The sequence below is a fragment of the Myodes glareolus genome, chromosome 2 (genome assembly GCF_982192425.1).
Source record: "Myodes glareolus chromosome 2, mMyoGla1.1, whole genome shotgun sequence".
NCBI lineage: Eukaryota > Metazoa > Chordata > Mammalia > Rodentia > Cricetidae > Myodes > Myodes glareolus.
Genome location: NC_142027.1, coordinates 5,428,593 through 5,572,771, shown reverse-complemented (window position 1 = coordinate 5,572,771; position 144,179 = coordinate 5,428,593).

The window sequence follows — 144,179 nt, the reverse complement described above, 5'->3', positions numbered from 1 at the left end:
AATCCACAATCTCAAAGAAGTGAGGTAAAAGGGGAGGGGCCTAAGAAGGACACACATGGAGGACCCAAGGCAGGAAAATAGTTAAGATCTCCTGAGTAAACTGGGAGGGGTGTGGAAGGGTGGGATGGGAGAAGGGAACATAAGGAATCAAGAAGACCCAGTTGGGGGAGGGATGAAGAGGGAGAGCAATGAGAGAGATATCTTGATAGAGCAAGCCATTATGGGACTAGGGAGGAACCTGGTGTTAGAGAAATTCTCAGGAATCCACAAGGATGACCCCGGCTAAGACTCTTATCAATAGTGGAGGGGGCATCTGAAAGGACCTTCCCCTTTATTCAGATTAGTGACTGCCTTAATTGTCATCACAGAACCTACATCCAGTAACTGATGAAAGCAGATGCAGGGACCACAGTCAAGCACTGGGCTGAGCTCCTGGAGTTCAGCGGAAAAGAGGGAGGAGGGATCTTATGAACAAGGGGGGTGGTCAAGATCATGATGGGGAAACCTGAGGGTGTTTCTAAAGGGGACTCTTGCTCCTTTTGCTCCAAGCAGGATCCCTCAAATGGCAGAGATGACTACTTATAGTCTTTGTTACTGTCTGGTTAAGAAATTGTCCTTGTAGGTGTGGTTGGACCTGAGGGACACCTGCTACGGTTTTGAACTGGTGGTTGTAGATGGCTGTGTCCATAAAGGAAAATCACTTGGGGTTTTCCCCTAAGTTTCAGAGAAATATTGTGTTTTCTATGTGACAAAACATGCAAGCAATCTTCTAGAGATTGTATCTCAGAGTGTACAGTGGCAATTAACTGCTTAGAGAAGGAGAGAGAGAGAGAGAGAGAGAGAGAGAGAGAGAGAGAGAGAGAGAAGTCAATATGTGTATGGCACAGATCAGAAATCTGAGAGAAGTCAATATGTGTATGGCACAGATCAGAAATCTTGGGGACCATAGGGAAGTCTGATGGAGGGCCTCCTGGCACATTGTGCCAACATATGAATCAGCCTGGATCCTTGGCAAGTGTGTGGCACTGGGATTCAATATGCACAAGGTTTAGTTCAGGACTTGAGTGTGAGAGTTCAGGGAGAGGGGTCAGGAGAGGCCAGAGTCATGGAGTCTTAGCCTGTGAGAGGAGACGGGGAGGAAGGGAAAGGAGGGCTCTATCAATTCCCTGTCCATTACACCTCCCAGATGTTGGGGGACTTGAGGCACATTCTGGTGGTGGCCACCACACACTTCTTAGAGTTTCTGTCTCTTCAATAAAACAGAAGACATCCCTTCACTCAGTACCTGTCTCATGCCACACATTAGCTGTATCCTGAGCATCAAAAGCTATAGAAGGATGTGCGAAGAGGAGGGAAGGTTCCAAGCGCTGCGGGTGCATGTTCATCCTGCATCCTGCGCAGCTGACCAGTTCACAATGGCGGAGTGAGAGTTAGAGCCCAGAGCTTTCTCTATCTTGTGTGCATTGGTCAAGATCACAGAATATGGCCGGATTGCAGGCCGCGGCTGGCCATATGAAGTTCATGTCACTCCAGAATGCCAATCTCCCAGTTCTCCTTTGACTAGGCATGACACGGGCATTTCTCTGCTGTGCCTGCCAAGTTTGCAACAGGCAGATGTTGACTTTCACGTTCCTGTTTAGTGAAAACAAAGTCTTCCGTCTCCTTTTGACTTTGTGCAGTAGGAATCTGAGTGCTCGTATCTTTGCCTAATGAGGGGTCTACCTGTATTTCAAGAGATAATGCCATGCTCATGGGGACACTGGAACAAAACTGGTGCCCACAGCTGTACAAGGCTAGGTCAGTTCTTCCAGCTTTCCAAACCTGGTTCCTATCTGCAAACACAGCCATCACACCTTCTATTAACCACTGTGAGTGTTGCCGAGTGTTCTGTGATAACACAGCGAAGCTTCCAGCGTAGAATTTTATAGACATCAGCTACATCGACATTCCGCCACATACAAGCGCCATTTTTACTAATTGAAAACAAAACAAACTAGGTTTTGACAGCTTCATATCATATAACCAAAAATTAACACATAAGTGAAGTTTTTCGGTTGGAAAACTCCATTACGCTCTGTGGGGTCAGTAAACTGGGAGTTATGTCTCCCAAAACAGAATGAAGGGCCTGTTGGTCAACAATAGCGATCAGCTGGGATGTCTGTGAGCGCAGCGCGTGGCTTCACAGGCTTCTGCCCGTGGCCTCAGGGTTTTACTGCTTTGTGTCTGTGGTGAGACACAGTATACGACGCTGGTGACCAAACTCAAGTGGAGAGAAAGAGAGACTCCAGTGACAAGTGAACAATCAAGTCCAGTACTGGGGGTAGACGACATGTGTCCCAGGTCCCTTGGCAGGCGTAATATGTTTCAGAAAAGAAGATCCAATGCTAACGGCAAAGAACAGAACAGGAAAAGAGGAGAAACTGATCCATACATATTGATCTGCGGAAATGTTGGAGGTTGACGGCTGAGTGGGGAGAGGGGTGGGCTGCCATGCTGTCAGGGCGCTCATGTTCCTTCTCTTCTGTCAATGATAAGCGTGTAGATTAATGAGGCGGTCTCGGAACCACAGCTGTGCACCTCTCTCCACAGGGGCTCCTAGGGGAACCTCAGGCCCCGTTTTCCCTTTCTACAGCATCAAGCAGGATGCAAGCCATCTTTGTGTGACACTGCCTGGATTCCATTCCCACACCTGCTGTCTGTGCACAGCGGCCAAGTCTCAGCTTCCTAAGCCTCTATTTTTCTGTGCACATGAAAGCTACCCTGTGAGCTGTGAGGATGACATAGCAAACCGCATGTGAAGGGTAGCGTCAGAACCAAAGAGATGTTTCAGTTGGTAAGTGTGTAGGGTAAAGGGACAACTGGAGCAGGAAACCAGCCAATCACTGAGCACTCTGACTCTGAACCCAGAGCTGGTGAAAGAAACACACCCTGGATCTGAGACCTGAGTCAGGTAAAAGAAACGTCTTTATCCCTGAACCTGAGACCAAAGAAACATGCCCTGACTCTGAAACTAGTGTCAAAGAAACACACTTTGTCCCTAGAATCACAACCAGAGAAAGAAATAAGCCCTGGTCCTAAGATTAGAGCCAAAAGCAAAAATAGACGAGGGAAAGAAACACAGTTTGGCCATGAAATCGAAGCCATCTCTGCCCCTGACCAACTAAACTAACCAATCTCTGAGCGGGGAAAACTAACCAATCCCTCTTCTCCCTGGGAAAACTCCGCCCCAGAGAAGCCCTATGTAAGTCTCTTTGTCTGTTCAGTTAGGAGCCTTTGTTAATCCTTCCCTGGCAGTGGCAGCCACTCTCCTGGACTCCTACTCCCCAAATAAATCCCTTTCTCAAAAAGAGTCTTAGGCGATGACCTTCATTCACTGGTGCAGAATAGAAGAACCAGCTGGGATGTCCCTTAGGGGAACTGAGCTTAAAAACTTGCTGAGACACTTCTAGGGGGCCTCAGCAAGGTGGAGCAGAAAAAGTAACCACTTTTCCCTGGAGCTGGAGGAGATTGCTACATTTCTGCTGGGGCTTCGGCTTCAGCAGAGTGTTACAAAAAAAAATCTTAGGCTGGAGAAGAAGGGGATAGCTTTGCTAGGACGTTCCCTAGGGGAACAGAGCAGACTTCAGCTGTAGGCCTCTGCAGGAGATCTTCAGGAGAGCAGGATTGCTATATCCTGCGGGAGACCATCCCCCACCGCACTCCAGCTTCAGGTAGCCTGGCTTCCGGATAGTCAGGACACCTTTCAACCAGGGCTGAGCTGTCCTATTGTGGCTCTACCCATCAAGAGCTGTCCTATGGTGCTCTAAGTATAGCCTGGCTTCCCGATAAGTCAGGATATCTCTGCAACTCTACAGCTATAACACATTGCCCTACAAAGAACATTGCTGTCTCACAGATGCTGGAGTTCAGATCTAGTACCCACAAGGGGAGGCTCACAGCTGCTGGTGATTCCCAGCTCCAGGGGTCTCACGCCATCTTCTGGCCTCAGCAATCCATCTCACCCCTGTGCCCAGGCTCCTGAGCCCACACACAGGAGCACACATATACACATGCATTAGAAAGTCTTTAAGAAAGAGAAAGACAATATTAAGACACAGATGGTGTCCAAAACTAATACCCATAATCACTACTAGTATGTCACTATGTTTTATGTAACAAATTGCTTTATACTCAGAAAAAAAATCATTTCAAAGGAACTTTGGGACATGCCTAGAGAGACAATTTCTCAAATTCTACGTGAAAATAAGTGAAATTAATAAAAGGATGCCTGAAATGATCAATGCAAGGAGAAACCCAAGCGAATTCCTGTGACTATTAACTGACTCACACCTAAAACCCACAAAAAGTTTCCTTCTGCTTCCAGGGAGTCACAAAACCAGCTGTACTCATGGTAACATTTTATCTTGCCTTTTGTTAAGCTCTGTTGACTGACAGGTTGCAGCCCACGCCTTGCGTTATAGAAGACAGGTGGCCTGCACATGTCTGCAGGTTGTATTTGACCACTAATCACTGAGGGGAGTAGCAGGGCTCTTGGCTTTGCGAGAGGACACAGGTGACAACCAGAACTCTGGTAAGTCTTGTCCTTAGAGATGACCAGGCTTCAGGCGGCAAGATGATGACATTTCTGAAGTCAAAGTGGAGATTAGGTGAGAGTCTAAGGCCTTAACTGAGGTGTCCCAACATGTGAACTCAGTGAACCGACAGCATGTTTTCATGTCAGCTCCACCGTATAAGAATGTGTGAATGTGCTAGTGGATTCTTCTCGTCAGGATGAGACCACGGCCCACCCTTCATCCCGTCAAGCAAGTGGAGGAACCTACCTGCACCTCATGGAAAATCACACCCCATAGAAGCTGCAAGCTAAGTTACTAATGTGTGTTATTGGAGCCATGATGGTGACGGTAACTTGCTAGGCACCAGGAGACATCTAACACATCGGTAATAAAACAATGGTTTATAGAGGCTTTGGAGAGCCTCAGTGGCCGAGAGGCAGCCTGGTGGCTAAGAGCAGTTACTGCTGTTGCAGGAGATCTGGCTTTCATCCCCAGCACCCACACAGCATTTCACAACCCTGGTAACTCCTGTTCCAGGGAATCCATAACCCCCTTGTGGTCTCTGCAGGACCTCCATGCACATAGCACATACATATGTACACAGTTAGACATGCAAAAGAAGTAAATCTTACCTTTAATAGTTTGAATCGTTTATCTTCTCACGGTTGTCCGCAGACCATAAGGATAAGAATTGTGGTTGTGTTTGGAGTGTCTGAGTGTATCGAACGAGGACCATTATTTAAAAATGAACCCGGCCATGGCCTTAGCGCCTACAGCAGGCTGTTTTCTGGAGGCTGCAGCTCCTGGCCAGGTTTGCCTGTGATGTCTACATTCTCACTACTCGGCCTATGGGGTAGGCAGTTGGAGAGTCTGACCTCCTCCCTGGGCCCACAGATGTCATGAACATTTCTCTTTACAGTGAGAAGCTCCTGTTAAAGAATTAGTGTGTACTTATTGTGTATGATTCGGGATTTCACGTGGGATATTTGGCACAGGTGTCATGTACTTTGAGTATATACCCCAACCTATGCATCCCTTGCTTATCTCTCTTCACTAGTTGGTCACCTTAAACGATTTTTGTTTCTACTTTCGGGCTATACATACATACATACACACATGATTTTAACATCATAATTTTAATATCTATATAAAATTTAGGAACTAAAAACAAGAGGGAAACACAGTATTTACCTTTCTGAGAAAGGTTTAATTAGTCTGCTATGATAATCTCCAACCTCCTGTGTTTTCTGGTAGTTAATAGTTCTGTTCATCTTTACAGCTGGATAAAATTCCATGATGAATACATACAACATTTTCTTTGTTCCTCAGTTAGTGGGCATCTTATTTGGTTCTGTAGCTCAGTTGTTATGAATCAGACTCTTTCAGATCACACAGTGTCTGCTGGATCTGTTTTAGCCTTGCAACTTGCAATTTCTCTCTATCAGAACCCAGCCTCCAAGATCCATCTCCAGGTGTAATACACACTATAAACTTGGCCAAAATTTGTTTGGCTTTTGACTTCTTTCCCTGTAGCTGGCTATTTGATGGGTGACAATTACACAAGCCATCGCCCTCTGGTTTGTGAGCATAGATAGCTCGTCCTTCACCTCTCCCTGTAAGAGCATTTTGTTTACAACCGTCTCTTCTTTACCTTCTGGCACAACCCTGAGGCAAGAACCCAGGGCTGTCTCAAGTCCTGTGCTCCTTTAGGGGTGAGTTGCTTGCTCCAGCTGCCTTCTGGGCTGCCTTGGGCAGGAGGGTGAATGGGAAGAAGCCACAGTGAGTGCTTCTTTGTTTGGAGACTCCCTCTGTCTGGTCAGATAGCAAGTCCTTCCTTTCCTGAGCTGGTTTCCAGTTTCCAGAGGCAGAGCCTTTACCAGTTTGCCCATTGAGAGTTCACTCTCCCAAGGCCTTCTCATTGTCTCTGTAGATGGTTGCTTTGTTTCTGTGCCCTTGCGTGGTCAGTGCCCTTGCGTGGTCAGTGCTCATGCGTGGTCAGTGCTCATGCGTGGTCAGTGCTCTTGCGTGGTCAGTGCCCTTGTGTGGTCAGTGCTCATGCGTGGTCAGTGCCCTTGCGTGGTCAGTGCTCATGCGTGGTCAGTGCTCTTGCGTGGTCAGTGCCCTTGCGTGGTCAGTGCCCATGCGTGGTCAGTGCTCATGCGTGGTCAGTGCTCTTGCGTGGTCAGTGCCCTTGCGTGGTCAGTGCTCATGCGTGGTCAGTGCTCATGCGTGGTCAGTGCTCTTGCGTGGTCAGTGCCCTTGCGTGGTCAGTACTCTTGCGTGGTCAGTGCTCTTGTGTGGTCAGTGCCCTTGCATGGTCAGTGCTCATGCGTGGTCAGTGCCCTTGCGTGGTCAGTGCTCATGCGTGGTCAGTGCCCTTGTGTGGTCAGTACTCTTGCGTGGTCAGTGCTCTTGTGTGGTCAGTGCCCTTGTGTGGTCAGTGCTCATGCGTGGTCAGTGCCCTTGCGTGGTCAGTGCTCATGCGTGGTCAGTGCTCTTGCGTGGTCAGTACTCTTGCATGGTCAGTCCTCTTTATGTGTCTCTCCTCCTACAAGGACGTAAATCAGAGTGGACAAGGACCCACCCTTACTACTTTCCTTACCCTGTTGCCTCTTTAAAGACTATCAAAACATAATCAAATTCAGATGTTCTAGATAGAGACATAAATCAGCCCATAGTAACATAATCAAGATCAACACAGAAGGCAGAAGAACCCTCGGGAATGTCAGGAGAGACAGCCACACAGCTGTTTCCAGGACCTTTATTGAGTCCCTTGGGTGAGGCATGAACAGTCCATGGTCATTCATAATAGGTTAGAGGAGGAGACACAGAACACTGCTGATTTCCTAAGGACCCAAGGAGACAGAGCAGACCCGGAGTTAGCATCTTTCTCCAGACATTTCTGAGCTAACGCAATGTTCCAGAGAAAGCAAGGAAGACTTTCACACCTTGGTGATGGCTAACTCTCAAAAGGAATGGAAGCAGGGTCAGAGTCAGGACAGGGCCACAATGTGCCCCAGCATTTGCACAGAGTCACACACAAGGCATTCAAGGATCTGTGGAAAAAAGGAACTGTGGACAAAAGGGCCAGAAACTAAACAGTGGGGACACGAAACTTTGTCGTGAGACACGGCATTTTTCTCTCCTCCAAAGTCTGGAGCATCCCTAAGCCCAAGTGTTGATGTGCTCGGAAATGGGATGGCATCATTGGAGTGTGTCCCTGAAAAGTTTGTTATACATTTAATCCCTAGATTCATATGTTAATGGCATTTGGAAGTGGGGCTTTGGGAGATAGAACAAAAAATATCTTAATATTTTAGCTATCTAAATATCTAATATGTATAACATAATATGTGAATTTATAATATATAAATATATAATATCTAAAATATGTTAGATGAAGTGATGAGGGAAGGGCTCTTATGCTGACATTAGTGGCTTAATAAATATAGAAGACAGACTTAGCTACTTTGCTTTCTCTGCCTTATCAGTATGTCTGGGCTTCTTTTCCTGTTGCTGTACAGAATGCACTTACAAAAGCAGCTTAAGACAAAAAGAGTTGACTTTGGTTACAAGGTTGCAACCCGTCGCTGAGGAGGGAATCACAGTTGTAGGAGCGTGAGGCAGCTGGCGGCACAATACACACAGCACACACAGCAAAGAAGCAGAGAGAAACAGAAGAATGCACCTCAGCTCCCCTTCTCTGCGTACACATTCCAGGATCCACTGTGTGGGGGATGGTCCTGCCCACAACTAAGATGGGTGTCATCTCATCAGAGAACATCATCAAGGTAGTTCCCCAGACAGCCGCTGAGACCCGTCTTCTGTATGATTCTGGAGGCCGTGATGCTGGTGATTGACACCAAGTCTCCCAATGTTACTCCTTGTCGGCATGACAACCACAGGAATCGCTTTGAACTCATAGTCTTCCACCCCTTGTCCCCACAGGCTGATGACCATGTTAGAAGGTAAAACGCGGTCAACCCCGATTTTTCTCTTGTCTAGGAATTTATCACTCAGGGATAACTGTGTTCCAAGCTCAGCTTGTGAGGACCAGAAACTTTATTTTATCCACGGCTGTATTCTTAGTACATAGGATGGTACCCGGCTCACAGTAAACGTTACATTAATTCTTACTGAGCGAGTAAGAGGACAGCTATGAAAACTTAGAGACTGTCAGTTCGGACAGGGATACGCCTGTGAGCCCATGTGGGGACAGAGACAGAAGGGGCAGCTTCGCTACAGAGTGGGGTGGAAGGGGGCATGGATTCAACGACTTTCTCACAAAACACAGATCCAACTTCAAAAGACCTCTACCATCTCCAACAATCCCAACACTTTAAAAATTTAAAGTATCTTAACTGAGAACCTATAAATAAAATAAAAATAAAAACAAGATGCAAACTTCCAACACTCAGTGGCCCAGGATAAACACCCTGCTCCAAAAAGAAGAACCAGAGTACATCGAGAAATAATCACACCAAAGCAAACCAAAACCCACCAAGAAAATACCAAAATCTGTAGTTCTATGTCAGTGGCTGGAGTTTATGATGTCATAGTCTCAGGTCCCAAAGCCTCGCCTGCCAGAGACCTGCTTAGGCAGGGGTTCAGGTGCCGAAGAGGATGTGTGGAGTTAGTGGAGAGGGAGCAAACTGGAGAAAAGGGAGTGTGATCTGGGGCGTGGCCTGAGATCAGTCAGTGTTAATGGAGGGGCCACAAGTTCCTCCTGCCGGAGAAAAGAATGACTCCTTTAAACAAACAGAAGCTTTCCTCAAGCCCCTGAACAAACAGGGACTTGTCTAAATGCCTGCCTCAGGAAAAGGACTTTCTTGGGGAATGAGATGGTTCATTAAAGAATATTGTAGTTTTGCTGGGTGATGGAGGCACACACCTTTAATCCCAGCACTTGGGAGGCAGAGGTAGGCGGTGTCCCTGAGTTTGAGGCCAGCCTGGTCATAGATGTCATTGAACAAGATCCCCAGCCTATAGTGTTTTGTTAGGTAGACGGAGAGACTGAGAAAGGAACATGGAGTGAGAGGGTGCCTCCATGGCTGTCTGGAGAGAGCTGCCTGAGTGTCCAAGACTGCAGTCTGGACTGTAGACCCCAACTGGACGTGCTTCTCTTACACAAATTTGATAACAAACTTAGCTTTGTTTGATCAACAGCTGCCGGGATTGTTTTTCTGGCGAGTCAGCTGCTGAGAGTCCTCAGCATTGGCTTCTGATGGGAGGTCAGGTTTGGGGTTATGTCTTAGAGCAGCCCTGTAGGAAGTACCATCCATGCTAAGCAAACCATGTGATCTTTCACTGCAGGTGGGATTCTCTTTCCAGAAAACGAAAGACATTGAACACCATCCTCGGCTCTTTGTGTCCTGCCCTCATCTCCACACAGCGCTTGGCAGGGTGAGAATCCTGATGCCACAGACTGAGGAGGTGTGTGAGGGGGAGCAGACGGGATTGCTGAAGGTCTGTCGCGGTCTGTGAGAGTGGATTTCATGTGGTGCTGGCCACATGGGGATTTTTGATTTTCATTGGTCTTGTGATATCAAAAGATGTACGAATCTTCTAAATATCTCATTTCTGACCCAATCATTTCTAAGTAAATGTGATTTCAGTAAGTCAGGGCATTTACTGTTTTTGCAGGGTTTGGAGAACAGCAGCTCAGTAGTTCACTGATGCTCTGAGAACTGATGCTTTATGTCTTTCTCCATTGTCGTCTTTGGGGTGACAGCAATGCTGTTCCCTGCGGTGCCAGATGGCTGCTCCAACCTAAACGTCATGTGGAAGGCAGATGTGGACAGGTGAGCTCCCCTGGGTTTCTCAGTGCTGTTGTACAAAGCCTGGCTGGTATCGAGATCTTCAGGAGATTCACGCCTGTAGCTTCCAGTCTATGGGACTCAAGAGGAACTGAGTTTCTCTCTTCTCTTCCAAACAGTCAAGTGATTGCAGCAGAATGGGATCCCTGGTTCAGTCCCTGAGAGGTAGGAAGCCTGGGAAAGCTGTCTTAGGTAGTCACATGTTGACTAGCAAGAAGAATGTTCTGTGACACTCATCATCGGGCAATTTGTTATGTAAACATTATGAAATATGCTTAATCAAACAATGTTATTGAATGATATAATCTTATGGGACCACTGTCCTATACATCATGGTTATATCCACATCATATTTGTAAAGCAGCTGTGTGTGCCACGTGACTATTAAAATGAGAACAGAGTGATGACCCCCCCCTCGCAGTTTTAAAAGCTGACTTATATGGATTGCCTGTGTTTCCAGATGCAATTCTATTTCTTCATATATTCTGGAGTAAGGAAAGACCCTTTGAGATGGGGAAATGCCTCACTCCCTTTTATACACAGTGCATGATCATTTATTATTTTGTCTCTTTCCTAGGGAGTATTGGGCCACTTGTGTAGGACAGACTCTCACTATGCTGTCTCTTATATCAACCCTAGGGCAATGAGAACAGGGGCTAGGCCCATGCTTCTCTTTCAGCTACTGTTTAATGAGAAATCTGTGTCTGGCCCATATCCTGTGCTGTGGTTTGAGTGCTCGCTCTGAGGTGCACATGAGACTTGACCTGCAAATCCACACTGATGGGTTTTAGAGGGCTGTGTGTCTTTGAGAGCCTGCAGGATGAGATGAGGTCAGAAGAGTGGGGCCTCACGGTGGGTCCAGCAGCTTGTCTGAAGAGGAAGAGCCATGTGAGCTAGTGCCTTTGGTTAATTTCTGCCTGAGTGATGCTCTCTGCCCTGATGCAGGAAGATGCTGGGGTCCAGGTTATGGACTTGATACCTCCAGAACCGTGAGCGAAGTAGACCTCTCTTCTTTATAAACAGAGTGCCAGATGTTTGCTATGGCTGCAGTGTACAAGTTAAATCACACTATGTTCATAGTTATGGTAAAATGAGTAAATATGGCTATGAAAAAGCCAACAGTAAGACAAAGTCTCTCTCCTCTCAGATCTTTAAATATGGAGGAAAAGCATTTTCTAGAAATTGCTCTAAGTTTATATCATAGCTATCATATCATTGGCCAGAAGCCGTGAGTTATAAACCCACTCCTAACTAAGGAGAAGCCTGTGTTTTAGTCTCCATCTTTATGCAAGGCTGGCCAAAAGAGAACAGGGACGGAAGAGCAGCCAGCACACAGGCAGTGAGCATCTGACTACCGATTGTTCATACTAATAGTGGCAGACGTGGTCTTCAGTGGAGCCTGTAGTTCCAGAAAGGTTTTGAAATTTATGTTTTTCAATAGTATAATAATGTGAAATTTTATTACCCATTCCAATCTAATTTTTATTGTACTAAAATTATATGAGAACAAAAGTTGAGTATTGATGGAAAGTGTGGTGAGTCAGCCTTCTGAGAATATCCAGGCTGGCGGAGAGTTCTTCCGGCCACGGAGCTTGTGAGGCCAGGCCAACAGTATGCATCCTTTCATGACAGCTGAGTTCTGCCATGTCAGTTCACTAACCCAAGATTAAGCAGGCAATTAAAGTGTCATTAATGTACGTATGATATATGTCTCCCTGTCGGCCTGAAATTGCTCACCAATTAGAGTGTTTGATCACAGCTGCTGGGGATCTGGGTGCTTGCATGCTTCAGGAGCCCCTTGTCCTTCAGCAGCCTCCATCCTTCTTCAGTGGTGACAGGAAGTATGCCTTGTATCCTCTACCCATGGAAAGTCAGGTATTTCCTGGGGAGGAACAGGGCTGATTTTATACTCTTTGAAGCAAGACACAGATGCTAACAACTTAGGAAATGCACACACACACACACACACACACACACACACACGTGCTTTCCCACACACTCTTTTGTACACACCATCTCGCATACATTTTCTTTTATTGGTACACTCATATTCATATGTATTCTCATATGCATCCACAGATTCACTTATACATACTTATACTTTCACACATATGCATACACACACTCACATATATACATAAACACAGATACATTTGCATGAACTCAGAAATACACATACACATATACATAAATATATAGAGAGACACATAGACATACACATATGTTCATAGACATATTCATACACATACATATACATACGTACAGACATGTACAATACACATATACAAGCACATACAAACACATAGATACAGATGTACAAACACACATATCCATACACACGCATACACATATATACACACACAAACATACATGTGCGCATGCACAGACAGATGTACACACGTACATACTTATGCATGCACATGTGTGAACATGTATGTTCAGGCACACACACACACACACACTGCATTCTGAGCTTCTGGAATGTAGGTCATGCACTCATTTTATATATATTCTAGAATGCACCAGCTGATTTTCCGGTCGTCATTCAGTTTTGAAAATAACAATCTAACCAGAGCTTGGGAGCTATCTCCTGCTCTTGTTGAGAGCACAGCTCTCCTCTCATAACCTAATATGCAGCTGATCCGTGGTGCCTCATATTTGTTCGTCTGGTTTCCTGAATGTCTTCCTGTACGTAGCTGAGTTTGAGGACTTAGGGGCAGTCGTCTCTCAAGACTTTCTCCCCCACTCTACACTGATCTCTTGCTGACCTCTTCCATTTCTAGACTGAAACTCACTTGCTATGGCCACAGCTATTTCTCATCTCACACCGGTACCCACAGCATTCCATGGTGGACTAATGGCTCACCGCTGGGATGGGCACATGCAGCCGGAGGCCCTGAGCAGTGTGCTGATGGCGGGATCGTGGGTGTGAGCATCAGAGCGAGGCACCTAAGAGCTGGGATCTAGTCCCTGGGTCCCTTTATGGCGACTGTGGCTGCACTGTCTCCCAGTGGGACTCTGTTTGCCTATGTCAGAGGCTCAAAGTGTGAGCTCAGCAATGCTCATCACTTGAACAATGACTTTTCTTCAGCAGAATATGCAGAGTTGCTCTAAATTATGTCTGTCACCACATCTCTCTGTTTCTAATACTTTTAAAATTTGATTTGGTCTTAGCAAAGTATTTTAAATGTTAATATCTAATCAATGGATATTGTTTTTCTTCCTCAAAATTAAGAGTTGGGCAAATATGATTTCCTTGCTATGCGTTTGAGTCCCTTGCATTACTGACACATTCTACTTCACACTTTTGTCTGTTTATAGGAGCCCTCATTAAAGGAACTCAACAGTTAGCTTTTTTGAGTCACCAGTACACACGACTCCAGGCTTCCTGGCTCGGTTGCTGCCACATAGCCAGCTTCCTTACACTGATTCTCCTCCACTGTGTTGTGTGCTGTGGCATCCTGCTTGGGTAGCGAATAGATAATTTCAAATACTTTCTTTCTATGTTGTTTGAGGAAAAGCTACAAAGAACATAAACTCATAGTTGTTTGGATCCAAAGTGGCGTTCAAAATCTGTTTCCAGGTGTGTGTGTGTGCTAGAACTCCGTCTGACGGGCACAGGACTGAAGCCTAAAGCTCTCTGTTGTGTGTGTGCTAGAACTCCGTCTGACAGGCACAGGATTGAAGCCCAAAGCTTTCTGTTGTATGTGTGCTAGAACTCCGTCTGATGGGCACAGGACTGAAGCCTAAAGCTCTCTGTTGTGTACTCACTTCCTCCGCCTGGAGGGAGACTCTTAAGACCTAAGAGGTCAACAAAGCTTCCAAGGTTCAGGGAGTTTCTGAAAATTTACAAAATTAAAGACCCCCACCCCAACATCATGCAAATAGTAAGGATTCCTGGAGAAGAGACCCCAAAGGACCCAGCTTTCAGGCAGGGAGCTTCAGAGATGCGTCTTCCATGAGTGGTCACTCATACTAGGGTTGGCTTTGGGGTGATGCTCTTGTGCATGCTTTGTGAAAAACCCTTGATGCCGGCTCAGTAAGTAATCCCAATCAGCCCGTTGTTTCACCAAGCTTGACTTGGTGGGGCTGTTCCTTCTGGTCCATTGTTGGTGCTGTATCTGGGGTGAGTAGAGTTGTTCACGCCTCCTCAGGTGAAGTCTACAATATTTTCACCGTCACCCAAAGCTGTCTTCACCACACATCCCTGAGAATCATTGTTATGTACAGGCAATAGGAGCAAGGTGTGTTCCTCACTAAGTCTATCAAGGACAAGTTCTTTCTTACTGTGTGAGATTGGATTCATCCACATGTTGGCTCAGGTAAGAAGAACAGATGCTTATCAGGAGTTACCTACTTACTCTCAGGTGGGAACTCTTATTCTCTGTTAAGCTATCTGGCCCTGGTGCTAGTTCAGCCCCACACCTCTGTGTCTTGCTCTCCCTCCTCCCAATGCTAAATCTTTGTTTAGTGGGCCACCTCTGTCTCGCTTCCTGCTGCAGGAAAGAGTTGAGTTATTGTTATAGCAGATTCATGGTCCCAAAGTCCTAAAGCACTTACCGCCTCATCCTCTACATGAAATGCTTGTCAGCTCCAGTTTAGGTAAAATTCACGATGGGGTCTGGGATGGAGATAGGTATTTATTAAATTCATGCCATTCTCCAGTTTCCTTGGGGTGAGCAAAGCTCTCCCTGTGTTGCCTTTCACATCCATAAATCTCCCTCCCAAACAAGGACTGCTCCTGGACGCAGAGCTTGGTGCTTCCTAGTCACTCAACTTGTTTGCAAATTGAGCAAAGAGAGAGATGGCTATCACTGTTGTGATGGACATCGTAGGAACTCTTGAAACACAGCAGAGGTGACATCAGGTGGTGAGGAAGGCTTTAACCCTGCATGCATCAGAACAGGGAGGAGGTGTTGTGAGACCTGGAGGTGGAGGAGCGTCGCTGGGTTGGCGAGGCAGGTTCTCCTGTGCTGCCTTTACTGGAGACCAGAGAGCATAGCTTGTCCAATAGTCTTCTCACCTCATGTGCTGGCTAGTTTTATGTCGACCTGATACAAGCTGAAGTCATCTGGGAGGAGGAAACCTCAATTAAGAAAATGCCTCCATAAGATCAGACTGTAGACAAGCCCTTAAGGTGTTTTCTTAATTAGTGATTGATGAGGGAGGGCCCAGCCCCTCCCTCAGTGGTATCACCCCTGGGTTGGTGGTCCTGGGTTCTATAAGAAGGCAGGCTAACCAAGCCCTGATGAATAAGCCAGTGAACAGCATGGCCTCACAGCCTCTGCATCAGCTCCTGATCCCAGGTTCCTGCCCTGTTTGAGTTCCTGTTCTGCCTTCCTTCAGTGATGGACAACAATATGGAAGTGTAAGTCAAGTAAACCCTTTCCAACCCAAGTTGCTTTTGGATCATGGTGCGTCATCACAGCAATAGAAGCCCTAAGTAAGACATACCACAAATCTGAGTTTGACCCACGTGGCCAGGCTGTACCCTTGCATACTTGTGGCTGTCAGCTTCCTTTTTTATCTTGTGAAATAAGAGCAGTGATTCCTTTGCTACTGCTTTAAAGATGATTCTGATGACAAACTCGAAAATCAAAATGCACTTCCTTTCCTTAAACTCGTTTCTAAATTATCCAGGATGGTGATCACACATTATATATTATGTTAGGATAAGCACTGCATATGCAATTCAAAGGGGGTCTGGCAAGCCAAGACATCCCGGGGACGTCCACCACCTTGACAGAAGGGACAGATGGCTGGGCCAGGAGGCTGGAGCCTGTTCAGGTTGGAGAAGGAGCTCCTGCCATCCAGTGCCTGCAGAAAGCCTGCGAGATGGGCTTGGAGCCATGGACTTAAGGAGGAACCAGCCTGACGGATGGTATCTGTCTGGGAAGGATAGCCAAGAGAGAGAACGGGGTGGAGAGTCAGCTGCAGGGACTATCAGCCAGCCTTTAACCTTGGCGGGTTCCTCGGAAGCAGAGCTCAGCCCTCAGCCATAGAAGGTTCAGGTGTAGGCTTCCTCCTAGAGAGAACACAGGTGGAGTGGAGGGGGGGACTCAGTGTGGATGGAGTGGGGGGGACTCAGTGTGGATGGGGTGGGGGGACTCAGTGTGGATGGAGTGGGGGGGACTCAGTGTGGATGGGGTGGGGGGGACTCAGTGTGGATGGGGTGGGGGGAGACTCAGTGTGGATGGGGTGGGGGGACTCAGTGTGGATGGGGTGGGGGGACTCAGTGTGGATGGGGTGGGGAGGGACTCAGTGTGGATGGAGTGGGGGGGACTCAGTGTGGATGGAGTGGGGGGGACTCAGTGTGGATGGAGTGGGGGGACTCAGTGTAGATGGGATGGGGGGACTCAGTGTAGATGGAGTGGGGAGACTCAGTGTAGATGGGGTGGGGGGGACTCAGTGTGTCTCTCTGCTGTGCCATTGACAATGAACTCAGCCACTGGGGTGAACTGACCTTTCAATGGAAGCACAGATGTTACTGAAGCCATCAACAGTGGTCCCTGGACTGGAAGGTGATGGGTTGGGCTAAGCTTAAGTAGTCATTAGGAAGTCCTATTTTTACAAACAGAATGACATAAAACTCATGGACATTTATTGCTATTGCTCTGGAGACCTAAAGTTTAAAATCAAGGTGTCAGGAGGAGGGCTGGTCAGTTTGGGGACCTTGGTGGGGGAGTTGGACCATATGCCTTCTCACATCTTGTGGTTATTTTCAGTCCTGCCAATCCTTGGCTTGTAGAGTCCTACCAATCGCTGTGGCTTCTGCCTTTGCCTTACACTGTGTCTTCGCCTCATCCATATTACCCTTCGTCTTATGACAGTGCCAGGTGAGTAGGGTCCACCTCATCCAGGATGGCTTCATCTTCGCTGCATTGTGCCACAAAGCAGCATTTCCCAAGAAGGTCACATTTGCAGGTGTCACAGTTAGCTCTTCGGCGTCTCTTCCCAGGATGCATTTCTACTAAGCACCAAGCATGGCTTTCTCAGAGGTCATGAGAGTGTTTCCTCCTGTGTTAACTATATCCATTTTCCAGAACACACCATCAGGAAGAAACATCAGTTTGACAAATCTATTATCATTAGAGGCATGCTTAATAGGTACAAAATCAACTAAACAAACTTTATAACAAACAACCAGAGAGATGGAAGATAAAACTCCAGACATTTCAGCACTCTCCAAGTATCTGCTCTGACATGAGCCAATACCCAGATGCCATGCCGAAGGTTTTTGAGTTTTTCAGTCTTTTCTTTTGCTGTCTGTATATTGCCTGTCTATGCATGGGTTTATTTCTGGATTCTTGAGCTTTTATTGGCAACATATAAGTTTCATTTTGAAACCTTTAGTCACTGGCATATAGAATTATTATTGAATGTGTACATACATGTAAAAAATATTGAATGTACATGTCTAATTGGCTTCTCTATACACAGTATATAAGTGCACATTAAGCAGTCTTTGGAAGAATTGCTTGCTCTCGATCACTACAAACGTGCAATGGAAACTGATATGGATAGAAGTGGTGAGTTCTAGGTTTCAAAGGAAGAGCCTGGCATTAAAAATGAGTGTTTGAGCTCAGTTGGTACAATGCTTGCCTAGCACGTGCAATGCTATGGCCTGAAACCCTAGCACTGCATACAATGAATAGACAAAAATGTGTATGGAGGTGCAAGCCTATAATCCCAGCACTTGGAAGTCAGAGTCAGGAGGACCAGTAATTCAGGGTCCTCTGCAGTTACCTTATGAGTCTGACGCTGGTCTGGAATATGTGAGGCCCTGTCTCATCCACACCTCACCCCAAAAGAGTCTTAATATTGAGTCATAGATACAGTTTATCAGAAAAACATTCCCTTCTACAGCTGATATGTTTGGAGAGGTATAAATTGACATTGAGTTTCTCCCCGTCTTTTCTTCCTGTAGAGATGATTATAGTTCTCTTTTTAGTTTACTGATGTGATCAGTTGCATTAATAAAAGTTAAGCCATAGTGATATTATTTAGATAAGAAAATGTTCATGAGAAGCAGTGTAGACATTCCCCATCTCCCTTGTGTCATGACAGTGTACTGTCTGGATCAGCAGACCTGGGTGTGACCAAGAGTGATCTAATCCACATGCTCCAGGTCTTGGTCTGTGACTGAGATTCTACATGGAGGTCACAGTTTCAATGCTGGTCCATGGGTACCACACTGAGAAGTGAGACTACAAATGCAGCAATAGTTGACTTCTTAGACATCTGTTTGGCAGATCAAAGAGACTTTACATTGGTGGCAGAATGCTCAGAAGGGATGTGCATATGAAGGGCCTCTCCAACAGTATGGGGAACTTGTCTACCCAACAATGTGGAGAACTTGTCTACCCAACAGTGTGGAGAACTTGTCTATCCAACAATACAAAGAATTGTCTGTCCAGCAACTGGAAAGTCTTGGGTGGAGGGTGGGAGAATGGTTTAAATCTGTTTCTAAATCTCCAGTGGCACCATCTATGTTAGCTTTCAGTTTCTGCCTAACAAAGAGACATGTATTTATTGTTTCGAATGGCATCCATTTATCAGCTTCTTGCTCTATAGGTCAGAGTTAGAAGCGTGAACAACTCGGTGTGGCTGATCCTCTGGCTGGAGTTGCCCAATTCCAAAATCAAGGTGTCAGCAGGACAAGGTCCTCGGAAAGTCTGGAGAGGAACGTGTCTTCTGCGCATTCCTTGGTTATCATTAGATCTTGTTCCTTGTGATTCTAGGACAGAGGTCTCCAGTTCCTTGCTAGCAGTGAGGTGGGGGCTCTGTAACTTCCCTAACTTCCCGTTGCTGGAGAATGCTTGTGGAGTTTAGCCCACTCTGTGTCCCTGGGTCTTCTGATTGCAGCTGGAGAAGTTCTCCACTTTTAAGGGTCATGAAGTTACGCTGGACTCTCTTATTAGCTCAAGGTCACCTAATATTAAGCCCCCTCCCAGTGCTATAAAATAACATATACACGTGTGTATCATAACATGGCCACAGGAGTGAACTCTCATAATAGGCCCAGATTCTGAGTTCTGGGGGTTGGACTTCTCTGGGGCAGGGCTCGTCTGGAAACTGTGACTACAGTACCTCCAAGTCACGCTCCCTCTTGCCATCTTGCATCTCCTGTGGAATCAGCCAAGGTTCATTCTTGTGCTCTCACCCCTGTGTTTGTCATTTATGCTGTCTGTTGCGGTTTATGATATTTCTAAATTGATATTCTTATTGATACTAAAAATTGATCTGAATTCGGCAGATTATAATCTAAAAACTGATTGATGACCATGACTATCTCCATTCTGTACGTGTTAGCATCTGTAGGAGGGGTTGTGCTGGTGGGCTTTGACTCTGACATCTATGATTTTTTCTCTTTAAAGATTTCTCAAGATTAATATGCTTGGCACCTGACTGTTCCACACAAATGGCCATTTCCAAGGCCAAAATAGTGGGCGTGGAAGAGAGGGGAGAAGGGGAGAGGGAGGGGGAGGGAGAAGAAGAGAGAGAGGGAGGGAGGGAGAGAGAGAGAGATCCTGTGACATCCTTTACCTCTGTGGTCACTGTGTGATTGCATCTGGATCTACGAGCAAGCACAAACTCTCTGACCTCAAGACAAGGGGGAAAAGGCTCACATTTTGGGGCCTCCACAGGAGCCAAGTTCACACAAAGTCAGGTAGTAAGAGAAAAACACAGAGATATGTTTTTATGTATTTGGGAATCTCCACAAGAGCCGAGGGCTGAAGAAGGGAGCACCACAAATTGCTTACACATTATAGCAAAACCCACAAGAAATGTGTGAATGGCAGGACAATGGGTCTCAAAACAAAAACTGTATATTTTAGGGACATTGTTAAGAGATATTAACATGGGGATATAACAATGAGGTAGAAGATAATGGCTACCCCAGTGAATTTATTTATTCAGGTTAGTACAACTCCTGTGACCAGATCTGGTGGCTAAAGCTATTTTTCAGCTTGGTTACGAAAGGATACCCCTTCTAGAAGAACCCCCAGAGTGTATCACAGGTAGGAAGATGGACCACACACATGGCCCTTACATCAGCCACAGTTGCTCAGGTGGCTTCAACTTGAAATGCTCAACACGCCCATCTTACCTTTAACTCCCCAGAGAGCAAACTCCTCTGGCTAGAGTCATGCTCTCCACTACTTGATTAGAAAACTTGTGTGAGCTCAAAGCATCCACATAAGGAAGAATCTTTTCACATGACTAATGGTTGTGGAAATTATTATTGGAAGAAAATTTAATTTGATGGATGAAAGGTAATATCTTGATTTGAGAAACTAAGTATTTCATGCTAATTGGACATGATTCTTGTTCATTTTTATTGGGTTGTAAATATTTTATATATTCAGACTCTGAACATTTTATCTGTAATATTTCTGATGCATATCTTGTCTCATTTTGTCCTTTAACATCTTTTCTTTCTTTTTTTTTGATGTATGGACATTTCCATTTTTATGACTTTTCTTCCTTCATTGGTGATTCCTTTATTATGTTTTAGGCTCAGGCATTTGCTTTTTCATCTCTAGATCAAAAACATTTTTCTGAAGGCTTTTCATTATTGACTTTTTTTGAATTTGCTAGGAATTTGCTCTGGAGGATGGTATGAAGTTGGAGTTCCAGTCTTTCCCCACTAAATATTTAACCAGTTATTCTACTCTACTTCAAAAATTATTATTTTTCTTTTTGCAATTAATTTTTCAACCTTCTTGTATAATATATGAATTCTCACTCTTATGTTCAGGACTGCTACCCAGGGTCGGCTCTGCTTCACTTCCGTCTCCACCGGTTCTTCAGCCCAAACGATTGCTTGCTAAGTTATTATTAGTCAACTAATAGTCTCAAATATTTAAGAGAATATGTCACTCATTTTTAAACTGATTTTTTTCCAGGATCTTTTGTTATTGATCCAGTTTCATTTAAAAAATACAAGCAACAGTAATTAAATTCAGTGGGTCCCCTCTCAATAGGTAGTAAATCGGGAGAGGGCTCCTTATGAAGAAAAGAGGGTAGTGAGGGGTAGACGTGACTAAATACCTTAATATACTCATGAAACAGTTCAGGAATAATTTTTTTTTAAAAAAAGTGTCTCAGCATAGGGCATTTAAAAATCTTTAACATGAATATTTTGGTCTGGGAAAAAAAAGACTTTGTTGGATTGAACATCTGGTTCAGAAAGGATTGTACATCTTTGTTATACCAAGTCTTCCCACCCAGAAGAATGGAAGTCTATGCTTAGGTCAGTCCATGGAGTTTCAAATATTTCCCCATGTGGGCCCCACACAGTGCTTATTTGTGTAACAATGGTTAGTGTTGTCAGCTTGGGAGGATGTGGAATCCCTTTCGATGGCCAACTACTGGGAAGAGCTACCCAATTTTGTCAGGACCACTCAGAGCCAGGAGGCCCAGACTGGCTACCACATTCCTCACTTGCTACTTTCCAACTGTGGGCTGGGTGTTGAGCTGCCTCACACTCCTGCTACCGCACCTTCCCCACCATGATGGACTGTATCCCTTCAAACTGTGAATATAAACAAGCCCTTCCTCCCTAAATGACTTCTTGCCAAGTATTTTATCAAATACCAACAAGGAAAATCGCAGTTATTTATTAGTGTATTTCTCAATGCTGACAACTCTAAGTCTTATTACTATTTTGATCCAAAGCTTCCCCCAAGCTGGGTTTTTAACTGATAGTCAGTGAGTCATGGGAAGCAATTGATTCTTTGCTTTAATGTGTCCACTTGTTATATATCTGGTTCTTCACTGACAAAAGGAGAGTCCCACTGCCATTTTAACCATACATGAAGCCAAGAGCTAGTGACTGTCTTCTGCTTGGGGGCAGAAAAATCCCCACACAAGCTGTCTGCTTCCCAGCCCTTCCTCTTGCCTTAACTACAGTCATGTCTAGTCACAGTTTGTGAGCTCCACCTTGTATAGAGCACAGATCCACTTGCACTCTACAGTGAGTGCAGAAATGCACAGGATGCAATGGAGCCGTATGTTCCAGGGATCAGATGCCCCATCCTCGGAGAAGCCACACTGAAGTACAGAGTCTGCCGTCCATGTTCCTCCTGGAGAGAAGAATCTAGCAACAGGGACAGCTTGTTATCAAAGCTGAACACCATATAGGCAGTCTCAGCAGTCTGAGCAACCAACTAAGAGAAGGAGAGACTTGCAGTTTGCCAACTGAAGGGAGCCTCTTTACCAGGATGCCCTGCATCTGCCGTAAGTGGCCTCCGAGGCCGCCGTATTGCCAGCAGGGGAGCACTTGGAAGGCTCTGAAAAATAAAAAATAAAAAAAATTACTGGATTGTTGAGTCAGCTTCTGTCTGATGCAAGCTCAAAATCCATCCTCAGGCGACGGTGCCATGGTAGCCTGGTCTTGGGGAGACCGAACTGTGATTTCAAATAAGGCTCTTGTCATAAAAGTTCCCTCCAGAGAGGTGACAGAGACAAGTGATTCTTCTATTGTTTGCGAGATGTCTGAAATACCAGTTCATTAGCAGGGTGTCATCTTGAGTTTGCATGCCACGTGACCGCCTGACCACGCACTTCTGTTTGGAAAATTGCCCAGCAAAGGGACTGATGCTAACATCTCACTCCTTGACTTCCTCACCTTTGAATGCATTCCCTTCTTTGGCTTTGTGACACGAGGTCACTGCAAAGGGGCAGTACGGGACAAAATGAGCCTCTTCAGACATTCTACTAATATCAAAAAACTATACGGCTGCTGGCCAGCTTCCAGGGCCCCAAAGCACAGTCTGCTCCATGGAAATCATCGCCAGCTTTCCACATAGTCTGAGGACAAGTACCCGGTTACTAGGCTTTCAGGAATACTTACATCTGACAGAAGATTTTAAAATATTCGTCATTGATCATGTGGTCAATTCAAGGACTCCAGTACAGTGTAAGCCCCCAAGAAGCAAAATTGGAAGTTGTGTCTAATAGGGAAGACAAATAAGTTTGAAGGGCACCAAAGGAGACAAATGAATCCTAAAGACAGCTGCTTCCTTTGATCTGCCAAGGGCTGAGATCATCACGGACATGAGGGCGTTTGTGCCCACCTGTCATGAAAAATTTGTAAATTCTCACGGACTTCTGCTTCACCATGTCTCCCCAAGCTTTCGTGTGCACACCGTGTTTATTGAGGTCACTCCATGGGTCTAATGAGCAGACCGCAGACCAGAAGGCAAAGTGTTATTAGTACAGAGAGGAAAGAGCCAGCCTTTGAAGAACAAAGGGGAACTTTTGAAATGGATAAAAAGGTTATTTAAAGCTTATTTTAAAATGATTATAGCCCGAGTTTCTAAGCTTGAAGGAGGTGAAACTGTGTTAGCCTCACAAGGAAGCTGTCCTAGGACATTAATAGACAACTGAATGTCTCTGGATCTCATATTTGTGTGCTTAAAGGCAAGGAGGAGGGAGCATGCCCTTTAAGCATCTGGAGGTGGATGAATGCTTGGAAGCGTCTAGATCCAACTGCATGGATCAGCTGAAAGTCCATAGCCTGCTCCAAATAAACAACCCACTGTCTCCAGTTTCCTCTCATTTCCACACATCATGTCCTGAGAGCTGTGTGCATCCCTACTGAGCCTCACGTCCCTGCTGAGCCTCACGTCCCTCTGTCACAGGCGTACAAAGCCCAGGAGACCACACCTGTGGTCCAGTGCACCAGGCGTCCCTCTGATGTCCATCAGGAGGTGGTGTGGGCACGGTGAGCGCTGGAGGAAAAACCAGAGAGTGAGATGAAAAGATTTTAAAATTATTTGCACTTGAGCAGAGGGCCATCGGTGGGGTGAGTTTGCTTCGGGCCGTGGCAGGGTCCCGGTGAGGAGGAGCTTGGGCGTTCCCCGACCCCATATATGCCCAGGCCGCCCTGTAGTGCTGGCTACCCCCTCCCACCTGCCATCCCAGCTCCCATCCAGGTATGAATTCCTATATTTCTCCCTTCCCCCTAGGGCCATAAAATTTCCCCAGCTCAGCTGCCTTGCAAGCTGGGCCTGGGCTGTAGGCGCAGCCCAGCTGGAGGCAGTTCCTGGGTCTTAAAGGCCTCCCTGAGGACAGGTGGACCAGGTGCCAGCTCAGCCACATTCCTGACCAGCAGGGGCCCTGACTTCTAGCAGAGGGCCATTGGAGGGGTGAGTTTGCTTCGGGCCTTGACAGGGTCCTGGTGAGGAGGAGCTTGGGCGTTCCCCGACCCCACAGACGCCCAGGTCGCCCTGCAGTGCTGGCTACCCCCTCCCGCCTGCCATCCCAGCTCCCATCCAGGTACGAATTCCTATATTTCTCCCTTCCCCCTCGGGCCATAAAATTTCCCCAGCTCAGCTGCCTTGCAAACTGAGCCTGCATTGTAAGCGCATCCCGGAAAGAGGGAGTGCCTGTGCTTCAATAGCCTGCCTGAGGAAAGGTGGGCATTCTGTCAGTGAAGTCCCTGCCCAAGAAGGGAACCTGACCTGGTAACAGAAGTTCCAATAGAGAACATTTGAAGTAAGAGATGGGCAGACGCAAAGGCAAGACCTCATCCAACAATCTGAAAAACAACATGAAAACACCAGATCCCAAGGACCCTACAATAGAAGGACTTGAACACCTTAACCCAGAAGAAGTGGAAAAAAGTGCCATTATGAAAGCAATAGAGTCCCTTAAACAGGATATGAATAACTCCCTTAAAGAATTGGATGAGAAATATAACAAAAAGTTTGAAGAAATGAGTATAGAAATAGATGAGAAATATAACAAAAAGTTTGAAGAAATAAGTAAATCCGTGAATGAGACCCTGAGAAACCAAGAAAAAACAATCAAACAAGTAAAGGAAACAGTTCAAGAATTGAAAACTGAAATGGAGGCAATGAAGAAAACACAAACCGAGAACCGGCTGGATATGGCAAACCTAGGTAAACGAATGGAGACTACAGAATCAAGCATAATCAATAGAATACAAGAGATAGAAGAATGAATCTCAGATTCTGAAGATACCATAGAGAAAATAAATGCTCTGGTCAAAGAAAACGGCAAATCCAACAAATTCTCTTCACAAAACATTCAGGAAATCTGGGACACAATAAAAAAACCAAATCTAAGAATAATAGGGATTGAAGAAGGAGAAGAACTGCAGATCAAAGGCCCAGAAAATATATTCAACAAAATTATAGAAGAAAACTTTCCAAACCTAAAGAACGATATTCCTATGAAGGTTCAAGAAGCATACAGAACACCGAATAGACTGGATCAGAAAAAAACATCCCCTCACCATATAATAATCAAAACACAAAACATACAGACTAAAGAAAAAATTTTAAGAGCTGCAAAGGAAAAAGGTCAAGTAACTTATAAAGGTAAACCTATCAGGCTTACACTGGACTTCTCTATGGAAACCATGAAAGCCAGAAGATCCTGGATAGAGGTACTGCAGAAACTAAGAGACCATGGATGCAAACCCAGACTACTATACCCAGCCAAGCTATCGTTCACTATCAACGGAGAAAACAAAATATTCCAGGATAAAAACAAATTTAAACAATATGTAGCTATCAATCCAGCCTTACAGAGAATATTAGAAGGAAAATCACTACCAAAGGAATCCAATATTCCCAACACTGCCTACAATAACTCAAACATCTAGCGACCATTCACAAGCACAAATCAAAGAAGGAAAACACATACACTCTACTGCCTAAAAAAAAAAAATGACCAGAGTCAACAACCACTGGTCATTAACATCACTTAATATCAATGGACTCAATTCACCTATAAAGAGGCACAGAGTTAGAGATTGGATACGAAAACAGGACCCAACATTCTGCTGTTTACAAGAAACACACCTCAACCACAAAGACAGACACCTACTCAGAGTAAAGGGTTGGGAAAAGATTTTCCAAGCAAATGGACCTAAGAAACAAGCGGGTGTGGCCATTCTAATATCTAACAAAATCGACTTCAAACTAAAATCAATCAGAAGAAATGGAGATGGACATTTCATACCCATAACTGGAACAATTCATCAGGAGGAAGTCTCAATCCTGAATATCTATGCTCCTAATATAAAGGCACCCACATATGTAAAAGAAACTCTTCTAGAACTCAAGGCAGTCATCAAATCACACACACTAATAGTAGGAGACTTCAACACTCCTCTCTCACCAATGGACAGATCAATCAGACAGAAACCAAACAGAGAATTAAGAGATTTATTGGAGGTATTGAATCAAATGGACTTAACAGACATCTATAGAACACTCCACCCAAATAGGAAAGAATATACCTTTTTCTCTGCAGCTCATGGAACCTTCTCGAAAATTGACCACATACTCGGTAACAAAGCAAACTTCCACAGATACAAAAAAAAATATTAGTAACCACCTGTGTCTTGTCAGATCACCATGGACTAAAATTAGAATTCAACAACAATGCTTCCCCCAGGAAGCAAACAAACTCATGGAAGTTGAACAGTCAACTACTAAATCACCCCTGGGTGAAGGAAGAAATAAAGAAAGAAATTAAACTCTTCCTTGAATTTAATGAAAACAAAGACACAACATGCTCAAACCTATGGGACACTATGAAAGCAGTGCTAAGAGGAAAGTTCATAGCATTAAGTGCCCAATTAAAGAAAACGGAGAAAGCACACATTGGAGACTTAACAGCACACTTGAAAGCTCTAGAAAAAAAAGAAGCTGATTCACCCAGGAGGTCTAGAAGACTGGAAATAATCAAACTGAGGGCTGAAATCAACAAAATAGAAACAGAGAAAACAATCCAAAGAATCAATGAATCAAAAAGCTGGTTCTTAGAGAAAATCAACAAGATTGACAAACCCCTATTCAAATTAATCAAACGGCAGAGAGAGAACATGCAAATTAATGAGATCAGAAATGAAAAGGGGGACATAACCACAGACACAGAGGAAATTCAGAGAATCATTAGATCTTACTATGAAAGTTTATATGCCACAAAGTTGGAAAATGTAAAAGAAATGGACATTTTTTTAGATAAGTACCATATACCAAAGTTGAACCAAGAACAGGTGAACAATCTAAATAGACCTGTTAGTCGCGAAGAATTAGAAGCTGTTATCAAAAATCTCCCTACCAAAAAAAGCCCAGGGCCAGATGGTTTCAATGCAGAATTCTAACAGAACTTCCAGGAAGAGCTAATACCTATACTCCTTAACGTATTCCACAATATAGAAACAGAAGAGGCATTGCCTAACTCCTTTTATGAAGCTACAGTTACCCTAATACCAAAACCACACAAAGACACAACCAAGAAAGAGAATTACAGGTCAATCTCACTCATGAACATCGACGCGAAAATTCTCAATAAAATACTGGCAAACAGAATCCAAGAACACATTAGAAAAATTATCCATTATGATCAAGTGGGCTTCATTCCAGAGATGCAGGGCTGGTTCAACATATGCAAATCTATCAATGTAATCCATCATATAAATAAACTGAAAGAAAAAAACCATATGATCATCTCACTAGATGCTGAAAAAGCATTTGACAAAATTCAACACCCATTTATGATAAAGGTGATGGAGAGACTGGGGATACAAGGATCATACCTAAATATAATAAAAGCAATATACAACAAGCCGACAGCTAACATCAAACTGAATGGAGAGAAACTCAAAGCCTTTCCACTAAAATCAGGAACGTGACAAGGCTGTCCACTCTCTCCATACCTCTTCAATATAGTGCTTGAAGTTCTAGCAATAGCAATAAGACAACATAAGGAGATCAAGGGGATTCGTATTGGAAAGGATGAAGTTAAACTTTCGTTATTTGCTGACGATATGATAGTATACATAAGTGACCCCAAAAACTCTACCAAAGAACTCCTACAGCTGATAAACACCTTTAGTAACGTGGCAGGATACAAGATCAACTCCAAAAAATCAGTGACCCTCCTATACACAAAGGATAAAGAAGCAGAGAGGGAAATCAGAGAAACATCACCTTTCATGATAGCCACAAATAGCATAAAATATCTTGGGGTTACTCTAACCAAGGAAGTGAATGACTGATGGAGGAGGGTTATCTGTCTATTGTGTTATTTTCATTGGTCAATAAAGAGACTGCCTTGGCCCCTTGATAGGACAGAAAATTAGGTAGGCGGAGTAAACAGAACAGAATGCTGGGAAGAGGGCTATGAACCAGACGCCATGGAGCCAGCCACCAGGTCAGACATGGTAAATCTTTCCCGGTAAGCCACACCTCGTGGTGTGATACAGATTAATAGAAATGGGTTAATATCAAGATATGAGAGTTAGTCAGTAACTAACTCTCTAAGAGATAATGGGCCAGGCAGTGCTTAAATGAATACAATTTGTGTGTTGTTATTTCTGGGACTAAGCTAGCCGTGCGGGAGCCGGGTGAGGAGAAAAGCAGGCCTGCCCTGCAGCCCCTCACTACAGATGGCGCCAACGTGGATAACTGAATCCACAGAAAGCTTAAGAAAGTTTGGGAAAGAATAGAGTAAAGCATGTTTTCTTGGTGGCAGCAATTTCTCGGGTCTGTTCTGCTTGCTAGAGGCAAGCAATGCTCTCATTTAAGAGAGGCTTCCTGACTCAGCTTTAGCTGCAAAACTTTGTAGCTCATTAAGAGGTCCTGCTGCGAAACACTTAAATGGTATTGATGAAAAGCTGAACGCATGCTTTTCGGTTTTCAGTCGTAGCAGGAAAAACGCTGCGCTGTTTTAAAATGCCGTCTTTCTGGGCCGTCCTGCCAGGGCAAACTCTGACTCTTTCAGGCAGGCAGTCCGACTGAGTGTGGTCTGTGAGCAGAATGCTCCAGCTTGTTTGCTGGCAGGGACCTTGAAACGCCATAGAGTTGTGGCAGTAAAAGGCTCCAATGGTACCTCTAATATGAGTCTGGAAAGCTAAAAAATGGACTGGGTCTAACCGTCAAAGCCACGGTTTTAAACTCATGTGGCCATAAAAAAGAGAGAGAGATACAGTAAAGAGAGGTTCAAAGACAAAGAAAACCTCTAAATGGTTTACTATGTGTTAAAAATATATGCAGGCTAAAGGTTAAAGTTCTTAGGGTAAAAGAGGAAGAAAGAAAGTAGTTGGATGTGGTGGTACACACCTTTAATCCCAACACTTGGGAAGCAGAGGTAGATTGACCTCTGTGACCTCAAGGTGTGGTAGTACACACCTTTAATCCCAATGCCTGGGAGGCAGAGACAGAAGGATCTCTGAGTTCAAGGTGTGGTAGCACATGCCTTTAATCCCAGCACTGGGGAGCAGAGACAGACAGATCTCTGTGAGTTCAAGGACAGCCTGGTCTACAGAGTTATTCCAGGACAAAGATATACAGAGAACCTATGTCAAAAAGTAAAAGTAAAAATAAAAAAAATAGAGGTTAAAAATAAAGCTGCATAAAGATGGAAAATACACAGAAAATCTTGATACTGTATGCTATTATGCTCTCTTTAAATTGTTTGAATGCTGAGGAAGGAGCAACAGCTGATAAAAGACTTTTGTTTATAAATGCTGCTGAACTAATCCAAGATAGATATTTTGAAAATACCTTGACTTCAGAATTTGTATCTAAGAATATGATGCTTTGGAAAGGAGGTTCTTCTTTTGTTTTCACAGAGGATGAGACCCTGTTGATTGCTTCTATCCCAATATGGTATGATAGACCACGCCCTCCTGAAAGGTTTCTGTAAACACCCTCAAAAAATTTCTTCACTCAACTGCCGACTGAGATGAACCTGGCAGACAGGTTATACCATGAAAGACCTGATTAACTGCGCCCCTATACAGCAGGAAGAAGTTTGGAGAGAAATAACTACGTCCATATTCCCAAATATTGTTTATAAATGTTCTTTTACATTTAAAGGGGGATATGATATAGATATGAATAATTTCATTGGTATGGATTTTAAGGTCAATTTTGTTATATGTATATATATTTCTGATCTTGACTGATGTATTGTGATTGTGTAGTTCATTTTAAAAATGTAATGTATAATTAAAAATATAGGTTGTTAATGGATAATCATCGATAATAGTCAAGCTTGTAGTAATGTTAGTTTGATTTTGTAGATGTACATAGATATATTTCAGAGAGACATTCTTCATATCTTTCAAAGACTACAGAACATAGCATTTAATGTTTTAATAACTTAGGACAATGAGACACGTCTACTCCTGGCAGCACCAATCTACTTCAAGAGGAAGATGGGCATTGAAGAGGCTCCTTATGGAGTTTGATAGCCATTTTGGGCAAGAAACTGCTCTTGCCTGGACTGTTGTATAAACTGGACACAGAGAACCCGCAGAGAGAGGACTGCTGAACTTGCCTAAAGGTGAGATGATCTTTCGGGGTTCCTGATTCATGAAAGAGTCTGCGAGACATTCTGCAGGACACAGCAGATAGTGACTGAATTGCCTTTAAAATTTCCTGCTTCATGGAAATGTCTCTGGATATTATGGGCCTGAAGGCTGAAGATGGGTGCCCCAACGATACAGAGGAACTTTGGGTGACTGTCCAGGCAGCGAGATGTCTCTGTCATTTCTAGAGTTTTGGAAGTTGCTTACTTCTTGTTTACTTAGGTAATATATCCTTCTGGAGTCTTTGATGGAGTTGAAGAATGGATAGTCATAGTTATAGTTCTCCATTATTATGATAAAGATATAGTTATAAATATTATGACTGTAATTCTTGCTTGATAACTGTTTTGTTATGTGTAATTTTACTATGTTAAAATGAAAGCCTTTCTTTTTTGTTTAAACAGAAAAAGGGGAAATGATGGAGGAGGGTTATCTGTCTATTGTGTTATTTTCATTGGTCAATAAAGAGACTGCCTTGGCCCCTTGATAGGACAGAAAATTAGGTAGGCGGAGTAAACAGAACAGAATGCTGGGAAGAGGGCTATGAACCAGACGCCATGGAGCCAGCCACCAGGTCAGACATGGTAAATCTTTCCCGGTAAGCCACACCTCGTGGTGTGATACAGATTAATAGAAATGGGTTAATATCAAGATATGAGAGTTAGTCAGTAACTAACTCTCTAAGAGATAATGGGCCAGGCAGTGCTTAAATGAATACAATTTGTGTGTTGTTATTTCTGGGACTAAGCTAGCCGTGCGGGAGCCGGGTGAGGAGAAAAGCAGGCCTGCCCTGCAGCCCCTCACTACAAATGACCTATTTGACAAGAACTTTAAGTCTTTCAAGAAAGAAATTGAGGAGGATACCAGAAAATGGAAAGACCTCCCCTGCTCTTGGATTGGGAGAATCAACATAGTAAAAATGGCAATTCTACCAAAAGCAATCTATAGATTCAAAGCAATCCCCATCAAAATCCCATCAAACTTCTTCACAGACCTTGAGAGAACAATAATCAAGTTTATATGGCAAAACAAAAAACCCAGGATAGCCAAAACAATCTTATACAATAAAAGAACTTCTGGAGGCATTACCATCCCTGACTTCAAACTCTATTACAGAGCTACAGTATTGAAAACAGCTTGGTATTGGCATAAGAACAGAGAAGTCGACCTATGCAATCGAATAGAAGACCCGGATATTAACCCACAAACCTATGAACACCTAATTTTCGACAAGGGCGCTAAAGGTATACAATGGAAGAAGGAAAGCATCTTTAACAAATGGTGCTGGCATAACTGGATGTCAACCTGTAAAAGAATGAAAGTAGATCCGTATCTATCGCCATGCACAAAAATCAAGTCCAAATGGATTAAAGACATCAACATTAATCCGTCCACTTTGAACCTGATAGAAGAGAAAGTGGGAAGTAGTCTACAAGATATAGGCATAGGAGGCCTCTTCCTAAGTAGGACCCCAGTAGCACAGACAATAAGAGAAACAATGAATAAATGGGATCTACTGAAACTGAGAAGCCTCTGTAAAGCAAAGGACACTGTCAGTAAGACAAAAAGGCTGCCTTCTGACTGGGAGAAGATCTTCACAAACCCCTCATCAGACAAAGGTCTGATCTCCAAAATATACAAAGAACTCAAGAAACTAGACACTAAAACTCTAATTAACCCAATTAAAAAATGGGGTACTGAACTGAACAGAGAATTCACAACAGATGAACTTCGAATGGCCAGAAGACACTTAAGGTCATGCTCAACCTCCTTAGCGATCAGGGAAATGCAAATCAAAACCACTTTGAGATACCATCTTACACCTGTCAGAATAGCTAAAGTCAAAAACACCAATGATAGCCTATGCTGGAGAGGATGTGGGGTGAGGGGAACACTCATCCATTGTTGGTGGGAATGCAAACTTGTGCAGCCACTGTGGAAATCAGTGTGGCGGTTTCTCAGGAACCTGGGAGTCAACCTCCCTCAGGACCCAGCAATTCCACTCTTGGGAATATACCCTAGAGATTCCCTAACATACTGCAAAAGCATTTGTTCAACTATGTTCATAGCAGCACTATTTGTAATAGCCAGAACCTGGAAACAGCCTAGGTGCCCCTCAATAGAAGAATGGTTAAAAAAAGGTGTGGAACATATACACATTAGAGTTTTACTCAGCGGTAAAAAACAATGACATCTTGAATTTTGCATGCAAATGGATGGAAATAGAAAACGCTTTACTGAGTGAGGTAAGCCAGACCCAAAAAGAGGAACACGGTATGTATTCACTCATAAGTGGATTCTAAGCATAATTAAAGGTCTTTGAGCCTATTATTCATGATCCTAGAGAAGCTAAATAAGAAGATGAACCTGATGAAGATTATTTAGCTATCCGCCAGGAGGTAGGAAATAGACAGGAGTCCCAGGTGACCTCGGGTGCATGGGGGGGTGTGGGAGGGTTGTTGGAAGGGGAGAGGGTTAGAGAGAAGGGAGTAGGGGAGGAATGGGTAAAGCTAGGTGGCCTAGGATGGGGGGAGGGAGGAAGGATGAATATGGGATCAGGGAAGAATATATTTCAACTAAGGGAGTCATTTTAGGGTTTACAGGAGACTTGATTATATATGGGATCCCAGGTCCAAGGAGAGATCCCCAGATTGTTCTCTGGACAGAGGAGAGGGTGCCTGAACCGGCCTTGGCCCATAACCATACTGATGAATATTTTGCTTATCACCATAGATCCTTCATCTGGCGAAGGACAGTGATACAGACGGAGACCCACATTGGAGCACCGGCCTGAGACCCCCAAGGTCCAAATGAGGAGCAGAGGGAGGAAGAACATGAAGAAGGAAATCAGGACTGCGAGGAATGCTCTCGCCCACTGATACAAGGGGACGGACCTAACGAGAGTTTACCAAGGTCAGTTGGACTGGGACTGAACGAGGACGTGATCTAACCAGATTCTCGGAATTTGGCCGGATTCTCTGAATGTGGCTGGCCCGAAGTCTTTCTTAGAAGCCATTGACTATGACACTGGGACTTGTTTCCTCTGCATATACTGGATTTTGGGGATCCAGTCTGTTTGGATACTCACCTTCCTGGACCTGGAGGGAGGTGGGAGGAACTTGGACTTCCCACAGGGCAGGAAACCCTGACTGCCCTAAGGGATGAAAAGGGAGGAGGAGAGGGAGTGGGGGGGAGTGGGAGGGTGTTGGGAAGAGGGGCGGAAATGGAAACTTTTATAATTTAATAAAATTACTTTCAAAAAAAATTATTTGCACTTTTCATGTATGTGTTTGCATTTGTTTACATGTGTATGGGTATGTGTGTGTGTGAAGGTGCACATACACATGTGTGCACATGTATGTGGAGGCAAGAGATTGCTATTGGGAATTAGTCTTGATCACTCTTCCATTGGACCCTTTGTCCCCACCTGGTGATGCTGTTCAGGAAGGCTGTGGTTAGACAGTGGGGCGTCCTTAGGATGGGGGTTGCTGGAGGGTGGTTCTTGAGCTTTGCAGCCCACTCCCACTTCCTGTTCGTTTCTCTCTTCTTTCTGACAGAGTATAGTGTGACCAATTAATCCTCCCAACATGATGGCCTACACCCTGGAATTCTGAGTCAGAAAGAGCTCTCTCCTGTTAAATTGTTTTTGTCGGGGAATTTTCTCACAGCAACATGGAAAGACACTAAACCAGAATCAGTTTCCATGGTCCTCAAAAGAAGACACACAGACTCAGCTTATGAACCCATGTGAATCCTGCTCCTAGGTGCACACCCAAGGCAAGTGAGAACGCATCTCCTGGGGGGTTATAGTGTCACCCGTGTGGGCAGCTAGCATGAGTACAGTCACTTAACTCATCCATTCAGCAGATCTGAGTATGTACGGCTGTTAGGCACTGGGCTCATGAACAGAACAGATAAAAGATTCCACTTTCCTGAGGGGTTAGAGGTGCAGCTGAGCGACAGATTTTTACATAGAAAACCTAAAGTACTGGGCTTGCTCCCCTGCACCGAAAACAAAGAACAAGACCAAAGAAATGGAAGGAAGGAAGGAAGGAAGGAAGGAAGGAAGGAAGGAAGGAAGGAAGGAAAGAAGGAAGGAAGAAAATTTGCTTAACTTACAGCACAGTGAGGGCATAGGTAAGACCATCAACCACATGGGTAGACTGTATACTACATCGGAGAAGAGCATTGACCAGTGACACTTTGATCTTAACCATGGTAGCTGGAGAAGGCCTCCCTGGAAAGCGTAGACTTTGAATGATGGATAACATGAAGGAGGTACCGGAGAAGGGCAGTCACCTGGGAGAATGGTCTAGACAGAAGGCCATCAAGTGCAGCAGTCTTGAGATGTAGGTATTCGGTCCAGGGTCCACAAAACTAAGGTACAGATGTGTGAATACTGAAGAGTGAGGCTTATATCTGAGAGAGCCAAAAGTCGTAGACATGGAGTAGGCCACTCTGGTGAGACGTAGGCATTGAAGGACTCATCCGTTGGCTTTGTAGGAGACTAGAGATGCTTTGTGCTTTCTACGCACAGTGACAGGGGTGGTTAGGAGACCCCTGTAATAATCCAGCAGGAATGAAAACACTTTGGTGTCGTGAGTGATAGGTGTGGAAGTGTTGACTCTTCCAAGCAAGAGAGGGGTGGGTAGAGGGAAGGGAAGCTGAGAGGTGGGGAAGAGAACAAGAGTTAGTCTGAGGAAATAAAACCAAGATGATCAAAGAAAGGCGAGGAGAAGGGATACAGGCAACAAAAGGAAGTGGCAGGTGCCTTAGTCAAAGGCCTATAGCTGTCTATCAATCTGTCATTCAGTAACAGAAAAGACTCAGCTGCTGGGCTCACTGTGGATAATGGCCATGAACATCATGAGTAATTTGAGAGGATTAAATTGCCTTATTGATTTGGTTTCCAAATAACGGAAGGAAAAACCCCACATCACTTCAGGGAACAAACGTGCATGGGCTTCCAAACCCAGGCAGAAAGCCTCTTAGGTTTGCTTTCATAACCGAGAGTCAGGATTGGCCAAGGATGTGATGCTGTCTTTCCCTTCTGTAGTACAAACGGAACTTAGAGTCGTTTTCCCCCTCTTTTTCATATGCTCATTTTCTTTTCCCTCCCCTTTTTTTTTTCAGTTGTTATAATTGCCTTTGCATGGCTTAAAATCGCAGGCTGTTGAAAATAAAGCCAAGAAATTCTACGGAAAAAATATGAAATGGATAAATTTGGAAATATGCTTCTAAGATACGTGATCAAATGTGCATATGCGCTTTAGGAAATGTGTGTCTCAACTACACTTAAAGTGTTATGCTGGTTGACGTTCTGGAGAACAAGTCTAACTAGTGCTCAAAACTATGAGTTCACAGTAGATGGTGAGGACGTGGTGGACAGGACATAAACCCCCGACTTTACCTCGTCATCATCTTATTGGAGAGGAAGGAAATGAAGAGGTAAGTGAGTGAGATTTCAGACTTGAAGCATGATGTGGGGAGGGGTCAGATTCAGAAAAAGGACAAAATGACGTAAAGAGCGGTCTGGCGATTGCAGATACCTCATGTGGGCAGGGACGTGTCCTCTGAGAAACTTTCACTTGCAAAAAGGTGTTGAAGTATGGGGGCCGTACACATATCTGAGGGAAGAGGGCACAGCAGAAGCAAAGATTTGGAGTCAGGAGACTATTCCGACCTTGTTACTGGGATGAGTCAGTAATTTTGGAGTAATTAGAGATAAGGCCAGGGCCTTGTGTGGTGGCAGAAGACTTTAATCCCAGCACCTGGGAGACAGAGAGGTGAGCTGGGACTAACTGGTGAGTTCCAGGCCGGACAAGGCTATAGAGCGAAACCTTATCCCAAGACAAACATATCCACACCCACACACCCACAAACAACAAAGAGATCAGGTTGGGCAGCACACTGGTTAATTTTTACTGTCAACCTGATTTAGATTTATAACTCCCGACAAATTAGTGTAGGGAGTGCCTGTGAAATTATTTCCAGGGAGGGCTGACCGAGGAGGAAAGTCCTACCTAGAAAGTGGGTAGAACCATTCTCCACAGAACAAAAAGGGGGGAAGAAGAAAGCTAACACTATACTGGAATCTACTTCCTTTGCTTTCTGTCTGTCATGATGGCCTGAACGCTCTGAAATCATGAGTCCTCCTTAGGTTGTTTCCAACCATTTGATACCGGGTGACAGAGGTGACTAACACAGGGGTTGGGTATTCATAGGAGCAGAGATGGTCTAAGACCTATTGTGATGGCTACTGTACAGCTCTGGACGTCCTAAGACCCCTGAACTGTAGACTTAATCAATTCATTTGGTTTTGGTGTCTAATGTGTGAAGGGGCTGCACATGTCTGTGGCTTTGCTAACCAGAGATTGTTGTCAGGTGACTTCCTCAACTGCTTCTCCACCTTAATTTTTGAGGCAGGATCTCTCAGAGAATCTGGAACTCAGCAACTGACCAGACAGGCTGGCCCTCAAGCCCCAGGGATTCTCCTGTCTCTGCCTCTCAGTTTTGGGGCTACAGAGTGTACTGCCACGCTTGGCTTTTCTGTTGTGTGGGCTCTGGGGTGCCAGACTCAGGCCACCATGCTTGCATGGCAAGCACTGTCTTGAACTGAGCCAGCTCCTCAGCCCTGGATTGCACATTTCTAATGAGTGAGATGTAAGGTATTTGAATTCTATTTTCACACTACTGTTAAACAATAGCGATCAACCAAAGGATCAGTCTGGCTATTCCAAGGAGACTCTTGTTTAGGGCTGGCAGGAGGAGGGAGGGGAGATATTCTGTGTGCTCTGTGATGGCGAAGTTAGAACCAGCTTCTGAGTTGGAGCAAGGTGCTGGGATGGCCATTCTTGGCTGCCAACTTGACTGCATCTGGAATTCATTAAAATCCAAGTGGCTGGACACACCTGTGAGGCATTTCTTTCTTAATTTAGTGATTTCAAGCTGGAAGATCCACTTTTAATCTGCAGCTTCTGAGGTGGGAAGCTGCACCTTTAATCTGGGCCACACCTTCAGGTGACAGCCTAGGTAAAGGACATGGAAGGAAGCTTGCTCTCTTTGCTTGCTCTTGCTGGCAATTCCATTCCTTCACTGGCTTTCGAGCCTATTTTTTTCAGAATTCTGGAGTAAACTGAAGACCAGCCGAGGCATCCTGCCTTGTGGACTGAACAACTTCTGGATTCTTGGACCTTCTGTTGGTAGACAGCCATTGTTGGACTAACTGGACATAGCCTGTAAGTCAGTCGAAACACACACACACACACACACACACACACACACACACACACGGTAGAATTACTCTATCAGTTCTGTTCCTCTCGAGAAGCCCGACTAATACAGTGATACAGGTGGGAAGGGGCTTCCTGTACTCTTAGCCCCTTGGGAAGACTGAAGTGTCTGAGACAGGGGAATAAGGGATGGGGGCTGGTACCTCCCCATGGTAAGGTACCATAAAGGTGCCCTGAAAACTGTGGAAAAGCTGAAGTCAGTCCTTATCTCGGGAAGATGGCAACTGAAGTGTGGGTTTCAGCACAGGGATAACAGCAAACTTTAAACCAGGCCATGATGTTAATAAGAGCCTGCGGCAAGCCCACAGGAGCCGCTTCAGGAACCTGCACCCTCTGGCCACAGGGATTCAAATGTTACTGCAGGGTCAGCGGAGGAAGAGAAGGGGCACCAGTGGGAGCAGTAACAGGAAACCCCTGTGGCGGGGGGAGCTCAGAGAGAGACCTCATTGGCCCAGGCCAATTTTACACAGGAGTACCAGGGGAGGTGGGGCCGTGGAGAGCAGAGAACAGAGAATTCCCTGCCCAAAACCCTTCCTATCATTTGATTCATCGCGAGAGTGAGATGAACAATCGGCCTCCTGTGGAAGAGTAAATGCCAGACAGGCCCACTGGCTCACTCTGGACTGGCTAATAAGAGGGATCCTGACGGATTGCCTAGGGAAGGAGTCAAACAGAGCCAAGGGATCCCTGTCCAGGGGGAGCCAGGAGGGAGCTGGCTGCTGCTTCCTGTCCACTTACACAACCGAGAAGGTGGGGGCGGAGCTTTTTGTCTTTTAAACAGGTATTACCTTCAATTTGTACAGCTGTGGAAGAAGCTCGTTCATATTCCTGCGTTCAGCGGGCTTGGAACTGTCAACTCTTCCCTGGGAAGTAAATAAGAAGGTGTCATGTGATACTTTCAGTGACTAGAAACGCCACCTTGACCTTCGAGCATTTGACATTTCTGGGAGTAAGAGATGTGTCCCATGTCAGGTATTGCGGCATTAGAAACGGCCTTGGGGCTTACCTGGAGATGCATCAGTCTGTAGAGTGTTTGTTATACATTTGTGAGGACCTGGGCTCAACCCCAGAACACACTTACAAAGCTGGCTTACTTGTTCTTGTGATCCCAGGCCTGGGGAGGTGGACACAAGAGGATCTCTGCTGTTTGCAGGCTGACTGGTCTCAGGTACCTGGCAAGTTTCAGGTTAGTGAGAGGCCCTCTGCACGCACCAGCACACAAATGTGTAGACCAGGTATGTGTGTGCATGCACACATACACACACATACATACACACACACATGCTTATACACAGACATACACCATGTACACACACATATACATGCACACACATACACATAAACACACACTCATACACATGCATGCACACACATGTGTACATGCACACACTCGCGTACGCACACACATGCACACCATACACACACACACACACGTGTGGGAGGGTTATCTTTGTATTCTACAAGTCAAGAATCTGCTGCCTCTGTTCAAATCTCTGTGTGCCCCGGTTTCCTCATTCATGAGATATGGAAGACGGTCACTGAAAGCTCTTCGGGTGGAGTTTCTGGGGCCCACCGACTTCTCTTTCACACTTCCAGGAAGCAGTTCAGAGACGCTCTGGAAACATTAGCCAGGGAGAAAAACCGTTTCCTTTTCTATCTGTCCTGGTCTTCTTAACTGCAGCTCAGTGATGTGTTTGTTCTTCATTGTTGTTGCCCTTAATGCTTCCGGTTGAAAGGTCAGCGGCCTTCCCTGGAGAAAGGATGGAGGCCCTGAGGGTGAGGCACTTGGAAGTGAGGCCCTGAGGGACCGGAGGTCAGGGAGGTGACTCCCTGAATGCTAGGGAAACTGAGAGCTGCCTATCTGATGTGAAGCTTTCTGGTAACAAGCCAAGATCATTCCTATCAAATGAAAGGCCAGCTGGGGTTGGATGGAGGACAACACGAGACACACGTCTCCATAGAAATCCTAAAAAAAAAACCAAAGGTGGATTTATTATATATGATTCTTAGATATACTGTCTGTTCAGTCTAATGCTGAGGCAGTCTGTTACACATGAGTCTGATAAAATAAATTCCATTATTTTCCTATAAAATACTGCAGGCTTGTTGAGGAAAGCCTCGAGTCAGACAGGTAATAAAGACGGAGACAATATCCTGGGTGGGAGCAGCCGGCTGCTGAGTGCACACCTCCTGGAACGCAATTCTGTCCTGATATTAGGGTTTGTTTGTAGATATTAGGGAACGTGAGTGTGCTGGAATGGATTTACATGTTTCTGCTTTGTTGTTGACTCCGAGGCTTTCGTACTGTGTTAGGTTCCTAAAGAAATAAGAGAAAATTAAACTAAAATGTGGGATAATTTTAGATTTTCCAAAGGGTTTATAGAGCTACCTTGTGTATTCCTCATGCACGGGCTTCGGTGTCCCCTAATGTCACCATCTCATGTTACCATGGTAACAAGTCAAGTTTAGGAAGCCAATGCTGGTCTGTTACTGTGTTTTTCTTATGCTGATTTCTGCAGCCACTACTGAGACAATCAGCTCACTCTGAGAGCACACTTCATTTTGGACAAGGATTCTGGAGGTTGACGATTCTGACTGGTTGTCCTTACGGCCATGGCCCGTGATGACATCTCATGGTAGGAGATCCTGGTGGAGCCAAGGTGTTCACCTCATGACTGGGACACTGTGGCTTCTTCGGGACCCCAGGACTAGAAGACCACCCCCACACTCACAAGACTCTACCCTTCAACGTTTTCAGCATCTCCCTCTACAGTCACAGGCTGGAGACTCCTGCTACACACGGCCTTGCAGACTCTTAGGATCCCAACTACACAGGTGCTTGTCACGAAACTCCACGGCCTTATTCAGACTGAGGTTTCTCTCTGGATAACTGCCACCACCACTCCTCTCTCCTGACCATTTCTCAGAGCGGGGAGTGGTGGTTCATGTCGAGTGTCTTTGTGACTGTAATGAGAGGCTTCGGAAGGAAGGACAGAGTTGTGGGTGTGTCCCCAAGGGTCGGCAGACTGACTGGGGAAGACCCACCCATCTCAGACACTGCCTGTCAGGTCTGGGACTTAAATACAGGGGAAAGCTAAGTGACCCATCTCACCTTTCCCTCACTCCTCCTGCCTCTACACCAGAATTCAGGTTCTTCAGCTGTGGACACTGGGATTGTACCCAGGCTCCCTGAGGGCTCTGTGGCCTTTGGCCTTGAACTGGAGTTGCTGTCAGCTCCTCTGGGAATGGGGTTTCCGGACTGGGGCTGAGCCATACTGCCTTCTTCTTGAGTTCTCCAGTCTGTACCTACCACGTCAGCACGGTCTGGAACCACGAGTCTCGGTGGAGGGTGTCCAGGTTAAATGAATCCACAGAGCACGAGGTTGAGGTGAAACAGCTGCTTCTTTATTGTTCTCCTGGGGCTAGCTTTTATACCATGGCACCAAAAAAGGAGTGGGCTGCGAAGGGACTGTTACCTGACCCCAGGAGGGACTGTCACCTGACCACAGTAGGGGTCAAGCACTGATCACATGCACTCAACCTTCACCTGTCCCTAGTAGAGACTGTCACCTGACCTCAGCAGGGACTGTCACCTGACCCAAGCAGGGACTGTCACCTGACCCCAGCAGGGATCAAGGAATAATCACGTGCACTCAAACTTCCTTATCCAACTCCAGGAGCAGAGGGAAGTTATGATTCTTTGCAGATAAGCACCTCAAATGGGGGCAGGGAGATGTAACTCGGGGCAGCAATTCCCACAGTACCCGTAGGCATCACTTAAGGCAGATTTTCTAATCACCCCCATCTGTCTTATCGTGTCTGACCAATGCAATAGCTGTTAAAGATGATGGTTGTGCTGTATTTCCTTCTTAAATGCGGTAAATTGTTTGATATAAATCACCTGCCTTAATATTAATTACATTAATTATTAATGTAAAACCTCATTTACATTAATAAAGAACATGACTGGATGTTATCAAATACATGCTCATAGGAGCAGTATCGTAGGCAGGACAGTGTAGGCACAGTGTAGCCAGTGACCAGGGCCCTGATGGTGACAGCAATCTTCCCTAAGTAAACCACACACTGAAGCTCCCATCTGTTTCCCTTACTTTTCTGTGGCTAGGATAGAATACCATGGCCAGAAGCAACATCGGGAAGAAAGGGTTTATCCTACCTCACAGTTCCAGAGGGATGGGGTCAATCACGGTGGGGAGGACGCAGGGCTGGCTGGCAGGGTGGCTGGAACAAGATGGATGATCATGTTTTTCATCTGCACACAGATAACAGGAAAAGGGGTGCAGCTATAAAACCTTAAAGCCCACCCTCAGTGCTATACTTCCCCTAGCATGGCTTCACCACCTACAGGTTCCAAATCTCCCTAAACAGTGTCGACAAGGGAGACCAAGTGTCCAAAAATGTGAGCCCTCTGGGACATTTCTCACTCAAACCACAACACCAACTGTACCAAGTATGAGGGTGATTCTGTATGGTTGCTTCCCTCTGTCTCACTTTGTTCTCTTTCCTGTCAGAAAGCCCGTAAGTAAGAGCCGTCATCAAAAGAGAAAAAGCGCTCAAACGGGGCAGCAGAGGACCCTGGGAGAGAGCTCTTCGCAAAGCTGTTTTACAAAGCGAAAGAAGACTTCCACACTGTCCCGGGCACTGCAACAGCGGGGCTGGGGGTGAGGCTCTAGGGATGACGTCTCTGCCACCAAGAAGTCAGCAGCTGGGGGTCTGCACTGAAGCATGTTTAAAAGCAATTAGTTCAATGACTCACGTATGCGTCTCTCTAGACTCTATTCTCATCAGCTGTACGGAGATTTCACCGAAGAAAACAGGGGTGACAGATCTATCTCATTCAACTTTGACCTCTAATTCCCTGGTTGTTACTTGGAACTGCTTAGCCTGCCCGAATCTGGGCAGAGTTTTGCTTGTCTTCAGAGAGCAGAAGGACGTCTTGGCTGTGGGGTTTTGAAGTCCTGCTTGGTTGTGGGATCTAGGCTGTGGATGGAAGCTGCTCTGTACTGTACTGCTCCTTCGGCATCTCAGGCTTCCTACAGGTTAGCTGCAGGGCAGGAGTGTTCCTTCTGCACTCACTGCCTCGTAGAGAACTCCCAGGTTCATCCACTTTCCTCTGTTGCTGCGAAAAAATACCTGAGAAAAGGCACAAAAGGGAGGGTGGGTTTGTTTTGGTTCATGGTCCATCACACATACACAGAAAGATCCGGAAATTGGAGAGGACCCCACGAGAAGTGGGAAGATGGACAGGCATGAAGGACAGGAGTGGGGGATGGAAATAATTACACTTCATTATATAAACGCATGAAACTGTCAAACAATTAAAAGTGGAGAAAAGAGTATGCTACTAGGCTTAGATTTTAGAGAAACATAAACATATGCAGGATATTCAAAGCAAGTCAGGGTTCTAACTCTCACATTTACAACTAAGTAACTGATGTCTTCATGGGCGTGAGCTTGTTCTTGGTATGCAAAGGCATTTATCTTCAAGATTATAAACAAGTTCACAGGGAATGGATGTCCACGATGCTCAGACATCACTGCCAGCAACAATAATAATTGTTGAAGGGTCAACTGTGTTCTAGAAACCAAAGGGCAAAGGTCTTGTGATAAATCCATTATTATGTAGAGGTTTCAGGCAAATGGCACAGATATGATGTGGTCACAAAAGGTTAGAGCCAAAATTTGAGATTGGCTTCTATGATTCCTTGGCTGAAACCCTGGTGACTCCGAACGCTCCCTGCTGTCTCACAGTGATCCAAAGCGGGTAGGCTTTAAAGCTGGTATGGGCAGGGGACATGTAAGAGAGCCTTGCTGACACACCATGAAATGACACAGAACAATTGCCCCGTGGGGTTGCCATCCTGGAACTCACCATGAAAAGGCAGAAAGGGGAAGTTTCCCAAAAATGATATCGCAAAACCAAACCAAATTCCCAAATCTGGAGATTTTATTTGTTGGTATTTTGAAGGGTCTGTTGCATTGCTACAATGCTCGACAACACACGGGCATTTGTAAGTCATGTGTTTGTACCCGCTCCCCAGGTGATCTTGTCTGAGCCATGAAGCTAGAGAGACAACTTATTGGAAAGGGCACTATACCCTACACACATCGCAATATTCTGTGTGTGTCCTCAGGAGATTGCAGGGGTTGCAGTCACTCTCCTCAGAGGGGCCTCTAATTAGAGTCACTTACCTGTGAGAGAAGCGCCGAGACATTGGTGTGACCCTCGACACAGTGATGGGGAGAAAAGGTGCTAAGGTGGACCCTGTAAGCTGCCGCCCTACCTTCAGGCTTGGGCAGCAGGTAGAACTGTACCTGTTTAGAGATGATTCTCTGAGGCTGTTTCCTTAGGGGTTCAGTCTAGCCTCACACCTCATTGATGAGTCTTTCAGAAGACCCAGGAGCTGCAACCTTTGTGGCTTCCATGCATACAAGGCTTAAGAGACTAACACACGCAGGTTCATAACACCCCACTTATCAGGAGGACATACACGGGAAAACACTCACAAATTTGACGACTCTGGGCATTGCAGGATAGACCTTTGCACGTCTGAGATGCTTCGCGTAAATAAGGGAAGGGTACCATCCAGACGGGTTCGGGCGGGACATAGGCGGAAGGAGTTCTGGTGGCTCAGGGGAACCAGCTTTCACAGTGAGACTCTCACAATGTCACCAATGGAGGAAACTCTAGGCAGGCTCAGTATGCACATTTGTGGGGCACAAAGGGAAGAGGCAGGGCAAAGCTTGACAGCTATCAACAGTTAGACACTAAGCCTGGGTTTAGACGTCATCACCAGTAGGTTCTAGTGGGGAACACGCTGTCAGATGGGTCCATAGGTGTCTTCCATGCAAGTCCCTCTTAGGCTACTGATGGATATCAACACAATCACCTCATCTTAGAGTGTTCTAGAAGAGGCAAACCACCCTCTTAGAAGTCTTAAGGGCAATCACACATACATTCCCCTTCTGCTTTGCTCTTCTTCTGTGGCTGAAGACTCTCCACAGTTGTTCTAGGTCCTATATCTCCACATGTGTGCACTTCAGTAACAAAGGCTATTGTAATAAACCCACTAAGATTTGCTTCTTGACCAGGAATTCCAGTCTAGAGCTGTATCTATAGTGTCTCGGGTACATTTTAATGTCCTGCCACGTTTGTTCGTTCATAATCTGTGCTTCTTTTGCTTCTCAAAGTGGGGTGGAGATGATTGAAAATACAAATTCCTATTCTGTCTGCCAGTTTCAAATGAAGGTTAAGACCTTGCTGCCTAAATCCTAATTCCTGGAAAGCACACTTAACACTTACCCCCTCGCGAGGTGACTCCAGCATTTCCCAAAGCCCTTCAGTGACACCAATCCATGTGCCCATGAGAGCAGAAATTCTGCTTATAGAAAATGTGTGTTTCAATTAGTGAAGCTTCTCTCTGTTCTCTCTTTGGAATGGATGTGAGGATGTACTTCTGAGGACCCCTTCATGCTGAGGCTCTGATGGTTGGGGTATCTGACTCATGGTAGAAGCTACACAGATGCTTCTGGTTCCTGCTAGCCTGCTAGCGCCTGGTTCATTCCCTCTTTAATACAGACGAGGACTGCTTGCTCAGCAAATGGTGCCACCCAGAGTGGGCAGCCTTCCCACTTCCATTAACTTACTCACACCTGGCTTTACTCACGCCTGCAGGACCCTCTACTTGGTGAGTGTAGGTTCTGTCAAGTCGACAATTAACACCAACTCTCACAGGCTATAAGGACATCAGAGAGGTACAGGAGCTAAATGAAGGCAGAGGCGAAGGTATGTCCTTCCATAGCTCCAGGGAAGGCCCACTTGGGAGACCACTGATATAGTTGATTCCTCCCCTGGCGTGGAGCCCTCCAGGTGGTGGGCTGGTGTGGAAGAGACTCTATCTATACCTTTGTATTCCATGGAGAGTGGAGAATGACTTACCTGCTTTTTCAAGATAATGATTTCATTTATTATATAATAAATTGCACTATATACACAATATATAATATTTATTAAAATTTAGGTGGGGGAAAGTCTAGAGACTGAATATAAGTTAGGCTCTTTCCAAAATTTTCAAAGGTCTGTTTCCCATTGTGTAAACCAGAATTTGTGGCAAAATCCACTGTCCAGGGCCCCTAGTGTCCCTCCATTATCTGTTAACCAAGTTTAGCTTTGTGTTCGATGGATGCCAAAGTCACTGAGTTCTCTTTTAAGAAGCATGTATGGATATAGCAAGTACAACAGTATAAGGAAAAAGAATGCCAGCATGCTGACAGCGTGGCTGTTTGTCCCACTAACAGGCTTTATGAAGACGCTAAACAGCGTGAGAGCCCGGGAAGTACACTTGGGATAAACTGCCAAGAGAGACAGAGCCTCAGCCCCACCTGCCCATTCTGACGCAATACCATGGACTCCCCAGCTGTTTCACTCCCTTCTTTCACCGGCCTGATTTTTTAAATTAATCTTCATTTTTAATTCACTCATTTATTTTGTCTTGAGAGCTTAATTAAGCCCTGAGGTGGGCAGGCGTTTCTGAACACAGCAAGCGCATTTTAACGCCAGGCTGCAGTTGGAGGCCGGCCTCTCAGGAATCACGAGGCGGGAGAAGGAGTATTTGTCTTTCTTCCACTTGCTAAAGGGGTTCAAGGACCAATTCAAAGGCTGTTGAAATTATGGCAGCATTTTAGCAAGCGACACTTAAAGGCCAATGCTGCGTGCAGAGCAATGGTGCGTGCAGAGTGTGCTTTAGCGTAGAGGAGCATTGGCCATCGCAGGTGTTCCTCAAATGAAGGGTGTGTTTCTGTGAGCGAAACAGACAGCATTAATGATTTAGAATGCCACTGACTGTTGGATTAATGTCCAGAAACTTCTGGATCTTTTAAAATACAATGACTTGGAACACGGTATTTTCCCGCCTGTGATTTTTACTACACTACAAATTGTGCGGTACGGGTCTCACTGCAGAAAAAAAAAATCGGGTACCATGAAAGGGTCACAAAAGGGGACACTGGCACCGGTCTGCAATCCTCCCGTCCTAGCCACTCCAGAGGCCGAGGAAGAAGGACTGAGAGTTCAGGGCCACACTGTATAATTTAGCAAGATCTTGCCTGAGAATAAAATTTAAAAGGTGTGGGTGGGGCTCCATGGTCAGCACTTGCCTAGCCTCTGAGAGACTCTGAGTTTTATTTCTAGCACCACGCAAAATAAACCCAGCACCACCCATCACCAACCGCCAATCTCCATTATAAGTAATTGGTTTACAGCGCTATGTATGTTGGAAGGGTAGCTACCCTAAGTTCAGAGGGTATCATATGGTGATATCTGTGTATGTGACTAAAAGACCTCACAGAACGTTCTTTTTAAAATAGATACTAATTCGTGATTTACTGTTGGTTATGTGTCATGTGGCCGACGTGAGGCACTAGGGCTACACCAGGGTGTAAAAGTATTCTCACGGAACTGTGACCTGTCATATTAGTAGAGGATTCACTCACAAAGCAGCCTGTCATGGGGTGAGAGCTGGGTGGGAGCTGGTGACATTTGGAAGGTCAAGAGGTCCTTGAAGAAGGGACCTTTGCTGGGACTTAGCTAGGGAGAGCAGGTCCCCTAGACAAGACAGCTGCAGTGTTTTCTTTATGGCCCCAAAGGTCCTGCTGTGAATATTCACCCCATTTCCTAAGCCATTCCTCCACTGTTTGCCATCGAGGCTTCTTCCCTGACTGAGCCTGTGACTTGGCTGTGCTGAGCACTGGAAGGCAGGTGTCTCTGTGCTGACATGGAGTCATGTGGGTCAGCACCCAGGATGTGTTCTGTTCATATCAGTAATCACAGAAGGCCAAGTCCACCCGGAGGCATTGGTCTTATGCTCTCCTTTTGGCGTTAGTTTTAATTGAGTTTCCATCAACTTGAACTTTTAAAAGTCCCTTAAATTAATTCTACTTCAGAGAGTTGTCGGAATTCAATAGATTGTTGTGCGTGATTAATTACCAGAGTGTCTGTAAAATGGAAAATACTAAAAATGGTCAACATCATTGGTTCTGTATTTCTAGGTTCCTGCACCTAAGACACATGCCAGAAAAGCTTAAAACAGACAAGTTAGAGTCCATCATAACTCCAGTGCGTCAAATGGCGCTGCCCCAAGAATGAGAAGGAAAATTGTGTATTGGGTAATGGGTTAATTTCCAGAATGTATAAATAACTCCTGCAACTCAATGACAGCGAACTCAAATTAAGGGCAAAGGATGTAAAGAACCATTTCTCCAAAGATGGCACGCCAATGACCAGCACACGTGAAAATCTACTAACGTTGCTAATTGTTAGGAATTCACATGAAGATCACAGCAAAGTTTCTCCTCCAGCCATCAGAGTAACGACTCTCAGTAAAACAAAAGCAAAGTTCAAACCCAAGAAAACAGCGATTGCTGGTGAGGATGTGGAGAAATTGGAATCTTGGTCCCCTCTTGGTGGAACTGTAAAGTTGAGCAACTGCTCTACAGACCCAGTATGGTAATTCCACAAAACAAAACCTAAAACTGAAACCACAGTATGATTCAGATAGTCCATTCCTAGGAATAAGTAACCAAAGGACCTGAAGTAAGGAAATAATTGCCCAATCGTCTTTATAGCGGTGCTTCCTGTCACAGCCAATGAGGGAGCAACACAGGGTTCATCAGCAGGGATATGGAGATGTAGTGAACACACCTGAAGTTATCTGGCACCATGGATGCTCTGACCTGTGCCACAGCACGGAGGAAACTGATGGCCTTATCTATAACGTCGGCTGGTCACAAATGTTGTAAGATCTTTGAGCAGAGTCGTCAAGCCATCAAGCTCAGAAAGGTCGAAATGGGTGCCAAGGCTGGGCGGAAGGAGTTTATTTCACAGGCTGAGTTTCAGTTTGCAAGGTGAACACAACAAGGGGCTTGTTCTAGAACAACACGGCTCAATGCTGCTGAGAGACGCCTTTTGAAATAACCAGGGCAGTAAATTTAATTGTGTGCATTTTAATAAAATATCGAAAGAATAATACAGAATAGTAGTGACTGACAGATTGAGAATTATTTGCTGAAAACATCGTAAGAAGTGGTGTGCTACACATACGTCCTCCTTGTTCTGAAGGGAGGCCCTCAGATGCGGCTACCAAACAGATCAGGCGAAGGAGGGCTTCGCAAGCAAGACGAAAGCGTTGGTGTCAGCACGCCGCTCACACAGGCTTCACAACCAGTCTGTCACTTGGCTTTCATAGAGCTTCGAAAAGAGCTTCATAACTTAAGTCAGGCTTGGCTGTATGAGAGCTGCCACCATGTTCCTGATGGTTAATGCAGTCAGAGCTATTTTATGCTTAACTAGGTCAAGACTTTCTGGAATAGACATAGCTCCCCGAATATGGAAGAGGTCTGTTCCAGAAAGAATCATTTCTAAGTCAGGTTGAATTAAAAAAAAATGAACTCATTTGTAGTCTGAAAACAGTGCTGAGAATGGTCTCTAGGTTACCAAGGGAAGAGACATATTAGCCTTACAAAAGGATTAACAAACTGAAAACACTAGAATCAAGTTTACCCAAAGTTTACCCACAACCAGTGACCATATCTGCCACGATCAGCTTTAATTCTCAACACAACACAACCTAGGGTCACCTGGGAAGAGAATTCCAGTAGGGACTGTCTACTGTTTGAGTTGGAATTCCTATCGCTGTGATAAAAGACCACAACTGAAGGCAACTTGAGGAGAAAAGGGTTTGTTTCAGCTTTGAGCTCCACATCACTGAGGGAAGTCAGGGCAGGAACTCAAATGAGGTAGGACTCTGGAGCCTGAACGGAAGCAGAGGCCGTGGAGAAGTGCTCCTCACTGGCTGTGGTCCCCAGGGCTTGCTCAGCCTGCTAGCACCCAGGACCACCAGTCCAGGGGTGACCACACTGAGCTGGGCCTTCCCGTAGTAGCTGTCACTCAAGAAGGTTGGCCTCAGGTTTGCCCACAGGCCAGTCTGGTGGAACCATTGTCTTAGCTGAGGTCCCCTCTTCTGAAATGACTGGAGTTTGTGTCGAGATGACATGGCATGAGCCAGCATATCTAGATTGGGCTGGTCTGTGGGTGCCTGCATGTCTAGACTGGGCTGGTCTGTGGGTGCCAGTGAGGGACTAAATTAAGTCAGCTGATATAGGAAAGCCCAGCACACTGTGAGAAGGGGTCCTGAACTAAACGAGTGGAAACACTGAGCTGAGCTCGAGGAAGCAAGACAGTGAGTTGTTCATTCACGTCTCTCTGTGCTTTCCCGTGGATATAATGTGGTTGCTTCAAGTTTCTGTTTTGACATCTCCACCATTGTGGAGCACAGCCTGGAGCTGGGAGTGGAGATGGAGACATATCTTTCTCCCTTAGGTTATTTATGTCAAGGTTCGTTCTATCTATCTATCTATCTATCTATCTATCTATCTATCTATCTATCTATCTATCTCTCATCTATCTCTCATCTATCTATCTATCTATCTATCTATCTATCTATCTATCATCTATTAATTATCACAGCAGCAGAAGTGAATTAGGATGGAATCTAACTGCTTACTCTCCTCAAGTCCTTGATTGGAGGCTGGATACAAACTTTCCACTTGGTCCCTCTAGAACAGTCTTTGGTTATTGTGGGTCTGCCAACAGGCCCATAGGAGACCTAACATGGTGACTTCTCCAGGACAGGTGGCATTTGGCTCTCGACTCTGCTCCAGTAGCGTAAGAAACATTATGGATGTAATAGGCTTGGGGGCCAGGAAGAGACACTATGGATGTAATAGGAAACTTGGGGCCAGGAAGAGACACTATGGATGTAATAGGAGACTTGGGAGCCAGGAAGGGCCATGCTTCTCCTCAGCCAATGGAGCACAGATGATAATGTTGCTACACAAGGAAATGGGGACACAGACAAGAGAAGTGGATCGGCCTGGATGACATCAGCGCTGGGAAGAGGGAGCCATTTCTGTCATTGCCCTCTCCCTGTGGGCCACAGGCTGACCCACAGCTATTGGAAACATAAGCCCTTCATACAATTGACTAGCGATGTCTCAGCAATACTCTTTCCTTCTCAGCCTTTGTTTCAAGCTGATGTTGTTTCCTGAACTCTGAAAAGTACCAGAGCAGGCACCATTCACCGTCACTCTGACGGGCCTCACTGGATGTTGTCGTCTTCACATGGGACCTAGCTCCTCAGGATCGCCTGTCGAGCTCGAAACCTGCTTTTCTGAGGACCGGGTTGGCATCCCCTCTGCTCCTCACCAGTAACCGCAAGTCGAAGTCATGCTTTACTCTGGAGCCGACCACTTCAGAACACATCTGGGAGCTCCGAATCAAGCCTCCTTTCCTCAGCGGTCTTTCTCATGGCTTCCCCATCGGGACTTCGGTCAGCGAAGTCTGAACTGCTGTATTCACACTTCCCTTGACAGCTGCCGGAAATAAACAGGGACCCTGGGCTCCTGTCAGGGCAGGTCACCTTGGGCATCACCATCACCCTCGTTTCCTGGAGTTCCAAATGCCCGCAAGTCTCAAAGCAAGTACCTTTGCTCCGAGACATTGAGTATTGTGAACTGAACAGAGCTGGCTCTCTTCTTTCTTTTTTCTTCTAGAATGCATGCATTTGTTCCTTGTTTCAGAAAATGTGATTGACTTATTTGTATGTGCGTGTGCGTGAGAGAGAGAGAGAAAAACAACAGGCTGGAGGATAACCTTGTGTGTCATCCACAGGAACACTGACTACACTTGTTGAGACAGGGTCTCTCATTGGTCGGGAGCTCACCAATTAGACTAGACTGATTATCTGTCCAATATGCTCTAGGGATCCTCCTGCCTCTGCCCCTTCCCTGTGAGATTGCTGTCTCCAGAAATCTGAGGAACAACATGTGTTAGTACTCAGGCACACCCTGGCACAGAGCGTCATGCCTGTCTGCAGAGCAGATGGTACCCTGTCCCCTTAAGAGACAAGCTCTGCCCACTCTCTTCTCTTCTTCCTCTTGGCGGTGTTCTCTCTCCCCTCCCTCCCTCTCTCTCTCTTCTCCCTTTGTTTTCTCTGTTTCTCCCTCCCTCCCTCCCTCCCTCCCTCTCTCTCTCTCTCTCTCTCTCTCTTCCCCCCTACTTTCCCTACCCTTCCCATTGCCTTTATCTCAAATAAGCTCTACACTCAAGCTCTCTCTGCATGGCATACTCTGTCACCCGCCGAGGTCCTCACTTGCCTTCTACCCCAAGTCTAAGCTCCCAGTTCCCACTTTCCTCCTGAGCTGTATGTCAGCTTTGGCAGAGAAAGCCCTGAGGATACTCACTCTATCACCAGGTCCTGTATCCTTCCTACCTGTATGTGATTTTTGTGTGGTCTGCTTGATGGTTATACTAATTACTTTTCCATCTCTGGAACCCAATACCTGTCAACTTAAGGGAATGAAGGTTGATTTGCTCTCACAGTTAGAGGGGTTACAGTCTACAAAGGAAGACATGGAAGACATGGGAGCAGAGTGAGAGCAATTGCAGTGTCAGGAGCATGACGTGGGAGTCCCCTCTGTGTGCTGTGATTACCATTGATGAATAAAGAAACTGCTTTGGACCTGTAGCAGGGCAGAACTTAGCTAGGTGGGGAAAACTAAACTGAATGCTGGGAGAAAGGAGGCGGAGGCGGAGGTGGAGAGAAGCCACGTAGCCTGTCTGAGACAGACACTGGGAATTTTACCCGATAAGCCACAGCCACGTGGTGATACACAGATTTTTTTTTTAGATTTATTTATTATGTGTATAGTTTTCTGCCTGTATGCTGAAAGGCCAGAAGAGTGCTCCAGATCTCATTACAGATGGTTGTGAGCCACAATATGACTGCTGGGAATTGAACTCAGGACTTCTGGAAGAGCAGTCAGTGCTCTTAACTGCTGAGCCATCTCTCGAGTCCCCATATACAGATTAATGGAGATGGGTTAAATTAATATGTAAGAGTTAGCCAATAAGAGGTAGAGCTAATGGGTTAAGCAGTGGTTTAATTAATTACTTTGGTTCTGTTCGTCTGGGACAAGCAAGCAGCCTGCTACTACAGGAGCAGAAGGCTGAAGGCTCACACCTGAGAAGGTCAGGATGCAGGGAGCAGGGGAGCAGGAGCAGAAGACTGGAGGCTCGCACCTGAGAAGCCCAGGACTCAGGAAGCAGGCGATGCTGATGCTCAGCCATCTTCTCCTTTACTAGCCACATTACCACCTGCATTCAAGGTGGGATCCCACCCCCAGGCAGTCCTCACGAATCTCCTGGGTGTTACTGGATCTTATCACTTAACTGTTGAAGCTAACTGTCCCTAGGATGCAGCAGGGTCTCAGAAAATAGTGCGATCCTTGGCAGAACTGGTTTGTTGTGGCGCAGATTCTAAGTGGGAAATGCAGAGAGCTGGCTACGTCTTTCCTCTGCAATGCAGGAATTAGATAATGACAAAGAAGGTCCTGCCATCCTAACTTCTGAAGTTGCATGGTCTCCCCATGCAGGTCTGCGGGACGCCTTGAAGGTGACCACTCTGTTCAGTCAGCTGTGGGTCTGTATAAGATGCAGTTGCAACCACCATGATATCCCCTTAGTACTGTCTGCAGTGACTTTGCCTCCGAGAAAGGTCATCGATGAAATCACATCGGTCAAGGATTTTGCACAAGGGACTTCTGAGAAGGCCTGTGGATGTGTCCAGGGTTCTCTTATCTGGGGGCTTTGTGGCAGAATTGGTCACTGTCTGAGCAACCCAGCCTCTCTAATATGCCTTCATTTGCTTATGTAGAACAATTCTGGGTTTGAGGCCACTCATGTTGAAGAGTCCAGGCATAAGAAAATAAAAATGTAGATTCCAAAAATAAGAATGTAGAAATAAAGAAATATAAAGTTATAAGTCTAGGAGAATGAGAACAGACTGTCAGCAGCTTTCTCAGCAGATCAAGGATCATTCATTCACAGTGAGCTATTTCTTCAGATGCTTGGGAAGCGTAGGTCATTTTACAACTGGCTGTTTTATTTACAAGGCCAGAGTGTCTCCCTACAAATTGAGAGCAGTGTCCTGACCATCCTTGATAAACGGCAGATGTGAACTGAGTTAACCTTTAGGAGACAGATATATGTGACCTCTGGTTTAGACACTGTCTCCATTATGGAAAACTGGCGACACCAGAGGAGAGGCATAAGACTCCGGTTTACACCCGGAGGTACCAGGAGACAGTGGACAAATACAAAGGTTTAATTAATGAGCTCTGATAATGGAGGTTGTAAAGTATGGCAGTCAGTATTTGAAGATTTACCTGGAAACAGTGTGAAAGGCTTTTCTTCTAAGTTCTCAGCCCAAGAACCAGTTAATCCTAATTTATTAACCTTCTAGTATTACAAGCAGCCCCTTTTCTGACTAATTGCTAAAGATATGTTTTCTCGCAATTAGTGACTTTTGTTGTAGTCTCCCCTAAAACATATTTCATGATGGCTGCCTAATTACTCATTGACATTAGCACTCACTCCCCTCTTTAGGGTCTCCGCTGACCAACCCAAGGGTCAGGGCAAGGTTGTAAAAATTCTTCTGTTCAGAGCTAATGCCTGGTGCCCCTACTATAAAAAGTGGGTTCACAAACCGGCCTTTTGCCACAGCCTAACAAACACCATCTCTGGCTGTGGTCTCAGCAAGCTGATAAGCTTCTGTGCCCCGCGGTGTTTTATTTTTTTATTTTTAAGTTTGCTTCTGGTTTATTAGACTTGGTGGTGTTCTCATCTTTGTGCGACCCCCCTGGACCCAACAATGTGTGATGACAGTTGCTACATCTGTTCTGTGCAGTAACTGTAGAAGTTGAGGGGTCCATCTCTTTCAGGAAGTTTTCTACCAGCTCCTAACTGCCCTCCACCTCCATGCCACCTTGTTATATTTCTGTAATTTTATCTTTTTGGCACTGCTGGAACCATTTTGTCCTGTTTCTATTTTTGGTGCCCTCCCTTAAATAACTCCAGGTGCTTCCACCTGGGAAACCATAATGAATACTTATCTACAGAGGTTGTGGACACCTCCGGAAGCCTCGGCGAGCAAGGACTGGATAAACAAAGCCTCACTTCCTGTTAATTATACTCAGATATTTGACTCATCCAGGAGGAGAACAAATCAATTAGAGTAAAAATTAAAAGTAAAATTAGGCAGGAGAAGACAGGGCAGAAAAATCATGCTAACGTAAGGAGAAAAAGACCACAATTATGAGGTTGAGGGTATGGGGCTGATGCATACAGGAAGCAATTGCAGAGGGTGAGAAACCAGGTGAGCTAAGCAGCAACAGCTGAGTCACACATGGATGGAAAAATAAGCCTCACTTTGGGAGAGACGATGTCCAACCAACCTAGGCCGCCTCCTGGCTTTATCAATTTGCTATCGTTGTTGCTTTACCATGGAGTCAACTCACAGCTGTCAAATTCCTCTTATTAAATTGTCTTGTTTTCTTTAAAATGATGCTTTCCCATATTTAACGATGATGGGGAAACAGGTGGAGAAGGAGAAGCATCCTTTAGGGGTGAGACAGTTTGGATGTGAACCGCCCCCATAGGTTTCTGGGTTTGCACACTTAGTCCCCAGCTGGTGCCACTGTGTAAGAAGTTGTGAGAGGAACAGGAAGTGGGGCCATAACTGGGCATTGGGATGTTTGGGTTACAGCCTATCCCTAGTTCCCTTTGCTTCCTGATCCACTGAGATGCGAACAAGCATTTGAATTCTCCCACCACCACACAGCTTCCACTGCCTTCTCTGTCATAATGGATTCTGTCCCCCCAAACAGTGAGTCAGACTAAATCTCTCTTGTCAGGTATTGGCCACGGTGGTGAGGAAAGCAATGGGTACAGCTAGGTTGGCAGAGGAGCTTCTAGCAGCATAAATGAAGAAAAAGGAACAATGCAGAACGTTGTGAGATTTGGGAGTCTCTTGTAGGAAAGGCAAAGTCCTCGTTGCTCATGCCTAAGGGCCTAATTTCAGATCCCCAGGGGCTATATGAGGGCATGGTGGGAGCAGAGACAGATGAATCCTCGGAGCTGGTTGGCCCATCGGTCTATCTGACGTGAGGAGCTTAAAGTTCTGCCAGAGGCCCTGTCTCAGAAATAAAGCTAAGAGGGATCGAGGAGGGTATCCTACCGGGTCCTCTGCGTCTCAGACACAGCCTTGCCTGACCGCATGTGTGGGCTGGCAGCTTTCTACCAATCTCTAACAGTCTTTTAAAACACTTGGAAGAACTCCAGAAACAACTTCAGTTTGTTGTTTCTGGGTGTTCTCCTTTCTGTGGGAGACCCGGGTGGGGCGAGTGACTGCCGGGGTACGATTCAGACTTCTCGGATCCATGGCTTAGTCATCGCGATATCACCCACCGCCCGGCTCTCGCCAGAGAAGCTGCCATCTTTATTTCTCTACAAGTACTTGCAATATACGTTCTTGGCATCTGTGTATCTTCAGCACCATTCTGTTCTAAAGGTCATGTTGCCGCTCCCTGGTGGCATCCTCATGGCATGAGACACTAATGGCCTGAGTTTGCCAACCTGGAAAATTGTGATGGAAAAGTCATCGAATCAGTCCCCTGAAGTGTTGACACCCAGTCAGGGTTTCGCAGTGACCACGAATGACTTCAATCTGAAGTGAGAAAAGCTTCCCATTATATTTCAGAAAAGGACAATAGCACCGGCCTCAAGTCCTCCAACAGAGATCAAGTGCTAGCTGAAGAAGGAACCTGCAGGCTGCCTTCCCTTATCTGCATGGTGCTCCACAAATTAGATACCATAAAGAAATGTAAAAGATCAATTCCCTGGCTAAGCCTCAGGGCCACTGGCTGCACCTGAATAAGAAGGGATTAAGCTCCTGGCTCCAGAAGGTTCTCAGGGAGGAGTCTTTGCCTGCAGATACATGCTGCTGGTGAGTCTTCCAGACCCCTCTGGTGAATTTCATAACCTGTGGGCAGTTCTATTTAATCCCAGCAGGTCACAAAGCAAAACAAAGAGATGTAAACATAAGAAAGGGAACTTTCAAGGGTTGGGGGAGTACAAGGGGTGGGCTGTATATGAAAGGGGGTGGGGCCAGCATGATCATCATGTATTATATACAGTGACGAAAATGTCAAAGAGCAAATTTAATTAATAAATAACTATGCTCAATAAAAGATGAAAGCTTGAAAAACTGCATACATATATATACGTATATATATATACATATATATATATGTACTGTATTTTATGAAGTAAGATTTTATGGTGACATAAATCTGTTATGTTGTAAATGATAGCACTTCTGCCCGCTGCTTTAAACAAATCCGCCGCTCAGAAAAGTACTCTAGATTTAATTTTTATATTGTATACGAATTCCTGAGAGGAACATATATTTCTTTTAAAACAAGAGCGTTCCCTGATGCTAGTCTGCCTCCCCAGGCTCTATGCCATGCTTTGTGCCCAGCGACAAGAATAATGCTTAGGCTATTAGCCCCATAAATCCCTTAGGAGACAAGATGTGAATGGCCTGAAAGATAAATTCAGTGGAATTGAGCAAATGAGGGCCGTGGCTGTTGTTGCCTTTATTTATTAACTGCCGTAACTCCGTCCTAACCTTCCACACAGCACGTAGTCCATTATGGGCTCGGAAGTTCTTCAAGGGTTTTAGTTGACTTCCCTCCTCTCCCACACAGGCAGGTATAAGAGGCTCTGGGGAGTCAAGAGGTCACAAGCCGCTGTGGTTTTTATTGCAGGCCTATCGCCCTCCCCCAGATGAGAGCTGGCACAGTAAGCAATAGGCGGATCACAACATCTGCAGGTAGAGTCACTTAAAAGAGAGACTAGTTTTCAGGTGTGCTGGCTGCTTGCAGTAGCTTTGTTGAAACTTTGAGCATGTGAAATAAACAAAACGAAACAAAACAAAAAAACTAGGTCTGTCTGTGTCCCTGGGTCCAGGAATCCTTGTGAGCTGGAAGCTCCTCCCTGGGGAGGAGCCAGTCACATTTTCAATAGTCTTTCTCACTGACCTGGACACAGCCTTCAAGGAGATGAAGGAAGGGATAAGACTCAATGAACACACTAGAGACACCACTTCTATTGAGCTCCCGTCTTGCTCTCCAGCACAATACCACGGCCACCTTTCTCAACAGTAGGTGACTTTCTCCACTCGTTTCCCTGCAGTTAGAGACTTTTTTTTTTTTTTTTTTTTTGCCTACTATGGACGGTGGGAGGTTGTGTGTGAGGGTCGTTCTGCAGGCCACCAAGGGTGGCACTGACTGACGGTATACGGAACTACATGCGGTGCAGGGCCGGGAATCAAACTCGCATCCTCGGGCGGAGCAGTCGGGTGCTCTGCCCCCGAGTCATCTCTCCGGCTGGAGTTAGTAACTTCCTATAGTGGTTGGGTCATCTGATATTTGAGTTTCAGAGTTTTTATTGTTTAAATTACTTTTACCCTAGTAAAACACATATAATTTGTGACTTGCTACTGTAACTGTCTTTGTAACTTGCTACTGTAACTGTCTTTGTAACTTGCTACTGTAACTTTGTAACTTGCAATTGTAACTGTCTTTGTAGCTCGCTACTGTAACTTTGTAATTTGCTACTGTAACTGTCTTTGTAACTTGCTGTCTTTCTAACTTGCTACTATAACTGTCTTGTTGCATGCCAAGCCAGAGTGACACTAAGTACGTTCGGCTCTGTGTGGATAAGTGATGCTTCTTTTACCCTCCCTGCTCAGCAGCTGTGCTCAGCTGTCATGATTCTGTTTTCTGCTTCTGCAACTTTAACCTGTTCTAGAGACCACATCTCATGGGCTAAGAGCATCCATTGCTTTGTCTCTGTCTCCTTGCGTTTAGCTCAAGGCTTTCGAAGTTCATTTGTGTTGTACACATGGTAGATTTTCCCTCCTTTATGGAACTGGCTGATACTTACTTGGGTGTGCCAGGAAGGGAAGAAAGAGATGAAAGCCGCCCTTCCAGGGGTCATATGAGGCATATGAACTTCCTGTACCTGTCCCCTCTGAGGCAGAGGCACAACTGGCAGTGCGTACCTAGGACAGTGGCAGAAAAAAGGGAAGGGAAGGGTTCCTGGGAGCTAGAGCGGAAAACTCCCCAAGCTGCTTGTAACTTGTGTCCAAGCCCTGGCCTTGCATGACGGGATTAAAACCTAGCCAGCCCTGCTCTGTCAGCGGAGATAAAGATCAGTGGCTGCTTGCAAACACTTGTCAGGTTAAAGGTGAACCAGCAGCAGGTGCTTTAAACCGGCTGAAAAGCAAAGGGGTAAACGGATGACAATAAATTAGCTGTTCCCTTCTGGTCCAAAGTCAACAGAGCTGAAAGGTAAATGCTATCGCTATTAGCTTCCAGACCACAAAGCCAAAAGGCAAGCTGAGAACAATAAACATAGTTAGTTATTATTTCTTCTTAGCTTGGACACAAGCCTGAGTCCTGGACCACACCGAGCCCTGTCTGTTGACTGCAAGGTTAAACCAATATCACCACAGGTAAAGAAAGATATTGCCTCCTTGGTAGGTATGAAGACTGGGAGGATGCTTTTGTGCTCAAGACTCAGGTCACACCTAGTTGTGATTTTGTTCTCCTTTAAAAAAAGGGTGTCTGAGTGAAGAGATGGCTCAGAGTGTAAGAGCATCAGCTGCCATTCCAGAGGAGCCAGGTTTGACTCCCAGCACCCACATGGTGGCTCACAACCACCTGTAACTCCAGTTCCAGGGGATCTGAAGTCCTCTTCTTGACTCTTTGGGCACTGCCTGTGTGGTGTACAGACATACATGCAGGTGAAACACCAATACACATACAATAATAATCACAATAATAATAATAGTGAAGATGATAAATAAACTACAAGGAACAAGACCCAGGCTATAACCTAGTTTTTTCCTGCTTCCTGGTGTGGACGCCTCATGTCTCCAGCTTTTATTGTTTATATTTACTTTATTCAAAGTGTTTCTCTTCCTAGTTCCCTTTCGGAAAATTCTCCAACTTCCCTAATTGACTTCCTCTCTTTTTTTAATAGATGAATTAAATCTTAATAACATTATTGGATTTGTCCTACTATGACAAAAACATTATTTTGAAATGTATCTAATACAAACAGCCACTATCAAGGTGTTTTACACTATTTTTGTGCAGTCTTAGAATCTGTCACGTATTTATGATTATAACAAATCTTCATTTGCATCAGTCTTCATTATAAATATTTAAATAATAGGTTGAGTTCATAAAATTTAGTTGTAAAATATATTCACAGATACAAAGTTTCTAAAAGAAATATTCAGAGTTTTCTTCTATGGTCTGGAGAGATGGCTCAGTTATCAAGAGAGCATCTTGCTTTTGCAGAGGGCTCCACTTCATTTTCCAGCATCTGCAGTGGGTGGCTCACAACTGCCTAAAATTCCAGCTGCAGGAGATCCAATGCCCCTCTGACTACTGCAGGCACGCATGTACACACACACACAGAGACACACAGACACAGACACACACACATACACACATACACACAGAGAGACACACACAGACACAGACACATACACACAGACACACGCACAGAAACACACACAGAGACACACATATACACGCAGAGACACACAGACACACAGACATACACAGACACACACAAGTGCACACGTGCATGCACGTGCAGAGTGGCAGTTGAAAAATAAATCCTATTTTTTAAAATTTTCCATTATTTGGATCAAGTACCAATTTTAATTCCTTCATGGGTTGCTGTCTTATGTCTGAGCGTCCCCACAGCTTACGTGTATAAGTCTCAAGGAAGATTCTACCATTCCCCAGACTGTGTTCTACACAACCTGAATCTTCTGGGAAGTCAAGCCGTGCTACTACAAATGTTGGTGCCTTGACAATTATCCCTTTAGTCAAGCCATTGTATCAGCCCAGCCTCCAGCTGCCTATTCTTGTGGCTCATTGTCATGTGTGGCAATATTTTGTTTGTGCTTCAACAAATAAAGCTTGCCTGAAGATGAGCATGCTGAGCTAAGCCATTATTTAGCCATAGAGGCCAGGCAGTGGTGGCACACACCTTTAATCCCAGCACTTGAGAGACAAAAGCAGAAGGATCTCTGTGAGTTCAAGGCCACCCTGGGCTACACAGGATTGAATCAGTCTGAAAGAGTCAAGTGGTGGTGTCTTGCATCTTCAACCCCAGCATGAGGGAGGTGGAGATGGGAAGTGATACAGCTGGGTGGAGAGAGATGATGTGGGATTCCCCTCTGTATGCTGTGAATATCATTGGTTAATAAAGAAACTGCTTTGGGCCTATAGCAGAGCTATAGGGGAACAGAGCTAGGCAGGGAAAACTAAAGTGAATGCTGGGAGAGAGGAGGCAGAGTCAGAGAGAAGCCATGGAGCTACCGCCGGAGACAGATGCGCTCGAACTTTGCTGGTAAGGCACGACCTCATGGTGATGCACAGATTAATAGAGATGGGCTAAATTAAGATGTAAGAGTTGGCTAATAAGACGCCAGAGCTAATGGGCCAAGCAGTGATTTAAATAATATAGTTTCTGTGTGATTATTTCGGTTCTGAGCAGCTGGGAACCAACAAGCAGACTCTCCCTCCAACAGAGAGGAATATAACACTGCAGGATTCAGGATTCAGTCTAAGGATTCCTAGAGACAGGATCGCCCATTTCGGTCTGAGAATTTGGTAGATGTAAGAACTAGTGGCTGGCTGCTCTGCTTCTTTGGTCTTGCAGCATTTACCCTTATATCTGAGTCGGGATTTTTATTATTGATATCAATTAGAATTCACGCTACAGTCATGGGTCCCATTTTACTCCATAGATCCCTATCTGTGTGTACATGGAGGCCATGCAAGGCCATACGATCCTCAGTCAACACGCAGAGGAAGCATGCTGCAACAGCTTCTGGTTCCCTAGCCAGGCCCGGATGGGAACTTGCTTGATGATCACTATTGATTGCCTTTGACTTGGCCTCGGGTCCTTACTCTCCTATTGACATTTGCTTTCTTCACTTTCTAGGTAGCTGTGTTGTTCTGCAGCATCCCAGGAACCTGCCTGAGGGCATTCCTCTATTGAGAAACATATTTCAGGCTCCACTCTTAGGAAGCTGCCGCATTAAAGAAAACAGGTAGGTTTTGTGAAAGCGAAGCTTCAGAGGCCGTCCAGTTAGTGACTTAGAGAATCTCCAGGGATGAGAAAGAGACAGCCCAACCAACATTACTTGGCAACATGGAAATCGGTGGACACCCACACACAGGAAAACACACCTGGGCATTCTTCTGAGAGCACAGCACAGAGTAGGTGGATATTGGCGCCTGAACCAAGTGCTCTAGGCAAGGCAAGGTCTGTGTGTTTCTCCATTTACCTCTCATGGTATTATTCCTAGTGAAATGTATAAACATTACCAATTCAAGGTTACAAAAACACCCTACGAGTTAGTGAGCTGCACTTGCCTGTGTTCTTTGGTGGCTGGGCCTTTGAGTTGTCTAGGGAATGGGCTAGAGGCCCAAGGCTCAAGCCTGGTCCTCACAGAACTCCATAGTAGACCTGTTCTGTGTGCTTAATCAAGCAATTCTCCTTGCTCTCCAAGGAGGAAAAAAATTACTTGGAGGTGACTTACAATCTCCCAATTAATCTAGCTCTGCATAGGCCCCCTATACAATTCATTTTCCCGTCACCAAGGGGACAAACGGTGCAGTGTGACCTGGAACTAATTTATCACAACAGATATTTAAAATGTAGGTGGAATTGAATTTAAGCTCATTTCAAGCTGAGAGTCAATTTACTTTTGGTCCTGAGACTCTTGAACTCCCTAAGGGCCACCTGGGCACAGGGAGTCACCCCTTGAGAGCTGCAACACCTGGTCACTTAGGTAGGGATTTCAAGATGGTTTTCCCAAATCCATCTCTGACCTTACCTCTGCTGTGCCAACAAAAGCGGTGAACTGTGAATTTGTGGGTCAAATTCAGCCATGAGCTGTGAGTCTTGAGAGAGCAGGTAAATGTGCTTCTCTCACAATGGATGAGGAAGATGGGAGAAGGGGAAGGATGGGAGAACAGAGAATCTCAGAGAAGAGGGAGAAGAAATCACCTCCTCACCTCAATTCATACCTAAAAGTTAAACCATAAATACTCATGTAAAAGACTTGCGTGTGCCGTATGTGCGTATGGAGGTCAGAGGACACGCTAAGGGAATTTGTCCTCTCCTTCTACCACGGGGGTGGGTTCTGGGGATCATGCTCAGTTTATCAGTCTTGGTAACAAGTGCTTTTATGCACTAGGACACCCCTCCGGCCCTAGGTATTGAGGTTTTACAGGTGGCGTATTTGGATTAGGGAGTGGAGAAGTCTGCAGGCTTCTGTCTAGAAGATGCTTGCTCTATGAACACTGTGAGTTGAATGCTTGGGTCTCTTTGGATTTGTTTGCTGAGATTCTACACTTTCATGTGGTAGCATTAGGAGGTGGGCTGTTGGGAGGCAGGTAAGTCACGAGGGTAGAGTTCTAGTGAGCAGGGGGAGTGAACTCAGCAGAGGAGTCACGGATCCTTTTCCCTCGGTCCTGTGAGAGCAACAGAGACGGGCATCGCTAACTAGGACATGGGTCCACCCAGGTGCATGTCCGCTGCTACCTTCAACTCTCCAACCCCTAGAATTGTGATTTGTTTTTCTAATTCAGTGTGTCGGTTATTTTTCTTATTGTTCTGACAAAATGCCTAAAAAAAGCAACTTTAAGAGGGAAACGCTTTGTCTTGTTGACCATGTTCTTTGCTTTACAGAAGCTTATCAGTTTCAGGAGGTCCCATTTTTAAATTGTTTCTCTCAGTGTCTGTGCTGCTGGGGTTATATTTAGGAAGTGGTCTCCTGTGCCAATGCATTCAAGTGTACTTCCCACTTTCTCTTCTGTAAGGGTCAGTGTGACTGGCTTTATGTTGAGATCTTTGATCCATTTGGACTTGAGTTTAGACTTATGCTGGAGAGGTTGTGGGGTAAAGGGAACACTCCTGCATTGCTGATGGGAATGCAAGCTGGTACAGTCCCTTTGGATGGAAGTGTGGCGATTTCTTAGAAAATTAGGAAACAACCTTCCTCACGACCCAGTAATATCACTTTTGGGTATATATCCAAAGGATGCTCAATTGTGCCTCAAGGACATGTGCTCAATTATGTTCTTAGCAGCTTTGCTTGCCATATCCAGAATTTGGAAACAACCTAAATGCCCCTTGACTGAAGAATGGATAAGGAAAATGTGGTCCATTTAAATAATGGAGTACTACACAGCAGAAAAAAATAACGACATCTTGAATTTTGCAGGAAAATGGATGGAGCTAGAAAACATCATTTTGAGTGAAGTAACCCAGACCCAGAAAGACAACTATCACATGTTCTCACTCATAAGTGGTTTTTCAACATAAAGCAAAGAAAACCAGCCTATAAAACACAATCCCAGAGAACTTAGACAACAATGCCGACTCTATGAGAGACTTACATAGATCTAATCTACATGAGAAGTAGAAAGTAGAAAAAGACAAGATCTCCTGAGTAAATTGAGAGCATGGGGACCTTAGGAGAGGACTGAGGGGGAGGGGAGAGAAAGGGAGGGGAGCAGAGAAAAATGTAGAGCTCAATAAAAATCAGTAAAAGAAAAGGGAAGGGCTTCATTTGCTCACACTGAGGGCCAGTCTGTCATGGCGGGGAAGGTATGACGGCAGGGGCATGAGGCCACTGCTCACATCACACCTGCAGTCAGGAAGCAGAGGGACGGATGCTGGTGGCCTTTCTGCTTTTTGTTCAGTCAGAGACTCCATCTATGGAACGTTGTCAGTGTCTCTGGGTGGTTCTTCCCACGTCACTCAGTTTAGAATTTAGAAACTTCCTCATAGACGTGCCTGGACGTTCGTCTCCTAAGTGATCCCACGTCCTGTCAACTTGACAGCTGAAGTCAAGCACTGCAGGCTTACCTTCCTATAGCATGAGGGCTTGTCTGGGACCCACTGTGTAACCCGGAAGCATTGCAGGCTTACCTTCCTATAGCATGAGGGCTGGTCTGGGACCCACTGTATAACCCGGAAGCATTGCAGACACACCTTCCCATAGCATCAAGGTTGGTCTGAGACTTACTGTGTAACCCCGGCTGGCCTCAAACTCAAGCTGCTTCTGCCTCAGCCTCTGTGTGCCAGGATGACATGGGTTTGCTATCATGCCTGGATTCACTTTGATTATTAAAGTATCGCTTCTATTTTGAGAGGGAACATTAACTGTTCTTTTCAAAATATTTGAGGGGTAGTCTATCATTGTCACTTGTTTTTCTGGAATGCTTGTCATTTTATAAAGGAAACATAATTGATTTTTTTTTTAAAAAAATTGGCAACTCTTTTAAGTAATTTGTCAAGAAAAAGTAATTGGAACTCCTTTGGAAAATAATAATAATAAAAAAGGTCCCTGCTCATTCCAGAATGATTATAAGACAGGTAGATTATCAACACACTCCACAGGCTGTGACAGACTGCCTCTAAGTTGCCAGACGTTCCCACCTCCTGCCATTTGCGGGCCTACGTAGTTAACCTCTTCTGCCTGCATGGGTGTGGCAGGAACAGTGTGCTTGACCCAGCTGAATATGCACATCTTGCCTATAATTATGTGAGCCAGCTGGCTTCCCACCAGCTCCCCACCTCCCTGGTCTAGGTCAATTAAGAGGCTTATTAAAAAGACCCATGGCACCGGGACCCAGAAATGGCTCCAATCTGACAGTAACATCCAGAGAAGACCCAAATCTTGCTAGCAGTTCCATGAATATAGAAACTGGCCTCCTCAAGTCAGGTCTTAAATGAGACCCCCACCCCTGCCGCTGCCCTGAATGCTGCCTCTACAAGCACTGATCAAAAGCTACAGGCTATCCAGACCTGGAAAGAAACCAGGGGGATAAATGTGTGCCCAGTGAAGCCACCGTCTTAGGGTTTCTGTTGCTGTGAAGAGACACCATGACTACAGCAACTCTTATAAAGGCAAACATTTAATTGGGACCAGTTTCTGAGGTTCAGTCCATTATCATCATGCTGGGGAACTTGGCATGCAGGAAGATGTGGTGCTGGAGCCGAGAGTCCTACATCTTGCAGGCAACAGGAAGTGAACTGAAAGTCACACTGAGGGAAGCTTGAGTGAAAGAGACCTTAAGGACCGCCCCCACAGTGACACACTTCCTCCAATCAGGCCACACCTCCTCATAGTGCCACCCCTTCTGGGGGCCATCTTCTTTCAAATCACCACAGCCACCAAATAGAATGATTTGCTGAACAGTTGTTAACACCAAACACAGATTTTTGCCTTCACGTATGCAAGTGCTGCTCTCTGAAGGAAACACACATTTCACAGTAGGTTCTTTCTTTTCTCTTTACCCAGAATTTTCAGAATTCAAGCCACAGTAGACTCTATGTTAGAGGTATAAGAGAGTCTCAATACTGTCTCACATCACAGATAGTTTTTGTCTTTAACGTTATTCTTGTGGGGATGTCTTTTTCAGAGAATCTCCCAGTTGGTGGCTCTTTAAAAATGTTTTTTATCATATGTCTATCTAGAATAGAAATAGAACCTAGCAGAACACAGTCTCCCCAACTGACAGTTCAATATTGCTCACTGAAAGATATAGTGTGGTGTTTTATCTTTAATATTGTAGTTTCTTGTCTTCCACGTTTGTCAACAAAGACTGTTTGAAGTTGTAGGAATCTAGTGCTCCCAGAAGTTGAGCTCACGTGTAATGCATGTAGCCAGCAAGCGTTTCCATAGTAAGGGTTTTTTTCCTCAGTAAAATACTTAAAGAGTCAGATAGGAGCTTCTAAAGCAATGATGGAAGCCAGCTGCTTTAACCTTAAGGGGATAAACAGATGAATAAGTAAATAAATGTTTGTCTTCAGGTTTGGGAATTTAAGCTTCTGGGCCTCACTGGTTGTGATGGCACCAATAAATGCTAGCTCAGGGCACAACCAGAGTGACTAGATAGACGTCCACACAGCAGGTGTCAGCTGCTGTAGAATACTGCCCTCCGAATGTAACAACCACTACTGTCTTAATCAGCAGCCATGCTAACTGACTCTTGAGCTTCAACAAGACTGAACTTGTTGAAGTTCTTCTGTAGAAAGAGGAGCAGAGAGATCTCTCAACTGAGGTACCAGCCACTCCCTCCTATGTGCCATTGTCCCTCCCAACCCAAGGAATTGTACCCCAGCTGCATGTGTGCTTGGGAGGTGCAAGAGTAGGGAAAGGCTTGAAGTCTAACTGGAGAGAGCGCTCTATCACCCAAGCGAGCATAAGACTTAGTGACTAACAGTGACCACTGTTAGGAGGACCAGCCATGCTCCTGTAAGTAAGCCCCGAGCCAGGCACCTGTAACTAATCAATTCATTGCTTCATCAAGTCCCTTTGGTTTGTCATTAGCACCTTCTCTGGTCCCCCAAGAAATGCAATTGCCAAAGCAGGTGGTGGTTTGATCTCTCTGATGCCCCCTTTCCTCTTCTACCTTCAGGCCATAGTCCACACACCCTCAAGCAGACCTCTGGCACCTCCTCATCCTATTCATCGTGGAAACAAATGTCCTCTCAGGCCCTGGAGTGACTTCACCTTCATCAGTCTCTGATGCTAAGCTGGATTGCTTGCACTGCCCTCCCTATCCTTTAGATGAACTCAGCTGAGCAAAGTGGCTCCTCTCCAGGCCTTGCAACTGTCCATCTGTTTGTCAGGAAGCATCTCCCTTTAGTCCCCACAAGATCCTTGCTCTTCCAGTGTCTGTTCTGCTGTGCCCTCTTAGAAAGGCCACCCCAGCACTCTGAGCCAGGACAAACCTATGATAGGTACCCGGCTTTGTCATCCACATGATTTGCCCTCTCTGTGTGAGACCAGAGCTACACTCAATGCCATCCCATCCTAGCTCTTGTATTCTGCCTAGGATGTAGGAGAATAAATACTCATTAAATGAAACATTACATTTCAATAGGCTTCTTGAAAATAATGGCCTTTTCAGCGTTTTCCATCTTGGTTTATTTGAAGCTGCCATTGCTGTGATGTGATTGAACACCTTGCCCGTTATTCTGTTGAGGCAGTTGTAAAGGCAATCCTTATCTATTTTCTTCAACCTGTGAGTTTTAACATTGTTGCATATTTTTACTGAGACATCAGTAGCCACACAGTTTTATTGTATATATGGTAATTAAAAACCTGTGTGTACTATGTGATGAGCAAGTAGAAGCACCAACACTTCTGTGTATGTGTGTGTGTGCTTGCATTTCAGAGCCCGCTGCTCAGTGTTAGTTGTCTCCCCGTCACTCTCTGTTTTATGTGTCTTGAGGCATGATCTCTCACTGAATCTGGAACTCACTGATTTTGCCACATCCTCCTGCCTCCACCTCCCCAGTCTTGGGACTACAGGTATGAATTACCACATTCTGCTTTTTTGTGGGTGCTGGGGACCAAACTCAGACCTCTGTGTTTGCTGGGCAGGCATATTATACACGAGGCACTCACTCTCCTGGCCACAAGAGCGGCTTTGTCTTCCCAAACATCAGCTGCTTTCGTGTGTTGGGGATTGATCCTCATCTAGTTATTTTGAAATATATCACACATTACTGTGATCAATAGTCACCCATTAACTATAGGAAAACAGCTAATCTTTATCTGGTTTCTTTCTAAACTTCCTCCCTGCTAATCTTATTAGTCTCTAGGGATCATTATTCTGTGCTGTTCTCCAAGGGGTTCAGCTTTCTAGTTTCTATGACTGAGAGTTTGTGGGACTTCCTCTCTACAGCTGACTTATTACACTTAACACAATAAAGTCAAGTCCTACCTGTGTTACTAGAAATGACAGATTTTGTTTCTGTGGTGATGGGGAACCTCCTTCAGTCAATGGCCTTTGATGTAGGTACACAAGTTCCCCACTTTTCCCGAGGCGCTATGCAGGGCTGTTCTGCTTCCTGGTTCCACTGCATCAGCTTGAGGGTGTAGCATAGAACTGCCCTCTCCTGTTATGTTAATTTCACCTACGGCCCAAGGGTGTAGCTTAGAGAGAACTCTCCCTCTACTGTCATGGTAATTTCCACCTGCAAGCAAGGTTCTCGCCCGCAGGCAAGGTTCCCAGGTCAGCTTTTCTCTGAGCCTGAGCGCGCCCACCTGGCTTCCTCTTTTCTCTGTTCAGCTGCTCTCCGACCTTGGGTGCGGCCCCCTGACTTTTCTCTTTCCTTGTTCCTGATGGGGGGCTGGTGTCCTTTTGCCCCACAGTATATATACCCGACTTATGCTTAATAAAGCTGCCATTTGCCACTTGCTCTTTGGCAGATGAGCCGGTCTCTTTGTGTGTGTGTCGTCTGTTCAAACCCCTAGGACATGCGTCCGTTCTCGTGGGCTCGAGTCAGGAAAGCGCGCGCCTGTTTCGAGGTTCGGGTGTCCACAGAAAAGTGCGGAAGCTTACACTTTGAGAGGCTGGACCAGATGCGTGCCCACCGCCACTCCCATCCCCTTCACCTCTTGATGCTGGATTCCATTCCTGTTCCCTGTTGTGATCTGTGAGTTCCCCTTTAAATAAAGAACCTCTTATTATGCCATATTCGGAGCTAGTGTGGGATTACTTCATCTGGCGCATTCCCATTCGTCTGGCAAGTTCTTCAATGTGCGTTAATAATGTTCTTAATATTTTCTTTCTGTAATTTTTTTTGCATGTGTGCATAAGTGTGTGAACCTGTGCATTGGTGAAGGAAAAGAAAGTCAGAGGGTGTCCTGCGTCCTTCCTCTGGTGCAGGATCTCCCACTGAAGCTTTCTGTTTCCACATAGCTGGGATCCAAACCCAGCTCCTCGTGTTCGGGCAGCAAGTGCTCGTGACCTCAGAGCCATCTCTCCAGCCCACCACATGTTCTCCTTAGCCACTCACACGGCGGCAATGGGAGGTTTGCTTTTCCATGTTTGAGCTACTGTGCAATAAGCAGAGATGAGCAAGGGTCTCTGTTGTGGTGACGTCATCTCCTTTTCCTTCTGTCCATCTGGAAACAGGACAAGGGTCTCTGTTGTGGTGATGTCATCTCCTTTTCCTTCTGTCCATCTGGAAACAGGACAAGGGTCTCTGTTGTGGTGATGTCATCTCCTTTTCCTTCTGTCCATCTGGAAACAGCACTGCTGGATCTACATCAGTTCTGCTTTTATTTTTATTTTTTTTAAGAATCTCTATTCTTCCCTTATTATTTCATTTTATTATTCGTATGGGTACTTTGCTTGCATTTATGTATGTGTGGTGCCCTAGGAGGCTACAAGGGGGCGTTGGATCCCCTGAAATTGAAGTTACAGATGATTGTGAGCTGCCATGTGGGTGCTGGGAACCGAGTCCTCTGTGAGGGCAGCCAGTGCTCTTAACCACCGAGTCATTTCTTCAGAACCCCTACACTTAAGAGAGGTTATTTTTTACTATTTTAAGTTATGTGAATGTGTGTGTGCCTGTGGCTATGTGCACATGAATATGTAGCATGAATTCTAATTGGTATTAATATTGAGAACCCAGAGTCAGATACAGGGGCTAATGCTGAAGATCAGAGAGGCAGAACAGTCACACTTTTGAGATTTCTTAACCTCTACCAGTCCTCAGACTGTCTCCTCAGAGTTCATTCTCTGACTGCAGGGATGATCCTCAGACAGTTGCACTGTCTCCACTAAACCTTAGACTGCCTGAGTTTCTCTCTCCACCCAGCCATATCACTCCTGTCTTCACCTCCCTAGTGCTGGGAATAGGCGTGTGATCTCCTTTGTGTGAGCTTTGTTTCTCTTTTAGACAAATTCAATCCTTTGTGGCCCAGGGCAGCCTTGAACTCACAGAGGTCCCTCTACCTCTGTCTGAGTCCTAGGATTAAAGGTGTGTGCCACCACTCCCTGGCCTCTAGTGACTTAGTTCTAAGATTCCATCTTACACCTGTCAGAATGGTCAAGATCAAAAACACTGATGAAAGCTTATGCTAGAGAGGATGTGGGGTAAAGGGAACACTCCTGCATTGCTGGTGAGAGTAAAAACTTGTACAGTTGCTTTGGAAATCAGCATGGCAATTTCTCATAAAATTAGAAAACAACCTACCTCAATACCCAGCAATATCACTTTTGGGTATATACCCAAAGAATGCTCAATCGTACCACAAGGACATGTGCTCGACTATGTTCATAGCAGCTTTGTTTGTCATAGCCAGAACCTGGAAACAACCTAAATGTCCCTCGACAGAAGAATGAATAAAGAAGATGTGGTACATTTGCACATTGGAAAAAATAATGGCATCTTGAAATTTGCGGGCAAATGGATGGAGCTAGAAAACATCATATTAAGTGAGGTAACCCAGATCCATAAAGACAATATGTACTCACTCATAAATGGCTTTTAGACCTAAAGCTAATAAAAACTAGCCTACAATTCACAATGCTAGAGAACCTAGATAACAAAGAGGACCCTAAAATAGACACACGTGAATCTAATCTACACAGGAAGTAGAAAAAGACAAGATCTTCTGAGTAAATTGGGAGCATGGGGATCGTGAGAGAGGGGAGGAAAGAGGAAGGGGGGAGCAGAGAAAAATATATAGCTCAATAAAAGCAATAATAAAAGAGAAAAGGAAAAATAAGCAAAATATCACTACATCAATACATGTGCATGTGAAGCCCAGGGCTATCGGATTCTATTGGAACTGGAGTTACAGGATTTGTGACCACCCATCATGGGTGCATGGACTTCGGTCCTCTGTAAAGCTGTGTGTGCGGTTAGCCACTGGACCATCTCTCCAGTCCCCAATCTTAATGTTAGTTAACTGATTTTTTATTTATGTTTATGTGCACCACATGTGCGCCTGGTGCCCATGACAGCCAGAAGACAGCACCAGATCTCCTGGAGCTAGAGCTCCAGGCAGTTATGAGCTGGGAACTGACCGCGAGGCCTCTGTAAGAGCAGCCAGCGCTCTTCACTGCTGAGCCGCGTCTCCAGCGCCTCGTGCCCTTCGCCAGCCGTGCTCACACCAACTGTGCTCCCACCCCCTTTCTCCTCCTCACAGCGTTTGCTGCTTTTTATCTTCCTAATGCTCTAACTCTGGTGACATCTTCCCTTATTATAGTTTGACTTGAATCTTCCTGACAATTATTAGCAGTTTTGAACACTTAAAATATACCTGTTGCCATTTGTATGTCTTCTTTGAGATGTGTGTGTTCAGATCATTAGCCCATTTTTTTCAAACTGATTATTTTGGGTTATTTTTGATTCTCATTTTTTTGAATCCCTTATCTGTTATGTAGAGGAATCTATCTTCAGAGGAATGACTTACAAATGCCTTGCCCACTCTGCAGGATGTCTCTTGGTTCTCTTGACTGATTCTTCTGCTTTCTAAAAGCTCATATTTGATGTAATTTCATTTACTTTTTTTAATTAAAAAAATTAGCCTGTGCCTTTTTGATTCCACCCTCACACACACATACACAGAAAAGAACTCCTTAGTCACTTGATGTTTTCAAGCATTTCCCTCTGCTGTCTTTTAGTGATTCCATGACGTCAGGACTTTGGTTCTGGTCTTTGGTATGCTTGAGTTGACGAGTGTGTGTTGGGAGGTTGGCACATGACTTCACACTTTGGCATGTGTGTACCCGTTTTTGCCAGCACCATTTACTAAAGAGACGGTCTCTTCTCCACTGTCTGAGCTTTTCGTGTTTGTCAGGGGTCAGTTTGCTGTGAGCGCACAGAACTCCTAAGTTCCCTGTTGTTGGGAGCCCGTGTGTCATCTTTCACACCTCTGTCACACGTCAGTGGTTGTTACACAATTTTAGGCACATTTGGAGTCAGGCATTGTGATCTCTAGAGGGTCTTTTGTGGTTCCCTGTAAATTTTAGGATCATTTCTCCCCACCTATTTCTGTGAAGAAAGTCATTGGTATTTTGAAGGTTTTCTTTAGGATGATTTCTCATTTTGTGAGAGTTGATTTACTTAAATGAGAAAATGTGTCCCCAAATTAGCACGACTGGGTACATATAAATACAGTTTGCTAGAATATGTGAAATCCAGCTGATGACAGAAAGTCCCAGTAGTGCCTCTTCATTGCCGTCGTCAGCCTGCAGCTGCTCCCCCAAAAGAAGCAGGTTCCCCTCACTGCATACGGCATATGCCCTAAGGACCAGATTCTAGAGTGGAGGGAGCGAAGGACGTAGAGGTCACACTGTTAGATAACCGGCCCCCAACCGATGAGTCTTAGCACATGCGGAGGATTCTACAGGTGTCTGCCGAGTGTCTTAGTGTGTTAGGATGCGACACAGGGATTACGGGAGGTGGCTGTGGCTCGTGGCTGTGGAAACTGAGGCAGATCAGTGGCGCTGGGACTGTGGAGGGCTTCCTGCTGCGTCAGGACACGGCTCACAGGCCAGTGCCCTGGTGTGAGACCAAGAGAGTGTCACAGAAAAGGTTCAGAGCTTGGATTTGCACAACAGTGCCACTTCTTTGAGATGGCCCCTCAAGACGCTCAGTGGATGGATTTCTCCAGAAGATTCCTGCCAGGGATTTGATTCTCACTAGCTGGACGGAGAAGCTGAAGAGCTGAACTTGTGTAGGGGAGACACTGGGAAGAAAGCATGAAATTTGAAGTAAATGTCAGTTTTTCCTGTCACTGTCATGATGGCTGTTTCAAAAATTACAATGAACAAATAAACAAATAAGCAAATAAATAAATAAAATAAGGAATAAATAGTACAACAAACATAAATCCCGTGGTTCCATACAGCTGTAATGTACTAGGTAGAACACCTGGAAGGCTGTCAGGTGCCCCACTGGGTGTGTCTGTGGGGGAAACTGTACAGAGGATTACCTGAGCTAGGGAGACCCGCTCTGCCATAGGTGGTACCCTCCCCTGGATCAGGCCGGGAAGACAGATGAAGGGTGAAAGGAAGAAGCCTGCAAGGAGCAAGTGTCCCCAGTGTCCTCCTGCGTGGCTCCCCTGTGAACTGTTCGGTTCCACCACGTGTTCTCCCGTGTCCTCCTGCATGTCTACCCTATGAACTATTCTGTTCTACCACATGTTCCCCAGTGTCCTCCTGCGTGGCTCCCCTGTGAACTATTCTGTTCCATCACGTGTTCCCCAGTGTCCTCCTGCGTGGCTCCCCTATGAACTATTCTGTTCCACCACATGTTCTCCAGTGTCCTTCTGCGTGGCTCCCCTATGAACTATTCTGTTCCACCACATGTTCTCCAGTGTGATAGATAGACTCACACTTCCACAACTGTGACCCAAAAATAAGTCCTTGCCTCTTAAGTTGCTCTTGCAGGTATCTTTGGCTGCACTGATGAAAGCTAACTAACCATTCTTACAGGAACTACCACAAAGGAATGAGCACACACATCAATTACTAAAAGCATTGCTTAATTAGTGCCTCTCAATTTTTTTTTCTTTTGGAAAACACAAAGACACTAATACATTGAACTTCATTTAATACTTATGTGAGGTACAAAATATGGCTGAGGTGCATTTTATTATATCTATTGTAATCTCAAGGAAGCATTCATATTATTGATACACAAACTTGACAGATGGGCAATACAACAGAACAGGCAGGATTATTGACTTTTGGTGAAGTATCAAAGCACTAAAGTAACTTCTTAAGGAAAAGGATCAATTGGAGCTGCCTTTCCTGGGGCGAATCCATTTATCTCCTAGTTTACTCTACACAGCGATGGAGTGTCCTGTGTCTCCCAAGGACTGGAAACGGGAGGAAGCATGGCAGACGAGCTCTCCCAGGCACTGTTTTAAATTCGACTAAATGGAAACTTCATTTGGGGAAGAATGTCTGAGATTATGTAGTGTGTCATACCCCCTCAGAACAGTAGAGAAATTCAGAGTTAGTGTGTCTAATAACTGTGGGCCAGAAAGTCACTGGGATGGGGATGGAAAGGAAGGTCTGAACCCAGGCGGCTAGTCTACAGTATCTAAAGCTAGTCTACAGTACCCAAACTCTAGTCTACAGGATCTCTAATTCCCCACTCAATGGCTGCATTTACAGAGGAAAATCTCAAACATCCATCGAAGAAAGATGTACAGAAAATTCTTGTTTTACAGACAAAATGTATCTTCACGTATTGGAAATTACCTCACCAATATTTATTTGGTCCAAAGAGTACTCAAGATAATTCTGGAAAAAAAGTTAAGGTCTATGGGATATTTTGGGGTGGACTGCGTTTGTGTGTTACTAGTTATAATAACAGCTAATGTTGCTTGATGACTTACCGTGTGTCAGGCTCGGTGAGAACTGTGGGGCAGTGCAAGGATGCTTCATCTTTGTGGACTTGGGTCACCACCAGCATCCTGTTTCAGAGGCAGGGACACTGAGGCACGGGACCTCAAGTCTGTGGTCGTGGATCTGAATCTCCTGAGCTTTATATACAGGATTATATTGGAGAGTGAACTCTGATTTTCTAAGCATGATTGGATGTGAGCACCCAAGTGGAAGAAGTCAGCTGGCCTTTCCAGGTCCCCAGGCCAACTCCCTAGAAGGCAACATTTGTTCCACGGAACAAAGGGCAGCGAAGTGTGTGTCTCCGTGCTTCCCACTGATGACACACCTCTCCCAAACCACCCGATTCAGAGCTGTGGTTGAGGGTTCTTTTTTTGTGTGGCGAGGCAGTTGTTACAGCTTTCCAGCTAAGGTAAGACCACAGTGGCAGAAACCACTGAGCACTGCACCCCGGTGGTTACAGGACGCTGTCACAGTGACACAGTGAGTGAGGACTTTAGCTGGAACCCTGTTGGGAACATCCTAGTTGAACACTGATCCCCTCTGTCGAGAAATATCACCCAGACTGTCTGCTTAGCAATCAAGCAATCGCTTGCTCTGAGTGCCGTTTCCCTCGGGCATTGGAGCAGCCCCAGCCACATGTTGCAGGCGTTGCTGGTGAGTTTGTAGCAGCTGCGATGAAGATGAACATGCAGGAGGCTGTCATTCAAAAATCCACACAGACGCAGGGCAGCGCCAGACGTCTGACAAGCTGACATTGCGGGGTGACTTCAGGGCTCTAGCTGGCAGCGGGTGGACATGTGCCTGATTATCTCTGGGGATGGGAGGCTTGGGCTGATATTCTCTGAGGGAGGCTACCAGCTTGATGTCTAATTTTGGTGTTTCAAACCGCATCGGTGCATCTCATAAGATCATTTGGGTAAAATTGATTATGATTGATTAGATCAAGTTCTGGCTTTTCGTTGGGAGTTGCTGCCTCTGTTCATAAAAGCACTGAGATAAACACATCGGGAAGGCGTTGGCCGCTAGAGCCAGGGATGGTTCTGTCTCTGTCACTCACACTATTTAATTAGCTCCATATGTCAGGACAGTAAGGACGCAGAGTCACTGAGAGGGACACGCTGTGGGTGCCGGCATTATGTGTATGCATTTAGTGTGTGCTTATTTGACTTTCTAAATTTCATGAAATAAAAAACGTTGCTAAGCCAGATGGGGTGACACACATGTGACTGTGATCTCAGCATTCCAGGCGTAGATACAGGAAGACTGAGAACACGATGCCTGCCTGGGGTACATAGCAAGACCCTGTGATAGACAAACAGACAACCCAAGGCCGAGAGATGCATTTCAACCACAGACATCTGCCTAGCGTGGACAAGGCCCTGACTTTGGCCCCTAGCATCTCAAAATTAAAGTTTTAAGAAGTGAAAACTTGTTTATGGTGTGGTCCATGAACAGCCCTCTAAGAAGATGTAGATTTGAGGGAAATAGACATCTTTTCTTTTCCTTCCTAAACTAAACTTTGCAAAGCAAGCTCTCAGATGTTAAATGGTAAGGTTGTGAGAAATGGGAGGGTCATTTTCTTCCTCTGTTAGTGAGTGTGGCTGCAGCTATATCTAATGACATTCCAGGTCTAATTCTGGGACCCAAGAGAGTCACTAGCAAATCTTTCTATGGAAGCAGGGAATTTCCCTCAGCTCTGGGTCACCATGGCATCATGCCAACGTCCATACTACAGGAGCATGCACAGATGCATGCATGGGAATACATGTACAATATATGCCACATATGCACATATGCTCATTGAACACATGCAACACATACACATGAGCAATATGAAAATGTGCACACACCGTATATGTGAACATACACATGTACAAGTATACACAATGCATGCAGAACATACACACGGCAGACACATATGCATGCACACACAATATACACAACATGACATGTGCATATGGACATACATATTCCCTACTTTTTCCAACCACTTAGCTGCCCTTTGCAGTTCTACTAGAGAGGCTCAGCACCTTACAGGCTCCCCCCCAGCACCAGAAAGCAGCTGATACCAGCAGGAGCCACAGGAAAGCTTGTGACTACAGGCCTGGACACAGGACAGACCCTCCTAACGCCAAGCAGCCAGTGGTTTGCCATATGGGCCCATGTGGCCACTCAGTGGGAGACACTGTGATAAGCTTCCGAGGGGTCTATAATAACATTCTTTTCCACTGGAACTGTGAGCCACCTGAAGGGCAGACATGACAACCAGACAGATGGGTACCAGAAGGTCAGCTCTGCTGCTCGTCAGAGGGCAGTCCCTGGATGGGCTTGCCACCTCTGCTTGTCCCTTCTGCCATCTGCTCTCGTGCATCGCGGGAGGGTGAACTAGACTTGGAATCAGACATTTCACCCAGCTTGCTGCCTCTCACTCGTCCTTCCAGGAAAGGGAAGAAGTCTGATGCCAGCTGTATACGGTACTCCGGGAACTCATCTTCTCACGGCTGTGGAAGATAAGTCATCGGTGCCCATTGTCTTCAGATAAAGGGTCAGAAAATGGGGACGAAAGGCCAGTGCAGTTATTCAGGTGTCTGTCACCTCTAGATTCAAAGGAACCGGGAGGAAGAACAGACTGGCCATGTGGCTGCCCATGGTGAATGTCACACCAGCCCCCTCTCAGGTCGGGCTCAGGCCCCAGCGTACTCATTTTCCCTTGGGGTGCCTTCTTGAGAATTCTGGTAGCGAGGGTATATTTTCAGGAAGAAGAAAATATATGGACCCAAATAATAAAATATTCAAATTTACTGTGAGCCACATTGAAATCCAGACTGAGATTTTATTCATTCCTTTATTGCTTTGCGTGTTACCTAGCCATATTGCCAATGTAGCTTATATAAGATCCTGGGATGTGATTAAATGTCAACATTAAGATGATCTGGGAATAAAATGTCAACAACCTGAAGCTGAATACCAAGCCTATCTTTTATTAAATTCTGTTTGAGTAGGGTAAAGCTACACTAGGCTGCAGTGCAGTCAAACAGATCAAATCCCAGCGCCTTCAGACAAGGACAGTTTGTTGCTAAGAACTCCCCCAATGAGATGGGACTCGTTCTGTGTCCTGGAGTCTTCATTACTCTGTCCCCATAACCCCGGCCACTGACCTTGAGGCCAGGCCATTCATTTATTTGCAGATTCTTTTTTCTTTTCCTAACTGTACACGTGTTTACCAAGTATCCAGGGATGACTGAGCATAGAAAATAATTTTGTTCTTAGCCTTGTTTTTCAAGCAAACTATGTTTGCTTATTGCCTTTTAACTTATTTGTTCTAATGAGACTGACTTTATTGTTGGCAAGGAAGACTAATTTTAAAAAAGGCATTTGCTAACGGAGTGTCCTTCTCACAGAAACGAGGTCCGGGGCACATGCCCCTCTTCTTTCCTCAGAGACAAAATGCAGTCTCTCCTTGCTAGAAAGAGTGAGGCTGGAGGAGAGGCTTAGTGGGGGCATCTCAGATCCATGCACTCAGGACTTCAGCATCCTGCTGTCATGACTTGGGGGGATGCACTTAGCACGCTTTTGGGGGATCGAACAACCCTTTCATAGGAGTCACATAGCAGATATCCTGCATATCCGATATTTATTTACATTATGAATTGTAACAGTAGAAAATTACAGTTATGAAGTGTGGCATGCTGCATCCGCCAGCAGAAGAGATGACCACAACAGGATTCTTCTCAGAACGTACTTTTATTGGGAGTGCACAAACTTGAGGTTGATGGCGAAGGACCCCGGACCCTGGCGCGCACAGCTTATAAGCTGTGCAGAACAAAGCCTGAGACGTGTCCGAGTCTGAATGGCTCTGGCTGCTCCTGATCTTACGCATCAGCTCACGATTGGTGGCTGGATCGCGCCATTTGGGAAAGCACGCCAAGCGCCTCGGGGCGGGGCCAAAGCTTCTTGAGAGGCAGGAAATGACAGCAGGGTTGTGGCGCCTTGGCGCCCTACATCTCCCCCTTATATATATATTAATAGACGCCCGGGACGTATCCGATCAGGTCAGAACCTCATGATGCTCCAACCGATCAAGGACAGTGGTTCCGGAGGGAAAGGATGCCAACGCCTTCCCAAGTGCAAGGGCAACAAAACCGATTGGGGTGCAAAAGCCATTGGCCACCAACGCCTTCCCGAGTGCAAGGGCAACAAGGCCAATCGGGGTGCAAAGGCCATTGGCTTTCTGCAAGAGCCCCACCCTACCAGGTGCAATGACAATAATGTCACTGGGTGCAAGGGCTGAGGCCTCACAAATCCCTCTTAAGGCTAGCAAGCCATACCTGGGGGGAGATGCCCTGATCAATCGCTGCTAGTGCCTGAACGATCACAGCTTTATCTCGAGCCTGTCGCGCTCGGAGACGGTACAGTAGCCACAGACATAGGAAAACACCTAGGCATATTAAAGCGCCAAACAATCCCACCCCAACCCATTCCTTAAAGAAGGTGAGAACTGAAGTCAACCAAGAGGTCAGTTCTTTGAGGGTGACAGGATCAACACGGGTTCCATTAAGTTCAGCAATTTGGACCAGCTGCTGCTGAATGAGTTGCTCTGCCTCTCGCGACCAGTTTCCAGCTAAATAGTCTCCCAGCCTTTTGCTCTTATTTCCTGCATCAATAAATCTCAAAGGGGTTATGCACATATGTTTCATTTGTGAAATGCATCCTACTTGTATCAAACTATATAATTCCTCTACTTGTACTTGTACTAAGTCTATTCTTTGATTAGCTGCCACAATGCCTGACAGCAAGTGTTTGCTAACCACATTCTGGGTCTCGAGGACCCTTGATGTTTGTTCCACAACTTTGTTAATGGTTTGTGCCGTTTGTACTTGATTGGCCATAGCCACTGTCGCAGTTATAGCGCTGCCTGCTGAAAAGACTATGGCAGCCACTATTGCAGAAGTAATACCAAAGTCCCTATGTTCCCTTAGCAAGGTCATCAGCGGAAAAGTATCCGGATCTACTTCCACTGGAATGGGAACTATAGTAGGCACTTTCATGAACACTGCAGTTGGCCAGGTATTATTCCAGCATTCTGCAAGCCAGCATTGATCTTCAGCACAATTTACAATGTGATTAGTGGAACTCACAAGGAAAAACGCAAAAGGTGCCTGTACACACACCTCAGCCCTGGAATAAATGGCGTTAGACTTCTCTCCATTAACAGTGATATTATATAATCGCCCAGTTTTTACTGTTCCTGAGATGTTAAGCATTTTATGTACTATGTCATCGGTCCAAGCCAAGGCAGAAATATCAGACACAGCACTGGCCTCATTAGACACAAGCCACTGAAACCAAGGCCAACCATCTCCAACACTTGAAGCATTTCCTTTTCCCCATACAAATCGCTTTAGTGGGGGTGACATAGTAAAACCCTCACTAACTGATTTTTTCTCCCACAATTTGCTTTGGCATATGGTAAAAACTGGGGGAAATGAGGTATCTGGTTCACAATGGGGCGAAGCTGTAAATTGAGTGCCAATCTAGGTCCCATCATAAGGTTGGGGTACGCGTGCAGTGCTTGTAATGGCTAGGGTGGTAATATTTACTGCGTTTGAGCCATTTTCATCACTACCACTGCCTGTGTGCTGTCCTTGAATATCCCGTGTCAGGACGGAAAATATCGTTCCGACAGAGACCCTAGCATTCTGAAGAGGATTTAACCAGGCAGTAATATTTCTCTTCCTTAATAGAATGCAGTTGGCATTGTTCAGGGAAAAACAATAGGAGCCTAACAAGTTAATGTTAGAAACATTAAAGCGTTGTGGGTTACCGCCAATAGGAATCATGCAGGGCACATCCATATCGTAGGATGTAGAAAAAATTACCGGAAGTGCACTAGAATTTGCATGCACTGGCATCGGGATGGGCCAGGTTCTGGTCACTGCCCACAGCGTCATCTTCTTGGTGATGATTGTGCAGATCGCCATCAGGCTCAGCACTATTATGAAGGTCTTCATGGCATAGCACTCGAGTCAGTCTTTCCGGCACCCAAACAGGATTGTCTTGGTCCTGCGGAAAGACACAAACAGCTCCCCTGGATCTGGCTATAACCGGATCCGGGCCTTTCCATGTGTTATCCAACACATCCTTCCATATTACAGGAGGAAATTTTATCTGAATTGGATCCACATGCCTACAGGCAGCAGATTGTCCTTTATCATTGACAATCAAAAAATTTAAAGTAAAGAGCACAATAGATATTTTGTTCCTGGGAGAGTAGCCTTCTGCTATTCCCCCTTTTTGTTTTTGTATGAGTTCTTTCAGGGATCGGTGAGCTCGCTCCACCACACCTTGACCCTGGGAATTATATGGCAGGCCTGTAACATGGGTCACCTGCAGTTGCTTACAAAAGGCTTGAAAACCTTTCAAAGTGTAGCCAGGGCCATTATCCGTTTTAAGAATCCTGGGTTTTTCCCAGGCTGCCCAAGCTTCCAGACAGTGTGTAAGAATATTAGCCGTTTTTTCTCCCGAAAGAGGGGAGGCATGGATAATGTCTGAGCAGGTGTCGACAGACACGTGAACATACTGTAATCTCCCAAAACTAGAAATATGTGTAACATCCATTTGCCACATCTCACCAGGTCGCAACCCTCTAGGATTGACCCCAGTATGAGGCGGATGTTGGAAGGTTACACAACAGGGACAGGAAGTCACAATCTCCCTGGCAACATGGCGTGGTATTTTAAACTTTAAGCACAGAGTTGTAGCTGGAACATGATATAATTGATGGAACTGTTTAGCGAGTTCCAGGTCAGTCAGGACTGGCAACACTAGGGTCCTAGCAGCAGTATCTGCCAAGGCATTATGTTCTGCCATGGGGCCTGGAAGGAGAGTATGAGCTCTTATATGTTCAATATAAAAGGATTTAGTTCGCTGCCTAATGAGGCTGCAGAGTTCAATAAGGACGCTTGCCACGGGACTTTTTGAGCTGATATCTGCAGCTATTTCAAGGTGTCGAACTACATTGACAACATAATGCGAGTTGGAGATCAGATTAAACGGCTCCGAAGACGTTTTAAAAACGTGGCAGACTATGCGACATTCCACAATTTGAGGTGCCTCTGGTTCAAATTGAACAACAACTGGGTTTTCTCCAAGCACTACATAGGCTCCTCGGTCACTTTTGGAGCCATCTGTATAAATGTCTTTGACTCCTGTCAAGGGCTTGGCGGAGGTAATTTTGGGAAAAATAACTGGGTGATGGGTTACAAACTGTAATAAGGGACTTTTAGGATAATGGTTATCTATTTTTCCAGAAAAGCTACAAAGAAGAACAGCCCAATCATCTACTGTAGCCCCTAGAGCTTGAATTTGGGATGGAGTGTATGGTACAAGCAGAACATGTGGGAAAATGCCAAAATGCAATATGGCTGACTTAAGACATTGTAATGCTAAATTCGCCACAGCAGTAGGGTAGTGTTCAACTGTTTTTTGTGGGGAAGCATGTGCATGAATCCAGAGTAACGGGCCCTTCTGCCATAAAACAGCAGTGGGTTGCAAGATGGTGGGAAGAACACAAAGGTATAATGGTTCGGTAGGCACTATGCATGTCAGATGCGCCGTTTCAATGGCCTTTTCTACCTTATTGATCACTTCCCGGGCTTCTGGGGTTAAAATGTGCAGAGACGTAACCCTGGGGTCTTCTTCCAGAATGGCAAATAATGGTTTAAGCTCGGCCGTAGTTATAGGCAAATATGGCCTAAGCCAATTAATATCTCCTAGAAACTTCTGAAAATCATTTAGAGTCTCCAATTGACCTGTCCTGATCTGAATCTTTTGCAGCCGAATCTGAGTTGATGAAAGAAGGGCTCCCCAAAACTTCCCCACTTTGTCCCTCTGTACCTTTTCAGGGGCTATAACTAGGCCTTTGTTCTCTAGATCCTTAACGATCTGTACATAAGCTTCTTCCAGCAATAGCGACATTGGTGCAGCTATTAATATGTCATCCATATAATGACAAACCCGGATGTTGGGATACTTCAGGCATCTGGATTAAGAGCCTGTCCAACAAAGAGCTGACACATAGTGGGACTGTTGGCCATCCCCTGTGGCAAGACGCACCACTGAAATCGTGCATCTGGTTGTTCATGATTGACAGAGGGCAATGTAAAGGCAAAATGGCAACAGTCTTCCTTTGCCAAGGGTATTGAGAAAAAACAGTCCCTAATGTCAAGTATGATTACTGGCCAATCAGCAGGGATACGAGAAAGGATTGGTAAGCCCCGTTGTACTGGACCCATAAGCTGCATTTGTTGATTAACCGCCCTAAGGTCATGCAACAACCTCCACTTGCCTGATCTCTTTTTTATTACAAATATGGGCGTATTCCAAGGTGATTGAGAGGGTTCAAGGTGACCTGCAGCTAGCTGTTCTTGGACTAATTCCTGGGCAGCAAGCAGTTTTTCCTGGGAGAGGGGCCACTGGGGGATCCAGACCGGGGTAGAGGTAGTCCAAGGTATAGGAATTCCATCCCCAGTGGCCCCTACGAAAAACCCAGCCCTCTACGATCTATGTTTCCTTGTGCCCTTATAGGTTCTGTCATGCCTTGGAGACATTTTCCAAGCCCTTTTCCTGGTACAAATCCTGAACTCATCATAATATTTTTGCTAGCCAAAGAATATTCAGTAGACAGTTTCATGTCCATTTGGCTTAACACATCTCTTCCCCAGAGGGTAATGGGAAGATTCACCACAAAGGGTTGGAATCTCCCTTTTTGTCCCTCACTAAAGGACCAGGTTAATTCCTTTGCACTTATTTCTGGAGCCTGGGCAAAGCCCAAGCCTAGTAATGTTTGGGAGGATGACTGCAGCGGCCAGCGTTTAGGCCAAGAGCCTTTGGCTATGATGCTACGGTCGGCTCCAGTATCCAACAGTCCAGAAAATGTCCTCCCTTCTATCTTTAAATCTATTATCGGATGGTTGTCTAGTGTTAGCGAAAGACATGCCAGATCAACTCCAGTGGAGCCAAGGCCCTTGTCACCTCTATACTTATCCTTAGCGGGGAAGCTAGCATGCAGACTGGGTAAGATTATTAATTGGGCTATCCGATCCCCTGGAGAGATAGCTGTTATACCTCGAGGGGAAGCACATAATATTTTTACAACTCCATCATAATCAGGATCTATGACTCCTGGAGTAATGACCAATCCCTTCAAGGCAGACGAGGATCTGCCAAGAAGCAGATCCACCATGTCCTTGGGTAATGGGCCTTTAAAATCTGACTCTACTGGCTGTACTCCAATTCGAGGTGTTAATACCACTCTGGAGGTGGCACAGATGTCCAGCCCTGCGGAGCCTGAGGTTGCTCTCCTGGCTGTGATGGGGGACGAAATGACAGGTTCTGCAGTGCCCCATATTTTCGTAGGCCCTGGGGACGGGGGCCCCTGTTCCTGTTTTTTGGCCCTTGGGGTGTTGTAATGGGCTGCCCATGTATGTCTTTTACCAACTGGCACTCATTTGCCCAATGTTTCCCTTTCTTGCACCTAGGGCAAACATCCAGCTTGCGGTTTCCTGTTTTGCTCCCCCCTCCATTGTTTGGACATTGTTTCGATCCGCCACGCCCTTTACCAACTGTTTTTGCAGCTGCCAACCCTGAATTGGACAAGGGCCCTCCAACTTCCCTGCATACTTTCATCCATGCCTGTAAGCCTTTTGCCTTCCACGGGGCTATGGCATGCCTGCAGTCCTTAGTACATTGCTCGTACACTAATTGTTCTACGAGGGGCATGGTGTGGTCCATGTCCCCAAACATGCAGCCTGCAGCCTCCATCATATGCGCCACGAAGTCAGAGAATGGTTCTGTGGCGCCTTGGATTATTTTTGTAAGATTACCGGCCACTTCTCCTTTGTTTGGGATGGCTTTCCATGCCCGTGTGGCTATTGTGTTAATTTGTGTATAGACTTCTACTGGGAGGGCTGTCTGATTATTAATCCACTGCCCCTGCCCCAGTAACATGTCTGCTGTCCAGAACTGATTCCCATTCATCACATTTGTTCTGGCCTGGGAATAGGCGAAGTCAGTATAAATTGATTTAAACTCTAAATACTGCCCTAAGGTTAAGTATGCTTTGGCCACGCCAAACCAATCTGAAGGAGTCATGGCATTCTGGGCAAGACGTTCCATGAGGGCCAGGGTAAAACTAGCACCCACCCCATACATCCTGACCGACTCGGCCAGATCCTTCAGTTGCTTATACCCTACTGGCTCATGATGCCTATTCTGCATAGTGGGGTCTTCAAATACTGGAAATGCACTGGCCAGCCGACTCCATGTGCTGGGTTTTATAAAAAATGCGCCTGAGGCAACTGGCACGGATGCGATCCCTGTCAGCTGTCCCTTTCGCGGGCAATATGGAAGTGGATCGGAGTTGTCCGGACTATACCGTCCCCGTGCATACTCCGCGGCAACTTCCTCTACTTCTTCCTCCTCCTCTAGATCCAACTCCTCCTCAGAGGTATCTGAGAGAGTCAGGTGTGCAAACTCATCCAGGACTGGGTACAGCCCGGAGGGTTTTTGTCCCATTTTCCCATGGTCTGTCTTTTCTTTATTTCCTTTAGAGCTCTTTTTACTATTCCTAGGTTTCCTTTCTTTTAGTTCTGCCTCCTTTTTGCTATCTGATTCTGACATGCTATCCTGGTGGGCAGAGAGAGCTCTGCGACTCTCGCTGACAATTTCGATGCACGTGCCATCTTTAAGGCAAGAGCGTATCAACTGCCACAGGGGCTTTGTTCCTGGCCGTAATTTCCCCTCAGCTTTAGCCTTTTCGAGATCTCGTCCTAGCTTTACCCAACAGGGGAGATTGACGTCCCCCGTCACCCCGAACCACGGAGCCGCCTGGTCAATGTCTTCCAAGAATCCCCTTATAGAGCGATCAGAGATCTTCAGACCTCGCTGTTTCAACAACCGCTGAAGCGGGTGGAGAAAACTCTCTGCGACCCGCGGGTTTGAAGTGTCATTCCCCATGATGTTAAGACGATCACAGCTACTACCCACGATAGGACTATTCCTCCCATCAGCACGTCACTGTTACCTTTGGAGAACTTACCAGTACCGCCGCTCCGTACGCCTAAGTTCTGAATCCTTCCCGATGAGCCGGGGGTCCTTGCACGGTGCCCAGATGTCAACTTCCCGGGCGTCGGCACCACTTGTGGCACGCCGCGTCTGCCAGCAGAAGAGATGACCACAACAGGATTCTTCTCAGAACGTACTTTTATTGGGAGTGCACAAACTTGAGGTTGATGGCGAAGGACCCCAGACCCTGGCGCGCACGGCTTATAAGCTGTGCAGAACAAAGCCTGAGACGTGTCCGAGTCTGAATGGCTCTGGCTGCTCCTGATCTTACGCGTCAGCTCACGATTGGTGGCTGGATCGCGCCATTCGGGAAAGCACGCCAAGCGCCTCGGGGCGGGGCCAAAGCTGCTTGAGAGGCAGGAAATGACAGCAGGGTTGTGGCGCCTTGGCGCCCTACAATGAAGTAGCAACAAAATAATGTTGTGGTTGGGGGTCACCACAACATGAGGAACTATATTAAAGGGTCACAGCCTTAGGAAGATTGAGAACCATTGACTTAGCCGAATGAGTTTCCAACTTTCCCACAGGCTGCAGACCCCAAACTGCACACCTCAATAGTGAGAAGTGAGTGGCATTAACAAACAACCCCCAGGCTCTCAGCTTGTGTACCACATGAGAAAGTCATTTGTCTCAGAGGGAGAACTGCAAAGTGCATCTTCAGAACTCCTGTGATCTTTGGAGGAGCACCCATCTTGTTAAACAGCAACGCTTTAGTCTTCGCGTCTATTTACAGTGTTGCAAATGAGAGGGACTCGGCGAAGCCCTGGAAACCAGCGATGGCAATTATACGGCCTGCTACACACCACACTGCAGTGTGTGGGCATGTGTGTTTGTGGTTCCTTATGAGTACGTCCTCAAGCCATTGAAATCATCATATTCTTCTGTCTAAGTGTTAGACAAATACAATGTATGTACGGATGTAATTATGCTGTTACTACAAGGGTGACTTGCCTTTTGAATGGCTAGCAGCAAGATTATAAATAAACGCGGGACAAATGAAGCTAATTAGATACCCACAATGATAATTTAAACTTTGACTAAGAGGAAATGAGGAAGCACGGCAGGCTCAGGAGTGGAGCTGCGAGCTGGGAGCGGGCACCCCTCCCCCCCCCCCCAGTTTGTACTTCCCTGTGCATCTTGGTGAGGCTGCGATTCTCTCTGCAAGCATCTCCATCCCCTGTGGTAGGGTCATCATATAATTAACACCCCCGAGCAAATGGCTCTTTTGTCATTTCAGTCTATGTATCTTAGGGCTGAAAGTAGCAGCTAAAGCGCTTGGTGATCCTTGGTTTCCGATTAGGAGCTGAAGATGTATGAATACCTAGTGATGTGACTTGAAATAGAATTTTAATTTTCCAGAGAAGTTTAAAAAAAAACCAAAAGAACAAGACAAGAAACAGAGCAACAACAACAGTAACAACAAAAAGATGCACCTAGCTGTTGCACCCCGCCTTCCTGTGGATACCCACACCCGATCCTGGCGCGCGTCTTCCCGAACTCGGGCCCACGAGAATGGACGATTGTCCTGAGGGTTTAAAGAGACACACACACACACACACAAAAAGACCTTGCTCACTTACCAAGAGTAAATGGCCACTTTATTAAACTCAAGTCGGGTTTTTATACCAGTGGGCAACCGGGATCAAAAGGGCAAGGCCTCCTCCCATCCAGGAGCAGGAGGAGAAGATTACAGGCTCCTGCGCCTCAGGCAGTATCAGCTGGGAGGGGCCAGGCGTGTGGAGCCCACTGCTAGAACCTTGAATACAGGTGGAATCACCATAACAAAGAGAGTCAAATTCTTCCTAAGCTATCCCCTCAAGCTAGTGCTAGTGCAGAATCTCCAGGGAGCCAGAGGTCACACGGCCCTGCAAATCGCCAGGAAGAAGGGAAAAAGACCTTGGTACCTACACCTAGCCAGGGCAAAAACTACTGGTAGAGAGAAAATGTGCTGTGATGTCATCCATGTGATTACGTCTTCCTTTGCATCATCTGACACACAGTATTATTCTATTAAACAGCAGAATGGTGAGCAATGCCAGGTCTCTATCTTGTAAGAATTAGGTCAGTTCAGGTCAAATTTTACTGGTTTTGGCCTTAAAGTCACTGGAAAACCTTATGGTTATACTGTGGTCTTCTAAGCATATTTCAAGCATAAAAACAAGACAATTCCATTTTTTTCTGTCAAAACATTCCTTAAAATATATACTCTGTGTATCAAACAGGCACACAAATACAACTCCACACTTTAAATGTTTGGGTAAAATGTGACGAAAGAGTCGAGTCCTGGACTGGTGAGATGGCCAGAGGGTGGAAGTGTCTTATACGCAGGCCTGAGGGCCTGGGGCCTGTCCCTGGAGCCCATAGGAAAGCACATGTGGTGCTCACCTGTGATCTCTACAGCATGCTAGGCGGTCCAGACATGAGAGCCGGCCAGGCTTGTGAGCCAGCTGGGCTCCAGAATGCAGTGCAGCAGCAGAAACAGGAGACTCCCTGGCTTGACAAGCGAAGGCAAACGCCCCCCTGAAAGTTGTCTTCTGACCCTGTGCGCACCGTGGCACATGTGCACACGCACTAATAATAAACAAACAAACAAATAAAAATATAAAAGAAAGACTTTGTAAACGTGAACCTGCTTGGTGACAGCCAGGCCCTCTTTGGCCTTTAGGCAATGCAGAAGGCGTGGTAAGTGAAACCATGCACAGTTCACGCCAAGGAGATCGCGGTCTTGACTCCACAGGCAAGCGCCTGGCAGGTATCTGTCTGTTAAGGCTGCTTTAAACAGCTTCCACAAACTGGGAGTGTCGCTAACAGATATTTTCTGCCTCGCAGTTGTGGGAGTTGGATTTTTGAGGTTAAGACAGGCTAGCTCTGTCTGAGGTTGGGAGGATGTCATCTCTTTGACTCCTGGCAACCACCACCACCACCACCCAGCAGCTATTGCACTTGTGTGTCCAAACCAGCACCAAACGGACAAGACTGCTAAGCTCTGCTGCCAGCCTTCGATATTCTCTGACCACTGTCACCACTGTGCTGGCCTCTGTGTGTCACGGTGGCTGAACCTGAGACCGTCCGTGGTGGTCGCTTCCTGTCTGATTCTTTCCATCAGCCTTCTCCGTATAGACGTCTACTTTCAGATGGATTTTCATCTTCAGCGTTGGCCTAGCAAACTCAAAGCATGGTCCTATATCCCAGAGCCGTTTGCTTCCTCTCTCCTCTTGATCAGCCCAGGGCGCTAAGGATGCTGTTGCTCACATTCAAGAGGGATCTTTCCACATCCGTTAAGCACGCTGGAAACAGCTGCATAGAGAAACCCAGAAATTTTGTTCTCTCAGGTGATTTCCGTCACACACCAGAAGATCCTTTGTTCCAAAGTGAGTGCCCTACCTGTCAGCTCTGCTCACAACTCAGCCCTGGCTTGACTGGCTCAGATCACTGGTGTTTTGCTACCAAAACAGGTCAGATATTTGAAGTGCCACAAAATTGCACAATTAAATGATGTCGTGTATAAAATTTCCTCTGTCCTCTGCCCTCTCCCCCCAAGTTCTTTCTCTTAAGCTTTTACTACTTAGGGCCTTGTATCTGTTATGAAAATAATAGTGACCACCAGAAAACTCTGGAGAACTTCTAGGGAAGAGAAATGATGGTGTATGGTTCAGCAACTTGCATTGTTTAGAGTTTCATTCAGAGATATGGTGTTGCCTATTTTAAATTATCCCTGATACTTCTCATGCTTAGTTCAATTGGTGATATATGTTTTTCAGGGTCCTTCACCTTAAGTCATGACATCACATACTGCTCTAATCTACTGGCTCATTTAACTGCTGTTTGTAGTTGTCAAAGCAGGTCTGCCTATCATGGTTTATGAACCAATGGGGCGGTGTTATAAACACAACATTTGTGTCTCCAATAAGCAACATTCCTCCATGGTTTTTGCTTCAGTTTCTGCCTCTAGATTCCTGCTTTTCCTTCTCTCAGAGAGGGAGTATAACGTAGAAGGTGAAATATACCCTTTCTCCCTCAAGTGGCTTTCCGTCAAAGCATTATCGCGACAGCGAAGAGGTAGATTAGGACGGCCCACGGCTCATGACTCAAGAATCCTGACTAATACATCTCCCTGCTGCACTGTTTAATGGGCAAAGCCTGCATGGCTCATCGTTTCTGCCCATGGTGGGCATTATGTTTGTATTTACGCCTGTCATTCCTTAATGAACTTGTAGGATGAGGGCAATAATTTTTGTCACATTTGAGTTATTGGTTATATTTTGATGAGTTTATCCAAAGACATTATTAACAAAAATTTTATTAATAAAGGCATTGCATAAGAACTCAGAGTTTTCCTTCCTTGTGTTGAATTTCTCCTTGCAGTGTGGGAGTGCTGAGGATTAGGAGCTGAGGATGCAGGGCGGGGGGGGGGGGGGGGGGAAGTATTCTGTAAGCAGAAGCATTAGCTGGCACCAGAGGCTTTGCTCTGGGTTGTAAAACTAATGGTGATTTGCATAAAAGACTAAGAAACTGTCAATTATTTATGGTCAGGAAATTCTAAAGGGTCTGCAGTATTGGCCTAGGTTTTGTAATTGGAAGACATAAAGTAATTTAAGAATGAAATTGATTTACACAGCCAATTTATCACAAACTTCTATTTCCACCATGAAGATCTATTAGAGTATTGCTTACTTTTTAATTCCCCAAAACCCTGGAGACATCGTTTAATGTCATCACAGGACTCACAAGTGGATCCTGGCAAATCCAACTCAGCAGAGTGGCTAATCCTTCAGTTGTGGAGAGAGAGCAAACCGAGGCCTGTTGGTGTGTTTTGAACAAAACATTTGTTTATTTGATTTCTTAACTCAGCAAGTAACTATTGCATCATCTAGTTTTCTGGCTCTGTGTCTTTTGCTAGACACACAAGGCCCTTTGCCACCAGAAAGGATAGCGTCTAACACAGACACAGGTGGATAATAAGAGCAATAAATCAAGTCTCCATGCTGGGACCTGCCGGCATTCAAGTACAATCTGCTCTCTGGGATATGAGGGAGACAAACGCACAGGCATTGTCTGATGAAAAAGATACATTGAACATTTTACTTAAGCGTACAAGAAATCACATATGAAAATAATCTTAGGAGCAATATCACAATTCTGAGATCATGTTAGTGACAGCATCCAAAATAAGCCTTGAGAGACCGAGTCTGGAGGTGGGTGGGTGGTGAAAACACAGCACTCTGATGAACTTGTTGGGAATTTCAAACCATGTGCTTTGGTGACCTTCACTCCCCCCCTCCCCCCTCCCGCCTCATTGCTCCCCTTGAGCCTCCCAGATCCGCCCCCACCTCCTCAATCCCGCTGGACTTCCTGTCCTCTTTCAATTTAGGTTCTCCCTACTGCTGAGTACAGGGAGATAGTTAGAGGCAACCCTCTACCCTCCCTCTCTGCTTCTCCCTTTCCCCCTCCACTCCCCTTCTCTTTTTCCCCCTCCACTCCCTCTCCCCTTCTCTTTCTCCCCCTCCACCCTCCCTCTTCCTTTCCTTCTCACTTCCCCTTCCAACCCATGTGTCTCAGTTCATTGCCCCCACTGTATCTTTTCTGCTTCCCCCCCTCCCCCGTATATGTGTCTAATACTCATCCCTGTAAAACACCAGCGGGAGATGCTGTGGATGATGAGCAGCCCAAGACAAGGACCGCTGATAAATGTGAACCTCAGGGCTCACATGCCGAGTGTGGGAGGGGACAGGAAAGTGGGCTGGAGCAGACCCTCACAGGCTTTGTTGCTCACCTGTATGTTGCCTGGGGAAAATTCTGGTACTGACAGTCTAGGGAGGGGACTGTGTACTAGCTGCTGGTGGGCCATGGCTTTAATACACAGGAGAACCTTTCACCTAGTAGGATCACCGACTTCTGAGCCCGCTCATCCTACTAGGTGAAAGGTTCTCTGTGTATTAAAGCCGTGGCCCACCAGCAGCTAGTACACAGTCCCCTCCCTAGACTGTCAGTACCAGAATTTTCCCCAGGCAACAAAATGTCCTCCGGGAGGTAAAACAGAGAGTCATTGCTTTGGGTGCAGATTAAATAGCACCTTTGAAAACGTTTGTCAAGAGAGAGACATGGAGTGGAGGGTAGATAAAAACCAACCCAGCTGTAAAACTGTCTCACAAAGGTGTGGCTGGTGATGAACTCCATACCTCCAAGCCATGCAAGCCTGAACTGTATGAGCAAAGCAAGTCATTTTTTTCCCTAAAGCAATCAACAGTTTGTCTCTGTGAGAATAATAGAAAGCTATAAAAGTCAGTAATAAAAAGCATTGCATGTGGACTCATAGGCTTGGCCTTGTGTCCTAAGCTTAAAGAGGAGAAAGCTCGTGGCAGTGGCTATTTATTTGGGGCACGTGGTGAATGGGACCCATTTGTCCCTTTTGTGAAAGTCCTACTGCATCTTCAGGAATTAGCTATAATGCCCAGTTAGAGTCATGTGACCTGTTCTCTACTTCGTCAAGGTTAGGAGCTCCTAAGTTTAAAGGTAGAAGAAAACACTCTTCCTTTTTGACTTGCTTTTCCATTTTGTAGATTCTAGGGGCTATTCCTAGTTACTAGAAGATGCATTTGCCTATGTCTCTTGGTTGCATCTTATGAGGTGATCAGAACATAAGCTATCCATTGTGCACACTACTCTCACACCGAGTATGCAGCTGAGACTCCCATTCACATGTCATACTTCGTTGTAACTTATGTACTAATGTGGTCACCCGACAAACAACCATTATGTGTATGTTGTGTTTCAGAGACCAGGCTGCTCCCTGGAGAGCCCAGATAACAGTCCACAAAATTGTTGACCTTGAGCTTTTGTTTAAATCTCATTCAGTTTGAGGAGAGGGAAATGAGACTTGAAGGAGGCAGGCGCTGACTTATTAAGTCCTGAATGCATCTAGATTTTAGACCCAGGGACAAAGGGAAGCTCCCAGAAGGGTTCCGCTAGAGGTGGGGCAAGGCTCCCCAACATGACCTTGCTCAATAGAAAGGAGGTTCCTGGGGAATAGTCAAGGAAGGACAAACAGACCATTGAGGCCTTCGTTGGGTACATCAGTGGAAGGATGCTGGTAGGGCCAGCAGCAGTGGGAGCAGAGGGAGGGATGGTTTATAATGTGTGGTCCTAGCAAGTAGGAGGAGGTGTGCATGCCCCATCCTCGAACCTAGAACGTGATGCCTGGGTGACACAAGGACTTCAGAAAGTGATTAAGGGAGCAGAATTCAAGATATGATGCTACTGTCAATACTTTCAAAAGATTTATTTATAGATATATTTTTTAAAGATTATTTTTTGATGTGTATGGGCGTTTTGTCTGTAAGTGAACTGTATGTGTTCCTGGTACCCGAGGTGGCCATGGGAGGGCGCTGGATTCCCTGGAACTGGAATCAAAGACAGTTGTAAGCTGGGTGCTGGGAACTGAAGCCTGGCCCTCTGTAGGAGTAGTCAGGGTTCTTAATCATGATCCATCTCTCCATCCCCACATCCTAGACATTTAATGGATCAGTACAGTCTCATGACTCCCCAGAAGCAGAGGCTTTTTCACAAATGAAGGAGAGAGATGTCACCAAAGAAGAGATTAAACTGTGAGAGGAATTCCACCTGTCATTGCTGGGTTTGAAGATGGAGGAAGGGGTCTGTGAGGGAAGGAAGGAGACTGCCTCCAGAAGCTGTGGCGGTGACAAGCTGACAGTGAGCGGGACAGGATATTTCAGTCTGGCCCCGCCCACACTTTGGCTCTATCCCAGCATGACCCATGTCTGACTTAGAAAGAACTTGTTTACTTTAAACTGGCTCCTTTGTGTCAATTTGTTACACCATCAACAGGAATGGATACAATGGGGCTTGGTGGCTGATTATGTGTGGATCGCGGGAGGATTACAAGGCTGATTCCAAGGTCCAACAGTAAGTAGTCATGGCAGACGTCTGAGTGAGATAAATCAGGCAAGCAGTAGCTGGAGGGTGGAAACCAAACTGAGATGTTGGCAGTATTAAATCTCACATGCCAATAGGGTACTCACATGGAAGTTAAAAAAAATGCTGTGTAAGTCTCAAATTCAGAGAAGGTGGCTGAGTTAGTGAAAACTTTTGCACTAGAAATAAAACAGGTGACATTCACAAGCGCGGTACCAACTGACTGAGGAAGGAGGGGAGCCTCGATGCAGAAGAGCAATCTCAAGCCAAGACTCTGAAAGAGAAGAAAGAGGAGACGGTGATGGGACTAAGAGAGAGTCCAAGTGAGGCTGGGAGGCAGTCTGCGGGTCACAGCATCAGAACGGTAAAATGGAGAAAGTACTGCTAAGGGGGCCAGGATGACCAAGCCAGAGGTGATGAGCAACAAGGTGCATGTGACAGAGTCGTGCACCTGCATGCGACCTTGCAGTATAGGTCATAGTCCTTGAAAGGTCCGTGTTTGCATGGTGTCAATTGTGGAAGCCAGGGAAGAATAGAAGGATGAACTGGTGAGCAGTTTGGTTTGTGGTGAGAGATGGATCAAGATTGGATACTGACATAAATGAACTGTCCTAGAAGAAGAAGGGGGGAAGGGGAGGAAAGAGGAGGTGGGAGGATACGTGTGCACATTCACCAGTTCTTGCTCTGAGACTCTCACTTTGGAGCTTTGCCAATAGGAAACCATCATCAAATGCATCCCCGGACCTTGTACCCCCAGAACTGTAATTTAAGAAAAAACTCTTTTCCTCATAAAATGCACAGCCTTGGGTGTTTCCTTAGAGTGGCCCCAAATGAATGGGAAAAGGCATTTCCTTCTAGGGGTTTTACCTGATGGGTCTGGATCATGAAGAATCTTCCACCAAGGATGGAGGGTCATCTCATCTCCTTCTGAGTTAAGTCACAAGAAGCTGTCTTCTGAAGGGCTAGGACGAAACACTGTCACAGAGGGAAGAAGGACACTTGACCCTTGCATCCTAGAAGGCTACGGTAAGTTGACCGTGGGGCCACAGCGAGGCAGGTATTTTCCTCTTGGTCTAACATCTTGATAAGGAGCACTTCATGGGAAAAGAGAGTGAGGAGCATTTCTGTGGCTCATCACAAGATCATCATGGTTCAACCATACTTTGGTCACCACAGGGTCTCCATGGTCAGCATCTGAAAGACTGAACAGCAAGCTGGCCTCTCTGCCTCGTGACTTGTTCGTGCAGTCAGCAGGCTGTAGACTCACAGTGACGTGGGGATCAGATGGCAAAGCATCAAGAGTCATTGCATTGTCACCTGTAAACAACGAGGAACACACATTCCATCCGCCAATCCTGGCACGGGTGCCAAGGAGATGCTCGGACCAGTTCCATCTCATGCACTGGTCCCACCAGGATGTCTGTGTATCAGGCTTATCTCCTTGTGGCCCTTCCTCTGCCCCGTGGGTGCTGGGGACAGTTGTAGAAAAGGAGGATTCTTTGTGCCTTTGTTCAATGTTTGAGCTAAACCTGTAATGTGCAGGGTGCCCTCATGGTGGTGTACAAATCTGCACAGTGCACTCTCCTGCAAAGACTGATTGGCTTCATGCAGCAGCTGTCTAGAGCAGGGGACATTGTGTTAGGAGACCTAGGAAAAACACTATTTTTTCTTAGGCTGTGTGTTTTCTGCTCTTTGTGTCGTCCCTTGCAAAATGATGCGTCCAATGCTCCCACCTCTTACCCACTTATTTTTTAATAGTAAAGTTTTTCTTCTAGGACAAGCTTTATTCTGCGTGAATACTTCTGCAACCCTTTGGTAGAATGAACCTGTTGGGGGGTGGGGGTCTGATTAAATTCACAAAAGGAGGCCCAGGTGGTTACACGTTGTTCCCAGCTAGTAAGTGGCTGAGCTGATTTTTCCAGGCTGATTCCAAAGCCCATTGTCAGAAGCATTGTGCCTTCTTGCCTCTCCCTTCTGTCTGCAGCTGCAGGAATGAATGGTGATTGGGGACTCACAAAGCATGGAGTTAAAACAGCTACATTTGCATAACGATTTAAGAATTGCAGATGTCCCAGAAAAAAAAAAAAATGGTTCTGCTCACAGGGATCATTAGGATGGTGGTCTCAGCTTTCTCTCATTTTATGTGTGAGCATGTAGTCATCTATAGATGCCCCCAAAATCCTGCTAAAAATATCAAGCACATTACATTTTTTGCCTTAATGACCAAAAGAATGGGGTCAGTAACTAAGTGCTCAGTTGCCCAACAGCATCCTCTAGGCATGGGTACCAGAGCCCTTGTGAGACCAAGGAAGCAGGTGCCCACGTCCCCCATGTGAAAAGCACACTCTTCAGCTGTGACTGTGTCTGCCCCCTCAGTTTCAGTATATTCTAGCGGCCAGCGCAGTTAATTGCCTTGCAAGCAAGGGGACTAGAGCTTGGATCATCAGGAAACCACAGGTGATCGTGGTGATCGGTCTGTGGTTCCAGCCTCAGAAGGCAGAGACAGGGCCTCCTCAGAGCGAGACTACCTCTAGCAGAAAGTGCTGGGCTTGATTGGGAGATCCCGCCTTAGTGAATGAGGCTCAACAGTGACAGAAGGTAACACTTGATATCAACCTGATCAGTCACCTAGGCGATAGGAAATTATCTCCCACCTACAGTCAGGCAAAAACACTGATTAAACTCAGCAGAATACCTCTAAAAGAACTCACTGAATTGTCAGGTGGTTTGTTATCAGTTCATCCGAACCACTGGTTAATGACTCAAAGTCAAGTTGACTCAGGGACAATGCCTGGCTTCCACTCTGGGCCTTGTTGGCAGCCCATCTGTCGTTCTCAGGAAGTAGATATCCCCACTAGAACCTTGCTCTGAAGGTGCTCGGAGCATTGAAGTTCAATCTTTTAAAAAATGATGTATGCATAAAGACATATATGCTGTGGGATAATGTTCTTGTTCACTGTAAAGGTTTGTCACTCGTATTGGTTTAATAAAACGCTGATTGACCGGTAGCCAGGCAGGAAGTGTAGGTGGGGCAACCAGACTAAGAAAACTCTGGGAAGAGGAAAGGCAGAGAGTCAGATACCAGCCAGATACAGAGAAAGCAAGATAAGAAAAGGTACCAAGCCATGTGGCTAAACACAGAGAAGAATTATGGGTGAATTTAAGTCATAAGAGCTAGTTAATAATAAGCCTGAGCAACAGATCAAACAGTTTATAATTAATATAAGCCTCTGTGTGTTTATCTGGGACTGAATGGCTGTGGGACCAAGGGGGACAGAAACTTCAGTCTACACATATAAATATGTATTCATTTGCAGAAATGAACTCAGTCATATTTCAGGAAGTTTTGAACCTCAAAGTGACCGTTAAATTTAAAAAAAAAATTACCCTGTCTCGTTTTCAGCCTGGATGATATCATTCTTTTACATTTTGGTCTGTGCTAGCTGGATATGTTCCAGAGTGGAATGGAAAACTCTGAGAAATGCATAATTCTATCGCCATGTTTTCAGTTTCTTTTCACATCAGGAACAATCTACTTCATTACAGAGAGTAAAAGCTGTACCAATGGACTCATTTCACTTCTCTAGGAGTGATATACCTTGCTGATGTGTCTTATAGCTGTCACACCAGCCAAGTGGGATCTCTCTAAGTCTCAGTGTTTAGTCTGTACCCCAATACTGTTCTCTGGTTCTACTACTGGGCAATAGGTACTGCTAATACCAGTGCAGAGATGTTTCAAATAATCTTTCCATGATCTTTACCATGAGGGTATTCCCAATATATTATATAGTGATATTTTTTACTTATGTTTTAATAAATAAAGTTTGCCTAAAGATCAGAAGGGTATAGCTAAGGTCAGGCAGTAATGGCACATACCTTTAATCCCAGGATTTGGGAGATGAGACAGAGGCAGGTGGATCTCTGTGAGTTCAAGGCTACCCTGGGCTACGCAAGATCAATGCTGAGGCAAATCCGGGTAGTGATGGCTCACACCTTTAATCCTAGTACTGGGGAGTCACAACTTTAATACCAGCACTAGAAGGGACATAAAATGAGAGGAGAGAGGCTTGGGCTGCTTAGTCTGCAGCTGCCTGACCTTGGTAGAGGGAAGACTTCTCTAGTGGCCCCACGTTGGGCACCAGATGAAGAAGGACACTAAAAAAGAAATCCCACACTAGCTCAGAACTGAGTATAATAAAAGGATATTTATTTAAGGGTAGACCCACAGATCTCAATCCTCTGCTTGAACTGGGAACAGCAACCAAATCCAGCAGCCAGGAAAGAAGCCAGACTTGTGTTTTACATTGGCATTTATAGTATGAGAGGCCATGCCCAAGTGGGCGGGTAACTTAAAGGCTACTGGTGGTAGAACTTCCTACAGCACTTTGCTTTTCTGGTTTTTGGGTTGAACCCCATATCTATCTCAGGGTTCTTATTATTTATGCTACAACATTACCCAGAGGGAAATGGGCCAACCTCCATAGATTATTACAAGTGCCTAGAGTTAGAAAATAGCAGATTGCATGCCCTCCTTGACTGGCTCCCAGTCCAGCTCAGAAAGTGCTGTGAAGTTGACCCTCTGCCTCTGTGGCAGCCTTGGTGCCCAGCCCATGTGGAGATGGATCCTGCTGAGGCCAAACTCTGGCTTTTCCCTGTGTACAAACTCCATTGTTGAGAGACTTCAGTATTTCCAACTTTTCATTTGTACTCATTTGTCTATGCTCAAGTGGCTCTGCTCTTCCCAAGCCCTCTCTAGACAGAGCCAAGAGATGCTGAGCATCCCTGTCAGAGACAATGAGGAAGGACATTTGTAAACAGGTGACACTGGCCAGGTTCTGAAACCCTGAGTCAGAAGCACGCCTTGGGCAGAAGTCAAGCCCCCTTTTCAGGGTCATCCCTGACAGTTAAGGCTCTGTATCACTTGACAGATCCTAGAGCTTGGATGTGGCTGCCCACCATTGGTGAGTATTCACCCCTGCTATCCTTTCTGTCCAAGGAGTCTGCAGATCTATGAGCACTATGTCCATCTCTGCTTGTTCCCGGGCCCTTTGCCACGTGTGCACTGCCAGTCACGTCCCCGTGATGCTTCATCTTGGTTAATGACTTGATTGGATATGAAATCAACTAAGAGACATGCCTCTGGGCATCTCTGAAAGACTATTTCCTGGAAAGAGTAACTGGGGTAGGGCAGGGTCCTTCCACACAGGACCTGGTACCTTCTCTTATCAGCCCAGATGTAATGAGGTCCCAGGGAAAAGATGCTGCTTTTTGCCTGCCTGCCTTCATCCTTGCTGGTGAGTGCATCTGCCCTACTTGCTGCTAATGCTGCTGCCCTTCTTCACTGGCATTAGAGCCCAGCTTTGTTGGTCCTCTGATGCGGACTGAAGACCAGTGGTTTCCAGGAGTCCTTCAGGTCTTTTAGTTACTAGTCTGGGCCTGCTGAGGCATCCAGCTTCACGGACTGGGCAATTAGTGGGTTCTCAGCCTTGTCAGTGCACAGACAGCCATTACTGGATTATTTACATCATGTAACCAATCTAATGAATGTCCCTTTAACAAATATTCGTTCTGTTGGTTCTGTTCCTTTATGGGACCCTGACTAATATAGGTTTTTACTCCTGCTCCTGGCACACATGCTTGCATGTCTGTGTGTACACTTGAGTGCATATGCATGTGAACACACACACACACACACACACACACACACAGAGAGAGAGAGAGAGAGAGAGAGAGAGAGAGAGAGAGAGAGCTCGAATACTTTCTAAGACTTTTGAGAAACCAATAAGACATCCTCAAATCACCAATAGCCAGGGGCATCCTAGGCCTTTGAGAAGTGCAGAACCATCTTCTGCCACAGGATAGAACTCTTCCTCCCTACAGGCACCTATGTCTTCCCATCTGTGCCTCAGTGCCCTAGTTAACTTTTTCATTTTTGTGACAGGCTGCATGAGAGAAACATCTCAAAGTGGGGAGAATTTCCTTTGGTTCATGGCTTCGGGGTCTCCAGCCAGCCCATTGTTCCTGGGTCCCCGTCTGAGGCAGAAGGAGTTGATGAGTTGATGGCATGCCTTGTTATGTCTCAGCCACCAGGAAGCACAGAGGTCTACAGGAAGTGGGGCTGGCTGTAGTTCTGTAGCTCTGCTCTCCATCCAGAAGGTTCTGTAACCTCAGGAAACAGCACCAGCTGGAGACCATCCCAGGGACTTCTTAACCCCAAACTTGCCATTTCTGTCTCTGACTGTGAGGCCCTTGACTCTCGTTATACATCATACATTCCTTATTTGTTCAGCTTTGGTTGACACACAAAGTGGCTTACAAAGCTAACCTGTATTCCAGAAACAATACAAACTGACCAGCAAAATGACAGTCTGCAGTCATCACCCAGACACAGAGGAAGCCAGCACAGAGCAAGCAAGATGTGACTGCCTCGCCATAAAACATACCAAGCAACTTGGCTAACACAGACAAGAATTATGGGCTAAGGTGTGCTATAAAAATTAGATAATAAGAAACCTGAGCTAATGGGCCAGTCAGTTTATAATTAATGTAGACCTCTGTGTGATTTATTTGTGACTAAACGGCTGGGAGACCGGACGGGACAGAAAGCTCTGTCAACAAGTATGGTCTGTAAGCCTTCCATCCTCTACCTCTAAGTGAAATGGGGTTTCCCAAAATGCAGAGTGCAGCCATTCTTCCCTGCCGGTTATCAGTGAGCATTTGTGCTTCATCTTGAATACAGGTTGTAGGTTCATTTCTCGTAGGTTGTCTTCCCCCTTGAGTCACCCTCACCATTCCAGCCCACGGAGGGTGCCGCCCACATTTAATATCTCCTCTCCCCAGCTAAATCTCCCTGGAAATACCCATCACTCCCAGAGATGTGTCCCTAGGCTGTTCTAAATCCAGTCAGACTGACAATGATGATTAACCAATAAACTGATGTAAATCAACAACTGAATAATTTTCAAAATTTAATTGGCAGTCAGAAGAATTTACACTTTATGATATAGTCTGCGGTCATTGACCCAGTGCCATAGACCTTGGGAGGATAATTCTAATCCTGCCTTGTCATTATAGGCCAACGTGTTACCTCAGTTGGCCTATTCTAGAAGTCCTTGGGAAGAGAACTGTATAATCCTTTAGAAGCAGGATTCATAAACAATTTATCCAGGCTGTATCTACAATTGAATGTTCTATTTATTCTGGAGTAGCATACGTTGTACCTGTGGACCACAGTTCATCCGTTATTATGCGAAAGTCATATGAGTTAGTTCCAACTCTGGGAAATTCCAAAGATACCATTATAATTCATGGAGGTGCTTTTACAGGAACACAGGCTTCCCATTTCTTGCGTAAATAATTAGGGGTGAGGGCTGCTGGGCCGTATAGTGGAGCTGCTTATTACTTTGAGATTATCATCAGCAGTGGTGGACATATCCAGTGGTGGATACAGAGCCCACCGCCCTCTGTCTGTAAACGTCAATATTGATGGCCAACTTGACAGGGTCTCTGATCTCTGGGGATGCCTCTGAAGGATTATCTAGATTGACTTATCTAGATAAAGGAACTTCCACCCTTAACGTAAGTGGCACCATTCTATTCTACATGCATTTGATATTTGTGTTTTGAGCTTTTGTCCTGTGCGCTGGCTGAGCTCCCTCTGGATCTAAGACCCTCCTCTTCCCCTCTTCTTAACTATAAGTCCTTTGGGTTTTCTACGTGGACAGCAGTGTCTGTGAATAGTGAATATAAACTATTTTCTTCTTTGCAGCCTGAACCTTTGTGTGTACTCTTACAGTCCATTTCACAGACCAGACATCAACAGAAGGAGGGGAAGAGCTCATTGCTCTGCAGTACTCTCGGGGGAAAGAGTGTAAGTCTCTTGCTGTTATGCATGAGGACATGAACTTCTAGGGGAGAGTGGAGCACCAGCCTGCATCCTTCTCTGCTTCTTCTGGATGCACGGCACCTGGATGCCTCCCACTCCGGCCACCAGAGCTTCTCCACTATAACAGACCACAGCCTCGGACTGTGAGCCCAAATGACTCCATCCTTCCGTAGGCTGCTTGTCCTTCCACTCTTGTGTCACAGCACAGCCAAAGGAACTAATGAAGGATGGAGTCATGTGCGACGCGCAGGTTGGCGTGGGTTTGGCCGTTCGAATAAGCAGGTCACAGGACTGCACTGTAGCGCTGGTTTTGTGGTCTCTGGTGAGAAAGCACATTAATCATCCTGATAAGCTCTCTTGCTGTCTTCTATGGCATGCCCAAGATCATTCACTCATTGAAAACATATTAGGTTGTTCATTTTATTTTTCTTCTTTTCTGCGTGGCTATTTTTGAGATGGGTCTTATGGTCTATGCCAGGCTAGCCTGGATCCTGTCGTCTTCCACCCTCAGCCTCCTGCTGTGATTGCAGATGTACGTGGCACTGTGTTTGTGACTCTTGACCATTCTTTGTGCATTATGGATGCTGAACCTTTGTCATAAATGTGATTCCCCAGTATATCCTCCAATTTTGGGGACATAGTTTTAGGTTCATAAGTGTGTCTCCTTCAGTGCACAAGTAGTTTCTTCCAAGAAAATCAAATTTATCTTTTTTTTTTCCTTTTCTGGCCCATGCTTTTGGTATTACATTTTAAAGCTCTCTAACAAAGGTCTTTAAGATCTGCTTTGTGTCTCTAGAAGTTTCACAGTGCAAGTGAGCCTGCTATTCAGTGGCTCAATATCATCCCTCTATAGATGTGTGCACCCCAGTGCTGGTTGTTGAAGGGAACAGCCCTTAACCTCAGACTGTTTTTACATCTGTGCCAGCAGTCAGTGCTCTGTTCTCATGCGGATCTATTTCTGGACTTTCAATTTTGTTTCATTGATCTGTATGCCTGGCCTCCTCTCAAAGCTACCTTTCCCATTGTATATTTATAGCACTGTACAATTCTCCAACTCTGACCTTTTCCAGAGTTCCTCTCTCTATTCTGTACTTTACTTTATACACACACACACACAAGAGAGAGAGAGAGACAGAGACAGAGAGAAAGAGAGAGACAGAGAGACAGAGAGACAGAGACGAAGACAGATACACATAGAGACAGACATAGAGAGGGAGACAAGCAGAGAGGCAGACACACAGAGAGACAGACACACAGAGAGACAGACTGATACACATAGAGAGGGGGGATACAGATAGATAGATGCATTTAAGTCTTTATTTGATTAAAAAAACAGATTTTAACTGATATTGTGCTGAATCTATAGACCAAATGAAGAGACATTGATATATTAGAAATATTGAGTGTTTTCATTTTTAAATGTGGTATATTCCTCCATTTAATTAAATCTTTGATCAATTTTCATTAAGATTTTATAGTCATCAGCATATAAATCTTATATAAGACTTTTCCAATTTGTACCTAAGTTTATGATTTGTGGTGCTAACTTTTTGCTTCATATTTATATTTGATGTTTTTGTTTTGACTTGTATCCTACAGCTGGACAAACCGAATGGGAATCTGAGAGCTTCTTCCTTCACTTATTTCCTGTTGCTCTGATAACACTGTGAGCACCCAGCTTAGAGAAGACAGCTTACTGTGGCTTCTGGTTTCCAAGGTGTAGGAGTCCACTGCGCAGCGAGGCATAGTGACATGTGACAGGCCTGGGTTTCAGAGCAGGAGGCTGAGAGCTCAGGCCTTCCGACACGCTAACACAAAGCAAAGACAGAGGAAGGGAGAGGGGGAGAGAGAAGGAGGCATCACAGCATGTGGCAAGCACAGCCGCAGGAGCAGGAATTTGGGAGCTCACATTCTCAACTGTAAACAGAGGGCAGAGGCCTTGAACATGAGGTAGTGCAAGACTTTCAGTCTCAAAGCCCTCCCCCAATGGCATACTTCCTCCAGAGAAAGCTCGTCCCCAGTGACATACTTCTTCCTCCAGAAACTCTATCCCACTTGACCCTCCCCAAGCAGCACCACTAATTGGAAATCAAGTGTGCAAATATCTGAGCCTATAGGGAATATTTCTCATTTAAATGTTCTTTCCTTGCTTCTGTAAATTCTTTGTGCTTTCTGTGTGGATAATAAAGTCTGTGAAGACAGTTTTACTTCTTCCTGTACAGAGTCTTTGTATTTCTTCTCACTGAATGCCATGAATAGCTTCACCTGTCAACTTGACAAAGCCCAGAGTCGTCAGGGAAGGGGGAACCTCGACTGAGGAATGACTTAGATCAAATTGGCCTGTGGCCATGTCCTTTGGCATTTTCTTAACTGTTAGTTGATATAGGAAAGTCCAGCCTACTGTGGGCAGTGCCATCACAAGGCAGGCCGGCCTAGGTTGTAGAAGTGGGTAACTGAGCAAGTCGGGGAGCAAGGCAGTAAACTGTGTTCCTCCATGGTTTCTCCTTCACTTCCTGCCTCCACATTCCTCCCTGGAGCTCTTGTCTTGGCTCACCTTGATGACAGACTTTTTAAAATTAAGTGTGTGTGTGTGTGTGTGTGTGTGTGTGTGTGTGTGTGTGTGTGAGAGAGAGAGAGAGAGAGAGAGAGAGAGAGAGAGAGAGAGAGCACATGTGTGGAGGTCAGGGGATGACTTGAAGGATTTGGTGCTCTCTTTCTGCTACGTAGATTCTGAGGATTTGAACTCAGGCCGTCAAGCTTGGGAGTAATCATCTTCACCTGCTGAGACATCTTGACAGACCGTGCTAGAACTCTTTGAAGTTTCTCCTTTGTGGAAACCATGCAGAAAGACAGCTGGAAGCAAAGCATTCAAGGGTTAAGGAGACAGAGCTGTAACCTCTCGGTGTCTAGCCTGGACGTCTTGGGAAAATGCTAGTCTCAACTGACCTCATTGTTTTGTTTTAGAAGACAACACTGGCTCAATGCCCCCAAGACTCCAGGCTGAGGGTTTGAGCAAGCCCTCATCTGGCTGCTGCTGGCAGGGGGTGGCAGGTGGAGCTGAGGAGACAAATCACACTAAGGAGGCGGTCCTTCCTGGATGGTGATTGCCACGGTTGCCAGCTGAGTCCAGTGGAATTGTACCTGCTTTTCAACTCTAAGTGGAAGGCAGGCAGATGCAGAGTTTGGAGACGGTTGTGCTTTGTCTGGGCTGTGAGCCCAGGTACGTGGGTGGCCTCTAGAAGCAGGAATGAGGCTTTTCCAACAGCCAGCAGGGAAACGGAGACCCAGGTAATAGTCTCACGGAACCTGGATGGATCCCCAAGATGAGTGAGCTTGGAAACAGATTTATCACCCCAAAACATCTCCAGAAAAGAGCACAGCACTGCTGATGCCTTGGTTTGGGCTCTTAAGACCCGAAGTAGAGGCTGAGCTGAGTCACACTGTGTCCGGACCTCAAAAAGTTGGTTCTGCTTCAAGCTACTGACTTTGTGACTACCGCCAGGGAGAGCTGAGACTTTCGTTAGACAGGAACTGAAGATCCTCAGTGGGGAATGCTGCTGCCTGCTGAGGACACAGAGGTGAGGGCAGTGTCTTTCGCTGCGACGTTCACAAATCACAAGCAGAATCTTCCACCAAACTAATATGAACATCTTTTGTGTGCAGGAGGCTGAGGCTGGATTTTGTTGGCTCCAAAGAATGGAAAGCATTCTGCCTGACTGCAGACAATGAAAGAAAAAACCAGACTCTGGAGCTTGAATTAGAGAGGGAAGAGTCCAGTGAGTGACCATGCCTTGATGGGAGTTAGGAGGACAGTCAGAGCTCCAGCAGCCACTGCAGCAGGAGAAAGTGAGAGGGAGAAGGAGAGAGAGAGATGGGGGGAGAGAGGGATAGAGAGAGGGAGAGGGAGAGAGAGAGAGGGAGAGAGAGGGAGAGGGAGAGGGAGATCTTAGGGAATTTGCCTCCAGAGTTGGAGGGATCTGAGATCTGGAGAGCAAGTTAGAGACTCAGATGAACCGAGGTTGCCGCAGTTTGAGTGACAGCACCTGGTGGCAGATTCCTTTTTCTCTAGAAACTTCTATCATCATGACATAACATCTTCAGCCCTTCCGTATGACAGCCAATAACCAGCTTCATACATAGTCCTCTGATTTAAGTATTCACCTCATCTCACATGCTTGGTCAAACACCCGGGTGCTATGGCATAGCCGAGTTCATTCATGAAAACTGAACACCCTAAGTTGTACCACATGTGTTTACTGTTGTACCATACGTGCTTACTGTCACATGTGACTCTACGTGCTTACTGTCACATATGACTCTACATGCTTACTGTCAGAGACGCATGCTGTCAGAGAACAAATATGTGAGGCAGATACACTTATAGTAAAGAAATGTTTATTGGCTCATAGTTCTGGAGCTTTTAAGCCATGATCTAATTAGCTTTGTTGTCTTGAATGTCACGGTAGGAACACAGGGCAGAGCAGGGCAGCACACTGGGACCTCAACATTCCCTTTGAGGGTGCAGTCCAGGCCTAAAGACTTCCCATCAGAAAGGATCTGCTACCTCCCCTGTGGCTGAAAACCCACTTCTGAATACATGGGCTTTTGGGGGACATTCCAGATTGAATTACCCCAAGTAACACGCATGTGTTACTCTACCATCGTGACTGTAGATTACGATCTGAGAAAAGTTGGTGAACTTTGAGGACTAATTCTGCTCATGCTGGTACAAACAAGTTAGTTTTCAGGGACATGTCCATGCCCATGTGGAGGCCACAGGTCAACACAGATTGTTGTTACTCAAGCACCATCTACCTGTCAGGTGCCCATCACCACGTTGGCTGAGCCACCTGGCCTGTGAGCCCCAGGATGCTCCTGCTTCATCACCAGTAGGAAGCACACACCACCATGCTCCCATCTCTTCTGCAGTAGGACACACACACTCCTATGCTCAGCCTTTTTCTCTTTTCAAAGGTGGGTTCTGAGAGTCAAACTCGGGTCCTCGTGGTTTTGGGCAAGTGTTTACTGTCCGAGCTGTCTCTTCCCAAAGCCTCATCATGATTTCAACCGCTGCCAGGAGCAGCTCAGAGCTCATTAGCGAGGTGTGCACTTGGAACTGGAAAGGGACGTCATGATTACGTCTTGGGGGAACAAGCCTGGGATGCTGGACTGAGAATGTAAGTTAGGGCGTCCCAAGGAAGAGTTAACAGAGACCGTCGCAAAAGACAAAACAAGGAAGAAGATAAATTAAAAGGTGCAGGGTGAGCCAGGATGTTTGTGTCCACTCAGAACAAGAGGACTCCATCTCCTCTTGGAGTCTGACAGACTTAACCCCGTAGAGCATTATAGTGGTGTGCGCTGAACAAATTTCACCAAGACCATCAGAGGGAGGCCCGAGTAAGGCTCACAAATTCTGAACACCGCTTATGCTCCCTGGTGCTTGCTTCTCAACAGGGCTGCCTGCGGGCCTTAGTTGCTATTTTACTGATTTTCAATTGGAGTCCATTGAAATCCCAGCCCTTCCCCCTCCTAGCTTCTCTCTAGCCCACCCGGAGGGTATAATTCAGGCAGAATTCTGATAGCTGTGGACCCAAGCCCACGATTATCAGCTCAGTGTTTCCGGTAGCTCATTATCATTTCCCAGGGGTCGAATCAGGCAAAGGCATCCTCACTCTCTAAGCAAGGAGGCCCCAGACAGACAGTTGTCAAGGCAACAAAAATGCACGCTGTGAACCGGGGAGAAAAGGCCGCTTCTGGCTGCTCAGAGTCCGTACACAGCTGAAGCACCAACTTAATTTGGGGTTTTGGCGAGTGGATTGCTTTTTATGACTAATTATAAAATGTACCCAGTGTTATTAGGGCTGGGTGACAGATGAGCGTCTGCTATAGTGATGTGGAAATTTAAGGCAGTCTTCAGTGTGGAGCGACCTAGATGAAATGAGCCTAAAGGATTGATGGCTTGTCTTTGTCATTCTGCATAGTGTAAGCAGCTCAATGTGTGTGTGTGTGTGTGTGTGTGTACTTATTTGTGTGTTTCCCTATCTTTTGCTTCCAAATATGTTCAAAATAGAGTAGATGACACATATCCATATTAAGTCTGAACTCTGTGTCACATATGTGCAGGGGGCTTTGATAACTCTCGCCAGGTGAGTCTGAGGTCCCACGGTCTCCCTGTTTATTTATTCATCGACTGCTTGGTATGCCCAGCTTCACTCTCTGGTCACATACTGGTTTATTAGAGTCCAGGCGAAAGCTGCACGTTAATGTCACAGGAGCCGTGGTAACAGGGAGTTGCCAGGGCTAGGACATAAACACTGCCATGGTTCTCTCTTGCCCTCCTCTCTGCCCACCAGGAGCATGAAATGTGGGCAGAATTCACACAGTTATAGACGTTCATCTTTTCCCCTTTAACTATGTTTATTTTCTGCATATGTGTGTGTTTGCTAGGGGTTTAGTGTCTGCGGTGACCAGGAGAGGAGACTGGAGTTACAGATGGTTGTAGCTGCCATGTGGGTCTGGGAATCTGACCTGGGTCCTCCGCAACAGCAGCCTTAACCACTGAGCCCTCTCTCCCCACTTGGCTACCTTCTGCCTTCTTAACAAATGTGTTGTTGAAAGCCACACCAAGGAAGCGCGGCCTTCTAAACACAGCAGGATCAATACACACATGAACTCACAGAGACCGTGGTGGCAGGCACAGGTCCGGACCAGATCGGGTCTTTGCACTGAGAGTGGACGTGGACACGAGTCTACATTCCTAACCCAGAAGCCATCTCTAACTAATAACCATTTACAAATGAAAAATTAGTGTGCTGCTCTTTTTTGCTTTGTTCTATTCTGGTTTCTTTTTTTATTTTATCTTATTTTTAGATGCTGTTTGTTTTCTAATGAGAGAGCAAGAAAGGATGTGGATTTGGGTGGGCTGAGAGGTGTGAAAGTCTGGGAGAAGCTGGACAGAACCGATAATCAGAATATATTGATGAAAAATTCTGTTTCAATTTAAAAAGAAAAGATAAAAAGCAGTCAACCATGTGGACACACACTTGTAATCCCAGCACCCAGGAGACTACAGCAGGAGGATTTCCACAAGTTCAAGACCAACCTTGGCTATGTAGATCTTGTCTCCAAAATAAACAACTAAAATAAAAGCAAAAGAATAAAATTAAAGAATTAAAAGTCAGGACGTCTTTAATCTAACTTTATACAGAGCTGATGCAGTGTGAATGTAAACGGACAGGCAGCGTTGAGAGATCCACGCTCTGGAGTTCAGGTTCCTCGCAGTTTCCCTGGGGCTCTCACCGTGAAGAAGAGGAAAGTGCACCAGCCTTCAGAGAGGAAATCAGGTTGCCCAGGGAAGAAGTACCATGGTCTTCTCCATCTCCAGCTGATTGGCCATGGCCATGGGGTAAGACAGCTCGTCCCTCAGCCAGTAAAGCTATCAAGGCTGTGCCCTAAAGACAAAGATGTTATGTGCACAGGCTGTGGTTAGCCATTCTTGTGAGTCAGCTTCACAGATGTGTGCAAGCAGCATGCCTCGGGGTGGGAGATGACCCTAGGATTGTAGTTTATCCCGGTCTCTTCTCTCCAGGCTAAGGCTGAGAGACTGATCACTAGGTAAAAAGGCAGGTCCCCAGGCTTGTTGGGAGAACTCAGAGCAATAAAGCGCCTTTCATCCCCTCCGTGGCTTTGGGGATGTTATTGCTTCTCTTCATAGTGTTTCTGCACGGGCTGAGACAGTCTAAGTGGAAATGTGCAGGCTAATAAAGCCGGGGACTCATAACGAGACAAGCGCATCACCAATTGTTGAATTTAGCTCCTTTCAAATTAGTTTTGCTCTCTAAGCTGGAAGTGTGGCCCAACGTAAGAAACAGGTGTGAAAATCGGTAGGTGGGATGCCCCCAAGATAGCTGACATTCTTGGAGAGGTTCCAGTTCTTGCAAATACTTGTCAAGACTTGTTCAAAAGTACAAGTCCCCCTGCACACACTAAGATCCTGCTACATTCCAGGCACTGAGACATTTTGCTGAAAAGCAGTGAAGAACAAAGCAGGAATCAGGTGAGAAATGCCTGGTCCAGCTCTCAGGATGCTGATAGCCAACAAGATTCTGAGAATTACAAAGTATCCTAATTAAGGGAGGTTTCTCCAGCCAGGGAGGCTGCTGGAGAAAGTTCAGTTTTCACCTGTGTGCTGTTATCAACTGGAGATATCTTCTGGGTTAGGGATGGGGCTGGTGTCCTCTTCTCAGCGCTGGGACCCGTCAGGCCCAGACCTGTGTGGGCTCTGCATGCTGCCAGACTCTGTGGGCTCATATGTGTGGGTCCTGCTGTGTTTAGAAGGCCGTGTGGATATTGAATTCATTGCACCTCGTTATAGAGAAAATGAGAACCCAACAGTGTTGGGACTCTGACCTTGAATTTCTAGTCTCCAGAACTATGAGAAATATGTTTCTACAGCTTATATGGCATGCAGTATCTGGAATATTTTTTTCTGTCATCCTAGGATGGCTAAGACAATTTGTGAGTCAGAATTTGGAGATTCTCTGAATTGTGGCCCTGATGGTCAGTGCTGTGTTTGTGGGTGCTTCACAAGATGACTACGGATCCCTCACCCGAGAGGAATGAGGCAGAGCCTTACCTGCCTTGCTAGCACAAGGGAGGAAGACAAGAACGCCATTGCTCAAAACCGTTCTGACAACCGCTACATTTGTTTGACTTTTAATCCAGGAGAAGACGTTAATGTCTATATAGATTTTTTTCCCTCTGATTATTGACACTAATGCCAATCTGTTTATATATGTCTTGTGAACTGTTTGGTGCAGAGTTTAAGACGAAAAAGCAGAGAGGATTAATTAAATTGTTCAACCATAATTGACTGCAAGCAACACTGGAATGGCTCTTCTTAGAGATGAAGCATTCTTAGTTCAGAAACCAAAATGGTGACCCTGGAGGTGAAATTGGCTGGTCACCTACCATGCTCAACACAGACGCCCTTCCTCTGCCTCAGTCCCTGTCATACGCGCCGAAGCTCGCTCCTTTCCACTTTGCTTCTAGTAGATATCTGCTCCGTTCTAGTAACTAAAACAAAACAGAACTTATCATTCCTGCTTTCAGCTGCCTCCCTGGGAATTTTAGGAAATTTGCTTTGTGTGGAGACCTGTGCTACTTGCCTGCTCCCCATGCACGTCCAGGGCCGGCTCCCCTCCCAGTCCTTCATCCCAGGAGCTCCTCTCTCTATATGCATTAACCTTGCCTGGAGAACGTCAGATCCATTCCCATCAGAGCCAAGAACACTTCCAATTTTATATCCATTAGGTAATGTCTTGTGATTAAATACACACCTCAGGATGCTCTTTGCTCGGAAAGCCGTTCCCAAGGTCCCAGAGGAGTGCAGAGGACACAATTCATCAGCAATTGTAACTCATCAGATTTGGGGGCTGGGACAGCAGAAACTGTTTCTCATGCAACAGGGCCTCATTTCATCTCCACGTGAGGAAGAGCGGGGGCATCCATGGTGTCCATTTTTCTTATACAACAGGGCCTCATTTCATCTCCACGTGAAGAAGAGAGGGGGCATCCATGGTGTCCATTCTTCTTATACAACAGGGCCTCATTTCATCTCCACGGACATGAAGAAGAGAGGGGACATCCACAGTGTCCGTTCATCATTCACATAAAGCGAGAAAACCAACAGCAGTTGGTGGAGGTACAATCCAATGTTCCTTGGCAAGGAATTCAGAGGTTCGCATCATTTCTGTCCAATCTCAAGTCATTTTTCTTTCAAGATTTTCTCTTTACCTTTGGTTTGTCAATGGTAGCATGGTGTGCATGCTTGATTTGGGCTGGGCTTCATCTAGCTTTGTGTTTCCTGGGCTTCCTGGATCTGTGCCCCCTTCAGACTGTGTGGTTCTCTCTTCAGATGGGTTCTGTCTGCTACTGAGCCCAGCAAGGGCTCGCGTCTCTCCTGGTAATGCTTGGGTTTCCAGCCCTTCTTTCCTCCCTTCCTCTGGTCCCCTCCCTAGTGGCACTGCTTGTCCATTCCTTCCTGCTGTCCCCTGCTGGTGTGGACAGGGAGGTAGCAACTGTAGAATGGAGGCCACCAGTTTGTTCCCGGCCACTTAGCCTCGAAATAATCACACAAAAACTATATTATTTAAATCCCTGCTTGGCCCATTAGCTGTAGCTTCTTATTGGCTAACTCGTACATATTAATTTAACCCATTTCTACTAATCTGTGTATTGCCATGTGGCAGTGGCTTACCAAGTAAAGTTCTGGCGTCTGTCTCCAGTGGGGCTCCATGGCTTCTCTCTGACTCTGCCCTTCTTTCTCCCAGCATTTAGTTTAGTTTTTCCCACCTAGCTCTGTTCCCCTATAGCTCTGCTATGGGCCCAAAGCAGTTCCTTTATTAACCAATGGTATTCACAGCATACAGAGGGGAATCCCTCATCAAGCAACTGTGGTGAGAGGCAGACTCGCCCGCAGCTGAGAACTCTCAACTGTTGGTTTTTCACTTAAGCAGTGGAAAAATCCCCCAAACTGATCACAACACTTTGGAAAGCACTTCCACGTTATTGATTTCATTACAAGATTAGAAACAAGTGAGCCCAAGGCAGCTTACTGCAAACAAAAGCTTTTTTTTTTTTTTTTTTTTTTTTTTTTTTTTTTTTTTTTTTTTGCAAAAAAACCGACCAACAGCCAACACAGGAACTGGTTGCTATCTCTAACACACACCATGGGTTTAGACTCCCAGAAAAGCTCTTACTGGAACACAAAGCCAAACCAAGGACAATAACACAGAGGTAAATAGTTCTTCCTTAGCTGGTTCAGGAGGAGGCAGAGTACCGACTGCACTCCCACAGTGCTAGGGCCTAGGAAGGGTGCAAGCTTTCACCCTCCAACAAACACTGCAGCTGGTGAAGGCCTGAAGTGAATGTCTCATCATTGCTCTCCTGGCCTGCCTGTCTTGTCCCCTCCCTCCATCAGATGTCCTGTCTAAGCTGGGCATTCTGCTGCCAGTTTGAAGTCACTCTGGGCTGGCTATTGAATTCTAAGCCGACCCGGGCTACGTCATGAGATTCTGTCTCAAGTGGTGACAGCAAAAACAGAGCAAAGCAAATTGTTACATCAAAATCAAACAGGCATTGTGTCCTGGCTGCTCTAGCATCGCAGGCCCCCATTGCTTCCTGCACTTTTTGCAGCAGCCTGGGCTGTGAACACACACGTGTGTGCTACGCACTGAGCATGACTTCATGCCACACAGTGCTAATGAATGCTAAAACATCTCAACTCAGATTTGAGACTGTTGTATGTTATGAATGGCAGTTTTTGCTTATAAACTTCTCTGCTCGTATAGAGGCAAATTTAATTATAAAGAGAGATTCAATATTTTCCTGCCATCATACCCCAATATGTATCAAATCAATTCTTTGGGTATATTGGGCTGCTATTTGATTTTTTTTAAAAAATTGCTTGTCTGACTTATGGACTTGAGTTTCATAAAAATTACTCAAATGAATTTTGCCTTAGTGTGAGGACAGAATTTCCAACAGTTCCTGAAATATCCCTACACACACTGCTTCTGAATTATGTTAGTGACTGTTAATACCTACTTACATAAAACACTCTCAACATTGATGATTGTAAAATCAAAATATCAATCAACTCTGCTAAATGTTGAGAGTGCTGTCTGTCTCTCAGTATCCAGTGTTCAGCCAAGAATGAATTCTTTGTGTGAAGGTAAGGAAGAATAGCACTTTCGTCGGCACGAAGATTTCTTTCTTCTTTAATAGGCGATAAAGTTCTACACAGACTGAGATTTCATTATGATCTAGTGTGCTTGATTTGTGCATGTGTTTACTCATCTAGGGTTGTGTAAAAATGTCTCAGATAAGAAGGGGTTGTGAGCCAGGAAAGTCTAAGAAACCCCGTGCTGGGGGAGAGGGCCGTGTTCACAACCTTGGAGCACACCCCCAAGACCAGAGCCCTTCTCCAGGTCTCCAGACACATGCATTGTCCAGACTGCACTGAGCACACTGATGAAGAGAACCTAAAATCTCCCGCCGACTCCACTATCAGTCTCACATCTGAACCTGCTTCCAGTGCTTGGAATGTTCTCTTCAGACTGTTAACATTTTTTTCTCAGCTTTTGGAGTGAATTGTAATACTTGGTTGAAAGTCGGACACATAACACAGTGTTGGGTAACAGGAAGGAAGGTAGGCAGGCCTTTAGGTGAGAATGGATAAGCCGCCTTCCAGGGCTGTCTGTACTTACGGTTTGCTCTAGCGGCCCGTGTCAGAGACTCTTGACTTTCCTCCTTTGTGTCCCCTCCTGGCTCTGGGCCTTCCTGAGCCCTCTGCTCAGGGTTTGGCCAGTTCTTCTGGATTATTGTTGATTCCACTCTGGGCACTAGCTGATGTGAGGGTGACGTGCAGGGAGGAGGAGCATCTGAGAGCCGAGGTTAGAGCTCAACCACCACCGAGGGATCTGGGTCTTGGAGAGATTGCCGCACACTTCGCGATTGCATTTCCATGTTCACTGGTGGCCTCTGCCCCACGACATCTCCTGCTCTCCTGGATGTAGTTTTCACAGTCTGTTTGACTGGAGCCACACCCTCTCCTGGCAGTGCTTTTGTCTGGTACTAGACGGAGAGTTTGGCAGGAGCCGACGGCAGCCATGGGTCTCTGTTCCAGACCCATTTAACACAGAGAGATTCTTCTCCCCTCCATGTCAGAGGCTGGGAACAGCTTTCAGGTCTTCATTTGCAAACTGTAAGAGCCCTGGTGGTGAAGCCAGCAGCAGCACAAGGCTCCCCCAGGACCACAGACTCTGCAATTCCTTGTTCTTGTGCTGGTCCATGATGGATGCTGATCCAGGTTTCCAGTGGGGTGATCTTATCTCTCTATGGTCTGGTAGCCACTGCCCCAGCTGAGTAGATCTAGGCTGTGCCCCTGGGGTTGGGGTAGTTTGCTCTGAAACTTCAGGGTTTCTCTTGTTGCTGTTATTGTCATTTTGTTTTTACATGTCCAACAACTGTCAATGTTTTTTTGAGGAAAAGTCTTCTCAATGTTGCAACCACAGAATGCTGATTCCTAAACTCTTTACATGTTGGTCCGAGAGCAGAAGGCCCAAACTGCCCTGTACCCAAGGGGCCTTCACTGAGTTCCGTGGCAGAAGTAGGTGTCAGGAAAGGACCTCCAAGGCTATAACAGCCAGCCAACATATTCCTGTGTTCTGGCCAGTCATAGATCTACTGTCCAAAAAGTCATGGAAATCCATGAAATGACTAAGCTGGAAGATTCTAGGATCCTCTGCCTGTTTTAGGGGACAGGGTTGTATGTAGTAGCATGGATTGACTTTGAAGTCTCTATGAAGCTGAGGCTAGCCTTGAACCTGGTCTTTCTGCCTCTGATTCTCAAGTGCTGGAACCCCAGATGTAAACCATAGACATAAACCACAGACATGTCCCACCATGCCTGGCTTTCCAGAAGCCTTTTTAAAGAAATGCAGAACCTAAGCCATGCACAAGAGAATCTGTCAAAGTCACAGCTAACTCTTGCCTGAAGTGAGGTACGTTCTACCTATATCAGGGCCTTTTGCTTTTATTCTAGGTTTATTTTTGTTTTCATTCTTTTCTATTCCTTGGAATATTAAGTCTTCTTTGACTATCTGACTACATTTGTATGTGTTACATATGTGTGTATGCATATGTACATATGTTATTTACTCTTTAGCATCATAGAACCTGGCCCTTTTATGTTGGCGTTTACCTTGTATAAAAGTGAAAGATAAATGTGGAAAGAAAGGGAGGGGAAGGGAAGGAAGGAAGGAAAGTACAGGAGAAAGCAGTGGGAAATGGGGAAGAATGCAGCCAGCATCCACTTATTTCCTCCCTACCTTGTCCCCTGGCACTCCATGAACTTGTCAAACAGTGGACTTTCATAGACCTGCCACCACCTCCACCTCATCGGCGTGTGTGAGAGACTGTGTCAGGAGGAGAAACAACGACGGCATTGATACTCCCTTGTTCCCTGGTAAAGGGTGAGGAAGATTTGGGTCAGAAAGACAGACAGACAGACAGACAGACAGACAGACAGACAAAAAAAGAAAGGACAACTAACCTGTCATAGGAAAATGCTGACTCACGATAAGACAGCTCGGTGAGCCCTCTGAGGAGACCTCGGAAGAAATGCTTTTGTTTTGTTTGCCTAGAGTAGTACACAGCTTTTGTCACTGTTTGGCCATCTTGAGTCTTAGCTGCCCAAGTGGAAAGGGACCTGAGAATCGGCTCCATTCTCCATGCTGTACTCTGAGTCCCCAGAGTCCACCGACCTCTTATGAGCCTAGGGGACGCTTGCTAAAGCCAAACCTATTTTACAGTGGGCCAGAACTTGGACTCTCTCACCCTTTAATCCCATGAATCAGGTGCCTTTGTTGCACAAAATACACACACACATACACAATACGTATATCATACATAATAAGTATATGCATATATAGATACATACACACATAGATACATACAGACAGACACAAACACACACACATACATAATACATACATCATACCTAACAGGTATATGCATATATAGATACATACACACATAGATACATACAGACAGACACAAACACACACACATACACACTTGACAGCTGAGCTACTAATTTTGTACCAGTTTGATAGTTTTTATGGGAAGAGATATTAGGATTCTGGCAATATGCTCTTTTATTTCTACAACTCTCAAAATAGGAGCCAAAGTGTCCAAAATTGGTGCTCTGAGTTGGTAAAGCTGACTATAAATAAGGCTGACGTGGCAGAAGCTTGGAATCTAGGGAGGTCTCTTTCCACCCCGAAGCCTGAATAAAAAATGGTCCCTGTGGGGATTAAGGATCATTTTCTCATCTGTAATGGCAAATGGATCTTAACTGTAGAAAGTCATGAATTATATCGAAGGTAACATTTCCAGTTCCAACTATTAAATAGACACATAAGTGGCAGCTGTGAGTGCCGTAACCCCTGACCCACGGTGGGCACATTCGGAGAGGCCCTGTGTGGCACCAAACCATCTATAATGTACGTATCATAGTGGGGGGGTCGCATTTGTGTGTGTGTACGTACATACTATGTATCTCCTCACATACAAACACCTGCGATAAAAGCACAGTTAGCAATGCAGTAGAATGCTTGCTCTACTGTATTGAAATGAAAGCCGTGTGAGCACGAACGCCCTCTGCTCTCACAGACAATTGTTTGTGCTTCACTACACCTCCTGTGCTGGTGTGAGGTGAGTCCCAGCGTGTCTGGTGATGCGGACCTGTTAAACAATAACACTAGAGAATCCTGAGTGCAGATATTGCCATGTCAGGAAATGGATCTGCAGCCTACAGGTGCAGTGGGCATTCTCTCCGCCTTGGGCTGTCTGGCCCCAGAGAAGCCGTGTTTCTTTTCTGCCGACATAAGGAAGGAGGGAGGGTGGTCCTACTTTCTTGGGCTGTGAAGACCAGGTCAGGTGGTGTGAAGTATTGTGTCCCCAGCTTTCCAAGGACTCTGCAACAGGATTTACCATAGCCTGTATTTGTGAGTGTATTTCCCCCTTTCATATCTTAATACACCCTTGATACCCCTTAAACAGATGCACATGGATTTCTCTTATCATAAAATAGAGGGGCTGTTAAGTTGGAAGCGTAGCCCCCAGCCCCTGGCATCCATCCCAGCCTCCCTGACCTGGGAGTTACCTTGGTCTGGACTCCAAATCCCAGCATGCCAGGAGGAGGGTCAGGACCACTCCCACAGGGTATTTAAATAGGCTCCCAGAGGAGAAATACATGGTTTTCAGGTCTGCATGGGCTCCCTGCTGTCCTGTCTCCCCGCCATGTGCTTGGTCACCTAAGAGCATCTTACTTAATAAAATGATGGGCATTTTGATTTGGTTTAATTTGACCTAATTGGATTTCTTGGTACTGGCAGAGCCACCCTTTTTCTTACTTTTTCTTAACAGGGGCAAGTCAGGTCACACAAGCACCTTGGACATACCAGAAAAGAAACATAGTGGTTTGAAAGAAAATGGCCCCCAAAGGGAGTGCCACTATGATGGGGTGTGACCTTGTTGGACGAAGTGGGCTGATATGAGGGTGGGCTTAAGGTGTCTTTTGCTCAAGCTTCCCTCAGTGTGACAGTCATTTGATTTCCTGTTGCCTGCAAGGTGTAGGACTCTTGGTTACTCGAGCACCCTCTCTGTCTGCTTGCTGCCATGCTCCCCATCATGATAATAATGGATTGAACCTCTGAAGTTGTAAGTGAGCCCCCTCTAATGAATGTTTTCCTTATAAGAGTTACTGTGGTCATGGTGTCTCTTCATGGCAATAAAAACCCAAACTAATACAGAGGTTGGTACCAGGGACTGGGGTATTGCTGTGATAGACCTGACCTTGTGTTTGATTTTAGGAATTTGGACTTTGATACTTCGGGTTAGAAAAGCAGTGGATGCTTTAAGCACTGGTTAATGGGCCACACAGTAGGAATGTGGAAGACAGAGGTGCTAAAGGTTATTTGAACTGCTGGGGTTTACACAAGAGGGTTCAGAGGAGAAGAATTGTAGTAAGTTCCCTAGAGATTGTTCTTGTGATATTTTGGTGAAGACTATGGCTGCCTTTTGCCCTTATCCAAAGAGTTAGCCTGAGGCTAAAGTGAAGAGTCTTGGATTAAATCTGTTGGCAGAAGAAATCTCAAAATATCCTAGTATAGACTCTATTGTGTGATTACTAGTGTTTCATGCTTAGAAAGACTTATAGTGAAAAGGAGCAAGCTGAGCAAGGTAAATTATAAAATGAAAATTTTAGAGGGGAAAAAAAAGAGCACCAAGAAGTGGGATGGAGCTAAATCCTGTGTTCAAGGAGATAAATGGATTAAGAAATGGAATATAGGGAGTGGTAACCTCAGGGCAAGACCCCAGCCAGCTAAATTTCCAACTTGTGAAAAGGAACTAAAGAAAAATTTAGAGCTGGGTGTGGTGGGGGCACACCCTTAATCCCAGCACTGGGAAGGCAGATATCTGAATCTGAGGCCAGCCTGGTCTACAGATTCAGTTTCAGGGCAGGCAAGCTTAGGCTGTGAAAAACAGAGAGTTGGTGAAGATGTAATTGAGTGAGGGGCTGGTGTTCCAGCCCTAGCAAGCAGCAGAACTGGACAGCTTTGGTCACGTGGTTCTGGTTTTAGAGATAGAAGAAAGAAGTTATGGAATAAAGTTGCTGAGGCCATGCATGTGTCAGGGGTGTCCCTGAATGTAGGTCTAGTAAAAAAGACCATTGAGAGAATTTGTGAAGTTGAAGCCTGGATTGCCTTGGAGACCCCAAGATGTTAGAGACACCAGAGCTGTGGGATCCCTCCCAAGGAAAGCTGTTAACAGGGGGTGGAGCCAGCCCTGGAGAGACAAGTGTGCGCAGTCAACAAAGCTGACCAGAGCTGGAGATCTGCAGAGCATTTTGACACCAGACATGGAGCTGCAGAGTTTGGCGTTTTCCCACATGATTCTTGGTTGTCCAGTACTTCCTTGCTATGCTCCCTTTCCTGTATTTTGGAATTGTAATGTGTATTCAGAGCCATTATGTGTTGGAGTACGTGATCTTTTTTTTCATTTTGATTTTTACAGGTGATTACAGTGAAGAAATTGTTATTTGGACTTTGAAACAAGTTTGTGGACTTTTGAAGTTGGATTGAATGCACTTTTGCATTATAATATAGCTATAAGCCTTTGGAGTGGAATGCGGCAGTTTGAAAGAAAATGACCCTCAAAGGGAGTGGCACTATTAGGAGGTGTGGCCTTGTTAAAGGAAGTGTGTCACTGTGGGGTGGGCTCTGAGGTCTCCTTCGCTCAAGTTTCCCCTAGTGTGGCAGTCAGTTGGCTTCCTGTTGACTGCAGGATACAGGGCTCTCAGCCGCTCCAGTTCTCTCTCCGCCTGCAGGCTGCCTTGCTCCCCCTCTGCCTGCACTCTGCCTTGCTCCCCAGCATGATGATAATGGGCTGAACCTCGGAAGCTGTAAGCGAGCCCCTCAATTAAATGTTTTCTTTTAAGAGTTGCCACGGTCATGGTGTCTCTTTCCGGCAATAAAAACCATAACGAAGGCAAGTTTCATTCTCGGCTAGAAGACAGAGACCACTGAGAGATGTCATCCAACTACTCAGTCAGTGTGCAACACAAATGGTTTGTTTCTGGACCCTTCCATCTAACAGGACTGCATTTGATGGTAGCTGACTAAAGCCTTGGAAAGTGAGACTGTGGAGATAGGAACCTACTGCATATCTAGAGGAAGCTCACTGCATTACACATTGGAGAAAGCTGACATCAAACTAACTTGTGGCAGTTGAGGTAAAAGTTAATTAACTTTTACTTAAAGTTAATATTTATCTTTGCAGAAAACCATTTGATCTTAAACTAGCCACACACACACACACATACACACACACACACACACACACACACACACAATGTTTTAATGAAAAATAAAGGTGTGGAAATTTTGTTCGTATGAAACAAGATTGGGAGAAGCCTTTTATTTTTTCTGTCATTGGCCAAATTCTGCCCCACCAGAGAAGGAGATGTGTAGGAAAAGATAAGGTGTGGAAGGAATGAGTCAGCTGGAAATGGTCCTGGGAAGTCAGGTGGAGGCTCCTGGCCACTCTGAAATGGGACCCAGGAGAAGCAGTAGCAAGCATGAGACAGCGGCTCCAGCAGACAGCAGGGAATGCGTGGGGAGGGCTAAGTTTAGGCAGCAGTGCCTTGCCCTGTGTCTGTACAGAAAATGTAAATAAGGAACAAGTGCCTCTGAGGGAAAGGGAAGACAGGTGAATTTATGTTACAGAGGTAAGAAATGCAGGCATAGTGGGAGGAAACGCCCTCAGGTGGCGGCTCAGAATCTCTGAGTTTATTTATTTATAAAATGAAAATATTGAGTCAAATTTGTTAAAATATTAAGTACCATATGAATAATAATTTTCTAATGCTGATTCACATTGAAAGCACAATTTGTCAAAAAGATGTCTAAAAGAGTCATACTTGAGAAAAATAATGATCATGTAACCAAAGATAGTAATTACTACCAAGATAAAAACAGGTTCCACCCACCTACCACAGCTATCTCCATAGAGACGCGTCTCTCCGAAGTCTGACTTCCTCCCCTGAATTCGTCTTTGCTTGGAGAAGAGCTGCTGCTCCTTAGCGGGGTATTCGCTTAATAACCCACACTGGAACAACCAGGAGCACTGCAACTACATGTAGGCAGATTCAGTTGAGCTGTGTTATCTTTTCTTTTTTTACTGTAGAGATTTTAGGTATATGACTTGCGTTTTAATACATACACACAGTAAAATTCTGACTGTAGGTAAGCTTCATCACATCTGTCATCTCACGTTTATTGTAGGTGCAAAGAGGTAACAAACCTCCTCTCTCGGAGCATTTCTGATTATGTATGTACATAGCTAATAATCACTAAAATAACCCAGAAATCCGACATTCTCACCCCATGCATTACGTCTCTAGGATCTCCCATGCTGTTGGATCTTTCTAATATCTTCTTTAAGATTCCCTTAGCTGGCAAATTCCAAGACCAACTGTCACTTGCTTGGACTGGCCTTTGCAATCCTGTCCACCAATTTGCAAGAATAGTTTTATTGTCTAACTCTAACCTCTGGAAGACATGCAGACACAGTTAACAAGGTGGGGGTGACCAGTCAGTCCATGCACCATGGAAAGGTCAGGAAAAACTATGAAACTGTTAGGAGTTTTATGGTCGGTTAAGAGACACATGACACCCAGCCAAGTCACCCTGTACCTGTAAGTCTTAAACAAAAGCTGCAGAATTAGAGTAATTGTGCCCTGTTGTGTGGGAAAAAACACTTCTAGAAGCTACACGGTTACTGAATGAAGATCCAGTGTCCGGGATGGACAACCTTCTTCTGCATCACTGGTCAGCGATGTCTCTGGTCCATAACCCCACAGTTCAGGTTATTGCCACTGCTGCTGGTTGCACACCAGAATCACAGGGAAGAGGGCATTACTGAAAACACCATGCATGCTTTTATTGCAGAACATGAATGAACAAAGTTAGGACTGAGCTGGAAGCTTTTCCCATGTTGGCTTGCTTTCTACTGCCGGAAGTATATAGGCTGCCTTGGGAGAACTGCCACCAACATTCCTGCTTGGTTGTGGACTCTGAGGTACGCTACCAACATGTCAGGCAAGACGGCCCACTGGTATAATAGGAGCAGAACCGAAATAGGTGAAACCAGCAGCTGTCCATTTAGACTTCAGGGTCCATGAGTACGAATTTGATACACCCTATTACTATCTTATACAGGTGTGTTGTGCACATCCAATTGTCTCTTGAACGTTTGTGTTTGGTCCCATAGTTAATGCTCCTGTTGGTCCTGGTCAGGGGAGCACTGCTCCATGGGAGTAAACACCATGTGGTTGTTACTCTGGAAACTCACAGGCAATCGGAATTCGGACAGAGCTGCTGGGACACAGCAGACTAATTTTCAGTTCTAAACGGGACAAGACAATCATGTCTCTATTTAACTCCTTCCAAGGCTCAGGAAACACCATGGGAAAAGGAGCAGAAGAAAAGAAGGGAAGAGTTGGCAGAAGAACTCTAAGGGGGACATAACTGAGCGCTTGGGTTGCCTGCACACGACCCTGCAAGACTGTCTGCTAAGATCTCGTGGAAGCAAGGGGCAGCTCATGAGGCTCTGCAGCTGTGCATGAAACGGCCCATGCGGTTCACCAGGTCCTGCCCGTCCCACAGATATGGAAGTAACAACTGCTGAGAGGAGGGGTGGGACCGTCCAGTGGTGAAGCCTCTGTAGGTCACGCGTGTTCCTTGACGTAGCCCCCTACATATGTTCCTATAGTATCCCCAATTAAACTACATATGTTCCTATAGTAACCCTAGTTAAACTCCCTGGTTCAACAAGCTAGGCTTGAGTGATGTTCTTTCTTCAGTCTGTATCTGGGGTGAGCAGATGTCTGTGTGTGTACCCCCCCCAAAGGCACACATCTGCATGTTAATCCTATTTTCATATTTTGAGCAATCTCTACACTGCCTTACTTTAGAGTTCCACCATCATACGAGAGTCGTCCCCTAAAATGACTTGATAACAGCCATTTTAACAAATGTGGGGTGGTAATTCAATGTGGTTTTGTTGGTATTTCCCTGGTGACTGTTTTATTGTGTTCATTGGAGAAATAGTTGCTTAGGTAAATTGCCCAGTATTATTTAAGTCATTCACTTATTTTTTGTTACTGTGTCGTATGTATATATTTGAATGCCTTGTCAAAAACATGGCTCAGATTTATCACGTGCAAATGTTTTCCCCAGTCTGCAGGGCACACACCTTTTTATTTTGTTGATTATTTTCTTTTTCGTGTATAAGCTTCAGTGTGATGCAGTCTCGTTGGCTGAATTTTGCTTTTGTCGAGTGTATGACTTGCCTTTGAATGAGATTTTTCCTCCTAGGTTTCAGAGGTAACTTACCGCCTTCTTATGTGGGAAAGAAAGTTCTCAGCAGTCCCCGCTGAAGGAACACTTCTCGATAGGAAACAGGACGAAGGGAGAGCGTCTTGTTGCGTATGGTGATCTGGGGATCTTCTCATAGTTCACAGTTCCCCGAATGAGTCATCAGCTCCCACAGCCCACACAGACACTGAGGGGTTTCCTCCCTTGGCCCACCTTCTGGAAAAGCAGAACGGTTGACACTAATTATCTTGGAGATGCCTCGGGCGGGGAAGGGTGAGGTACAAAAGCACCACCCTCGCCTCTCACGGGGAATCTTGGGATGAAGAGAAAAGACTGCCGTGGGAACACAGAAGAGACCAGGCGTGGAGGCTGGGGGGCCTCCTGGAGGCTGAGGCCTGGGGGGCCTGAGAACTGGAGGGTGGAGGTGTGGCGTGTGTCAGGCTCTCTCAGGGAAGGGGAAAGCAACAGGAAGGGATGATAGCAAAAGGGGAAAGGTAACAATAGCTAGAAGTGACAGGGACAATGTGATCCTCCCAAGGCCCTTTCGCCATCCCGCAGCATAGACGACATCAGAAGAGCAGGTTTTGTCTGCAAGGGCAGCGGAGAGTAGCACAGAAATAAATAAAACCAAATCTTTAAAAACAGGCAGCAAGTAGATGAAGGTTTTACAATGTGTCTACAGGATAGACTTGAATAATAATGAAAGAGCTTTTTGTTCACAAACAGAAAACCCAATGCTATAAAGCAGTCAGTTTTCCCTCATTTATTTAAACTTAATCCAACCATATCAATGCCATCTAATTTTATCAATTCAGCCACAAAAATATCAACAAGGTTTTTTTGTCTTTGCATTTTTTAATTCTCATTAAAATCCATATGGATTATTAACTAAGAAAATTCTGAAAAGAGACAAATGGAAGTCATTAGGTATTAAAATATGCTTTGAAGCTTCTGCAATCAAACCAGTGTGTAAACATTGCGTCTCTCCACCAAGCCACAATACAGAGTAGCAAGTGGCTATGAATCTATGGAAACTTTGAAACAGACCCACAAGTATGGAAACTCGGAGCGTGCATCTGTGAACACATTAATAATGAGATGATCACCTATAATATGTTCGTATTACATTAAGGAAAAGAAACGAAAACCAGTTTCTCTTGGTGTAATTTAATCAAGGGTGAGCCCAGACAGACTTGCTTCTCTCCCCGTTTCTTTCCTTGTCCCCTGTGTGTCTGTTGCAAGAGCCTGAATCCTGACTTGTGAACTTGTCTGTGTGTCTGCGTGTGTCCCTAACAAAGGGCTCAGCTCTCCCTTTTAACGAGGGAGACTTCATATAGTTTACCAGGATGAAGTCGTGACTCCAACTGACCCGGATGACACACACAGTATTACAAATATCATTGGTTATCAAGCAGTGCCTGTGTTTTGTCTTAAACATTTATGACAGAAATTCATTATAAAAAGTTTCTTTTGTCTGATCTTCTGTTCTCAGCAAATGACGATTGTAACACACACACATTTATATATCACTACCCACAGGCCAGGGGTGTAAGAGTCCATGTCTTAAGATCACAACATTAGCTTAGGGTGTGGAAGTTGATTATGTGGAAAATCCAAGGATAGTAAGGTTGACTGCTCCATTGTTCTCTTATAGGCAGGACAAGCCAACAGGCTGAGTACACACAGGGCAGTCTTAAGGCTAAGTGACCACAGTGTGTTATTAACCTGCCTATGAGGGCCAATAGAAGTCCTAGTTTCTTCGAATCCAGAGATTCTAACGCATCCCCACAATACACAAACTTCCATCTGGGAGCTGAGAGGCTTTGGGGTGAGTACTGGAAACATGACTTTCCCTGAGTGACTGGGGACATTGTGAACTTTCATGTAAATGGTGTTGGAGAGACTAGGTTCATTTGCATGAGGATAAAATTGGATTCAGACTTTATACTGTGCTTATGAAGAAACCTTGAAAGGCCTGATCTCTAAACGTAAACCCGGAGCTGAGTGAGTATTTAAATAGAACATAACCTTCAAAGAGAAACAACACTGAGACCAAAGACAACAAGATGGAAGGAAGTCTCATTCTGTGCATGCACTTTAAAAAAACAAACAGAATGGAAACATAATCTAAAGTAAAAAAAAAAATATATCCCCCCAACGAATTTAAATTAAAAAATACTTTATTTTTGGCCAAGTAAAAGCATAGATTCCCATCTAGGTATAGCCTCGAGGGGTTTGTAAATCTCAAGACAAATGCCTACTCCCCAAGGGATAGGGCAGAAAAGTGAATTTGCTTACAATTTAAGGAAAATAATCCTCATTTCAAACTTGTCCACCCCAATGCAAAGCAGACTTAAACAGAAGTAGCATTTGCAGAGACTTAAGGGAGAAAGGTTGGACCTAGGAATCAGAATAAAATCTCATTCATTTAAAAAAGGTAACGGTAAGTAGTTAAGACTCTAGAAAATCACTGATTTCCATGCCGCTGCAGGGAAAAAACATTGAATATATAATGAATGTGTATTCAAGCAAAATAAAAATAAAATTGTGGAAGATTAGTTAGAATAAGGAAATGCATTTTAAAAACTAACACTTATTGAAAGCCTCACTGAAACCATAAGGTGTCTGTATTTGGATGCTTCTAAAGATGAAGAGCATCCTCTCTGCCTCTGTCTCACGTTTGCCCCCTCCCCTTTTACCTACATTCAAATTCACATTATTATAACCAAAGTCAGATGGAGAAGACAGGCAAGGAAATGCCAGGCTGCCAATGTTCTTACATAAAGCAATATCAATAGAAACTACAAAAATTTTGGAAATAGTAACTTTTGGGTCATGGGCATGTTTATGATTTAAAGAAAATGATCAGATAATCAGAAACAAAATATATTCTTTTTGGAGGTAAAAAGGCGACAAAACAGCCAAAACAATAAAAACAATCAGCAAAAGCAAGCGATCAAGAACACGGAGGTACAAATGTCATCTCCATAGAGTCTGACTTTGTCTCCTGTATGACGTGGTGTATCAGTCCACCTCATGCACTGGCTTTAGGATTACTAATACAATACTCCAAAGTATTTGGTGTTTAGCTATACCTATATCACAAAGCTTAAACATTTATCATTATTAATTAAAGTACTACATTATAAATTTAAATGACTGTGATGTCAATAAAATATTTAAACTTTCTTATTAAAAAAAATGTGCACCTGGAAATTGAGTTGCTTGCCTTTGATCCCAGAGCTTAGGAGGCAGAGGCAGACATATCTCTGTGTTTCAGACCAGTCTGGTCTACAGACTGAAAGGGTTACACAGAGAAACTCTGTCTCAGCAGGGGATGGGGGGGAATGTATAGTTAAAAACAAACAAGAAAATAACAAGCAAACACAAATCAAAGGAAAATATTATGAACAACCATAAAACATTGTGTATTTCAAAGATGGTCATTGTCGTAAAGGTTTTATTTCATTTAAAGTTATGTGTATATGTGTGCTGAGTGCAGGTGCTTGGGAGGCCAGAAGAGGACGTTGGATCCCTGGAGCTAAAATTACAGGCAGTTGTGAGCCGTCCATGCAGGTTCCGGTAACTGAATGCATGTTTTTTGCAAGAGCAGTACCTGTCTGTGACCACCAAGCCTTCTCTTTAGCCTCCTTCAGCTTCTCCTGAAGCTCAGCTCATGGCCTTTGCGGTGCATTTCAGACGCAGACCAGAGCACTTCGTACCAAACTGTCCTTCAGAGTGCCTGTCTGGGTTTGCATCCTCACCAGTGAGGGCATCTGCGGCTCCGGTCCCAGCCAGCACTTGCCCTTGCCCGCGTTTGTGACTTTGGTCATTCCAATAGGTACACAGGGTTGTCTGATTGTTTTAATCGTCAGATCCTTGATGACAGGATGCCAAACGAAGATCTCTCTGATACGGACTCTGTTCCAGTGCCTTGCACATTTTTTAAAGTAAGCCAATGTTTTACTGTTGAGTTTTAAGACTTCTTAATATGTTGCACACCAGTCCACAGTATCTTATTTACTTTTCAGCACGTGTCTTCTAGTCAAGGGTCAATTTTTCCGTTCTCTTTACAGAATCATTTGCAAATTATAAGGAGTTTGTAATTTTAGCGAAGTCCGTCTTACCTGGACTTTCTCTTTATGGCCCTGCAACGTCATACTTTCGTCAGAGAATTTTTTAAATTTTATCTTCTCAGAGCTTTAAAAGATATATCTTTTTAACTCAAAAGAGAATCTGCATGGGTAACAGCTAGGTCACATGCACACACCACAGACAGGAGAGTTGGAGGAAGCCTTGCTGAGAAGGGTTTCAGCAGCAAGGAACAGGGACTAAGATAGGACTTAGTGGTAAAGGAAACTCACTATCATTATTATATGTGTGTCTGAAACTGACAAAGAGTAAACGTTGAATTTAAAAAAAATGGAAACAGAATTAAAAAATATCTGAATTAGCCCTGGTCTCTGTCAGATTTTTTTTTTTTTTGAAATAGAGACTAAGGAATGAATCACCCCTAAGAGACTCATCAAGGCTAAGGGAATGCGTGAGAAAGGATGAGGTAGCTGTGGTGGGGTAGCCATGGTAGCCACCGCCATTCAGTGCTGGCAGGAAAAGGCAAGAGCTAACATCAGTGCCGAGACTGTGGTGGACCCAGTTGCCTCCAAAGATTCAAGCATCTCCAGGGAAAGGTCAGAGAAAGAAACACATTTGCTTCTCTCCCTCCATCCTCCCACATGGAGTCAAGGGCCCAGCTGATCGAACTCAATCCCAGGCAGACAGAAAGAACCCAGGACTGCAGTCACAAGAGGGTACAGAGCAGGCTGAGCTGGGTGGGAAGCCCGGTGAGAGGATTCATGAAAACCATCACAACTCCTTGTGGAAGAGCAAACTGGTGCAATACACTGTAGAATAACGCAGATTATCTGCAAAGTTCAAAGCTGAACACCAACACACAGCAGCTATGTGAACAAGGACTCATGGTGAGCATCCCCCAGTCTCTGCTCCTTTGTGCTTATCTGGAGCAATAAGGGCATGCATTAGAGACATGGAAAAAACTTTCCTGAGTTAGGAAAGTCTCCATCAGTCCTAGCCGTTATTGGTACTACTGTTGCAGTGGTTTGAAAGGAAATGACCCCCATAGGCTGGGGAGTGGCACATTAGGAGGTGTGGCCTTGCTGGAGTAGGTGTGGCCTTGCTGGAGTAGGTGTGGCCTTGCTGGAGTAGGTGTGGCCTTGTTGAGGAAGTATGTCACTGCAGGACAGGCTTTGGGGTCTTACATGCTTAAGTTATGCTCAGTGTGGCACACAGTCTTCTGTTGCATGAGGATCAAGTGATAGAACTCTTGCTCCTCTGCCATCACCATGTCTACATACACAATGCCATGTTTCCCGCCATGGCAATAATAGACTAGAACTTGTAAATTGTAAGCCAGCCCAATCCCATATTTTCCTTTAGAGGATGTGGTAGTTTGAGTGTAATTGGCCTCTATAATCCCATAAAGAGTGGCACTATTAGGAGGTATCGCTTATCGAAGTGAGTACAGCCTTGTTGGAGGAAGTGTGCCATTGTGGGGGTGGTTTTGAGGTTTGCTATGCTTACAGTACTGCCTAGGGTCTCAGTCGACTTCCTGCAACCTGCAAGATGTAGGACTCCCAGCTTCTATTCCAACATGACATCTGCCTGCACGCCACGTGTTCCCCACCATGATGATAATGGACTGAACCTCTGAAACTGTAAGTGAACCACCCCAATTAAATGTTTTCCTTTGTAAGAGTTGCTGTGGTAATAGTGTCTCTTCATAGCAATAGAAGCACTAACTAAGACAGAGAGTTGCTGTGGTCATGGTGTCTCATCAGCAATAGAAACACTAAATAAGATGACAACTTATGCTGGAGAGGATGTGGGGTAAAGGGAACACTCTTGCGTTGCTGGTGGGAGTAGAAGCTGGTACCGTCCCTTTTGATATCAGTGTAGTGATTTCTCAGAAAATTAGGAAACAACCTCCCTCAAGACCCAGCAATATCACTTTTGGGTATATATCCAAAGGGTGCTCAGTCGTACCACAAGGACATGTGCTCAACTATGTTCATAGCAGCATTGTTTGTCATAGCCAGAACCTGGAAACAACCTAAATGCCCCTCGACTGAAGAATGGATAAGGAAGATGTGTTACATTTACACAATGAAGTACTACACACCAGAAAAAATAATGACATCTTGAAATTTGTAGGCAAATGGACAAAGCTAGAAAACATCATTTTGAGTGAGGTAACCCAGACCCAGAAAGACAAATATCATATATACTCATTTATAAGTGACTTTCAGACATAAAGCAAAGAAAACCAGCCTACAATTCACAATCCCAGAGAACGTAGACAACAATGAGAACCCTAATAGAGGCATACATGGATCTAAACTACATGGGATGTAGAAAAAGACAAGATCTCCTGAGTAAATTGGGAGTATGGGGACTTTAGGAGAAGGTTGAAGGGGAGGGGAGAGGCATGGAGGAGAGCAGAGAAAAATGTAGAGCTCAATAAAAATCAATTGAAAATAAACAAAAAGATAAACATTAACTAAGAGAGTTGCCATGGCCATGGTGTCTCTTCACAGCAATAAAATCCTAATTAAGACAACTGTAGTTTTAGCAATTGTTGAAAAGAGCAGAAAGCAAGGAATCTTACCCAGGAATGGAAACTTTGTTTCTCAGCATGATATTGATTGGTCTATGTCACACAAACAGCCAAAGCAATATGGCCATGAAATGTTGAAGTGTTCCCACCGAAACCAGGAATCAAAGAGCAAGAGAAAGATGTACACTGCTAACAAAGTCATTTAATGTTCTACAAGACTCAGATGCCACATTAGGGTATGTACCAATGAGAGAGAGAGAATTACCTTTTGTGACTATAAGGTTATAAAGTCATTTCACTGCTCAGAAAGCCACATCCTCCACTTAAAAATTAAGTCTAGGTACAAAAGAAATGTATAAAAACCAACCATTCTTTTGTTGCATGAGGCTGCATGTTCAATTTTTGGGGGGAGGCCGCTTGTTTGTTCCTGGCTGCTCAGACCCAAAATAATCACACAGAAACTAACTATATTATTTGCAATACTATTTGGCTAATAGCTTACGCATAATTTTGGCTTAGTATTATATCCTAAACTAACCCATCTACATTAATCTATGTACCGCCGCATGACTGGCTTACGGGGTAAAAATCCCCTCCAGCGTCCATCTCTGGCACTACCTGACTTCTCCTGACTCCGCCTTCTTTCTCCCAGCTTCAGTTTAGTTTTCCCTGCCTAGCTCTGTTATGCCCTGCTATTCTTTATTCATTAACCAATAAAAGCAAAACATAGACAGAAAGACTTCCCAAACCATTTCCCTTTTTCTGTTTAAATAAAAAGGAAGGTTTTAACTTTAACATAGTAAAATTATACATAACGAAACAGGTGTCAAGCAAGAATTACAGTTACAACATTTATATCTACTTTATCTTTTATCATAACTAAGGAAAACTATAATTATAACTATCTGTTCTTCAATTCCATCAAAGACTCCAGAAGGATATAAGATTGCCTAAGTAAACAGGAAGTGCATTGTAAGCAACTTCCAAAACTTTAGAATTGACAGAGACATCTTGCTGCCTGAACAGTCACCCAAAATTCTGTAATGTTGGAGCATCCATCTTCAGCCTACAGGACCATAATATCTGGCAGATTTTTTCATGAAGCAGGAAATTTCAAAGACAGTTTCACCTATATTGGCAATTTGTCAGTCATTTTCTTCTGTGTCCTGCGGAATGTCTGGCAGACCTTTTCATAAAGCAGGAAGCCCGAAGGACTGTCTCATCTTTAGGCAAGTTCAGTAGTCATTTTTCTGGGGGTCCTACATGTCCAGTTCATCAAGCAGTCCAGGCAAGAGCAGTTCCTTTCCCAAATGACTAACAAACTCCAGACGGAGTCTTTTTGATGTCTGTCTTCCTCTTGAAGTAATTGGAGCTGCCAGGAGCAGATGTGTCTCATTGTCATGAAAAGTCTTAAGTTAATAATTTAAACATTTTAAATGCCATATTCTGAAGGTCTCTGAATGATTTGAAGAATACCCATCTAACTGAAATATATCTTTACATATCTAGAAAACCTAACTAACGTGACTACAAGTTTGACTATTATAGATGATTACCTATTAACCTATAGTTCTTAATTATACATTACATTTTTTAATGAGTTGCACAAACACAATACCTTAATCAAGAACAGAAATATACATATAACAAAACTGACCTAAAATTAGTATCACTAGAACAAGATCCCTACCAATGCAAAACTCTATAGCACTCTTCTGTGTTGTAGAATATTATTTTAAGGTGTGTTACATTTGTGCTCTGAAACATTTATTTAATGATGTAAAGCTGTGTTGCTTTTGTTTATGCTGCATTTGTTTAACTCTGTGAAGCTGTGATTCTTTGCCTCTCTAAATCACCTGATGGTCTAATAAAGAGCTGAATGGCCAATAGCGAGGCAGGAGCAAGGATAGGTGGGGCTGGCAGTCAGAATAAATAGGAGGGAAAATCTGAGGAGGGGAGCAAGAGGAGAAGGAGGAGGACACAAGGGATCATCCACCCAGCCACCCAGCCAGCCATGGAGTAAGAGTGAAAGGAAGATATACAGAAATAGAGAAAGTTAAAAAGCCCAGAGGAAAAAGGTAGACAGGTTAATTAAAGTTAAGAAAAGCTGGCAAGAAACAAGTCAAGCTAAGGCCAGGCATACATAATTATGGAAAGAATGAGACTCTGTATGTGATTAATTTTGTAGCTGGGTGGTAGAGGGCTCCCCAACAGATCAAAAGAGTAAAGAGAAAAGAATCAAAAGAGCAAATACTAAAAGACAAACAACTATACTTCTGAGAACCAGAATAAAAATAGTCATGGTATTTATAATATAAATAATTCCATATTTACCATAACATCATAAATCATTAACAGTTCAAATAGCCAGTTAGTGTAAAGAAGGGTGAAAATCGAAAATGGAAGCCTAGCAACTCCACATGGAGAATATGTTAAATAAAAATTATCTTATTTTTGAATAATGGAAAGATGCCAGGTTTTCCCAAACCCATTTCTAAGATTAACAAATTCCATGTAAATTCTCAATGGATTTGTAATGATGTATACTCAGCCTAAACTGAATCTCATAGAAAATAATCAATTTGTAAATAAAGATGAAAAATTTAGAACAATAGCATCAAAAAAAGGGGCTTCTTCCTATTGGATCTCCTTGGCTTCTTGTGGTTGTCTTTATTGCTCTAGCTAGAACTTCAAGTCCTGTATTGAATGAAAATAGAAAGAGTGGACAACTTTGCCTTGTTCTCAATTTTAGTGGAATCCCTTTGAGTTTCTCTCCATTTAGTTTGATGTTGGCTCTCCCCTTGCTGTATATTGCTTTCATTATGTTTAGTTATGTCCTTTGTATCCCTGCTCTTTCCAAGACTTTTATCGTGAAGGGGTGTTGGATTTTGTCAAAGGCTTTTTCAGCATTTAATGAGATGATCATTTTTTTCCTTTCAATTTATTTATATGATGGATTACATATTGACAAATTTTCATATGTTGAACCATCCTTGCGTCTCCGGAATGAAGCCCACTTGATCATGGTGGATGACCTTTTTGATGTGCCCTTGTATTCAGATTCCCAAAATTTTAGTGAGTTTTTTGCATCAATGTTCATGAGTGAAATCAGTCTGTGATTCTCTTTCTTTGTGAGTCTTTGGGGGTTTGGATATCGGGGTGACTGTGGCATCATAGAAAGAATTTGACAATGTTCCTTCTGTTTCTATTTTGTGGAATAATTTCAGGAGTATTGGTTTTAGCTTTTCTTTGAAAGTCTGGTGGAATTCTCCATTAAAACCATCTGGCCCTGGAATTTTTTTGATGGGGGGGGGGACTTTTAATGACTACTTCTATTTCCTAGGAATTATAGGTCTATTTAAACTGTTTATCTAATCTTGATTTAACCTTTGTAAGTGGTATCTATCAAGAAATTCTGTCCACTTCTTTTAGGTTGTCAGGAGTACAGTTTTTGAAGTATGACCTATTGACTCTGGATTTCCTCAGAGACTAATGTTGTACCCCCATTTTTGTTTCTGATTTTGTTGATTTGGATATTCTCTCTCTGCCTTTTAGTTGGTCTGGATAAAGTTTTGATGTGGAGTTCCCCTCTGTATGCTGTGGATATGATTGGTTTAATAAAAAATATGTCTTGGGCCTGATAGGGCAGAATAGAGGTAGGCATGGAAAAACTAAACTAAATGCTGGGAGAAAGAAGACAGAGTCAAGAGACACCATGTAGCCACCAGCTGGAACCTTGTTGGTAGGCCATAAGCATCATGGTAAAATATAAAATAATAAAATGGATTAATTTAATATGTAAGAGCTTGCTAGAAATATGCTATTGTGATTGGCCAAGCAGTGATTTAATTAATACAGTTTCTGTGTGGTTATTTCAGGAGTCTGGTTCGCCTGGAAACAAACAAGTGCCCTCCTACAACAAAGGTTTATCTATTTTGTTGGGTTTCTCAAAGAACCGATTCCTTGTTTCATTGATTCTTTGCATTCTTCTTTGTGGTCAGATTGGAGCCTGGCCCAGTGTTGTCAGAGATGATTTATCCAGCAATGATGGAAACAGATGCAGACCCACAGGTGAACATTAGACAAAGTTTGGGGAATCCTGCAGAAGAGGGGGAGAAACTATTGTAGGAGCCAGAGAAGCCAAGGACATGACTAACCTGGCTTCACAGAGGCTCACAGAGACTGAACCAACAACCAGGGAGCTTGTATGGGACTGACCTAGGCCCTCCGCATGTATGTTACAGTTGTGTAGCTTGTTCTTCTTGTGGGAACTCCGAAGAGTGGAAGCAGGGGCATTCTCTAACTCTTACGGCTTTTGGGACCCTACTCCTCATACTGGGTTGCCTTGCCCAGCCTTAATAAAAGGGGAGGTGCTTAGTCTTACTACAGTTTGAGTTGCCATGTTTTGTTGATATCCATGGGAGGTCTGCCCTTTTCTGAGTACAAATGGAGGAAGAGTAGATGGGATGACAGAGGTGAGGTGGGAGAAACTGCAGCCGAGATATAAAATAAACAGACAAACTAATTAGTTAACTAATTAAAAGAAACAGTAAAAAAATGGACTTTTTTCTAGTACTATCACACAATAATCTTAATATTAATATGTCAAAACAGGTGGTTCTGACGCACAATGGAGTATTAGAATGATGGTGTGGAATTCTGGAAGAAGGATGCATTAATAATAAAGTTGGGTGTGTGCTCTTACTCATTACTTTAGAATAAATACCAACAGGGCTGCAATCTAAACATTAAAATCGCCCAGCATGAAGAGCCTAGTTGAGTATGCAGCAGGATATTTCCAAAATTTCATAAAGGAAAGAGTTTTTTTTTAAAGACACACAACAGAATAAAACATTTTGTTTTTATACCAGCCTCCTTTCAGGTTTTCTCTATGATGACCCTTGAAGTTAACTATGGCATCCACGCTTTTAGACTAAACAGGGACTAGGAAGGAGGGTGTGTCAGACCACACAGAAACTATCGGGTAGGTGCTTCTGGGATGACAGATTCCTTAACAAGTCTTAGATTATCTCGGCTCCACTTCATGATCAGTATCAGTGACAGCACCTCCCAGGACTCCAGACACTCAGGCTGGTGACTCTTTGTCACTAGCCTGCTGCTCTTGGAATCAGGGAGACCCAAGTCTCAGCAAGGGTGGGAGAGGAATGGCCCAATATCTGGTTAAAGTCATTTGTATTGCTCCCTTTCTATAGAGAAAGAATACTGTGTTTCTGTCTAAACCAACATTTATTTTCTCTGAAATGATATTTTTTCTTCTTATTCATAGAAATAAACAATTAGCTGAGTAAACTTTTCCCAATAGTTCCTAAAAATCTGTAATTATATAAAAAGCAATCACATTGTATTTCACCAAGGATATTGGTGATTTATGTCTAAAAGTTAAAATCTAAGACAGTGGATCATGTGGTTTCTATTCAGAGGCTTCTCCTCAACATTTCCTCTGCATCCATTAACCGGCCGCTTCCTGGGTTCTCTGCAAAGTTCAGGCAGCAAAGACCGTTGATCCCAGTCCTACAGTGACCGACAGCGACCGAGATAATTCTGGGATGGCTAAATGGCAAAACAGGAAAGCCACGTTTTCGACCTTTAGAGATCAAATGTCATCCATTCTCAGTCACACCCATGTGGCTTTGAGCAAACAGTCCCTGCCAGGCTGTTGGGTTGCACACTCTGGCACAGTTATCAGGATTTTTTTTTACAAAAGAATACCAAGACAGCCATGCTCCAGAGTTCAGTGTTTCAAATCCAGTTTTCTTCCTGTGTTTGTAAGGCTCGGGGACCATCTTGAGAGAAGGAACAACGGCATGCACAATTCAGATGATAGCGAGGCGGGCTGTGAAGCAGTAGCTTCCAGGCGTCACAACCATTGCATTCTCGATTGAAGACAGCATCTACCATGAGTGTGTGCTCTTTCCCCTCACAGAGACAGTCAACCAAATCCTCAGGACATTGCTTCTCATCCCCTGCCTTGCAATGCATCCTTGAAAAGTGACTGTGGCAGATACAACCTACCTTGTACATTTTCCTGGACCGGAGTTTGGCTTTCGGATAATGAATATTTAATGTAGTGGTTAAAAAGAATAAAATTCCCATTGCGTTTTGTGCTATGTAGCATTTTTTTCATGCAAACATCCCTTGTGACATGTGATGGATGACTCTGCTGTGATTCTTCTGCGTCTCAAGTCTCTTCAATTTAATGATGTTATGTCTCCTGACTGAATACACAGACACCATGTTAGTCAGGACTCTCCAGAAACCTGGAACCCATAGAAACATGTGCCATTATATTGCTAGGCTATGTAGTTACGGAAATTGAAGAGACCCATGATATTGGGGACCTTGGAAAGTTGGCATGGAGGTTGATTTGTGGGCCTGGGAACTTGGAAGATCAACAATACATACTCACATCTAAGTCAGAAGGTCTGAGCACCAGGTGGGAACCATATCCCAGCTCAATGGAGCACCTCTAGCTTCTTGCTCTTGTCCATCTTCAGTGGACTAGTTATGCCTGTCTACATTGCTAACAGCTCCTCATTAGGCCATCTACGGATCCCTTGCTTATCTCTTCTGGAAATATCCACGGATATAAACAGGACTTCATTTTACCTGCTGAGCCCGTGCTGCAGCCTATGTTGGCACAGACCTAATCACCATGTAGTCTGTAAAATGATTGCGATGAAGGTGTAGGGACCTGAGTAAGTATTTCCAGCCACTATGCAAAATGTAGGCCTGGCAGTACACGTCACAGCAGAGGTGGATCCCTGGAGCTCATGTTCTAGGAAGCCTGGCCATTCAGTGAGTGCCAGGCTTCTTCATTGTACTTCTCCTTCCCTTCCTCCTCCTCCTCCTCCTCCTCCTCCTCTTTCTCCTATCACCTCCTCCACCTCTTCATCTTACATCTTCTCTTCTTCTCATCAGACTTGAATGTTTTTTTAATATGTGGCTACAGATCCATCATGGCTGCCTCTGTTGAGTTAGAAAGAGGCCACTGACTACTTCTAGGGACATAGACATTTGTAAAACAGCAAACTCGGTTAACTCTGGTAAAGCACTTCAGTTTGAGGAGAGGGAATTCGCAACTGGATTACACACTAATTCCTCGTGTTTCACTGAGCAATTTAAAACTCAATGCATGTGAACTAATATTTTCAGAGAGCCACTGTGCACAATGTCCGGTTGTGCTCGAACGGAGACATTGGTGCAAGCCATGTGAAGTCATAAGCTGCTTGGAAGCCCATTGTCTATTTTATTATAGGGATGAGATTGCTTATTCATGTTTCCTGTGAAATAAGGCCAAGCCCCTGTTAGACTTTGTCACCTTGACACAGCTAGAGTCCTTTGGGAAGAGGAAACCTCAACTGAGAAAATGTCCCCACCAGACTGGCCTATGAGCAAGACTGCATGGTCATTTTTAGTTACTGATTGATGTGGGGGGGCTCACTCGGGGCAATGCCACCCCAGGAAGGCGATCCTGAATGGTTTAATAAAGGGTGAGAAATCCACGAGGACCAAGCTAGTAAGCAGTGTTCCTCCATGGCTTCTGTGCCAGTTCTTGCCTCTCGGTTCCTACCTGGAGTCCTGCCCCATCTTTCTTCAGGGGTGGACTGTGAGGTGTAAGTTGTAAGATGAAAGAAACCCTTTCCTCCCACAGGTTCCTTTTGGTCACGGTGTTTTATTATAGCATTGAAAACCCCAACTAAGACAGGTCATTTCTAAGTTTTGTATCATAGCTCAGCCTGTGTGTTCATGGCCCAGGAAAAACATGAGAAGGGCACTGAGAGGTGGCTTCTTCTACAACCCCTACCCATTCTCATCAGCGACACTTGCTACTGTTCATCCTTCTGTGTGCAGGATTTAGTACACCTTCAGACTGTGAGTCCTGGAAGGAAGGTTCCATCTGTATTTGACTTTCCACGATTATCTGCACTATTTTGTACATGAGCATTCAAAAGATGCTGTCTTGATCTGTTCAACACAAACAAGCCTAGATGTCTTAGTGGTGTGTGTGTGTGTGTGTGTGTGTGTGTGTGTGTATGTGTGTGTGTGTGTGTGTGTGTGTGTGTGTGTATGTGTGTGTGTGTGTGTGTGTGCATGATGGTTCTGGGAGAGTCACAAGAGGTGATACAACAAGTTGGCAACATAAGAGATGGTGCTCCACATAGGGGCATGTGGGAAAGCACAAAGGCAGCAGGAGACAAGAGAAAATCCACACTTTCCTTGGATGCAAGTAAGTGTCTTAGGATTGCAGTATGCAGCTGTTGTGTTTTGGTGCTGGGGATAACAGATGACCCCAGTACCCCCGTAGAGACTTGGTTCTAGGAACCGCATTGTCTTAGTTTGGGTTGCTATTGCTGTGACGAAACCCCAGGACTAAAGGAACTGGGTGAGGGGGGAGGTTTTGTTTGACTTACACTTCCATATCACAGGTCATCATCGAAGGAAGTCAGGAGAGGAACAGGTCTAGAACCTGGAGACAGGAGCTGATTGGTACAGAGACCGTGGAGGGGTGCTGCTTACTGACTTGTTCCCCATGACTTCCTCAGCTCGTATAGCACCTAGGACCATTTGCCCAGGGATGGCCCAACAAAATGGACTGGGCTCTTCTCCATCAATCACTAATAAAGAAAATTCCCTACAGGTTTGCATAACCCAATCTTAAGAAAACATTTTCTCAACTGAAGCACCCTCTTCTCTAATGACTCTAGATCACTTCAAGTTGACATAAAATGTGCCAGCACACCCACGGTTACCAGAAATGCACAGGTCTACCATGGAAAATGGTGTACCGTCTGCATATGGCCCATGCACACCCTCCCATCTGCTTATCCCAGCTCTACATTGTTAATACTAGCTAATGCGATGCAAATAGTGTTGTTCAGTGTGGTTTGGGAGTTAGGCTGAAAAATCTGACTGTATGTGTTCACTATAGGTACCATTCCCTTCACAGAGTCTCCATCCACATCTTGTTGGTTGTGTGATGTGGTGCTTGGGGTACACAGTCCTGATGGCTCTCTCTCCTGGGGTGGGTAGACCAGATGGAGAAAGATAGTTCTGAGTGGCTTAGTTTGCACAACAAAGTCATACTCTTTGATTGAGTCTTTGTTGCCTCTAACATCTGGAATACTGAATAACCCAAGACAAAGTCAGAAGGCTTCTTTTAGATGTCAAAACATAATTGATACTATCTATTGGAAATACACACACACACACACACACACACACACACACACACACACAGAGAGAGAGAGAGAGAGAGAGAGAGAGAGAGAGAGAAGGAGGCTGACTCCACAGTTCTTCCATCATCTCTGAGAGGTGGCAGCTGCCAGGCTTGACTGGCGACATGAGCCCCCCAGCATGATGGTGATAAGGGTAACTGGAGACACCTTCCTGCTGCCCCTTAGGAGTGGGGTCATGAGTCTGCACCACGGCACCCCCTAGATGAGATCACTGCATAAACCATTCTGGTCTAACAGATTCTGTTTGTAGATTTTAGAGAAAGAAAATGAACAAACTGAACTCTGACTTAGACCTCTGGGCATTGGAAGAGAAGCCCACTGGCTCTGTTATGACTGTCACCTCAAAACCCACGCACTTGTCTCTGCCTGGCGATGTGAGGTCCTGGCCCGCAGACACAGAGCATGGATGTGTGGATGAATTCAGTTCTGTGGATCTTCTCCACCTTTTTCTAATTTGGCCTTGGGTATTGTTTTGCTGTTTTATGGATCTGAGTGCAATTAGTCACAATTAAAATCTGAAATCTCTAAGCTTGTTTGCAGTCCAATTTCATCTGAGGCGATAAAAATAAATAACTCACAGTGACTTTATTACTTTTGTTTTTCATATCTAGGGAGGCAAAATTCTGAAGGGAGTCTCTTTGAGACATCCACAGGACGAGAGGATCTGCAGCGGTTTGGAAGTCCCATAACTCCAGTTCATTTTATCTGAACTGTGAGCAGCGTCTACAGACAGGAGATGGGGTGGGTTTCACGTGGGTGTGTACCAGGAATGTTTGTATGCAGGAATCCCGTTATAGTCTCCTTTTACAGAGGAGGAGAGGGCCAAAGGAAACACCATAACTTGTTACCATCCAGTGGTCAACTTCTGAGTTTCATCATAGTTAATATCCTCCACTTATATTCCAAATTCCAAATGAATATAACTTTCTGAGATATAGCAATATATGTTCAGACAATTCTTAGGAATCAAAATGTGTAAAACTTTATTGTCAATGAAATCTTCATTTTCCTTACAAATAACAAACATTTTATTTTTATTAAAAATTACAAAAAAATAATGAAAATTATTTTCTCATGTGAAGACACCACCACAAAGAAGACAACTAAACTCACAACTTGTCAGGCATTGACCCTGGCCTGCTCTGGCTCTAGAAAACAAGAAATAAAATACTGTTCGCTATGACTTACCAGCCTCGGGTGTTGTTGCTGTGTTAAAAGACCAGGAGAAAACATAAGAGCTGGTTCATGCTATGGGACCAAGAGTCCTTCTGTCTGCTATCTGCAAACTTGAGACATCTGGTGTATAATTAAATCTGTGTCTGAAGACTCATGAACCTTTTTAGTCAGGAAGCAATTGACTTTGGTCCTTCAGTTCAAGGTCCAAGAACCTGGAGATCTGGTATCTCAGTTCCAATGTGAGAAATGGGAGGAGAATTACCCCTGCATCGGGTTTTGTTCAGCTGAGGCTCTGGGTGGATCCGAAGATGTCAGTTGAGGCTGGATGTTCCCACTGATTCAAACGTTGGCCTTTTCTAGACATCCTAGGGATGCTTGGACAGTTACACATTGATCTCAAGGGATACCTAGAATTAGATATGATATGGGATGTCCTTCTGTATAAGTGTTGCTTTTATTGGTTAATGAATAAATTTATTTTGTCCAGTGGCTTAGCAGAGTAAAACCAGGCAGGAAATAGAGAGAGAATAGGTGGAGTCAGGGAGACGCCTTGTAGCGGCAGAAGGAGAAGGGCACGGTGAAACCTTACCCCATAGGCCACAGCCTTGTAGTGATACAGATTAATAGAAATGGGCTGATGTAAGGTATAAGAGTTAGCCAGGAATATACCTAAGCTACTAGTCAAGCAGTGTTGTAATAAACATTGTTTTGTTGTATATAATACAGTGTGGTTATTCGGGTCTGGATGGCCGGGAATGACTGAGCAATCTCTTTCTACATAGCGATAGACGTCTCTAAATCCCTACTTTCTGTCCTTTCTTTCTCCACCCCTCACCTTTCTCCTCACTGCTAACCTTCTCTCCTGTGTAGATTTATTGGAACTTTTACATCCTGATGGTTGATTTGAAGCAGCCTGGTGCCTCTACTGAAGTAACTGAGAGACAGCTACCAGGGTTACTGTGGAGATGCCTGTCAAGTAGGATGTACGAGTTTCTCATTTATAGATATAATAAATCTCAGAGCCTACAGACAGCATTTCCTTTCCCTATCAAAGTTTTATCAAGAGGAGCAGTTGATTCTGTCCTTAGAATAACTTGCCACATCCTCCCATCTCTATGTCCTTACTGACACCCTTGCTTAGATCACACATCCAGGGCTGTGAGTTGAATCTCATCCACCCAAAAAGACTTGCTCTAGTCCAGTCCTCTGTGGTTATGAATGGACCCTTATTTGGAAATGAAACCTTGGATACAATTGCATTAGGATAAGGTATTTCCAGATTCACTGAGTCCAGACGCAGTACTATTGCCTTTAGCTAAGAGAGAAGTTCGGAGTCAGATGGGAAGAGGGGTGTATGCTGTGGCTGGCTGAAATGCAGAACCAAGTGGCATCTCTCTGTGCCAAGGAATGTGAATGTTACTGGCAAACACCAGAGTCTAGGAGAGACACGAACTGGTTCTCCTCCACGGCCTCCAGAGGAAGCCAATGTTGCCAGCATCTCCCCCCTGGACCTCTCTCTGTCACCCAGTTGGTGGCAGTTTCTGACAGTTCTGGGAAGCTCTTGTCCCCAGTGACCACAGTGGCTTTGAAACCATTTCCTGCCTCCAGATACTCACCTTCAACGGTGGTGGATCAGGCTGGCATCCTGCACTCGGTATTCAGCGCTGGCACGATGTTGAGGAAAGGGCTCGCAGACACGGGAGGGGAGGCCAAGAATTTGGAGATATTTTGAGCCCAGGAAGTGACTTTGATCTTTAAATCCACTGCGTACTTGCTGAAAACATGGGGGCGTTCTTTTAAAATATCCTCTACTCTCTTAAATTAGCCTAGTTCCTGTTATTCCGCCAAGACAGCACGGGAGATCGAGAGACTGTATTCTTCCGTCAGCTGACTCGGCAATTACTTCTCATGGCTCTGCGTTGTGGTCCATCTGTCTTTCTCTTTCCCCCCGCACCTGATCGAAGGCTAAACACTCCTTAAGTCTCATTTTTCTCTGAACATGAGCCTGAAATGAGCACCTCGGGCTGAAGATACTTGAACTAGCGTCACCAAACAGAACTAAAAGCCCCGGGTCCCCCTCGCCTTGGCAGACTGAGTGTTTTCTGAGGGTGCCTGAAATCATCACCTTGGGATCTTTGCATACATGTTCCTAATTATTGTGCCCACAGTCATAAGCTCCACAGGCTGAATCCATAATTGACGTGTCTGTGTGCCGAACCGATCGTACACAGAGACCTAACAAAGACAATGATCAGCGAACTCAGACGACTTGCCCCTTTACAGAAGGACAGGGAGGGATTACAGGCTCCCATATCCCCTGGCTCTGGTAAGTGGAATGCTTTGCTCTGAGCTTAAAGCTATACCAGGAAGACGGGAGTGTTCTTCTAGCCCAGTTTCTAGTCACTTGGAGCCCCAGGAAACTTTCTTTGCCAGACTCACCAGATGGCAAGTCTGTAGTCATGACCTTGGTGCTCCTGGCTGGAAAGGAAGGCCAGGTGTGGCACCAGCCGTGTCTCCATGTGTCTTAAGTGTCTCCCTGGCAGTCTGTCTGGAGTACATGTCTAGATGCGCCAGGTCACAACTCAGTGGATCCATGGGTCTGGGTGCACCTGCGAGGCTTGTGGCTCCATCAGTCTCTCTGCAGCTGCTGTCTCCAAGGTCAGGGGAGGTAGGATAACTGGTGACGGTGACAGGCAGTGTATGCTTGATGGTATAGCTCCTCAGGGGTCAGGCAAAACCGTGTGCGTGTTTCAGTGCATGTATGCATGCGTGCGCGTGTGTATGTGCACGTGCATGCATGTCTGAGCTTGTGTGTGCATGCATGTGTGTGTGAGCTTGTGTGTGCATGTGTGAGTGTGTGCGTGCATGCATATCTGAGCTTGTGTGTGTATGTGCATGCGTGTGTGAGTGTGTGTGCGCATGCATGTGTGCGTGTATGTGTGTGTGTGTGTGTGTGTGCCTATGTGTGTGTGTAATAGCTACTTGATGCTAGGCTTTATCCTTTTCTTTCTGTTCTTTGAGATAGGGTCTGTTTATCAGGGTAGCCTAGACTGACCATGAACTCAGACTCACAATAATCCTGCATCTGCTTCTTGAGTGCTACAATAAAGAACATAAGCTACCGAGCTCTTTTTTCCCTTATTTTTGTTTCTTGGTTTTGAGATAAGGGTTCGTGTGCCTAGTTTGTCCTAGAATTTCTGAGTGTTCCTGCCTTCAACTCCCAGATGCCAAGATTCCAGACACACCGTACCGTACCCCATGTTTATGATGCTGGAGATCAAACCCAGGGTCTTTGTGTGTGTGTGTGTGTGTGTGTGTGTGTGTGTGTGTGTTTGTGTGACAGGGTTTCTCTGTAGCTTTGGAGTCTATCCTGGAACTCACTCTTGTAGAC